The 142710-nt window shown below is 49.4% G+C and overlaps 2 protein-coding genes across 6 annotated transcripts in view; both read left to right on the top strand.

Annotated features, from left to right (window-relative positions):
• Positions 1 to 31666: 31666 nt before the first annotated feature.
• Positions 31667 to 120083, top strand: WHRN (whirlin). 3 transcript variants are annotated; one of them, XM_029203863.1, is made up of 13 exons: positions 31667 to 33119; positions 55878 to 56096; positions 65719 to 65844; positions 97526 to 97728; positions 98814 to 98850; positions 100011 to 100223; positions 101041 to 101250; positions 104068 to 104100; positions 114373 to 114444; positions 115668 to 116205; positions 118102 to 118280; positions 118800 to 118922; positions 119211 to 120083. In XM_029203863.1, exons 1-13 carry the CDS (start codon positions 32496 to 32498, stop codon positions 119391 to 119393), a joined length of 2760 nt encoding a protein of 919 aa, XP_029059696.1. In that variant the 5' UTR covers positions 31667 to 32495; the 3' UTR covers positions 119394 to 120083. The 3 variants fall into 3 exon arrangements, with proteins under 3 accessions (XP_029059696.1, XP_029059698.1, XP_029059697.1); XM_029203865.1 differs by lacking the exon at positions 65719 to 65844; XM_029203864.1 differs by lacking the exon at positions 104068 to 104100.
• A 14747-nt stretch (positions 120084 to 134830) lies between these two features.
• The window catches only part of AKNA (AT-hook transcription factor), a 47708-nt gene continuing 39828 nt past the window's right edge, over positions 134831 to 142710 (top strand). For all 3 annotated transcript variants that reach the window (XM_029202386.1, XM_029202385.1, XM_029202384.1), the window contains exons 1-2: positions 134831 to 135034; positions 140262 to 140651. In XM_029202386.1, the coding sequence (XP_029058219.1) occupies positions 140375 to 140651 (277 nt within the window). In that variant the 5' untranslated portion in view covers positions 134831 to 135034; positions 140262 to 140374. The remainder of the gene's footprint in view (positions 135035 to 140261; positions 140652 to 142710) is intronic.

The following is a 142710-nucleotide window of genomic DNA, read 5'->3' as shown; positions in this document are numbered from 1 at the left end:
GTGCCCCGGTCCGGGAAGATCCCACATGCCGTGGAGCGGCTGGGACCGTGAGCCATGACCGCTGAGCCTGCCCGTCCGGAGCCTGCGCTCTGCAACGGGAGAGGCCACAACAGTGAGAGGCCCACGTACCGAAAAAAAAAAAAAAAGTCTGTTCCCCTCTAGATTATGATCTCTTAGAGGGCAGAGGTTTGAGCTTTTTTCCTCTTCTAACGCCAATGCCTTGGCACAGCCAACGTTTATTGGATGGATAAATGGTTGCTCATTACTTTGTAGACAATTCTGAAACACAGAATAATAAATCTTAAAAGTCAAATAACACACTGGGGAAAAAACAGTTGTTATATATATGATAAAGAGTTAATATATCTATGTTACAAAAATCTTTTATGAACCAATAAGGAAACACTTAATCTCCAAAGAACATGAGGCTAAAAACATGAACACAAATGGCCAATAAACATATGGGAAAAAAAGCCCAATAAAGCCTTACACATGAAACATTATACCATTTCATGTTTCATATGAGTCAACGTGAAAAATGGCAAGATTTGGTTTTAATGAGGTTGTGAGGAAAGGAGGACTTTCCTCCACGGCTGGTGGAATATTCCTGATCTCATTTTGACAATATGTTCTAAAAGTCTTTTAAATGTGTAGGCTCTGCTAACCAACTATTCTACTAGAATTTTTATTCCAAGGAATTAAACAGTAACACACACACATCTTCACATACAGCTCCCATTAATTCCTCATTATTTTCCGATGGATCGCTCTGCCGCTAAGAATACACTGACGTTACAGTCGAAGGAGCCGATAGTATCTCACCACTCATTCAGGAACCAGAGCAGAAAAGTTCTCTAGCTTGGCAGTGGTTTGATCATTGGCTACCAGCCTGTGGGAAGCCTTTCTCGGGCTGCTGTAATAAAGTTGGTCATGATTTATATAGGATCCATAAATTCATTATCTTCTGTTCTAGTTGAAAGACATCCAGCAATTACTTGAAAGATCAGTTTGGCTGGAGAATTCTGGCTTGGCAATTGGAAAGGGAAAGTATTTACTGAGCACCTCTGTGTGCCAAGAAGTTACTTATGTGACCTCATTTTCTCTCTTGTTGGCTAGCCAGCATTATCTCTAGTTTACTGATGGAAAAACTAAGATACCATATAAGGAGGAAAACTAGGATACGTACCAGGTATGCCCCACTTCAAAGCCCATGGATTTTCCATTGGAGGGCAGTAGACCAGTTCTTTACAGCTTAGCACTTGGACAGCCCATTGGTTGTTCAAGCAAAGAAGATTAAACATAGCTCTTCTGATTGCTCTTCATTAAACTGTATTGAGTGAAATATTGTATGACACCCACATGCAGTAGCTTCAAGTCTTTTCTCAGGTACATAATCATAACCTATCATTCAGAGGGAAGGAAAATAATCTGATGCTGAGCAAGACAGAGTGGAACAGGCTACTGAATGGATTCTCAGGGCAATTTCCTTTAAGCAAGTACTCAATCAGAGTACCCAGATGTGTTGTGATAACTGTTTGGGAACAGACTTCCCTGTCCCGGCAGCTTGGAAGTTCCTCTGAAATGGTTCCTTTTTTGCACATTCTATAAAGTGAACAGACAAGCCTTACTGCATCTGCAGCATATCATAAGAAAATAATGGTTATTAGGCTGGTGCCGTAGTACCTCTCCCAGAGCCACAGGTATTGGTGTCTCATGCCTTAGAGCAGCCCCGTGATAGGTGTAGCAAACCTGGACTTGGCTCTGTGACTGAGGTTGGGCAGCAAACAGGAAAGATCAAAAATGTATCAGACTACTTAGAAGTGACTCACTGGGTCTTGTTTGTTTTATCGCTGTTGTTGTTTTGGGTAGAGTGGTTCAATTTGCAGTTAAACTTTTTTTAAAAATTGGATTTGGTTTGTTAGAGGTTCGATAAATACATATAGTTCATGTGGGGTTTTGTTTGTTTTTCTGTTTGTTTAGGTTTTTGCTTGCTTTAAGTTCAAGTACCTGCTTCAAAGGTAGGGTGAAATATAAAATGATACACGGACATACGCACAGCAATATAGCCAAGCAATATAACTTTAACCACCCATAATAAAAATTAAATTATACCGTCACCTCAGCAGCCTCATTTTATCTTCTTCGTGTTCCTACCTATCACTGTTCTACAGATGGGGAGTTTATCGCAAAAAGCAATCAATGGACATGTAGCTTGTCCAATATTATATCCAGTGGTTCTCAGTCTTCTTGTGTGAGAAGATGCCTTTGAATACTGGAGTTTGGGGCAGGCCACTTGGTGGGGTTAAAAGACCTACTAAGATGAAGGGAGCAGAAATTACGGTACAATGGTTGCCAGAGTCAGAGAACGTTTTAGAGCATAAGGGAGGCAGTTAACATACTGTTTTCTGGAAGGAACCATCCATGCAACTATCCCCCTCACCAAGGAAACTTCTTTAGTGCTCTGACCCCACCCCTTATATATTCTAGCCTAATACAGTAGTCAGTAGCCACATGTGGCTACTGAGAACTTGGGGCCATTCTGAATTGAGATGTGCTATCACTAAAATACACACATGATTTTGAAAATTTAGTATGAAAGACAGAATGTAAAATATCTCAAAAATCATTTTTTCTATTGACTACATGTTAAGATCACACGTAATCTGGATGTATTGGGTTAAATAAAATATATTATTAAAATTTATCTCACCTGTTTTTGTTTTTTTAATAAATTTATTTATTTTATTTATTGATTTTTGGCCACGTTGGGTCTTCTTTGCTGTGTGTGGGCTTTCTCTAGTTGCGGTGAGCGGGGGCTACTCTTCGTTGCGGTGCACGGGCTTCTCATTGCGGTGGCTTCTCTTGTTGCGGAGCTCGGGCTCTAGGCACGTGGGCTTCAGTAGTTGTGGCTCACGGGCCCAGTAGTTGTGGCTCGAGGGCTCTAGAGCGCAGGCTCTGTAGTTGTGGCGCACGGGCTTAGTTGCTCCGCGGCATGTGAGATCTTCCCGGATCAGGGCTCGAACCCGTGTCCCCTGCATTGGCAGTCAGATTCTTAACCACTGCGCCACCAGGGAAGTCCTCACCTGTTTCTTTTAACTTCTTTTAATATGGCTACTAGAAAAGTTCTCAATAAGATTATGTATGTAGTTCACATAATATTTCCATTGAACCAACCTGCTCCAGAGACCAAGTTCCCTCATGTTCCAGAAAATATACAACACTTCATCGGAGCTGGCTTGATGTTGCTTCTTACCTTTCAACAGGACAATGCAAGGGACATGGTTCCTGAAGATAGTATGTGAATCAAGACAGATCCTGACCAAGGGAAATGGTCAGGATCTGTACCTGCTAAAGAGGTACAGCCATGAATCAATAGCATAAACCCAGAATACAAATCGTCCCAGCCTCTTTCCAGTTTGGAGATCATTCTTTACATGATGCACTTTTTTTTTCCAATTTAGGGGAATTTTATTTCACATTTTGCCCACAGAAAGAAAGCTTAATTAATATGTTTTATATCATCCAACATTTGTAGTTCACAAAATTCAGAGGTACATGAAATGTGTCCTTGGAGTTCAGGGAGAGGCATGCCCTGCTATGCCCTGCATCTTGTAACAACATGCCATCCAGCAGGCAATATGCAATGGCATCTTTTCTTAGTTATTACAAAAATTTTTTTACATAATGATTAAAACTTTGCATTACACTCAGAAAGACAGTCCAGTGGTTGAGAAATGCTGAATTAGTCAGATCAGGGGACAGAGCAGGCCATAGGCAGACATTCCTCTTCACCCCTAACCTCATATATAAATAGCACTCATGTTCTAAGGTTGACCGTAGTACCGTTGTTGTTCAGAGACCACCAGATTGGGAAGGGACCTCAGCAGTTGTCAGGGCTGGTCCCTGCTCTGTACAGGGGTCTCCTTGGTGTAATTCTTGATAGCAGCCATCTGTTGGAACCCCGCAATTGGAATAGAAACCTCCCTCCAACTCCAGGAACCAGGTGGTTGGAGGTGTTTTTGTTTTTGTTTTTAACAGCTCTGACTGTATAAACTTCATGCATATATTGAAAAAAGTGGTCAGATGTTCACTGTGCCATGACCTTAATAAGATCTAGAATTCAGAGTAAATTCCCTCCCCGAACAAGGATGAATTTCGATGCAAGCTTAGCTACTTATGTTTTTCCATGCCTCATAACCAATTTCACCATCAGTTGCCTCACCTAAAAAAAAGGAGGAGGGGGGAGTGAGAAAACAGAGCTTACTGAGTTGTAAAGACTCGAGAGAGGAGAAAGGATTCTCTAGATGCTAAGTGCTGCATGCATACTGGTCTGTTTGTCTCAATTCAGAGTGCTTATTTCTTTCAAACAGGCAGGGGCTTCCTTCCAAGTGCCCACCAAGCTCTTGCTTTCACAAAGATGCATTGGCATTTACTCGGAGCCTGTTCTCTTCTAGGCATTTCCAAATTGATTTGTTCCCGTGTTTCCAGGTAGAGAAGGTAAACAGCTGAGGAATGATCCATGGGTGACGCCTGGGGGGCTTTGTATCTGGAGGAAGAGGTGTGGAGTGAGGAGATGATGACCCAGAGTCCTGGGGGAGAGCAGAGGCTGTGTGCATGGTGTCTACAGACTGCAAATAAACACCCAAAATGGAGAGAATGGGACCGAAAGAGCACTTGGTTTGGAGTAAAACAGAGATGGGTCTACATTCTAGCTCTGTCACTTACCAGCTGCATGACCTTGGAGCATTCACATCATCTCTTTGAGTCTCTTTCTTCTATAAAATGGGAATAATAATATCTACCTTGTGGTATAAAGTAGTGCTTAAGTGTTTAGCATCTGGAGCCAGACTGCAATTTATTAGCTGTATGGCCTTTGGAAACCTGTTTTGTAAAACAGATTTATGGAGGTATGACTGTCATAAAATAAACTGCATATGTTCAAAGCATACAATTTTATAAGTTTCGACATATGTAAACACATGTGAGACCATCACCACCACCAAGGTAATGAACACATCCATCACCTCCAAAAGTTTCCTCCTGCCCCTCCCACCCCTCCCAGTAACCCTCATTCCCAGAACACTACTGATCCGCTTTCTGTCATAATAGGTTGATTTGCATTTTCTTTGTTTAGTTTTGGATACTTTCTATCACTATGTCATCAAGTTCACTAAAGTTCTCTGATGTATAATATGCCATGCATTTCCCCTGATGTATTTTTATCTCTGATGTTGTAGTTTTCATCTCTTAGAACTTCAGTTTGGGTATTTTGATCTTTTAAGTATCTTCCTTGTATCTACTTAACAGGTCTATTCTTTCCTCTAGCTTCCAGAACATATGGAATAAAGTTATAACGACGGTTTCAATGTCCTTATCTACTAGTTCTATCATCTACGTCATTTCTGGGTCAGGTTTAATTGATTTTTCTCCTTACTTTACTGCTTTTGCATACCTAGTCATTTTTTATTGGACACCAGACATTATAAATTTTACCGTGCTGTGTACTGGACATTGTTGTATTAAACAAACAAACAAATCTGAATAGAGATCATTTTAATTTAGGACACTTATAACCAGAAAAGATAAAATGTATAGCTTTTAAACTTTGTACGCATTTAGCCCATCCACTTACCATTTTATCTGGCCAGGTCGTTGTTATATATTTCTAAAATATATTTTTGAGCTGTTTTTTCTGGGATGTGGTTCAGTTACTTGACAGCAGTTTCATCCTTTCAGGGCTTTATTTTATGTTTTATTTAGCATGACCAGAGCAACATTTAGCCAGTGTTAATTTTCTCTGCGAATGAGGCAATACCCTTTTTAGTCCTTTCACTAATGCCCCATGTATTCTGAGAGTTTTCCACTCTGGCTGTTTCCAGTCTTGTGGGAACTCTCAGCCATGTTCCTCTAGTTCTTTCAGGTGGTTCTTTCCTCAGTCTTGGCAATTTCCACACATACGTGCACTTGTCAGTAAACGGAAGACTTGTGAGTGACCCTCTGACAAGCACCAGAGTTCTCTCTCTGTTAAGCTCCCTTCTCTCTGGTACTCTACCTTACAAACACTAGCCACCTTGACTTTCTTGAACTCGCAGCTCTGTATCCTCAACTCAAGGAGCCTGAGTTGGGGATATCAGGCTCTACCCCATATCCCCATCAGCATTGTAGACTAGAAACTTTCTCCAGGCAGAAAGCTGGTGCGTGCATAAGACACCTCCTTTGTTTCCCATCTCTCAGAGATTACTGTCCTTTGTTGACTGATAGCCAATATCCTGAGAGCTGTTGTTTGGTTTTTCAGTTAATCAAGAAGGAAAGTAAATCTGATCCCTGTTTCTCTAGTTTGGCTAGAAGTAGAAACCAGGAAAGTTACTTAAACTCTCTATCTCTAAGACTCAATTTCCTTACCTATAAAATGCAAATAAAAATAGCGCCCATGTCATAGAGCTGTTGCAAGGATTAAATGCTTTAATACGTGAGTCTAATACATGGTAATTGCTCAATAGGTAGAAGCTATCATTTTTGTTGTATTAATAATTGTTATTGAACTTCCCTGGTGGCGCAGTTGTTAAGAAACCGCCTGCCAATGCAGGGGACACAGGTTCGAGCCCTGGTCTGGGATCCCACATGCTGCCGACCAGCTAAGCCTGTGCACCACAACTACTGAAGTCTGCGTGCCACAGCTAGTGAAGCCCACACGCCTAGAGCCCGGGCTCTGCAACAAGAGAAGCCACCACAGTGAGAAGCCCACGCACCGCAATGAAAAGTAGCCCCTGCTCGCCACAACTAGAGAAAGCCCACGTGCAGCAACGAAGACCCAAGGCAGCCAAAAATAAATAAATAAATAGATTTCTTTTTAAAGTTGTTGTTGTTGTTATTATTATGTATGGATGGGTTTCTGGGATCTGTAAAACTCTTGAATATTCAGTCCCAAGCACAGTACCTGACACTTCAGTGGTATTAAATATTTGTAACTTTACTACTGTATCTCAGACCTCTCCAGCACATAGCTACTCAGCCTCGTACTTTGGAGCAGGTTTAGAATGACCTTTGAGATCTTTAACAGCCGTCATTTCTATGCCTCAAAGATCTAATGGATATTCTCATTGAGCAAATTAGCATTTGCAGAAAGCATACTTTGCTCCAGATTTATTATGTCCCCTAAATTAATGTAACAAGTGTATTTGGAAGAGCAAACCAGAGTTTAATTCATGAGTCTGGAGGTCAGTCTCTGAGTTAGCAAGAGGAATTCAGGACAAGAAAGAAAGAGCTGATTCCAGTTCTTCCCAGGCTAACCGTATGGGCAAATGAGATAGAGAACTCAGCTCTTTAAAAAAGGAAAGAAACCGGGCTTCCCTGGTGGTGCAGTCATGGGAACCTGCCTGCCAGTGCAGGGGACAAGGGTTCGAGCCCTGGTCGGGGAAGATCCCACGTGCCGCGGAGCAACTAGGACTGTGCACCACATCTGCTGAACCTGCGCTCTACAGTCTGTGAGCCACAGCTGCTGAGGCCCACGCACCTAGAACCAATGCTCCACAACGGGAGGGGCCACTGCAGTGAGAAGCCCGCGCACTGCAGCGAAGAGTGGCCCCCACTCACCCGCAACTAGAGAAAGCCCGCGCACAGCAACGAAGACCCAGTGCAACCAAAAGTGAATAATACATAAATTCATTAATTAAAAAAAAAAAAAAAGGAGAGAAACCTATTTGGGACATGCAGTTGAAATGAAGGAAATAGTGGCCTAGCCTCTCCATCCCCTTAATTTCCAGCTCCTGGCCTTCAGACGTCTTCCCTGAGTGATGACGTGGGTGTGATCAAATGTGGTGTTTATAACTTTTTATGGACCAGGCATCCTCTTGGCTCCTCCCGGAGGCCCGAGGAAAGCCAACAGTTTGAGGCAGGTCACAATGTGTCACCTAAAGGAGTAGGACATGCCTCAGACAAGGTCTACATTTCAGTGTTCTTATAAGACCGCTCCCTTCCCACCTGCTTCAATCATCAGAAATAGGGTCTGCTCCCCCCGCCACATCTTGCCCTAGTGTTGCAGAGACTTATGGCTCAGGGGCTTATTAATGCCCCACACATGTTCTTAAGAAGCAGGAGCCCACTGGTACTGCTTTATCTTGTTTACGAAAAGTGGTTTTATAGTCATTAAGAACTAAAATTCTCATGCTCAAATCAGCGGTGACCACTGGTACACTGGTTTTGCATAATGGTACCTGCAGTTCATTAACAAACAGTCATTTACCCCTTTTTTTTTTTTTTTTCTTTTTTTTGCGTTACGCGGGCCTCTCACTGCTGTGGCCTCTCCCGTTGCGGAGCACGGGCTCCGGACGCGCGGGCCCAGCGGCCATGGCTCACGGGCCCAGCCACTCTGCGGCATGTGGGATCCTCCCGGACCGGGGCACGAACCCGCGTCCCCCGCATCGGCAGGCGGACCCCCAACCACTGCGCCACCAGGGAAGCCCCTCTCATTTGCCCCTTTTCATCTCTGAAATCAATACAGTCACAGACAGAATTTTCACAAATATCTGTACACTAAAAAGGACCAAGTTTGGTCCTGAAGGCTGTTTTAGGGCTGACGGGGTACGAAAGAAGCCATGATGTTCAGGGAGCGTGTCTGCGATTAAACCTAGCCCATCATTGGGAACCTGCATTGATTCCTTCATTCAACAGTTATGAAAGAAAGGTCTAAGATAACCTCCTATTCTCAGATGGCTGCAGTTCAATAGGGATATAAGACAAGGACATAAATTATTGGAACTCGTTGTAGAAGACGCTTAAGAAGTTGTATTGCATAGCGGTTAAGATTTAGAAAGTTGGAGTCAGACCTGGGTTCACCTACTGGTTTTGACTTTGACTGTGTGTTCTTGGGCAAGTCATTTGATTTCCTGAGGCATTTTATTCCTCATTGGTTTCCTCTTTTGTAAAATGGAGAGAGAGAGCAGTTGTGTGAATGAAACAAGGTGAGATACGTAACGTACTTAGCACGTTGCTCCAAGTCAGCACTCAGTGTTAGCTATTATTATTCATTGTTTTTTTCAGTCCAGAGGACAAGATCTTAGATGGTTCCTCAGAGGCAGTGGCAGCCACTTGGTGGCTCCCTGGACCCCAAAGAGGGTGGAAGCTACAGCATTCTGCTTCTGCTCCCTGTTGTCCCAATGTTTCAAAACAAAATTCAAAATGGTGCTACTGTCTGGAGGCCTAAGCAGCCTCGGCATGGGGTACATAAGCTCTGTGTCCTCTGCTTTTCTTACCTTATGTTCCTTGACAATCACACAAACCCTGGGAGTTTGAACTCCCACCCGAGAGGCTAAGATTTTGTATTTCCGGGCAATGCAGTTTGTCCCAGATTAAATATTCCCCTCCCTGTGGCTGCAAACTCATTGATAAATGGCATCATCCTCCCAGGCCTTGAAGCCGAAAACCTTACTGACATCCTTGATGTTTCCTTTCCCCTTTCCTTTCCCCTGTATCATCTGCCCCCCTGCCCATTCCCCCATTCTGCTCTTGCAATCAAGTCTTGTCAGTTTCATCTGCCAAGTACTTCCTGAATTCATCCACAGCCAGGACCCCGTGTAGATAATTGTCATCTCTCACCTGATGGGCTGCAGCACCCCCATCTCCCCAGTCCTCCTGCTTCTCCCTTGTCCATGTCAACCCATTCTCTACTCTGAAGAGGGGTCTACCCTGCTGAAAAGCCCTCCATGGATCCCTATACAATCTTCTTTCTATTAACCTAACACCCAATCATTGCCTTCTCTCCTAACAGATCCCAATTTTGCTTGGGGTAGCAATGTGCTCAGTTAAAACAAACAAACAAACAAAACCCTTACTTTCCAGACTCTCTCAAAGCTTTATGACCAGGTTCTGGTCCAAGAGATGTATGCAGAAGTCTATAGATTGAGGTTTCTAGGGGAGCCATGGTTTTCCTGATCAAAAAGGGACAGCTTTAAGCGGTACAAGGCACTTTTTCTCCGCCCTCTTTTTGTCTGACTCACAGATTGATGAGTGGAGAAGGAGGAATCATCTTGACATCAGGGAGGTGAAGGTCATGCATTAAGGTTGGTAGAGCAGGAAGGTAGAAGAAGCCTGTTTTCTTGATGACCTCGCGGAGCGGCCGTAGTACTCTAGGACCATCAAGCTCCAGACTTCCTTTCCTACACAAGGAAAATAAATCTCTATTTGGTTAAGTAATTGCATCTCAGTTTCTGTTACCGAAGTCAGATTCAGTCCTAACTGATACACTCTCCCATCAACTATAGGAGCAGTTTGTAAACTTTAGTGAGCGTCCAAATCACTGGGGCACTTGACGCAAATTCAGCGTGAGGACTTCACCCCAACGGACTCTCTCCTGAGTGGATCTGCAGTGGGGCCCTGGGACCAGTATTGTTTAAAAGCACCCTGGGAGCTCCCATTACAGATGTTCCATGTAGGACAATTAGAGAAACACCAAATTCTGAAAGTTACAATCAGACAATTAAGGAAACACACAAATTCTGGATTGATGAGGGATTTTGTGAGCTGGCCTCTGCAACTTCTCCAGTCATCTCTAGCCACTCCCATTACATGCACTTCCCATTCAGTGACTTGACTTGTGCTGTTTCCATGTCTATGAAGCACTTCCCACCTTTCTGGGCCTGGATGCAGTCCCCAAGATGCAGCTCAAGCATCCCCTCACCTGGGAAGCCTTCCATGCACCCTTAGGCTGTGCTTGTTGTCAATCGTTGAGGAGCCCTTGAAAAGTTCTGGATGGAGATAGAGTTCTGGAAGATGGGGTGGGGGGGGAAGGAGAGACAAAATGTATGTATGGACAGACTTGCATTCCCACCTGTTCCCACTTCTTTGGTCTGAACGGAGGTGGGAGGACGGAGAAGAAGACTTTGGGGGAATTTTTAATTTTATTGGTTTTAGTTTCAGTCCTCCTTTTATAATAATTTCTAGAGTCTGGAATCTGTAGCCAGAGCTGAAAGCCTGCCCCAGAAATTCATTAATTTTAGTGGGCTGTTTTCTCCTTTTCACTTTTCATTTACATTTCAAGAGTTAGAGTCAACACCGGGCATACTAGAAGCAATCAGACAGGCCCCAGTGGAAACCAGGAACACCGAATTAAATCCTTATATTTTCAGGTCTAGCTCTCAAGAGAGGAAAAAACATTGTCTAGTTTGATATTTATGGAGCTCATTCATTCATTCAATCATGCATTCACTCATTTGTTCACTCCCTCCGCACTGACAAGATTCTCTTGGTTACAAGTTGAAGAATCACAACTCACGCTGTCTTAAGTCAGAGGAAGGGAATCCATTGGTTCATGTACCTGGAAAGTCCAAGAGTTCAACTGGCTTCCCACACGGGGGGCTTAAGCTATGTCCCCAAGGATCTGTCTTCCTCTTCCTCTTCCTCTCCTTTTCTTATTCCCTTCTCCCACCTCTCATCTTCCATCTTTCAGTCAGGCTCTCTCCTTGTGGCAAGTAAAAGAGCCTCCAGCAGCCCTAAGTAAGTATCCTAGCAGCTTAGCAACCCAGGGAAGAGAGATTGTCTACTGCTTGCCCCAACGGAAAAATCCCAGGGAGAACTCGGATCTAGCTCATGTTACATGTCCTCGCCTGAAACCAATTTCTGTAGCTGGAAGTTTGGAATAGTCTGATTAGCTAGGCCTGGGACACGTGGCCATGGTGGAGAATGTGAGTGGTCAAGTTCAGCGCCATCTAATCGCAAGGGATGTGTCCAGGATACTGAAGAGACACAGCAAACAGATTCTACCATTCAACCCATCCATGCATCCATCCATCTATCTACCCTTCCATCCATCCATCCATCCATGGATCTGTCCATCCATTTTTCTATCTAATAAGCATTTATTTAAAGCTTTTTCTATGCCTGGCACTATAAGGGCACTCATGTACAGATCACCTACCATATAGCTAAAGGGCAGGGTCAGGGCTTGGTCTAAAGTAAGTGCTCAGTAAGTGTTTGAATGAATTAATAGATGACCCTCAGTCTTAAGCCTGGGTCATCAGAACAATGAGGATGCCTCTGACAGAAAGTGAGAGTGTGGACAGGAAAAGTGGTTCTCGGGTGAAGGGGGCTGTGCTGGGCAGAGTGCTTGCATGTCTCATGTTGCCCCCAGAGTTGTCGGTGCCACCACTGCTCCCCTGGCAGCAGGAGAGCCAGGCAAGGATGGGAATTATCTGCCGCTCTGCACTGCCAGCCTCAGAGGCTGGGGACTCAAGCAATTCTTCTGAGCGATAAGATGAATAAATATTTAGGAATGAGAGTCAGCAGGGAGAAGTGATGGGATTTAAACGGTGATACAATATGCCGGGCTGCTTTGGGGAGGCCTAATAATGGGAGGACAAGAGCCCAGCGTCCAGGGCACTAATCAGCCAGCGACTGCGTTCCTCATTCCCTTCCTCTCCCTTGGGGATGTTCCCAGGGAAGGGAAGGACACCCTGCCCTACTCTCTTTTGGGCTGTTATGTCCATCAGCTTTTGGATCACATCACTGGGTATTCTGCGTACTCACCAGTGATGGGACATGTCCTGGTCTTTGCTATAAGAACGTCCACCCCTGGGCTTCCCTGGTGGCGCAGTGGTTGAGAGTCTGCCTGCCGATGCAGGGGACGCGGGTTCGTGCCCCGGTCCGGGAAGATCCCACATGCCGCACAGCGGCTGGGCGCGTGAGCCATGGCCGCTGAGCCTGCACATCCAGAGCCTGTGCGCCGCAACGGGAGAGGCCACAACAGTGAGAGGCCCACGTACCGCAAAAAAAAAAAAAAAAAAAAAAAAAAAGAACGTCCACCCCCATGCTTGCCACCCAGCTTTAAATGAACATTAGCTCCACGCAGCCCACAGGCTGAGTGGGACGGGAGCTCAGAGGTAGTAGAAGGACAGGATTTTTATGAGCATTCTCAACTTTTAGTGCATTCATTCATTTGTTCAACTGTTAATTTACTCATAAATGTTCTCTTTCCTTCATTCATTCACTCAACAAACATTGGTGAGCCACATTATTAGTGGCCTGCCCAGATCCCTTCTTACTCTTTCTGTGCCCCATACCCTCTCCTTAGGTGTGCCTTCTCTTCTGCATCTGTAGGTCTTTTGGGGAATTTACATCCTCGAAACCCCCAGGGTGACTTTACCAATGACAGCAGAGTGCAGGAATCAGAAAGCCCCAGACCCCTGGCCTCTAATCAGGAAAACTGAGGTGTAATTTACACTTCAGCATCCCCCAAAGGATCAGGCTGAAGCTGCCCTCTGAGAGATTTTGTCTGAAATTCCATCCTTGCCCAGAGGGCTGGGGCTAGGGCGAGGCAAGTGAGGCAATGGGGTGCAGAATTTATGGGGACCCTTGTTCTCAGGTTCGTGCACAAACCTCCACACACTTTGCACCCTGGGCACTTGGTTCCTGCAGCCCTGCACCCTGCTTGCTGGCCCTCCACCTCTTCCCTATCTGCTTCCCCTGCTCCTTTACGGGGTTCCCCTGGGAGTACTTCCAGAACTACCTACGCGCCCGCAAATCTTCATCTCAAGGTCCGTGTATGGGAAATCTGACTGGAGTCAACTGAGTAAGTGCTGTCTGCTGGAAACTGTCCTGTGTATACAGAAAGGAATAAGACATGTTCTCTGCCCTCAGAGAGCTCACAGTCTGGTGGGACCATATGGTTCTGGGCCCTCTGTCTGCAGATAACCATGCTCCCTCTGGGTGCAGCCTGGGGAACAGGACAACTTACCCGAGCGCTCAGTTGACCGGCCTCAACTGACTTGCTACGCAAAGCTGCCCAAGGCTGCTGCTTTGAGGAAAATCCACAGCATATGGAAAACTAAAAGCACTTTTTAAAATAATTGGCTTTGTACAGTCAACTGCTGCAGACCTCCACGGATTTGTATGCTGTAAAGGCAAAGAGATTTGTCCTTAATTAACTTATCCTACAGTATTTGGATTTGAGGTTTAGTACAACCCAGCTGCAGGAGAGACATTTGTCTCTTGTCACCACGGAGCCTCCCTGTAGAGTTAGGGTATGAGGCCAGGGTGTTTTGAAGCATCCCAAAAAGAAACCACGGAACCAACAAAGGGATTTCACACGTGGAGTAAGTGCAGAGACCCACCCCAGCAGCACACACATGGGTTGAATAGTATCCCCCCAATCCAAGTCTACTTGGAACCTCAGAAGGCGACTTTACACGGAAATAGGTTCTTTGCAGAGATGTAATTAGTTAAAAATCTAGATAGGAATCATCCTGGTTTTAGGGTGTGCCCTAAATCAAATCACTGCTGTCCTTTTAAGAAGAGGAGAGGGGTTAATATGGGGACTTCCCTGACAGTCCAGTGGTTAAGACTCCATGCTTCCACAGTAGGGGGCACTGGTTTGATCCTTGGTCTGGGAACTAAGATCCCACGTGCTGTGCGGTGTGGCCAAAAAAAAAGTTAATATGAGAAGAGGAGAGGGCACACTCAGACCAGAGGAGGAAGGTCATGTGTGTATGGAGGCAGAGGCAGAAGGCTGCAGTTCCCAGCCAAGGAACGCCAAGGATTGTAGGTAGCCTCCAGAAGCTAGGAAGAGGCAAGGGAGGATTCTTCCCAAGAGCCTTCAAAGGGAGCATGGCCCTGCCAACACCTTGATTTTGGATTTCCAGCCTCCAGAACTGTAAGAGAATACATTTCTGTTGTGTTACGTCAACAAGCTCGTGGTGGTTTGTGATGGTTGCCCTGGGAAACTCATACAACCCCAAACCTCTTAGGAGAGTTACAGAAAGGACCTCTTAATGAAGTTACAAACCAGGGTCCAGGCAATTTAGAGCCATGGGCTAGGAGTCAAGAAATTGCTGAAGAGTGGCAACTGACTAGCAACCCCCAATAGGGTCCCTCCAACTTTTCACTAAATGCTTACGACTAGAAAAAAAAGAGAGAGAGAGGGCTTCCCTGGTGGCGCAGTGGTTGAGAGTCCGCCTGCCGATGCAGGGGACATGGGTTCGTTCTCCAGTCCGGGAAGATCCCACATGCCGCAGAGCGGCGAGAGGCCCGCGTGCCGCAAAAAAAAAAAAAAAAAAGAGAGAAAGGTCCCAGCAATGTGGAAAACTAAGGTGGACTCTCAAATTAAGGCCATTGCGAGGAACTGACATGAATTCAGGGTTGATGATGCAGAGGGACCGGGAAAAAAACCTCTCCAGGCTTAGTGCAAGGTATACACTCCTCTGGTCCAGGTAAAAGAGACCACCAGTCATGCTGTGCTGTAGAGATGAGCCTTTCGGATTTGAACGCGCAGCCTCCAGAATTGTGAGAAGTGAGTTTCCGTGGTTTAAGCCACCCAGTCCATGGTATTCTGTTATAGTTGCTCAAACTAAGAAACTATTAATGGGCATTCAAGGGAGGGTGCAAAGCTGGAGGAGGGGAGAGGCGTCTTGCTCACTCCTGTTTGTCTGCTGATCCTGTCAGTGCTGCCATAGCAACAGCCTGTGTTCCTGAACTAAGAGCTGGTTCCAGTTTCCAGGTGTTCCAGCCCTCCCAGAACCAGCCTCATAACACCCCCAGTGAGGTGCAAGCAGCAGCACGCACTCCCCGCCCCACCTCCAAGCCACAGGCTGTACCATCCCCAATCCCTCCCCTTTGCTCCCCCAGACCCAGAGGTGGTCTTTGCTCCCTTGCAGTTACTCTCTGTATTACCCCACTGTTCCCTTTGACTTTCCATACCACTAGTACTCAATGAAACAATCCCTGTATTAAATTCTTGCTGTTAAAATTAGAGTGATTTTTGCTTTCTGATCCTGATGTCCCAGATGGGAGCTCCTGCAGCAACCTGGATCTTGGAGCAGTGCTGCGGGCAGAGCCAACCTGCAGTGGACGCGGGGTCTGAGCAAGAAATACACACACACCTTTGTGCTGTGACCCGCCAAGATTCCTGAGGTCATTTTTTTTGATGGGGCACAATCCAACTTATCTTGACTAATACAGAAGCCCTGAAGTCACAATGCCCTCCAGTTGGAATTATATCAAGAGGATTGTCTTGCCATGCTGGTGGGCAGGGAGCTGCACCCAGAGCAAGCCACACACTCCGGCAACTTTACAAATACCCCAGAGTCTGGACAGATCTTGCTGTGTTTGAGTAAAAAAGAAAAACCTGTGGTTTAGGTATGAATATTTTTATTATATAAACAGTTTTTTTGTTTTGTTTTGTTTTGTTTTGCGGTACGCGGGCCTCTCACTGTTGTGGCCTCTCCCGTTGCGGAGCACAGGCTCCGGATGCGCAGGCTCAGCGGCCATGGCTCACGGGCCCAGCCGCTCCGCGGCATGTGGGATCTTCCCGGACCGGGGCACGAACCCGTGTGCCCTGCATCGGCAGGCGGACTCTCAACCACTGCGCCACCAGGGGAGCCCTATAAACAGTTTTATAAATAAGGAAAAGACAAACACCCCTGTAGAAAAATGGCCTAAGGCACATATGAAAAAAAATGCTCAATTTTACCAGTAATCAAAAAAAAAAAAAAAAAGTCTGTGAGGAGGGAGAGATAAATTAGGAGTTTGAGATTAACATATATACACAACTATATATAAAGTAGGTAAACAACAAGGATCTACTGTAGAGCACAGGGAACTATACTCAATATCTTATAATAACCAAATAATGGAAAAGAATCTGAAAGAATATGTGTGTGTGTGGGGAGGTGTATAATTGAATCACTTTGCTGTACACTTGAAACTAATGCAACATTGTAAATTAACTATTCTTCAATAAAAAAAGAAATCATGTCAAATGAAAAACCAAAAACTCCTAATCCCCCATACCCATAAGAATGTGATCTTATTTGGAAATAAGGTCATTGCAGATGCGATCAGTTAGGATGAGGTCACACTGGAGTAGGATGGGTCCCTAATCCAATATGACTAGTGTCCTTATAGTAAGATGGCCTTGTGAAGACAGAGACACAGGGAGAAAGCCACACGATGATGAGGGCAGAGACTGGAGTTAGGCCGTGCAAGCCAAGGAACACCAAAGATTGCCAGCAAACCACCAGAAGCTAGGAAGAGGAGGAAGCATTCCCCGACAGTTTTCAGAGGGAGTAGGGTCCTGCCAACACCTTGATTTTAGACATTAGCTTCCAGAACCATGAGACAATAAGTTTCTGTTATTTTCAGTCACATGGTTTGTAGTAAGAACAGCCCTAGGAAACTAATTAAACCATTTTTACTTTTCACACTGGAAAAGAATAAAGAGAATAAATTCCCCAGCATTTAGTAGGATGTTCCTGAGGGCTGGGTAATAGGCACACATACACTGATGATGGGAGACTGTGTTTACAGTTTTTTTTGTTTTTTGATGAATGAATTGGCAAAGTGTACCAATAGCAGCCTTAAGAAAAGAATATACCTTTTGACCCAGTAGTTATATTTCTACAAATTTATCTGGAGAACTAAGGAAATAAAAAGATGATTATAGCTACGTTGATAATAGGGGAAGTTAAAAATAATCTACTTGTACAAAATAGGGGATTGCTTAAATAAATCATAGCATATTCTATGCGTTCATTAAGAATAATAATGTATTGCCACAGAAAAGGATTTATCACATATTGTAGGAATGATAGAGAAATTCAAATGATAAAGTACATATATAGGGTGATCCTGTTTTTTGTAGGGAAAGATGTATATATTTACACATATACATATGCAAAGAAAAATGTCTTCAGGGTTTAGTAAAGTACTTGGCAATTAGTAGATGTGCAATAAACATTTACTGAGTAAAGTAATGAATAATGAAATGAATAAAAGTTATAAACTAAAACATTAACATTAGTTTTCTGTAGGTGGTAAAACTATGGGTGATCTTTTTAAAAAATGTTTTTTATTGTTTTTGAATTATATCTATTTTCTAATTTTTATACAATAAACATGCGTTACGTCTATACTAAGAAAAAATAAGAAAGACAAAAACCCTCGGGTTTCTGTTTCAATTCTGCTATCAGCTTATGTTTTTATCACAACCTCCCTGTCCCCCCTCATCCTGCCTCAGTCCCCAACGAGAAATGGGAGTTGGTTGGATGACTTCCGTGCCTTTCTCTGGTGGCCTGGCGGAGGAGTGGCGGTGTGGAAGGCTCTACAGAAGAGGCAACAGGAATGAAATAGAACTGGGAACAGAAAGATTCCCCAAGAGCCCTATGAAAGCATGTAGGGGAGGGAGCCACTAGCTGTAAATCCTGTTGGGGCCTCAGAGGCCAGCAGGAGGCATAGTCAGAGCTGCCCAAACACTGTCAACTTAAGTGAGCCTGAAGCCATATCACACCTGAATCCTTGTTTGTAAAAAGCCATCAAAGAAACAAAACAAACAAGAATAGCAAAGAAGGAACTAAAAGTTACACGAACAGGTGTTAGCCTTGAAGAACCCAAAAGGCTGACTTGAGAGCTATAAAACTCTCTAAGGCTTCGTGCAGCCTCTCTGGAAAACAATCTAGTAGTTCTGTTAGACACGGAGTTTCCATATGACCCAGAAGTTCTACTCCTAAAAGAAATGAAAATATATATCTACATAAAAACCTGTACATGAATTTTCTAAACAGCAGCATTCATAATAGCCAAAAGGTAGAAATAACCCAAATGTACCTCAACTGATGCATGGATAAACAAAAACGTAGTCTGTCCATACAGTGGAATATTACTCTGCTACGAAAAGAATGAAGTACTAATATAGGCTGTCACATGGAGGAACCTTGAAAACGTTATGCTAAGTGAAAGAAGCCAGTCACAAAAGCCGCATACTGTTTGATTCTATTTATATGAAATATCTAGAATAAGCAAATCTCTATGGACAGAAAGTAGATTGGGGGTTGCCTAGGGCTCAGGGGGATAGTGGATTGGGGGTCCGGTGGCCAAAGTGTATGGAGTTTCTTTTTGGGGTGATTGCATATGTTCTAAAATTGATTGTGGTGATGCTGTCACAATTCTGTGAATACATTTCAAAATGACTGAATTGTTAACTTTAAGTGGGTGAACTGTATGGTACATGAATAATATTCCAATAAAGCTGTTATTAAAAAGAAAGAAAGAAAGAAAAAGAATAAAACCTCTAAGCCTACCTTTCCCTAAACCAGGTTATCAGTTCATTCAGCAGGCAAGTGTGATGACAGCTCCCATTTATTAAGGACACCCCTGTACCAGGCAAGGGTGTTAATCATGCATGGAGCCAGAGGACAAGAGACATGTGGCCCAGCCACACCTTTCACCCCAGCCAACAGCCAGTGATCCCACAGGTATGTGAGTGAGCTGCCAGTCCTACATGATAGAGCCCAGCAGAGATCAGTCAAGGTGGGCCAGACCAGAAGAACCGCCCAGGTGACCCACAGAAGTATGAGCTGAATAAATGATTATTGTCTAAGGGTGGTTTGTTCTGCAGCAGAAACTAACTGACACACTTTTGGTACAAAAGTTCGAGAGTTCCTCTGGGGAACATGCTGTATCAAGCTGTAGAGCTGCTGGATTATAGACTGGGCATGTCTTCAAGTCTACTAGACATTGCCAAGTAGTTTTCCACAGTAGTCGTGCCAATTTACACTCCCACCAGCCCTGTAGGCGGTACCTCTTGCACCATACTCTTGCCAATACTTGGTAATGTCAGATATTTTGATTTTTGCCAATCTGATGGTGTGAAATAATGTCTTGTTGTTGTTTTAATCAGCAATTCCCTGCTCTCAAACGAGGCGGAACCTCTTTTCTGACTTTTATTGGTTGAACGGGGTTTCTGCAAAAGAAATGACACCCTCGGTCAGGTTTGCATTTCTCCGCCTTCACAATACGGCAGACCCCCACTCATTCCTTAAGCTGCATGAAGAAGCTTGGCTTCGATTCCACAGCACCTTCTCCACCCAACTCTCTTCACCTGCCTTCTCCTTTAAGATTCAGCTCAAAAAAAAACAAACAAACAAACAAAATGATTCAGCTCAGCCACTGTCTCCTGTAGCAAGTCTTTCCTGACTTGCAGCCCCCATGTCGGGCTACGTGCCCGTTCTGTGCCACGGTCACCTCCTTCTCCCTGAACACACACCTCATTGTAGTGTAATTGTCTAAGTCCCTTCTTGAGCAGAGGTCAGGGGAACAGGAAACCACTGCCAAGCCTCCTTTTCTAGGACTTGCCCTCTCAGCTCAGTGCTGGGCCCTGGGTGGCCTCCATCCTAAACATCTTTCTGAGGAGAGGGGTCAAAAGGGCAAATGTGAATTCACATACCTTGAGACCATTTATCTTCACCTCTGTTTGCTGTCTTGAAGGTTTATAGAGGGCTTGCAAGTTCATCATCTCATTTTGATTTAACAATAATAACAATAACATATTAACTGAATTAATTATTATGTTTATGTGGCATTTACTGAGGACTAACCATGTGGAAGTCACTGTGCTTATCACGTTACATGCATTGACTGACTGAATCCTCAAGAAGACCACACAAGGAAGGCAGGTAAGATGTGTATGTCCACTTTATAGACACAGAAACTGAAGCTTTCAGAAGCAGGTGAGTCAGGGTTTAATCCAAGGTCAGTCTGACTCTATGGCCTGTGTTTTGCTCCTAATTGTGGAGCCATACTGCATCTATGAATCTGAGACCAAGACCCAGAGAAAGGGAAATTGTCCCTGAAAACCTTCCATGAACTTCCACTGCTCACCCCTCATCCTCCCCTCACCTTGTTTAATCTGAGGTGGGTGGGAATGATCATCCTCAGTTTACTCCCACTGTGAAAAGTGAAGCAATTCAGCCACTTACTCCTGGTCCACGGTGAGGCAATAGCGGAGCCAGGACTCAGGATGGAATCCTGAATCTGGATCTTCAGTGTCCAGTGCCCATCCCCCACTACACCTTTGCTGCTCAGGTGAGGGTCCAGGCACCATGGCATTGGAATCACCCGGGAGCCCGTGAGAAGCACAGAACCCCGGGTCCCATCTCATCTCATCTCATCAACTGAGATCTGCACTGTAACAGGTGCCTGGGAGATTCCTGTGCGTGTCGAAGTGTGAGAAGTCCTGCCCATACCAGGCTGCTTGAATTTGAGTCCCTCCGCCACCTGTCTTAGGGAAGGACCCTGAGCAAGTCGTCATACCCTTTCAACTTCAGTTTCCCATCTCTAAAATGGGGAGAGTCAAATATTATAACACTTGAAGCACAGCAACTTTAAATAATTGTTATTAACCATGTGTATTAGTTTCCTATGCCTGCTGTGACACATGACCACAAAGTGAGTGGCTTAAAAGGACAGAAATTTCTTCTCTCCCGGTTTGGAGGCCAGAAACCCAAAATCAAGGCAGTGGCCGGGTGGGTTCCTTCTGGATGCTCTGAGGGAGGATCCATTCCATGCCTTTCTCCTAGATTCTGGTGGCTGCTGGCAACCCATGGTATTCTTGGCTGCTGTCAGCTTAACTCCAACCTCTGCTTTAGTCTTCTCCTGGCCTCCTTTCATGTCTCTGGGTGCCAAGTCTCCCTCTTTTCTCTCTTATAAGGACCCTAGTTATTGGATTTAGAGCTCACCTTCAGGATGATCCCATCTCAGGATCTTTAACTTAATTACTTCTGCAAAGACCTTTGTTCCAAATAAGGTCACATTCTGAAGTTCCGGATGCGCATGAATTTGGTGGGGTGGGAGGGACACTATCCCCCCCACTACAGCCTGTTTTGTGTAGATTAATTGCAGGAATAGTCCCAGTTGTTCCCTTCCCTGTATCCATGCCCCTTGCAATGTGACTTTGCAGTTCTTCTCATTGGGAGGCAGAGTCTAAACCCCTTCCCCCCCAACCCCCCCCCCGCCCCGCCCCACACCTTGTGACTTGCTTTGCCAACAGAACGTGGTGGCAATGTGGTTCCGCACTCTCTCTCTCTCTCTTGCGTTGCTGAGAGACAGCCAGGTCAGGTCAGCCAACTGGAGGATGAGCCACCACATGGAGCCGAGAAGAGGCATCCCAGCTGAGGTCAGCACAGCCAGCCAGACTCCAGGTGATCTGCCAGCTGACTGACAGACGCACATGTGACCCTAGCCCAAAGCAGCCACGCAGACTCAGATCAGCAGAACCCCTCCGCCTAACCCCGAGGAAGTATTTATTATTGTATGCCGCTGAACTTTTGTGGCTGGTTATTATGCAGCATTATCGCGGCTGTTGATAACTGTTCCATGCTATCGTATAGATAGAAGTAAGATAGTATAACAGCATGTTTCAATCGAGTAGCAGTAATCTCAGATTGTTCAGGTCTCCCTAGCATGTAAATCCATGAGAACAAAGACTTTTTCTGTTTTATTTTCCACTGCATCCCTGCTTCTTAGAGTAATGTATGGCGCTTAGTGTGTATTCAGTAAGTGTTGCATGGATGGACCAAATCCAGGCTCTGCCTCTTGAAGGCTTAGACTCCCAGCCTCAGTTTTCTTGTCTATGAAACAGGGATGATACAGAAAGATGGGAGAGTTGACATGAGTGTTAAATGAAGAAAGCAACATAATGTACCTGATACAGAGTAAGCGCTCAGTAAATAGAAGTAAATATTATTTGGAATAGGGAGGCCTTAATCTTTGGGGCTCGTAGACCAGAGAATTTAGAGGAACGAAACATCAATACACACACACAGAAGAAATATGTGCACAATTCCAGGGACTTCACAGATGCGCTGAAGCACAAGCCCCAAGTTAAGAACCCATGATTTAGAGGTATTTATAAATCATCAGTTATTTTTATTATTATGTCCACCGTCAGCAGCACCTCATAAATCTTCAATAAGAAGGTGCTGCTGAATGAGTTAATATTAAAAATGGATCAGCCTTCCCCGAAATTCCTCAGCCAATGACCATCTCAGCCCGTGGGCAGGCTTTCAGGCCCATCACCTGTAAGGAAAGAGCAATGACCTTGGCTTATTCTGACAAGCAAAAACATAGGCACAGAGCCTTCTCCACGTGACCAGCAGAGGCTCCCACAGTCTCCCTGGGCCACATTCTGGGGCTTCAGTTTGCCATCCTCCTCAGAGTTCAGTAAAAAACTCCTTTCCTCCAACTCCCAAATCAAGACAACGTGATTCTGAGATGTAACTGCAGCCTCCTTTTCGCTGCGCTGCCTTTTAATTAGGCATCAAGAAGCCCTGGAGATCACACTGCTCCCTCGTAATGGCGTGTTCCCGAAAATTACTGCCATCGGATTAAATTAAGGAAAGGTTATTCAATTGATTCGTCAGGCACATCTCAGTGGTGTTGGGTTAGCATCACGGACTATCTAGCTGTTATTGTTATTTACAGAGCGAGGTGTCAACACACGTCCTTCTGGAAGGTTATTGATGAGACAAACTAGTTCTCATGGAATAGTTAAGAGAGGCTGAGAAATCATAGCTGAAATTGGAACATAAGGATTTTTACCAATCAGACGCAGGGGAAGAAGCATCTAACCTTAGTTGAGAGTATACTACTGTGAACTGAATTGTGTTCCCCCACCCAAATTCATATGTTGAAGTCCTAAGCCCAGTACCTCAGAACATAACTATATTTGGAGACAAGGTCGTTGAAGAAGTAAATGCGTTAAAATGAGATCTTTAGGGTAAGCCTTAATCCAGTACGATTTGTGTCCTCATAAGAAGAGGAAATTTGGACACAGACATGCCCACACAGAGGGAAGGCCATGTGAAGACACACAGAGCAGACAACCATCTACAAGCCAAGTAGAGCGGCCACAAAAGAAACAACTCTGCCGACACCTTGATCTCAGACTTTCAGCCTCTAGAACTGTGAGAAAATAAAGTTGTTTAAGCCGCTCGGTCTATGGCACTCTGTTATGGTAGCCCTAACAAACTAACACACATACTGTATGCAAGATGAGTGCCTGGCATATACAATTACATTGGATTCTCATTGCATTCTTTACTGTCTGCATTTCATGGATGAGGAAACAGACCAGAGAGGTGACTCACTTGCTCAAGGTCTTACCAGCAGGTGAGTGGCAGAACCAGGATTTGAACCTCGCTCAGTCCGACTCTGCTGCCTGCCACACATTTCTGCATCGGATTGACATGAGGAGAAAGGGCAGTCAGTGGCCTGCATGAAGTTTGAAAGTCCCTTCCAATATAAACAGTCTATGGTTTGGTACGCCGTGGAGGTGCAGACATATTTTTAGCAAGCTCTAGTGTCTATCATACCCTTGAAAGAGTGCCACCCTCACCGAGGATTCTTTATGAAAAAGTGTGTAAATCTTCGAGAAATGTTAGAGAAGGTGCCAGATGCTCCTCTAGGAAGAATCGGAATCCACACTGGCAAACTGATGTCTCTCTGTTGCTTTGAGGATACTGTGAAAATCGTCAAGCTCAGCATTCCATGTCCATCATGATTTGCCTCTGCCCACCCCCTTCTCCAGCCGAATCTCTGGCCACAAGCTTGCTGAATCCAACTATGCAGAACTTCCTTGCAGTTCCCTGAACAATTTGCACTCTTTCCTGCCTCGGCGTCTTTGTTCATGCTGTTGATTCTTCCTAGAGTGTCCTTCCCAGCATGTCTACCTGGTGACCCCTTACTCACCCTCCCAGTGCTACCCTTCAAATGTCCCCTCTTTCAGGAGGTCTTCTTGACTTCACCTGGAAGAATCAGGGCTTCCTCCTCTGGGCAGTTGTTACACTTTGTCCATTTTCTATGTGACGGCCACACCCTAAGGTGACCCCCACAATGAGTTACACCCTTTTATAATCCCCTCCCCGTCAGTATGGGCAGAACCAGTGACTTGCTTCTAACCAATAGTATATGAAAAGTGATAGGGTGTCATTCCCTTGATTGGGTTACCTCTTATGACAAAGATGATGGGATGGCACTCCTAAGGTTACCTTACATTATAGAAGACTCCATCTTAGTAGGCTGGAGAGAGAAAGACTCCCTTGCTAGCTTTGAAGATGTCAGCTGCCATCTGTGGGCCATATGGCGAAAAACTGTGAATGGCATCTAGAGTCGGAGAGCAGCCCCCAGCCAACAGTTAGCAAAACGGTGGGGCCTTCCATGGCACTGTCATAACAGATAAGCTTTGCCATCAACTGAATGAGTTTGAAAGTGGATCCTCCCCTAATCAAGCCTTCGAATGAGAACACAGCCCTGCCAACACCTTGATTGCAGGCTTTTGAGATACTGAGCTGAGGAACCAGATAGACGATCCCCAGACTCCTGACCCATGGAAACTATGAGATAATAAATGTGCATTGTTTAAGCTCCCAAATTTGTTATAATTTGTTACACAGCAATAGATAACTAATACATTCTATTACAACACATAGCCAGTATTATTCTTTATATATTATTCCCAAGTAGATGGGAGCCATGAAAACAAGGACTAGAGTTCAGCTCTTTCAGCCCCACATGGTGCCTGGCACATAGTAGGCACCTGATACATGTTTGTTGAATGAATGAATGAGTATGATTTAAGGCTCCACTTGATTTAAAAGAGATCTATAATTCTAGGATATTAGAACTCCATGTACTGTTACCTTCATAGATGGTCAATAAGCATATCAAATTTCCAAGGAATAAAGAAGAATGCAGAGAGCGGGCATTCTTCTGTAACAGTTATAGATTCTTTGACACAATTTGCCAAGTAAATGTAATAACAATGTCTGCCGAGTGTCTCTGAGGATGGTCAAAGTCAAAGGCAAAAATCACAAAACCTGCTGAAAGGCAGCTAGGACCATTAGCTGCTATTTGAAACCCGGAGGCAAAGAGACATTAGGAGCCTCAAACCAGTCAGAGGAAGAGTCATCATTCAGCCGTGGAGCCAGAGACAGAATTCTAAACCTAAATCTGCTCAGAACCCCCAGAAAACTCTTCATGCCTCCCCCTCGTCCTTGTCTTCCCCTCCCCTTCTCCTCTTCTGCCCTAGAAACAAACACTTAATTCTTAGAGCTAGAAAAGTCTGCTGATCCCTGCCTCCCAAGCCCCTCGTTGTACACATGGCAAGACTGGGGCACGGAGAGAAAGGACTTGGCCAATAATATACAGAGGATCCCAAGGACAGCGTTCTTTTTCAGAATCCCGGAAGACTGAAGTTAAAAATAAAAACACACAAAACAAAAAGTCTGCTTGAGGAGCGGTGAGGAAATGAGGCAATTAACCAGAAATTTAAAGCACCTGGCTATTAAAAACCAAAACGTTTTACAGGATCAATACAGGCAAGGCAAGCTAAGGAGTTATTTTCTGAAAGCAATTCTTAGAGCAGACCGGACCTCCCCTGGTCCCAGGCACTGCACTACCCGCTTTACAAGCATTATATTCACCAGCCTTCCAACTATTCCTTTTTTTTTATAGCCCTTTCTATAGCTCTTTTTTTTTTTTAATAAATGAAGAAACTGAGGCTCGGAGAGGTGACGCGATTCCTCTAGGGTTATATAAGCTGGAATTATTTAACCAAGTCTGTCTGCAGTACTGATCCTTTGCTGTGATGCTGAAAGAAGGCTCAGAGAAGGGGATGCCAGCTGGGGAGCCTTGTCTGGGACCCTCACACCAGGGCTCATCACGCTCCCCTCCAGCCGCCCATTAGTACGTTTGATGCACACAACATGACGTCTCCCGAATGTCTGCTCCAGGAGGGCAGGAACCATGGTGGTCTTGTCCTTACTGGATCCCCAGAACAGTTGCCTGGCAGAACAGAGGAGGAGCTAAGGAAAATTTGAATGATGAGTGAATGGACAGAGTGAAGGCATAGAATGGATGCCCCAGTTAACCACGTGGATGTGTGCATGGTAAGGACGTTTTTGCTGGGGGCTTCTCTAATCTGAACCAAGCTGATGTGTGGAGTGAGTGTCCCTGTGTAACTAATATATAATCCTCTGATTAAAGAAGCCCTTCCAGACTTCGTAGCAATCGGATTACACAAGCACTCCTGATAAAGTCAATTCCACTGCTCTGCCTCTTTCCAGCCCACAGATCAGCTCCCTGCCATTTATTATTGCCATCAGAGTTTGCTGTTTCCCCAAAGCTGTGTGAGAGAAGTCAGCCGCAATCTCATCTGTCTTAAGACAAGGTACAGTTGAGAACATGTAGTGGGCAAGCGTGGTGGGTGGTTAACAACACAGACTTTGGGGAAACCACTTCATAGCCTAGACACTCAGTTTCCTCATCTGTTAAGTGGGGATCAGAATAATATCCGTTTCACAGGATCCGTTGTGAGGATTAAAAAGAAATAACACCTGTAAAGGGCTTAGCCCTTTGGAAGCATTCAGTAAATGTTCCTTTTAGCTACAAATCAGAAAGCCTGGGACAGACACCTCTAGCTGCCACTGGGACTGTGGACCAGACAATGACCTTCTCCAGCCTTGACGGTCCTGTCCGTAACCAAGGGTGGGAGAGGAAAGAACTAAGGATACGTTCAACAGTAATTACTGAGCACTTACTATGTGCTTGTCCTGGAACTGAGCACCCGACACAGAGGTGAAGGAGCTATGGTCCTGTTCTTGAGAGCCTCCCGTGCAGTAAGAGCTTTGACCGAGACAGATGCCAAGCCTTGTAGAAGTGCTTGGTACATGCCAGGCAGGGCGATAAGCACTTTGCATACCTGAGTTCAATCGATATTCATTATAACACTAATGGCAGTGCCACTGGCCCCATTTTACAGGTAAGGGCACTCAGGTGCAAAAGCCCTCCATGACTTGCCCAAGGTCACACAGGTAACAAATATCAGAGATGGGCTCTGAACCTGGAGATCAACTCTGTGCTCTAACGTCTTTCTAGCACAAACACCACATGATTCTCCATTACCATGAGACAGACTCTTTGGAGGTTATACCCAGGCTAAGATAAATACCTGTATCTCTCTTCTTCTCCTGAGGTTTTTGTGTTTTCTCTTTTTCTCGCCTCTCTCTTATCTCCCTGCACTTCCACCAATACTGTCTGCGTTATCTACTAGTCATAGAGGCGAATGCGTTCCTTTTCTCTGCTGATACCATCCCCACTGATATTTCAGGGAAGAGATAGGCTGTGGTACTGGAGCAGAAGTGATAACTCCAGTGGCTGACCTTCTTTCTTTAGGGATCCCAGAGCTGGGAGAGGCTCCCTAGGACACCCTACACCAGATGGCTTTGAGTGTCCTCCTCCTTTGTCCAGACTGAGAGCCCTGGGGGTCTCCCAATCCTCTTCATCTCCATCTCTCTCAATGATATCTTTTTATTAACCCCCTGCTCATTCTCTCCACCATAGAATGTCAGCTGACCAACCAGGAGCCACTAGTGTGTGACTTGTTTTTAAACTCTGACATGCCCAGCCCACCTTGCAAGAAATGTGGTCTTTATGCCGCTCGCATAGGGTACCTTTCAGCGTCTTCAAACCAAACACTTGAGAGGCTGCACAGCACAGTGACTGAGTAAGAACTCCGGGGCCAGATGGCCTGGGTTCGTATCCCAACTCTTTCATCAGCTACCGCTGTAACCCTGGGGATAGTCATGTCCCTACATCTCGGTTTTCTGTCTGTTTTACCAGAATGATGATGATGGTTGTGGTAGTGGTGGTGGTAGTATCTCTCTTTGCAGAATAATTGGGAGGCTGAGTGAGTTAAAATTTTTACAAATGTTTGAAACAGGGTCTGGCACTCAATAAACATTAGCTATATTTTTCTATATGTCCCATGGGAAATGCATCTCCCATGAAATTAATCTCTATTGTCTTCTCAGGATACGTTCCAGTAGATAAGAGGGAAGGGGAGAAGCTCCAAATGACTATGAAATAGAAAAAGGATTTCAAAAAGTTCCATAGAAAAGAGGAGAAACTAACAACGTTAGGCGAACCTATGCGCTGTGTCGTGCTTTCACTTACTGCACAGGACGTGGTATTTACAGCTGTGCTCTGGAGAGACAGGGAAGGTTTAGAAGCTTCATTTTACAGATGAGCAGGGAAGCCATTTGCCATGGGTCTCTCAACTAGTAAAGGGACGTTCTGAGGTTGGAATAATGGTTTTCTGCCCAATATCCAGTGTGCAATTCGATATGTTGTCTCTTGGTTAAAGCAAAAGCACATGAGAAATAAACAACCAAAAATCCCGTTCAACACAAAGCACTTCTGAGTTGAATACAATTCACTCTTCTTCCCTCTGTCTTTTCAACTGCTCCAGTCCAAGTTTCCAGGAATATCCACAGGAGAAGGGCATTGATTTGCCAGAGTTGGGTAACAATAATGGACTATATTAAAAGTGGCTTTGGTGAAGACAGCCACGGGAAGCCTGCAGCGGACACGGGAGAATTCTGTTTTCCTTCTGAAGAGGGCAGTATGCAACCAAGGCCAGGTCTGCTCACGTACTCAGGGTTTCCTTCCAGGTCTTGAAGGCTGGAGGCAGTGCAGCCCTCAGAAGCACAGGCATCTTGGGTTTCCAAGAGCTTATTTCTGAACGACAAACACATCTTCAGACATGAAATAGGATTCTTGAGGTTTGAGCACAGTTACACACTGCCTCGCATCCAAGGGTACCTAGTGCAAACTGATACGGAGGAGGTCATGCAAGATGGCTAGAAGAAACCCCAATGAGTTCTTTTTCCATGTTCTTGCACTTGTCTGCCCCCCAAATTGGCCTCTATGACATTAAACAATAGCACAGCATCCCAGATGGTCTCTGATGTTTGCAGAAGAAAGCATTTCTTTTTCAACTAAGACCTGTGTTCAGCAGTAGCTTCTGCTGCCTAAAGCAAAATACCTTCTTGCAAATATCCTCTGCACAGAAATAAAATGTTGGGAATGGGGATCTTAGCTCCTGGGATGCATTTATCAAGCCAATCACAATAATTATAATTAGAACACAAAGTAAGCGAAAGCTTAGCATGAAATACATTTGCAGAAAACCTGAACTGCATACAATGAAGCCCTGCCTGGTGGCATTTTGAGGTTTGCCATTAATATATTTTGGGGGTGAGGGAGATTGCTTTGTTTCTTAAATACCTTTGGCTAGTTACGTCAAGGCTTCAATGGCAGTTAAGAAGGAGAAAGAAAGATACACATCATTAACTGCTGTAACAGAGCTGTCAGATGCATGTCCAAGACACTGGCTGTTTAAGACACCCTCTCAAACATGTTCACCGGGCATTAATTTAATCAAGCTCTGTTTTAGGGAAATGAAGAAGAGAATTGACAATCTGGGGAGAATAATATAACTTCAATTCCTAGCCTCAGTTCTGGGAATGCACTAAGCTAACAGGGTACAAAATCCCTCCATGTTTCCCCATTGTCCAAAAAAGAAAATCCATTCCCTTCATTCAGGTGTCACCTCTTTGATTGATAAAGTCCTTACCATTTTCTCCTCCCATAAACCTGGGCTGTCTCAGCCGTTACAACACTTATCATACTGGTTTTTACCTTAATTTATGTGGTCTTTCTCCCCTGCTAGACTAACTTCCTTGAGGTAAGAGATTTCATTTTTTTAATTGGGGTCTCCAACACTCAGCACAAGATCCAGGACAGAATAGGTGATTGGAAAATGGTGAATGCAGAGTGATCAGATAAGTAAATGAATGAATCAATGCTCCATCCTTCTGGGTCCAGCTCAAACCTACTCCTTCAGGTGACACCCCATCTCTTCCTCTCCCAGATAGAAGTCAGGTGGTTCTAGAATGGCAATTCCAGAATATTTGTAGGGAAAATATGTCTTTCTATAGAAGATAGATTAGGAGAGACAATTCAGGTTGGAGGGGATGTGTGCGAGGTAGGGGTGTGTGTGTGTGTGTGTGTGTGTGTGTGTGTGTGTGTGTTGGGGTCACTACTGGGCTCCTTAGAAAGTCACCTCTGAATAAAAGCACAGGCTTCCCTCAGATTGTATTGGGGGGTGACGGGGATGAGAGTCTCTAAACCAGCCTTGGAGTATCTTCCCATTTGTCTTGGTATGGGAAGGCATAGAATACTTTTTTCCCAACCCACTTCATACACATTTTAAAAAAATGTTTATTTTGAAATAATTGTAGATTCACATGCAGTTGTAAGGAATAATACAGACATCCCATATACCCTTCACCCGGTTTCCGCCAGTGTTGACAAGATCACAACCCTGATCCTGACATTGATACAATCCACCCACCTTATCCCAATATCTCCAGTTTTCTATTTTATCTGCATGTGTGTGTGTTGTGTCCACTTTTTATTTGTGAAAACGTTTTTCCCACCTACTGGAGATCGGGCAGGGGTCCAGTCTGATCTATCCCTGCACTGGAGTTGGCTCCTGCAGACACCAGTATATGCTTGAAGAGATAGGTTTCTTGCCCAACAATCGTCCACATAAACACAGGAACTTGAATGTTAGTGTGTGCAAAAAGGAACCGCGAGCTTTCAAGGTGAAAATTGAGCCTGAAGCATTTAGTATTTTAGGGTCAAAAAGTTGGTTATTCCCCGCCCCCCGCCCCCAGTTGTGAATTAGCTAGTTGGCTAGCTGCACCAAAGCGATCCTGAAGAACAGGCTTCGATCGCGGAAAAGCACAGTTTTTGAGGTCCAGCCCCCCGGCCCGCGGCTGGAGAAGTGGCGGGACTCGCATTATCCTCCCACCCCTACCCCCACTTTCACCCCTTTCTTCCCTGGGGTTGGACTGTTTCACCCCGTCTCCAGGCAACCGCCAGGCGCGAAGCCGGACGTCATTTCCTGAAGAGCCCGTGGGGGGGAGGGGGCGGGAGAGGGGGAGGGGCAAGGGGGCGGGACCAAGACTGGGCTGGCGAGAGCGACGGCGTCGGAACTCGCTGGAAGATCGGCCCCGGGCTGCTCAACAGTTCTCAAAGTCTTGGCTCGCGGCCGCGCGGCTCCGTCTGCGCGCGGGGTATCGGGGGGCGCAGGGGTCCCCGGGCTGCTGCCTCTCAGGGCTGCCCGGGCCATGCCCCGCACCCCCTGCCGGACGCCCGTGCGGCTCCATCAGCTGCGATTCGGGGGGCTCTGGGACTAGAGCGCCCCCACCCCAACTTATGACTTTAGGGTCCCCCAGCCCGAGAGGAACGGGCGGCCCGGCTGGGGGAGCCCCGGGCATGGTGTGACGGGGCGGTCAGCTTTGCTGGGCACCCCCCCACCCCACTGCAGCCACCCGTCGTCTCTGTGCCCTCCAGAATGTAGCTGCTCTCTCCGCGTCCCCCCAGATCCAGCCGCAGTAGCCGCGACCTCAGGGCTCCATCCGCCAACTCCTTGTCCCTTGGAACCCCGTCGCCGTCTCCGCCTTGACCGGACTTCAGCCGCTGTCTCCGCGTCCTCTGGACTCCAGCCTCCGTCTCTGCGCCCCGAGGACTCCAGTTTCGCGACCCCCTCCGTCTTCGCGCGCCCGGGACTCTAGCACTGGTCTGCGCGATACCCCCAGCATTCAGGCACTGTTTCCGTGCCCACCCCCCGCCCCGCCCAAGCCCAGACTCCGGCAGCCGTCTCTGCGTCTCCCCGGATCCAGCCCCTGTCTCGGCGTCCCCCCAGCTCCCAAACCCAGACTCCGGCTGCGATCTCCGCGCTCCCGGGGATCCAGCTGTCGCGCCAGTGCCAGCGAGTGCAGCGGCTGCCCCACCGCGCGCCCCGAGTCCGCCCGGCCCTCGGCGGGGAGATGAACGCGCAGCTGGACGGCCTGTCGGTGAGCTCGTCCTCCACCGGCTCGCTGGGCTCCGCGGCCGGGGCGGGCGGCGGCGGCGGCGGGGGCGCGGGGCTGCGACTGCTGTCTGCCAACGTGCGCCAGCTGCACCAGGCGCTGACGGCGCTGCTGAGCGAGGCGGAGCGGGAGCAGTTCACGCACTGTCTGAACGCCTACCACGCGCGCCGCAACGTCTTCGACCTGGTGCGCACCCTGCGCGTGCTGCTGGACAGCCCGGTCAAGCGGCGTCTGCTGCCCATGCTGCGGCTGGTCATCCCGCGCTCTGACCAGCTGCTCTTCGACCAATACACTGCCGAGGGTCTCTACCTGCCCGCCACCTCCTCCTACAGGCAACCCACCTGGGGCGGCCCCGACGGCGCGGGGCCCGGGGAGGTGCGCCTAGTGAGCCTGCGGCGCGCCAAGGCCCACGAGGGCTTGGGCTTCAGCATCCGCGGGGGCTCGGAGCATGGCGTGGGCATCTATGTGTCGCTGGTGGAGCCAGGCTCTCTGGCCGAGAAGGAAGGGCTGCAAGTCGGGGACCAGATTCTGCGTGTCAACGACAAATCCCTGGCCCGGGTGACCCACGCTGAGGCCGTCAAGGTAGGGCTCTGGTTTGGGGGTGAGTACGGGACAGAGTGGCGAAGCTCCTCCTATTGGCATTAAGTCCATGCTGTGTGTCCTTAGGCAAATCGCTTGACCTTTCTGGGTCCCCTTTTTCTTAAAAGTATTTCTTTAAAACAGGAACATCTAGTTTTTTGAGCAAATAGTTGCCAGGCACTTGGGATATAGTGATGGGCAAAACGGACGTGGACCCTGCCTTCATGGGGCCTAAAGGCTAGTGCGTGGGAGACAGGCATTATCAAATACTTAGGCAAATGTGTGATTACAAAGTGCAAAAGAGGCTATGGGTTCTTATGAGCATTGAAAGAGATAAGGTCTCTGCTTGGCATATAGTCAGTTATCAGTGGGTGACCTCCCCTTCTGCTGTTGTTATTCTCATTATTCTCTAGGCTTTTGCCCCTGAAAGAAAGTTTTGTTAGCTTCAGAGTGGTCCAGGGAGGCTGGTCTGGTGACCCACAGAGTTCTGGCCTGACCCTGCTGTTTATTGAACCAGGCCATGTATCTTGGGACACGTCACTTGCCCCCTCATAACCTCTGGTTCTCACTTGGACTGTGAGTGTCTCTAACCTTGTTGGGAAGGAGGCATCTGCCTGAATGTCAAAAATCAATCCCCCACCCCCCTGAGAGTAGTTGTACTTTTTGTGTCTGTTAATTGAGAAAAATAATCTCCTGACAACTAGCTCTTAGGGATTTAATCATGCTGTTTAAAGGAATGTACATGTTTGCTGATCTCGTGCCCCGGGCTATTGCAGATCAACTGGAGTATGAGGTGGAGAGCGTTTGGTTTATGTGTGGATTCAGGGATCCCTTGCAGGGGTACACACACACACACACACCACCACCACCACCACCTTTGTGTGCAAGAAGTGAAGGGTTCTGGGGCAAAGGAACAGTGACGCAGTCTGCTTCTGCAGGGAAAATGCTTCCCAGGGGATTGGGGCTGCCTGTGACCCAGCTTCTCACCACCCCACCACTCGCCCCTGCCTCAGGTCCCCTCTATGCAGGTGTTTTGGACCCCAGCGGAGGGCCTGCAGGCTGCTGCGGAACGCTTAGGCAGCAGAGGTCCCCAGGCTACTTCCTGTGTCTGTTAATGACCTGTGGCCAGGTGCATCTTGAACCCACTTCCTGACTGTTCACCTGGGGCATGACCATCCTCTGACCTTGGCTTCCCTCATTTGCTTCCTGATCTGTCTGCCCCTCAGGGAGGCCCCTGAGGATTTTAGAAACGTCTTCACTGCTTCTGAAAAAAGACGGATGAGTTTATATTGTTGAGGGGTGCAGCGGACAAAGCTCCTTGTGGGTTTCCGGGCATCCTCCTCTCTGTCTCCTCCCCCCAGCCAATCTCTTCCTGGTATCTGACATTCCACCTATTTATAAAGAAATAGTCCATTAGCCTTTGACCCTAAAAGGTCTGGACTTCCCAGATGATCCATTTATACTTGAAAGATACTTGATCCACATGGTCATTTATAAACGTGGATTCAATTTTCGTGGCAGTTTAAAAGGACTCGGGTAGCTTAATCGTCACAAGGTGATAGACTTGGGAAACGCCTCAGGTAACCTGGACTTTCAAAACACTGAGTCTCCCTTCAGTTCCCACCCAGACTCTGCGGCACCTCTAAGGCTGGAGCTGCTCAGTTGTGAGTTTCCGTTTGGCCCTCCCCCATCTCGTTGATGGCGCTCTGCATCTTCTCCCTGAACGTCCCTCGGCTACACCAAGGTGCTGCTACCCGGTGACTCAGAACAGCACCAGGCCTTCGCTCCTGTGTTTACTCCTGTTGCTTCCAGAGTCAGACCTGAACTCTCTTGGAACAGCTTTTGAAGCTGCCGAACTGCCCTTGCTGGGGGTGGGGGGGGGGGGGGGGGGGGGGTGGTGTTGATAGGAGAGAACTGCCCTTGGATGGGTGAGAGCCAGTGCGATCCCGGCAGCTCCTTACCCCTGTCACTTTTCCTGAGCAGGCTGAGGGAACACTTGCCTCTCGGGTGACCCTCTTCCTTCCGGCCAATGCCAGACACATAACCAGCCTGGAACACACCCCTTTGGACCCTCCAGAAGCAACAGGCAAAAGAGTGCTGCTTTGTGTCACCTTAACTCCGGGGAGAAAGGGGGACGGACTTTCCATGGATGGAATTTAAAACGGAGGAGGCGGAACCTCATCTCTGAGGCCTCAGGAGGGCCTGGGCTTGCAGGATGGGCGGGAGTTTCAGGGACAGTTTAGAACACTTGCGGCTGTTGACACATTTCCACAAAATTAAAGGTGTTAAGTCCCTTAACTGAAAGCCCAAAGAGGCCCCAGCTTCTCTACGAGATACAAACTGCCCTTAACCGGGATTTCTGCACTTCCAGCCCCTCTTTATAAGCTACGGTGCAGGGATTTTAACTTCAGATTTTATTCAAATGGCACCAGTGTTTCTGCTCCTGTCCTTCTTCTGTTCCAGGATATCACGTTGCGTTTAGTAGGAGACGTGTTTTCTTTTTTCTTCTTCAATTTTATTTGTTTATTTCATTTGTTTATTTTTTGCTTCCTCCCACAGTTTTATTGAAGTATAGCTGGCAAGTAAAAATTGTATATATTTAAGGTATACAATGGGATATTTGATACACCTTTACATCGCAAAATGATTACCGCAACTAAGCTAATTCACATATCGATCACTTCACAGTTACTTTATTTTCATGATAAGAACACTTAAGATGTGCTCGCTTAGCAAATTTTAAGATAGAGTTCACAATTATTAACTGTAGTCACTGTGCTGTGCATTAGATCCTTAGAACCTACTCATCTTATAACTGGAATTTTTACCAATATCTCCCCTTTCCCCCCACCCCCAAACCCTGGCAACCACTATGCTACTCTCTACTTTCATGAGGTCAACGTTTTTAGATTCCACTTATAAGTGAGATCATACAGTATTTGTCCTTCTGTGTCTGGCTTATTTTGCTTAGTATAATGTCCTCCAGGTTCATCTGTGTTGTCACAAACGGCAAGATTTCCTTTTTTAAATGACAGAATAATATTCCATTGTATATAAATATGTGACACCTTTACTTTCTCCCTTCATCTGTCAGTAGACACTTAGGTTGTTTCCATGTTTTGGGTATTGAGGAGATATGTTTTCAATCTTGAAATCTTTATTTTTCCTCTGCAGGTAGAAAGTGGGGAAAGATCCTCTGAGCTTCTCAAAGGAGAGATTAATTGTGTGTGTGTGTGTGTATAAAGAAAATTAAATTTTAGGAATCAAATTCCTTAAGAGTTGATGAATCAGAGAGAGTCACCTCCTCTCAGTGAACAGAGGAGATTGAGTATACAAGGATTCTTCCACTTCTCTTCTGACAAATCAAGTATGCATTGTTAGGGCAAGTTCAGTGAGGATTTTATCCTCTACTGATGGGGCTCCCATCCCTCTCTTGAAGCCTGTTTGCTAAATCAGCAGGGACAGGTGCGGATAAGGCAAGCCATTTACTATTTGCATTATGTTGAAACGTTTGATTTTTGAAAAGTCTATCTTGAACGAACAGGAGCCAAGCTAATAATAATAAAAAAGTAGATCTTTCAAAGATTTTCAGCCAAAAATGCTTGATAAATTGGCCAAGAAGTCCACAGGCCAGGGGTGTTGGACTCTGCTGCACGTTTGTTTTGTGACCTTGGGCCAGTCACTGGCTCTCTACGGGTCCTAGGGTGGATGAGCCAGGGCTGCCCAAGGTCCCTTCCAGTTCAGACAGTCTGTGATTTGCTCAGTATGTACTACACAGAGGCGTTTAGAATGTCTAATCCGGTGTTTTCTTGTTCTTTTGGAATTGATTTCGTTTATCTCAGAGTAAAGAAAGTTGGCTAACGATTGGGAGACAAGAATCTTGGCACTCTTGGGTAGCCTCCTACCAAATCAAGAAATCGATGGCTTATACACTGTGCTGACGAGCACTTGACTGCTGTCCCTCAACCCAAGAACACTAACCCTTGTGCCATTCCAGAGTAACTGAGAAAACGACAACAGGACTGCAGCATGCCCAGCACCACCCTGGGAGCATTCAAAATCAAATTCACTTTCTGAGTGAATTTGCTTTCTGAGTCCCTGATTCTTCCGGTAGCAGAATGCGGGGTATCCACGTGCCGCCGGGATGTGCGTGTACGGATGCGTGTGTTTCATCTCGATAAAAATTAAACGGCTTCATTACAGTCTCTGAATCCTCCCAGGTACATCCAAGGAGCATATTAGAATTTGAAACGTTCCAGAAGTTTAAAACAGTGGCTGGCCCTTTCATTTAATTAGAGTTATCACACCCTCCTTTCCTTTGCATAATAACCCCGGGAAGAATCTGTCTGTATTAATATAAGTTATTGTATTTGGTCTGGCACATTCTAAATGACACATTTGTCATCTTCCCATTGTACATGGTTGGCTGAAGCCATTACAAATTATTACCACTTCCAACTTTGTGTCTGAAACACAGCTCCTCCTCCCCTGTCTCATTCCTGTCTTCCAATTTGGAAACCATGGGTAATGTGTTCGTGGGGACACACAGGCTTTCCTCTGGCTCCACACTCATTCTTGGGTCCTCTGAGTCCTGCCATCAATGACATGTTGAAAGCTCACTATTAATAAAACCATTATTGAATAGATGTTTGGTTGCTGGGCCCAGAGCATGATGCAGTACCTTGAGAGGGTGCGTTTCTTTAATTTAGTCTTGTGTATTTATCTGGCTCAAGCAGATCCTCAAGGTTTTAGAAAATGATGGTGCCTTTCAACTGGTTATTTACGGTTCAAATCAAAGAAGCATTTTCTAGGGTGGAAGAGAATGCCTTTATTTGTTTTTTTCAGGATTGATATTTTTATAGTAGAAGATTCCTGCCTCCTGACTTTAAACTGGACGGGAAAGAGGTGTAGAATCACTCCAGCGCTAGCTTCTTGTTTTTCCCCCTCCCCCTCCCGACAAACCCAGTTGTTTATTACCTGCCGTAGACTCATCATTTAGATGGAGCTACAAAGATAAGTAGGATCCTTTAACCCCCGACCAATTGGATTTTGTGCGCGGTGCTGCTTCCCACCTCCGCCTTTCTTTAGCCACAAGACACCCAGTCTGTATGCACCTGTCAAGTGCACGCAGCCCCTTGCCTGCCTGTCGGCTCGTGCTTGCCGCACATGTGCATTTCCTCCTGAGTCATAATCCCGCCCCCCCCCCCCCCCCCCCCCCCCTTCAAAGGGCTTTGCACTAAAGCAGGCGTTCCTGGGGATTTGGCTCCAACTGGCTTTCCAGCAAGGTTCTTTGATGACCTGGAAGGGCAGTGTTTGGTCTCCACGGCCTAGGGACCCCGGACTAGTGCCCAGCAAGGACCAGAGAATCTGATTAGAAGGAATGACATTTCATGGCTAGAGGTAGCTGCAGGCTGCAATACAAATCTTTCAAAGCCGATTCTATTTCTTCCTTTTTTCTTTTTCTTTAAAAACCCCCAAGCAAGAATCTGATGTTAATGTTGAGCCGACACAGACTTCTAATTGTGCCCCAGGGCGGGGGCCGCCTTTTCAAGATTCCTGCGCTGCAGACATTTCCGTTGTACTTTTACAGCAGGCCGGGTGGAAAGGGTGCAAAGAGCAAGAATCAGCCCCTCCATTTGCTTCCCATGCACTCGGGCATCAGCTGCAGGAGGCAGCGCCATGGGGTCGGTGCACTTGTGTCTTAACCCTGCTTTCCGGAACACTACTGGGAAGAGAGGAGGCTGACTTCGTGTGTGTCTACTGTATGCTGGGTGCTTTCTCCTCTCCAGGGAAGGCAGGGAGGTCAGGAGCGTTGTGCCCAAGGAGGTGAAATTGACTAGCCCAGGGTTACCTTTGGGATTAGGAGTTAAGTAGCCCTTTTGCCTTACCTCCCCGCCTGGAACCCAGCCCCAGGGTTAGGTACCCGTCCTGCTGGAAGGCAGGCAGACGGCACATTTTGTGCCTGACATTCAGGGGGCCTTTTAAAAACTATCCAAAGGCTTCATTTTACCAGGTGGGGAGTCTGCTGCTTCCATGTGGAGAGAAAGTGGCATCTTTTAGTCCAGCCTGTCATCAGGCAGAGCCATTTGTCCGCTGGTGCGCTACACAGCACTTACCACACCCAGGCCTGTGGCTGGTACTCGGAAATCAGAGATGACCAGCATACAGCCCGTGCCCTCAGGGAGCCACGAGGGGGGACTTGGATCCATCCATGGCCACAGGTCACCAAGTGTTGTTGTTTTTTGTTTTCTTAAATTTATTTATTTATTTATTTATTTATGGCTGCATTGGGTCTTCGGTGCTGCGCGTGGGCTTTCTCTAGTTGCAGCGAGTGGGGGCTACTCTTCGTTGCGGTGCCCGGGCTTCTCATTGCAGTGGCTTCTCGTGTTGCGTAGCACGGGCTCTAGGCGCGCGAGGTTCAGTAGTTGTGGTGCACGGGCTCAGTAGTTGTGGCTCGCAGGCTTAGTTGCTCCGCGGCATATGGGATCTTCCTGGACCGGGGATTGAACCCGCGTCCCCTGCGTTGGCAGGCGGATTCCCAACCACTGCGCCACCAGAGAGGTCCCACCAAGTGTTTTAAGTGCCGTGACATCTGCATGCATCTGCATCCCTGCCACCCTCTCCAAAGCAGCATCGCCCCCACCCCCAACTCCTCCATCCTTGTACCCTGCTTTAATTTCCTTCAGCACACTTGTCACTACCAGAAGGACATTTTACTGTTTATCATCTGCCTTCCCCACTTCGAGTAAGCTCCATGAGAACTGAAATTTGACCTGCATTACTCACTGAAACACCCCCAGCACCTCCACAGTGCCTGGCACACAGTAGGTGTTTTAATAAATAAATATTTGCTGAACGAATGGAATGATCTTACTCCCAATACAATGCTGGTGACTTCAGGATTCCTTGGTTCTTGAGTGTGATTGCTTAAGAAGGTCTGTGGGTTGCAGTGTACTGGGTGCTGGATAGAAAAATCAAGGAAAGCCATAGGCTCTACTGTGTGCTGTACCAGGAAGCTAGTTGTGTGGCTGTGGGCAGATCACGTGACATCTCTGAACCTCAGCTTCAGAACTGTGAAATGGGCAGAGCTACCTCCCACTTGCCTCCTTCCCAGGATGACTGTAGGGATCAAATGTGTTAATAGGTATGAAAACCTACTGAATAGGATACCCTCTAATACCATTTAAGTGAAAGACCTTAAAAAAAAGTGTGGTCTGTGACGGTGGGCAATAGCTTTTTTTTTTCTTCAATAAATTTATTTAGGGCTTCCCTGGTGGCGCAGTGGTTGGGAGTCCGCCTGCCGATGCGGGGGACACGGGTTCGTGCCCTGGTCCGGGAGGATCCCACGTGCTGTGGAGCGGCTGGGCCTGTGAGCCATGGCCGCTGAGCCTGCGCGTCCGGAGCCTGTGCTCCGCGGCGGGAGGGGCTGCAGCGGTGAGAGGCCCGCGTACCGCAAAAAAAAATAACAATAATTTTTTAAAAAATTTTATTTACTTTTTATTTTTGGCTGCGTTGGGTCTTCGTTCCTGCACACGGGCTTTCTCTAGTTGTGGTGAGTGGGGGCTGCTCTTCGTTGTGGTGCGCAGGCTTCTGTTGTGGAGCACAGGCTCTAGGCGCATGGGCTTCAGTAGTTGTGGCACATGGGCTCAGTAGTTGTGGCTCGCGGGCTCTGGAGCACAGGCTCAGTACTTGTGGCGCACGGGCTTAGTTGCTCCGCGGCATGTGGGAGCTTCCCGGACCAGGGCTCGAACCCGTGTCCCCTGCACTGGCAGGTGGATTCCTAACCACTGCGCCACCAGGGAAGCCCTGGGCAATAGCTTTTTCCAACGTCTGCAGCCCAAATTGACCCTAAGAGACCCCTTCAGTTATTTCATTTGTCACTTTGCTTTTAATTTAAAAATCACATTCCCAGAAGCCTGTGTCTGAGATTCCAAAATAGAATCATTCATGCATTCTGCAGCAATCAATGAACCAATTTCGGGTGAGATGTATCTTCTGGCTTTTTATTATTAAAAAAAAAGAAGAAGCACTTCAGGTTTCAAGAAACCTCAGCATTTCAGGTGAAGGGCAAGTTCCTACTAATCACGTGTATGTTTCAAAGCTGCTCTATCTGAGAATGCATAAGTGGTTTTTTTTCTTCTTTTCCAGTCCCAGCCCCTTTGCCTCTAACCCCCTCTGAGAATTTGTGTTCCTTCTTCTGAATTGGCTGTGGTACTGCTTCAGCTGGCAGCCAGTTTCATAGTTATTTTTCCCTTCTACCTGAGTTTTCATAGTATCAGCATCCTCTCAACTTTGAATGCAAAGCAAATAGAGCAGAGCCTCCCATAAACAAGTCCCAGGCTGTCCTCTTTACAGTACTTTTAAGCTGCAGGCTACAGGGAAGAACATAGTAAAGTGACATCAAAAGTGTGTTTCCAGACACCCAGGTGTTGGGGCCTTAAATTAAAAGTGGTGATTCACAAATTAACAAGCCCCCCACCCCCAGACAAGTCTTAACCACTCTGAGGTTTGGGAAGCACATGTTTCTTTTGGATTCCACCCCTTCCCCCCACCCCACCCCCATGTATATCCACATAAAGACTTGATCAGAAAGGTAGATCGAGCCTGTCCCCATCCTTAGCTGTTTTGGAGCACAATTCCAGATGTGCAAGGTCAGCTGATATATTGGAAAATTAAGGGAAGGGAGGTCTGTACCCAAGAGGTAACTTTTGGAGGTGGACCTGGGTTCATGTGACAGTGTACTTGGCGGGGACCTTGAGCAACTCCCTTTGCCTCTCTGTGACTCAGACTCCCACACTGGTGAGCCTGGTTCCCTGTCCTTACAAATAGGTCACTGACGCCGTTGCACATCAAAAGTTTGAGAAATAAGGATGTAGAGGTCCCACTGAAAGGATTGAAACGAAAAATGCTATCGACTGAATTTGCTTGGCTTTGAAAGTTTTCCGTTGTGCCTGTTGAAAAACAAAGAAAAATTCATTTGGAAGAAAACTCTGGAACTTGGGGCTTTCGTGATCCATTGTAGATGTTTGAATTGCACAGTCATTTACAAAATGTAATCCGTATTCCCACATAGACAGAGTTTCTTTAAAAATGTAATTGCTCCTATCTGGATGTTGGCATCTGCATTTTCATTTTACAGCAGTAATCAAGCCCAGGGATTGAGTGGAATTGTATGCCGCGACCTCCCTTAAAAATGTTGGGAGGCAAGATAGATGCATGGCCCAGAGGCCAGCGTGTGACAGCCTTGTCCCCCGATCAGCTGCATGCCCAACCTTGTTCCTCTGCATCCTTCCCTGTTGGGCGCCCCAGGGGTCCTGACGAGGAGGCCGAGGAGTTAGCTGTTTCCAGAACCCATTTAAGCGATTAATGCAGGTGAAAGTGGTGATTTGACAACACGGGCATCCACACCTTAAAAAATAAAACCTGTAATTTACTTGAACCACTTCTGCAATGGTGTTCTAGGCTTCATTAAGAGGTTTCTGATTAAGAAAAGAAAAGAATAGAAAAGTGGTCCAGCTATCAGAAGTTAACCTCCCATGTAGGTAGGGAAGCTCTGCCCAGAAGTCCTTGGGGAGGGGTTTTCCTTCTGCCATTTCCATCCTCCTGGCCCCGGATGGAGGGTGTGGTGTCCTCTGGTGTGTCTGGGCCCAGCATGACCTTTATGCTTTTCTTCATCTCTCTTCCGCCTCCCTCTTCTTTCTTCTTTGGGTTCCCCAAACCTCTCCCAGATTTTCCCCAACTCTCCTGAACCCTCTCCCGCTTCCAAGAGTCCTTCCAAATCCTGAGATTTTTAAGTCTGCTGGGCAGGTCAGGATGTTCAGATAGCCCACAAATTCCTTCCCCTCTTCCCCCAAATGTCTGTCTCTTCACCCATCTCCTAGCAGTGTGGTCTCTGAACAGGATCTGTCCTCCCTTTAGTTTATTTATTTTTATGTATAATTTCAGCTCTTCTCTAGTATTAACAGCAACTTTATTTGCCCTGGCTCATCTCTGACGCTCTGATGGCACCTCTCCACTCACCTGCAAATTGTGGACATTTCCCAAGTTAGTAACTTGACCTGCCCCTCTTCTCCATGGTCCCCGTTGGGGGTTGCACCAGCGCTGGCAGGGTTAGACTCTCTGGGACTGACCTCTCCCCAGCGGGTCTCGGTGAGGTCTCACTCCTCCCCCGCCATCGCCACTGCCGAACCTCAGAGGCCTCCTTGCTGTCTCCCGTCTTGCTCACCTGCCGCCCAGTCCATTCTGCACCCTGGAAGCAGGGTTAACTTTCTAAACTTGGGTCTGATCCAGCCATGCCCTGCCTAGTGCCTCGCACCGGAGCTGGGAGCCCATGGGGCAGAGGCCGAGCTCCTCACCCTGATGTTCGGGCTGCCCATGATCCGATCCCTTTTTACCCACAGACCTTTTCTCGGCCGTTCCCAAGTGCAGTTCACAGTTGGCCAGACAAGCAACACGCACCCTCCTCTGAAACAAGGCTTTGTTTCTCTCTACCCGTTGACATCCATGGCCCCAGGGCATCCTCCCAGCAGTCCTGCCGCCCACATGCAGCTGCCCCATCTGCGAGAAACCTTCCCTTCTCCCCTCCCCTGCCTCTGGGTAGTGGCCTCCTTCACTCAGTTGTGACACAGGGTATATACTTCCTAGTGTTTTCTTGTGTTGCTCTGTGGACAGTAATAACCTTTGTATATATAAATTCACTTAAACATCACAACAGCCCTGTCAGGTAGGTACCACGTTTATTTGCTTCATTTTGCAAAACTACAAAGAATTTGTCACTTGCCTGTTGTCACAACGATGGAAAGTGGCAGAGTCAGGATTTAAACCCAGATTTTGTTGACTTGAGGGAATGTATCCATCACCCCAGCACCGGAAAGAGGCAACATCCTTCTGTTCTTGAACCTGGGCTCTAGAGCCAGACGCACACTCATAAATATGGCCACATGGAGGGTATTCTGTGTGCCACCAGGAACTCTGCTCGGGCTTCACACACCGACTCTTCACACAGCCCCCGGGGAGAGGAAACTGAGCATTTGGGAGAGGAAGTGACCTGCACACAGATGGGAGGTCGCAGGACCTGATTTGAACCCAGGTCTTTCTGCCTCCAAAGCATTGCTCTTGGCCACTGCTCTCGACAGCTTCTGAGAAGCGGGGTGTAAGCCACGGTGCTGGCCAGACCTGGGGTTTAGTAAATGTATACTTCTTCCCCAATTTTTTCCATTTGGCAGGAAAAGCCATGAGGAACCAAACAACCCAGGCCACAGCCGCCCTGCCCCTTCCTGGGAAAGCTCTATGCATGTCATTGACTAAACCTTAGGGCACTCCTTGCCTCCTTTCCTTGTCCCCCTCTCTTATCTCTCTCACCATGCCCTGACCTTGGTCAGGATTTTATTTTGTGCAGTCTGTGGAAATTCCCTAACTAGATAACTGTGACCTCAACTCAACCCCCATTAGGATAAACCTGTAGCTTACGAAATCATCTCACTGGATGGTGGAGGCTTGAATCTGTCTTGCTGTCTGCTATCTGGGCAGGATGAGGACAGAGTCTCCTCGGCCTTGTGTAAAAGACTGGTGGCCATTGCAGACTGGGTAAATCAAAGACCGTTTTATTCAGTTCATAGGAAACATGAGGAGGAGAGGAGTCTGTTTGGGCTTTTAAAAATAAAATTGTGTGTGTGTGTGTGTGTGTGTGTGTGTGTGTGTTAATGACCTAAGAGATACGGCGTCAATTTAGAAAACTTAGAAACCCCAGAAAAACACAAAGGAAAAAAAACCCCAGATCTTGATAATCTCCTCTACCCAGAAATTGTCACTGTGGACAATTTGATTCCTGTCTGTTCAGTTCCCTGTGTGCCTATGTGTGTGAATTTGCGCTGGGAACCCTCTATAAAACTGCCACTCTGAACATAGTCATGGATCCTGCCTCTTTCACCAGACAATGTATATCAGGACTGTTTTCCCACCTTGATAAATGTTTCTCGAAAATGATTTTTAGTGATTGCATAATATAACATAGCAACGGGGTTCATGGTTTATTTAACTAATTTCTTCTTGTTGGACTGTTTTCTTAAAAAAACAGTATCCATATTTCTGCTTTAAACATCCTTGCACATTAATCTTTAAGCACATCTCTAATAATTCTTTGGACTGTCTCTCTAGAGGTGGCATTGGCTCAGGGGATAGGCAGATTTTTAAGGCTTGGGTAGATGTTGCCAAAGTGCTCTTGGGAAAGAGTTTGTTTTTATTACAGTCCCTTCTCCCAACATTAGCAGTGTATAAGACGCCTCATTTTTCCCCAGCCTTGCCAACACTGGATATTATATTTCTTTTCCATTTTTGCCAATCTGATCAACAAAATGTATCCTACTCTGATTTGCATAATTTAAATAGTGAAGTTGAACTGCTTTGCATGTTTATTGTTTGTATAGCTGTATATACATATATATGGTGTATAGAATATATCATATATTATATACATATATAGATATATAATACATATATTATATAAAACATTTATTTGGTGTATAACTTTTTGATGTTCTTTGCCCATTGAATCACAAGAATTTGACATCTCCATGTCGTCAGATCTATCAGCCTTTTTCTTTATCATATCTCCTGGGTAGATTGTTAGGAGGTGGTTGATTCATCCACCTTGAATTCAGATTCTTCAGTCTAAGGGTGAATTAAATTGGAAGCCCATCCCCGTGTTAACTGAAAATGCACAGAAAGTGATGATGGACAGGAATGTGGAGAGTCAGCAAGGAGAATACTCCCCATCCATGTATCCACTCGTGCACTGAGAAAATGATACTGATATAAACTGATTTTCCCGATGGATGGATGCGCTATGGACATTAATTCTAGACAGCAAAGCAGTCCATTGCAAACCCATCGAGGCACATCTGGTGATTATATTTATGACTCCTAGAATCTTGTTAGTTCCTCCTTAAAGGAAAAAAGAAAAGAAAAAAGAGACAAAATTTAAAAGAACATTTGTAAAGTAATTTACTTAAATTATAAGAGACTAAAAGCCAGGCTTAGTGGATAATTGAAGAATTGCATTAAAAAGGAATCAATATCTTTCTGGAATGGCTCTGTCCTCATCTTGTGAATTGTTTTGCAAAGGGAGGGTCACTCTGTCACTGTCGTGTAAATTTCTCATGACAGTATCACCAAGGACAACATTTTTTTCCCTCTCTTTGATCCTTCATGTTTTTTCTTTTCGCACAACCTTAGCTCACTAAGACATTTAGGGGCAAAGATACTGGAGAGCAGGGGTTTTGAAATTTCAGGTCCCCATTCCAGCCTCTGGGATCCTGACATTCCCAGCACTGGAGCAAAAGTTTCCTTCTGCATCTTCACACTGAGCCTTTGGAGAAGGCCAAACTCATAAAGAAAAGAGAATGAGGGGGATGCACAGTTGATTTTTGAAAATCTACTTATTAAGTTCCCAATTAAAGGCAAGTTTAAACATCATTAAGAAACTGAAAAGGAGAAAAGATGCAGATATTCGCACCCTCCTTAACTAGTCATCACTTCTCTGCCATCTCCCCTGGCCTTTATCTCCATGTATTCACATTTCCTCAGTGGTTTAATTACCTTTCTCCTTTCATTTTTGCTTCATATGTCTGTGAAAAATATCTCTGCTTCCAACTGCGTATAGAAGATGTCTAATCCTTGAGATGTCCTTTAGCATTCATTCATCCACTTGACAGTTGTTTTACTGAGCACCTTCTATGTGACTGGTGTGATTTAACACCCTCTTTAAACTCTACATATCCCATGTACTTATTTGTTAATATATTTGTAATTAATATTACTTCCTACTTCAAAAATAACTGAGTGACTTAACCTAAAAAGCATATCGTGAAAGAGGCACGTGAGAGAGGGATCAGAAACCATGTTGAAAAGTGTATTGTGTGTGTGTGTGTGTGTGTGTGCGTGCATACTCACACATGTGTTCACACACACAGGCATGTGTGAGGTGGTGCCTTTATAGGAATGATATTTCATATTCAAATGGAATTTTGAGCTTCCTAGCAACCAAGGCAAAAAGAGAAATTAATACATGTTTTTTAGATTCTATAGAGAACTCATTGGTACTTCAGGAGAGGTAAAATTCCTCATTGGCAGTCAATTTCAAGAGGAAGGAGGTCAATTTCAGGAGGAAGGCAATTTCAATTGCATTTTTCATTGTCTCTCATTTTATGTGGAATCACCCACAATCTCCTATCTTTCATATTTATTGATACATCTGTGACCAAACCAGAAGAATTTCCTGTCTTCTCTGTCTATTGAGAAAGATGAGGATAAAATAATCACTTATATAAGTGAGTATGCTGAGATATGTACTTTCAGGAACAGGGAGCAGCACGTGCAAATAGCTTGGAGCACTTGATACTATAAGGAAGGCTAGGTGGCAGGGCAGGAGATAAAGCTGGCCGGGCAGCAAGGCCAGCTCTGCAGGCCTGAGAGGCACTGGGAGAGTTTGGAGCAGGGAACGGAATGGTCCACTTGCATTTTAAAAGGGTGTCCAGACACCCTGCAGAGACTAATTTTGAAGGCTGTGAGAGGAGGCTGGAAAGCTGTTGCAGTTAGTGGTCCCTGTAAGAGGTAATAATTAACACAGACAAAAATGTGGTGCAGAGGAAGGAGCTCTGAAGACAGAGTGTTAATTAGGGCTTTACTTTCTCTTGACATTAAAATATGACACAGGGGCAGAGTCCACACACCAATTTCTGTCCTTCCTCAAAGTGGGGCTAATGGGGAGGGTCTTCCCAGTGCCTATGGCTGCACCTGGGACCAGCCCAGGGTTCAAGAGTACAAGGCCTCTCATTTATTTACAGCCTGTAAGTCCACGCTCCCTTTTCAGATCCTCTCCTTGTCCATCTTGGGAGGCCAAGACGTAGGATTGCCCTTGTGTTATTTGAACCTTCTTGAACTACTGGTAAGAGATGCATGAGTTTGGAGAAGCCAAGATTCAAGTCCAAGCCCAGCCTCTTATCCTCTCTGTGACCTTACATAAGACACTTCAGCACCCAGATGTTCTTTCTTCATATGTGCAGTGGAAAGAATAAAACGCGTGGTCATTGCACTAATTTTGCTGTTGTCAATAATATTAACCACCATTTGCTGGGTACCTGCTATATGCCATGCCCAGTGCAAGATGCTTTGTGTACATTATCTTGTCTGTCTTCATAGGGTAGCTCCATAAGGGTAGGCATTAGTAGCCCCATTTAACAGGTGAGAAAGCTGAGGCTTGGAGGGCTTAAGGAACTTGCCTGAACTCTCATAGCTAGGAAGACGTGGAACTATGTCTGGGAATGGTTTTCTAGTGAGTATACCTTTTACTTAAAAACTCTCGAGGGGTCCTCCCCCTCAGCCACCTTTTTATTTTGATGCTTTATAATACTTTGGTCCCCAGAAGGGATTGGAAGATAGAGCCAAGATTTGCCTAAACGGGGAGATTTCTGCAGCCTGTGGAAGAAGGCATGAAAGAGGATGGATCCCTGCGCCACAGTGAGCTCTGCTTCGGGAAAAGATCGCTGCACAGCCCTCACCTAGTCCCGTCCACAGCGCCCATAGGTGGGGGGCATTCAGGCCTCCTACAGGTCCAGGTTTCACAGTGCTTCCCCCTGCAGGTAGTTATAGGAACTACACAGAGAGGGACAGGGTTGCATATGAAAAAAAGACAGCCCACTGCCTCTGGGATTCCTCTTTTCTCTGGTGTAGAGAATTAGATGCACGTGTGCTCCAAGATGCACGTAAAAGTGTGTTATCGCAGATTGCTCGTGCTGGCAAAGTGAGAAGCAACATAAATGCCCAGCAATAGGGGAGTGGGAATTCAGTGGTTGTGCATCTCTGCCAGGGAATGCCATGTAGTGTTGGAAGAGGTGATCTTTTGAGGAAAGAGCTTCAAAATATATTTTTTAGCTGGAAAAAAAAAAGATATCAATGAAATCTTAAGTATGAGTCAACCTGTGTAAACCTCAGACAACAATAGTTTTGTGTGTGAACATCCACGTGTTTGTAAAATGCACACAAGAAGTCGAGAAGGACAGACACCAGAATGTAGCTGTGTGTGATTACCATGGATGGTGAATTGAGACTTCTACTCTGGGTTCTCTATAATAATAACACCTAACCCTTCTGTACCTCTTACCTATCTTCCAGGCACTAAACACTTTATGTATATTAACTAATTTAATCCTCACCACTGCCCTGTGAGATAATACTACTATTATCCCATCTTATGCCTGGGAAACTGGGGTACAGACTGGCTAAGTAACTTGCCTGGGGTTGCCATCGGCGGGTAGCAGAGCCGGGATGGGAATCCTTGCAGCCCTGCTTCAGAGCTGCAGCTCTTAACCATTCCCTCTTCTGCTTCTCTCTCCGAATTCCACGTGTGTCTGAGGTGTGTATGCTCACGTGAGTGTGCAGAAGCATGGAATGGTGACCCAGGGCTGCCTGAGCCCCAGGCTAGTGTACTGCTCTTTCTGTGGCCTCATTTGAACAAATTCCTGGCGGCTGCCTGGCATCTCGAAAGCCCAGTGAATATCTTGAATGAATGAGCAAATGAATGAATGCGAGAGTAAGTGAAGGAGAAGGAACAGGGGGAGGGTATAAAGAAAACAGAACATGCATTGTGCCTTAAGGACCTTGTCTTGTAGTCTTAGAGACAGAATGTATGAAGGTGATGCAGAGGCTATAGTATAGATGGCAACAAAAACATACAAGTGTGCTGGGTGCTCTCCGAGAAGGGGAGTCACTCACTATCTAGGAAGGCTTCCTGGAGGTGGTGGGAAAGGGGCTGAGTGTCAAAGGCGGGGCTGATATGGGGAAGTGTGGATTAAAGGAAAGAAGGTCGTTTCTGAAGAGGAGGAAAGTTGGGAGGGAGGGGCTAGAGTTGCTCATGTATTTGTATTCATGTAGATGGGAGGTTTAGAGAATTTCTAGGGCTTTTGTTTGGGAGAAGAAGCTGGCAGACTTAGGAAGGGAATTCATGTGCATTTAGTACCTACTCTGTGCTATGTATTATATAGGTAGTTTACATTATCTTAATAATCCTTACAACAGTTGCATTTTAAATGCAGAAACAGGCACAGAGAGGTTAAGTTATTTGCTCTGTGCCACACAGCAGGTCAACCTCAGAGCCAGGATTGGTGCCCAGTGAGTCTGAACCCAAAGCCCAACTAGGCAAGGTGGGGTCAGGAAGAGCAGGGTAGCACATCCTTCCCTCTCTGCCCCATCACTAACCTGGGTCTTAGACCAGCTCCCCTTCCTGAGTTTGAGTGATCTGTTCCCCAGAAGAGAAAACCTTGCCCTGAAATAAGCTGGATGACTCACCATTATATGTCCTTACTCGAGACTTTTCTGAAACACTTCTTTTGTACCTGCCCCTCCAGACAATAGTCTAATGGTCTTGTGACCTTGTGCTTGCACTTTGGTGCATGTTTTTGAACACAGGAGCATGTGTGCATCTGCCGTGCTAACACCCCGTCCCCCAGTCCCTTCACATTGTAGCCGTCTCCAGTCTATTTCTCAGTCCTCTGCTGAGCAGAGAATTCTATCGCCTGGACTGTGATTTTGGGGTGTCAGAGTCAGCTCTGAAGAGATGGGTGAGGCAGATTTGCTTCCTGAGAGCATTAATCCAAGTAGCAAGTTATTAAGTTTGAAGACATACACATATAGTTTACAGTTCTACAATCATAGCACGCAGTCTGAGTAGTCATCTGGTGATGGGTCGTATCTTAGCCATGCCATCTGCCGGGTCAGATCGAGATTTCCGTGATCTGACCTGGTGGAATGCTGGTTAAGCCCCTCGGTCAAGTTTCATCAGTACATGTGATAACACGCAGGGGAGCAGAGGACTCTGGTGACGGCTCTTGCTTGCCGTGGACTTTCCCTAGATCTCATGGGATTTTTTTAGCCTTAGCTCATTGGATTCTTAAGTATCAGGCACTGTGCTAATAGGGTTCCTCTACCTAAAGAGAGAGTAGAAAAGGGATCTTCATTTTACAGGAGGGAAACAGATGAACAGAGAGGTTTGGTAACTTGTGTGAGGTGGCACAGCTTATAAGCAGTTGATTCAGGAGACTGGCTGATTCTGCAGGTTGCTGCAGCAGGAGAGGGGTGTGGTTGACAGTCACCCACAGTCACAGGCAGAGCATGCAGGCTGCTTTAAGGTAGCTTTTGGATGTGATTTACCACACATAAACAGCTGCCTACAAAGAGCAGGCTTCCCTGATTGTGCAGCGGTTGAGAGTCCGCCTGCCGATGCAGGGGACACGGGTTCGTGCCCCGGTCCAGGAAGATCCCACATGCCGCGGAGCAGCTGGGCCCGTGAGCCATGGCCGCTGAGCCTGTGCGTCCGGAGCCTGTGCTCCGCAATGGGAGACGCCGCAACAGTGAGAGGCCCGTGTACCGAAAAAAAAAAAAGAGCAGGGAAACACAGTTGTAGTCCCACTGGAGCGTGTCCCCATCCAGTCCTCAGGTCCCTTTGAAGGTCCCTCTGGTGCCCATGATTGTGCCAAGTTGGGGTGTGCCTCCTGCAACACCCGAGATGCTCCATCTGCTCTCCTGGTGTTTTCTTAAACCCTTTTGGTCCCTCCCAATTGATATGGAACCTCAGAGCCTCCAGGTTCAAGATCTGGTTCAGGGACCTGATAGCAACTTCTTTTCTTCTAAATACAGCAATGAACCAGAGGACATTGAAGTTTAACTTGGGGCAGGACCTTAGCAATGAGAGATTCCAACCTGTTCATTGCCAGTTGGCAAAACCGAGGCCCAGCAAGAGGAGGACGTAGCCCCCAACCACCCAGCAGGACAGGGGCACAACAGGGACATGCCTGGGTCTCGGTTTCACAGCCAGAGTTCCTTCTACTTTGCCCTACTGCGTAGGGCTGCTTGCTCCTGAGGCTCGCCAGTGAGAGAAGCCACCAGTTCTGTGAAATGAATGGCCTGGGCACCTAACCACACTATCCTCCAGATGGCCTGAGCCTCGGGGATCAAGGTAGCAATGGTGAGTAAGTGTGGAAGGCAGGTGGAAGGGTCGTCAGGGCAAGAAAGCACCAGCCAGCTCTTTTTAGGAATTAACCCCTCCGTTCAGTGACCCCTTTTAAAATAAGCAAGTGGTTGTTTGTAAAAAAAGGAGACAAGAAGGCAATGAGAAAGTAGAAACTGAATACCTAGACCATCCTCTCCTCACCTTGCCCGCGTGACACACAAGGTTTAGTCAAAGCACAGTGGATGGAGGCCTTCCCTCCAGGTCCTAATGGCCACGGCACCAAGACCATATTCCCAGAGCCTGCTTGGATGTGGAAAGTGCTGTCTCAGGAATCTCGTTTCTCCTTCAGTTTTGCCAGGGAGATAAAGACGGACGACGACACAGTGGCTGATGATACTCGTGCTCTCCAAGCCCCAAGGAAAGCCTGTATTTACCCCCCAAAGAGCCAATGTCAGAGGTTCCAGAACGGTCTAGGCTTGAGTGGCCGTCAGATTTCCTGGTCCCACAGGCTTGTGATGGGCAAACTGAGGTGCAGAGGCGAAGAGGCTTGTCCAGGGCTGGCCTCCTGTGTCTGGGCTGTACCCTCTCAGTCCCTTCCCATCTCGGGTTGCCAGTGTCCCCTTCTGTACCACACTGGGGACGGGCAGCACTTGGGAGAGTCGTGACCTCCCAGGCCCTCTCCGGCGCCAGCTCTCCGTGGCGTTCTCATCAATGTCATTAACATCCTCTCCGTTCTCAAGGTTGCTGCGTGCCTATTTATAGAACTGACCAAGAGAATGCCACTACTGCCAGCCATACAGAATACAAATCATGCACTGTGCGTTGGTTTTGATTCTCTCAGACACCTCTTTTCTTTTTTTTAACTCCTTGGACAATGCTTATCTACACCTGGTTTCCCTTCTCAATGCGGACACTCCTGGGAGGAGAGGCAAGTGGGCTCTGCTACCTGCTGATCCCCCACTGTGTGCAGAGGCCCGGCCCTCAAGCACACTGTTTCATTTAACCCACGCAATCCTGAGAGGTGGGCATTGTCTGCATCCCACGTGCGTGTGCTGCTTTCAGAGAGGAAGCAGCCGGCCCCAGGGCTCCTGACCTACAAGTGACAGAAGCGACTTAAATCCAAATCCACAATGTCCATTCTTTCCACTTGCCTTCCCCGTTCCTAATTCCAGCACAGCCTTCTGGATCAGATGAGGAAGGTGGCTGCAGGATGATGCCTGTGCATGCTATGGTTCCTTTGGAGGCCATATATGTGCTTTCTCATCCAGTCAGGACAACCAGGTTTTTCTGAGGACCTACTGTGTGCCTGATGGAGCCTTGTCTCTCTCCAGGCTGTAGGTGCCATGAGGATATGCCCACTTTGCTCTCTCCAGGCCCAGCACACAGTAGGATGGGTCAGCCCTTGTTGATGAGTGATGGGGCTCAGACTCACCGTCTGTCCAGGGAAGGGAGCAAAGAAGAGGCAGGCCAGTTGGAGCAGCATCAGAGCTGCAGCAGTGCCTTCACGGAGGAGGGAGCAGGGGGCAGGGCAGAGGGTCGGGAAGACTGGTCAGAGGCTGCAGTGGCTTCTGCGGGTGGTGTTCATGCCCTGAGTTCTGGCAGAAGCCCACTTGGTCTACGGCTTCCTCCATCCTGCATCTAAAACTTCACAGAGGCTTTATTTTCCCAACTGTTCTGTCAGGGAAGTCCCAGGGAATGTGAAAAGAACACTGTACAATCTTTCTCTGCTCATCTTCTCAGAAATCTATTTCACAGGGCTTCCCTGGTGGCGCAGTGGTTGAGAGTCTGCCTGCGGATGCAGGGGACACGGGTTCGTGCCCCGGTCCGGGAAGATCCCACATGCCGCGGAGTGGCTGAGCCCGTGAGCCATGGCCGCTGAGCCTGTGCGTCCGGAGCCTGTGCTCTGCAACGGGAGAGGCCACAACAGTGAGAGGCCCGCGTACCGCCAAAAAAAAAAAGAAATCTATTTCACAAGCAGGATTTTGGAGAGCTGCCATCCTCTCGTTATCCCTCCACCCGGGACTGGCATTAAGCTGTGGAATCGAGGGTCACTCGAGCTTGCCCGTCCTCCTCTGGAAGAGGTTCAGATGTCAGAGTGTCCAGTCCTGTGGCCCAGTGTCCTTGTCTGGCAGCCCCGCCCAGCCAGGGCTCCCCACTGTCTTTGAAAGCCCCACCCTTGACCCCTTTTGTCTGCCAAGAGAACTGGGGGGTCAGTAGAACGCAGTGCTCCATGGATTCAGAGAGCTAAGTGCCTCCCCACCCTTTTATGTATGTTGCTGTTTTCTAGCATTGAACGCAATATACCTTAATTCCGGAACATTTGGAAAATATTGAGAAACAGGAAGGACAAAATAATAATCACCCAGAATTCTGCCACCCCGAGAGAAACACTGCTGGCATCTTGGCACGTTACTCCTCAGTTTCATTTTTTTTTCCTGTGTAATTTTTCTCTTAACATAACTGAGACCACACTGTAAGACAGGATTTATATCCTTCTGACCGCACTTAACATTAAAATGTATCACACATCTGTGGCCTTACAAATACTTTGTAATGATTGTAAAATGCGATTTTAATGGCAGCGTGAATTTTCCCACGTGCAGGTGCTATCTATCATTGGCTCAGGAGTCCCAGGTTTAGGGGTTTGTTTGCTGTTAATCCCAGTGCTAAGTGACCATCTCCCTGAATAAAGGGCTTCATGTCAGTACAGGTGCATCATGGGAAAGCAGCATGGCCACTCCCAGGGCTCAGAGTTTGGGTTCACCTCTCCCTGTGGCTGTTCCATCCCCACACTAGAAAGTGTTGAGTCAAGGTGGTATGCACACTCAAAATTAGTTGCTGTACGAAAGGAACCCCCTACTAGCTGTGCGGGCAGGTTATTTCCCTTGTTTCCTTCCACTAAATCATGGAATCCCTCTCCCACTAAATTGGATTCCACGAGGATCTCAGGAGATAAAGCAGGTACAGAGCCGAGGGTTTCATACATACAGGCCCTTTATCATTGTTAAGCTACCATTAGTATCGGTATTTTTCTCTCTTGACTCTCTTGTCTAGTAATTTATCGGGGTCACCAAGGCCACCCCCAGTTTCCGTAAGGGCTCACGGGTTCAGCATATGATTGAGCTTGTGGCTAAGATTTGTTACAGCAAAAGGATACACAGCCCAGTGAGCACAGGAGCAGCAGGCGAGGCAAAGTCTGCAGGAAACCAGGCAGAAGCGTCCGAGTCCTCTCTGTGCAGTCACACAGGATGGGCTTGATTCCTCCAGCACTGAGTTGTAACAACACGTGTGAAACGTTGTCTACCAGGGGTGCTCATTAGAGACTCAGCACCAGAGGTAGGCACCTCCGTCTGTACCCACATCCCAGACCCCCACGTGGTTTGCACAAATAATCCAGGCACGGCAAGCTGCCCTTATTAGTTAGGGAATGGTGGGGATGCTCAGAATCCAAGTTCCCAGAGGCCCGCCCAGCAGGCCCTCGTAAGGATGCAGTTGTAGGCCTGCTCTGTTAACTCCATTCTGCACAGGTATGCTGAGAGGTCCTATTCCATGTGTTTGGACTACTTCAAGATGGGGGCCGGAGTGGGGTGAGACAGGTGTTCTCATTTCCATAGGACAAAATTGAGGGCTAGTAAAGGGAAGACATTTACGAGCTGGTCGCCTACTCCATGTACGGGGGCCTGAGAGGAAGCAAGTTCTGGATAATCCCTCACCGTCCCCTTTCCTGCTAACTTGTGTCTCTCTCTCTCTCTCTCTAGGCTCTCAAGGGCTCCAAGAAGCTGGTGCTGTCGGTGTACTCAACGGGGCGCATCCCTGGCGGCTACGTCACCAACCATATCTACACCTGGGTAGACCCCCAAGGCCGCAGCATCTCTCCGCCCTCGGGCCTGCCCCAACCCCATGGCAGTACCCTACGGCAGCATGAGGGTGACCGGAGGAGCACCCTACACCTCCTGCAAGGCGGGGATGAGAAAAAGGTGAGCCTCTGGGCCTTGGCCTCGCCGGGCCTCTTGGAGGTGGAGGGCTGGGAATGGGGGCCTGGCCATCAAGACCACATTCTCCTTGCCAAGCCCAGAATAGGGAAGTTTCTTAGAGGCTGGAAGAAGGGGGTTGGGCTGTAGGGGCTCTGGCCTTCGTCTCTCCCTCAAGTCCCAACTGAAGGGTCTTCTTTTCGTTTTAACCTATGCACCACTTTTCGTAATTCACACACAGCTGCTGCAACGAGAGCCCAAATACCGTGGTTTAAAGCCCCTCACATAGCAGAGTAAAGGGGACCATCTAGGCTGACGGGGCAGCTCTGCTCTCCGTCTGCCATCCTCAGGGATACCGCCCCCTTCCGGTTGAAGCCTAGTCCCCCTGTAGCCCCTAGAGTGGAAAGAGGAAGAGAGAGAGCTCGGATGATTTACACTAGAGATGATTTAACTTCTCAGTGGTCCAGACCCAGGCCATGGCCACACGCAGCTGCCAGGACTCCAGGCTCCACAGGGCGCCTTTTGCAGTGTGGGCCTCAGGTTGTAAGGAAGAGAAACCAGAAACCGGTCCTGGTCACCTTCCACAAAGTCAGAATTTACTGGAAGGCTGTGGGCAGCCCCAGAACTGAAGCTGAGGGACTCAGGGTGCAGTCTCCAGGAAGAAAGGGATCCCCATGGTTTCTGTTGTCTGCATCCCTCCCCTCAAGATTCACATTCCTGGGAGGGAGCACCTGATTGGCTGGCGGGGAGGTGCCCTTTGACTGACAGAAACACCAAGACTGTGGCCGGTGGAGGAGGGGTTGTAGCCCAAAGCACCATGGGGTGTTGTAACCTGAAGAAGACGGCCAGGGGCATCAATAGATGCCCCCTGCAGAGCTTCCTCCCCGAGACCATGCCTGTTTCTTTAGAAAGGACCGAGAGATGGTCCCCCTGATGTTTAAGGTTCACTCCGGGTGCTGTTTGCATTGCACCCTATGGTTGCTCCTGGGACCAAGAAAGTCATTCCTGTAAGCATGACTTTGGTGTGACCATGACCATGGTCAAAGCATGACCATGACTTTGGTCTCTGGTGTTTTAAGACCTTGACACAGCTTGGGGCTCTGAGCCAACCGCCTTCCCTCTGGAGACTTTCTCAGCTCTCTTTTCCTGTCCATAAGACCATAACATTTATTTAATGTGTTTCGTGTTCTTTGCTCAAATGTCGATATGCAGGAAGTGGCAGAGATGGCGGGGGCTTCTGTGCCAGGCAAGAGGCAGTGGGGTAGCCAGTTCGTACACACCGTCAGAGCCTGCCTGGGCTTCTTCAAGGTGGCCAGGGTTGCAGAGGCGGGCTCATATCCCCTTCCCCGCCTGGCCATCTTGAGAAAGCGGCACAGCCTGTGGCATTGAGCCATTTTCAAGGCCAGCCTTCCAGGGTGGGTAGTGAACTTTATCTTTTTCTCAAGCTCTTCCCTGTATAGGGCATGGACTTAGAATAGTAAGAGCTCACCATGTGCTGGCTCTGTGCTTACAGCATCTCACTGAATCCTCGTGGCTTCCCCATGGGGTAGGTGTCCTTATGCACATTTTACAGATGCAAAATCCGACATTCAGGGGGCACTGCGGCAACTAGGACGCATTGAGCGAGTCAGCCCACACTTAGTGAGCACCTATGCCTGACGCTGTTATGGGAGGTGGGAATGGAGAAATGAACAAGAGGCATGAAGCCTTGCTCTGGGGAAGCTTCCAGTGAGTTTGGAAGTCATAGGAGGCATGAGACAAAAATTCAGAAATGAGCATAAATAAGCAAGATAATTAAGGTGGTGAAGATTGATGGAAGGAAATAAAATCAGGAAGTGGGTTAGAGAGTGATGGGGAGGGAGGCTCTGCTTCAGATGAGGTGGGCGGGGAAAACCTCTCTGAGGAGATGACTTCTGAGCAGAGACTGAGAGAGGAAGATGGAGCCGCCATGTACCGTTCTGAGCACTGAAAATGCCAGGCAGCAAGGACAGCATGTACAAAGGCCCTGAGGTGGGAATGAGCATGGCATCTTCAAGTCTTAGAGAGAAGGACCCTGCCACTGGAATTGAGTGGGTGGGAGGATTGGGAGGGTGTAAGGTGCCCTCGGGGAGTCTTAGAGTAACGTATATAGGAATGTAGAGGGCAAAGGCTAAGGGAATCACGCTCCAGGGAGGACCCAGATACCTCAGGAGGCAAGAAATACCCTGAACCACACCAGAGAAGCCTCCACAGATTTTATAGTTCCAGGCTGAAGCTTCTACATGCCCCGACCCCGTTCCTCCTTTTGCTGACACAACATGGAGCCCCTGTTTTCCTGTTGAGGAAGGGCATGGGGGAAATGTCTCTGGAGCCCTCACTTCTGTCCCCCTGGCCTGACTCTCTTCTCTCCAGCAGCCTGGTCTCAGCTAATATTCCAGATAGCCACGACCAGACTCCCAGACTTCCCGTGCCAAACTTCCAAAATCCTAACCTCAACCCCAGTGGGAACACACCTTCTAGGGAAATGAGTTCTCAGGGCAATAGTGATGTAAAAATCACATGTAGCAAAATTACCCTTGAAAACCTCCTAAGCTGTCCACTGAAGCTGGTTCTGGTTTTGCAGCCCTTGCTAGGAATGCCCTTCTTCACACTGAAGTGTGAGAACCACCCCATGAGGCTGAAGGAAGGAACAGAAGGGAAGGACACAGGTAGCGCCTCTGGGAATCAAGCCTGTCTGCTCTCAAGTCACCATCACATCGTCAGAGGCGAATAGGGTGCAGAGTTGTTCAGTGTTCCAGCTTCCCATTCTGGGCTAACCCCCAGCCTCTGTATGAAAAAACTGGAACAGATCTGTTGTGGGAGTTAGATAGTATGGGATCAGCGTGGCAGGGAGAGTAAGACACTGGAACCAGGCTGCCTGGGTTCAAGTCCTGGCTCTACCACTTGCCAGCTGTGTGATCTTGGATAAGTTACATAACCTCTCTGAGCCTGAATCTCCTCTTCTATAACATGGAGACAGTGGTAGGGCCTCCTCTTCCCACCCTGTGTAAGGCTCTTGGTTCTGGGCCCTGGTACGCCCAAAGTGCCTGGGTCAGTGCCTGGCACAGTGGAGGTGCTCAGTAAGTATTTATTACATGAAAGACTGAATTAAAATGCAGGGCTCAAAGTCCCCTACTGCCCCCTGCCAGGGTCACTGGCCCATGAGCAAGCGAGCAAGGCTCAGTGGTTCCTCGGTCCCAAGGCCCCGCTCCGGGCTGAGCAGGCAGACCCCCTGCAGCAGCGGCTTCTCCCCCAAGCTCGTGCCTTCAGCAGCCGCAGAGATAAGGAGGGGCCTGCCCCTTAGCTCAGGCTGGGGCCCAGCTGGGAATGGAACGCGAGCAGCCTTTGGGACCGGCTCTGAAGAAAAACCTACAGTTCTCCTGTGTTTCTCCTTTACCATCACACTCAGAGCGCTTCTGACACCAGATGTGGGGGTGGGGGGGGGGGTTTCCCACCAAGCAATTCTCTGCGACACCAGCTGGATGTCTTACAATTTAACTCAATTCTGACACTGTCTACCTGGAGAGAGTGTCCAGTCCCACAGGTTAAGGACTCAGTCCCATGAAACAACCCCCTACCTGTCCCCACTTCAGATACCAGTTGCAAGTCCAGGTTATCAACTGTGCTTCCGACTGATCGGCTGTAACTCAGAGGTTCCCCTGACCCCGTCTTAGCTTTGATTAATTTGCTAAAGTGACTCACAGAACTCAGGAAAACAGTTTACTTACTGTGCACCAGTTTATTATAAAAGGATACGGTAAAGGATACAGATGAACATCCAGATGGAAGGGATGTGTAGGGCAGGTTATGTGGGAAGGGGCGCAGAGCTTCCATGCCCCCTCCAGGTGCACCACTCTCCCTGTACCTCCACCTGTTCACTGACCCAGAAGCTCTCTGAACCCCATACTATTGGGATTTTTATGGAGCCTTCATCATGTAGGCATGATCAATTTTTTTAAATTTTATTTATTTTTTTTGGCCTCGACAGGTCTTAGTCGCGGCACGCGGGATCTTCAATGTGGTGCGCGGACTCTTCATTGTGGCACGTGGGCTTCTCTCTAGTTGTGGTGTGCGGGTTTTCTCTCTCTAGTTGAGGCGCTCAAGCTCAGTAGTTGTGGCACGCAGGCTTAGTTGCTACCCACGACATGTGGGATCTTAGTTGCTACCTGCGGCATGTGGGATCCCTGACCCGGGATCGAACCCGCGTCCCCTGCGTTGCAAGGTGGATTCCTTACCACTGGACCACCAGGGAAGTCCCATGCACGATCAGTTATTTAACTCCACTTCCAGCCCCTCTTCCCTCTCCGGAGAAATTGGGGTGGGGCTGAAAATCCCAAGCTTCTAATCATGGCTTGGTCTTTCTGGGGACCAGCCACCCTCCAGGAGCCCAATCAGAGTTGCCTCTTTAGAACAACAGATACGCTTAGTGCTCTTATCACCTAGGAATTTACAAAGGTTTCAGGAGCTCAGTGCCAGGAACGAAGACAAAGACAAAATATATATTTCTTAGTATAAATCACAGTATCGCACCTGGTATCAGAACTCCCTGACTGTGTGACCTTGGGTGAGTCACTTAACCTTGGGTAATTCACTTAAGCTTCCCTAGCCATGGTTTGGGGATGGTCATAGCAGCCATATGGGGCTGTTTCAAGAATCAATAAACCATGTGCACAGAGGATAGTGCCTGGGGCATAGTAATTCATTGCAGTAACAACCATCATTTATCCACTTCCTAGGTGCTAGGTACCTTTCATATCATTTTTATCCCCAAATGTTTATTGATGTCATCTCCTGAGGTTGCTCATGCTGCTTCCTGGACAGGGTTGGGGTTCTAGAGGAAGATGTGAAGGGGGATGGCAGTGCTCGTGCCGGGCAAGCTGTGCAACTCTCATTTCACCGATGGGGAAACTGAAGATCAGAAAAGCAACAGGCCCTGCCCCAGGGTTGCCCAGGAGTAAAGGGTAGAACCAGGATGCGAACTCAAGCCTGTGGGAGGCAGTGCAGTGAGCTGATTAAATGCCTGGGCTCTGCCAGCTGTTTGACCTTGGCCGTGTCATTTCACCTCTCTGGCCTCACTTTCCTCACCTGGAAAATGGGTATAATAAGAGAAACCATAGAGGAGGAAAGAGGACTCAACGAAGTAAGGCACGTAAAGTGCTGAGCACAGTGCCTGGGATCTAGGAAGGACTCAATACGTTTAGTAACCAGTTGATTTAGGGAGTTATCATTATATTTTTATTATTGGTGGGAATGGTATTCTTTCACTGTGCCAGGCTGCCTCTCACAGCTTAGTGCCCTTTCCCATAGGTGAGTTTTGTTTCCTGCCAAGTGCTGGTGGAGTTTCCAGCAGGTGATTGAAGCAGATACCCTGCTGTTGGTAGGTCTGTTATTACAGTCCTGGGGTGAAGACTCCGTTTTATTCCCATGTGAAGGATTTATGGGGAAGTGACTGGCAGGCAGTGGGGCTTGTTTTCATCCTTAGTATTCAAAGGCGGGGACCACAGCCGTCTGTGTGCTCCTGGGTTCCTGTCTGCTCTCTCCCCGCAGAATCTTCATGTCCCGGAGCTGGAGAGGCCAGGTGGGGGTGGGAATGGGGGAGGGACTGACCCACGCCACCAAGTGAACTGGGCTGGAGCCTTGGTGTGAGGCCCCCAGGCCAGGCCTGGCTTGTTCCATGCCCCAGCACAGCCTGCAGGAAGGGTCCATCCGGGTTTGAGGCGGGCGCTGCCACTCTGTCCTCAGCCAGCCTCACTGACGTCCCCCAGGTGTGAAGCTCGCCTTCCCTCACCCCACCAGCATCGTAAGGCACACACTTCATCTTAAAGGAGCTCCAGAACTTGGCCTTCTCTGCTGCTAGCCCTCCCCAGTAGTCTTCCTAAAATCCGAATCTGAGCCTTTTCTCTCCTGCTTGAAGCCCAGGCTTGTTGACCTCGCTCACTGCCCCACACAGGCTAGTGCCATACCTTCCTTCCCTGCCACTCTCCCACCAGACAGAACCCTGCAGTGATCCCAGGGGGCCTTTCTCTGTCATTTTTCTGAGCTTTTGCACACGTTCTTGCCCTCCCCTTGCCCTGGTTGACCCCCTCGGCCTTCAGGGCTTGGGGGTCATACTTCTGGGATGCTCTGCCTGTGGTCGGGCTCCCAGGAATGGACTCTGAGACCAAGATTTCCCTGAAAGAGGAATGTGCCTGTGGTAGACAGAATAATGATGCCCCAAAGACGTCTACCTCCTAATCTCTGGAGCCTGTGAACAGGTCACTTTACATGCAAAGGGACTTTCCAGGTGTGATTAAGATGAGGATCTTGAGATACAGACATTATCCTGGATTATGTGGATGGACCCAATGTGATCACAAGTGTCCTTAGAAGAAGGCAGGAGTGTCAGAGTCAGAAAAAGGTGGTGTGATGCCAGGAGCAGAGAGAGAGAGAGAGATCAGAAGATGCTACACTGCTGGCTTTGAAGTTGAAGGATGGGGCCATGAGCCCAAGAATGCAGGTGGCCTCTAGAAGCTAGAAAAGGCAAGAAAATGGGTTCTCCCCAAGAACCTCTAGAAGGAATGCAGTCCTGTTGACCCACTGTAGACTTTTGACCTCCAGAGCTTTGAGATAATAAATCTGTGTTGTTTTAAGCCCCTAAATCCATGGTCATTTATTACAGCAGCAATGCAATGCCCCGGGAACTCCACCAGAAAAGGCATAAGGAATACAGGACTGGGCGGAGGGAGGAATAGGCTGTGATACCATCTCTGCAGAGGCCTTGGCTGGTCCCAAGGGAGCTCTGGAGCTGGGGGTGACTTGCAAGGTTGTCCTGAATTGAGGCAGGGGTCAGGCTTTCGCTCGTCTGCATCAACTAGTCATTGGATGGGAGCTGCTCCAGGGAGGCTGTGACCGTAGGTGAGGCAGGTCCTGGCAGGCACTCAGCTGTGAGCCATCAACAGCCAATACTCCAGCTCAGGGGTTCCTCTGAGGACAGGGACCCAGTTAGATTCTCCCCTGAATCAGTGTCCAGTGCGGAGTTGGGGTTTGGTTTGCACTGGATGGAATACCAGCACTGGCTCACATGCGCACGGCCTGTCCCTGGTCTAAGAAGCAGCCCATGTTCATTCTCTCGCATGAAGAAGGCTTCCTCATTCTTTCCAGATCATACCTGCCCAAGCTCAGCGCCATGGCTTGCCCAAGAGGGACATTTTGAAGATGATAATGATAGCTGACGCTGTGCGAGTGCTTCTGCAGTCATGACTCTAAGTGCTCCAAGTAGATACACCCGTTCATCACTCACAACAACCCAGTAAAGTTGCTGTGATTGTTATCCCCATTTTATAGATGAGAAAACTGAGGCACAGAGAGGTGAAGTAACTTGCCCAGTGTTACACACCTAGCGAGTGTCATTGCCGGGATTAAACTTCCACAGTCTGGCTTCAGAGTCTACACAGGCAGCCACCACACTGTCACCTCCCAAACACACAGGCCTGGATGTGATGAGGGACCAGGGTGAACCAGGGTGCACCTCGGTCACCTCAAACCTATCCCAGCCCTGGAGCTGCATTGGGGAAGGGAGGGGGCTAGGAAGTTGTTCCCAAGTCCGACTTCAAGCGTCCCCAGAGCCTGCTGTTCCCAGAACTCTGACATTTCTGGGTGACTGCTCACAAGTCCCCCTGAGGCTTCTGTGGGCCTCACGGATGCTCTCTCCTTATAATGTGGCCATGGTGTCTGATGAGGGGATGGGGGGCTGGCTCTAGACTAAAGGGGCTGGGGCCACTCCACTGGGCGGCACGGCCTGGCACTCTCCCACAGGGATGGGCCTCCCTGACATGCTGCGGAGTCTACAGTCTTAGAACCAAACCATGTAGAGTCGTTCTGTGTGTAGGGCTCTCTCCCGACAGTGGCCTGCCAGCCAGTAGGTGTCAGCTGCGGCTCTGTGGCCTTGTCTGGTTTTGTCCTGTGCAAAGTAGCACCAACAGTGGCTAGCATTTATTGAGCGTTTACTGTGGGCCAGAGACTAGCCTACATTTGTCTCTCAATTTGATCCTCTCCCTGGTAATCTTAAAAGGCAGACACTATTTTCATCCTCATTTTCTAGGTGAGGAGGCTGAGGCACAGAGAAGTGAAGTAACATGCCCAAGGTCACACAGCCGGGCCCCCACTGGTCAGTTTGGACTTGAGTCAGTCCTCTTCAGCACCACCCCGCTGACCTCTGGCGGCGGTGGGGGGGGGGGGTCGAAGAAGGGAGATAATAAATGTAAAAAGCTTCTTCTGGTGGCTGGTGCAGAGCCCCTGATAACTCTTAGATGAATGACTTTTCGGAAGTAGAAAGCTAGTTGGATGGCTTCCCTGACACCATGACATTTGCCCTCCCCTGATGCCCGCCGGGACCTCCACCCCTTCCTCTCCTGCGGGTGGTCACACTGTGCTGTCTTTAGGCCCCTCACATGTCACTGGGTCTTAACTTGTTGCGGGATGTTTTCTGTCCTTTTGGGGTAGGTTCCAGCTGTTCTGGCCACTTCTTTTTGTAAGTTCCCCTTTCAGACGCAAGGCACACCTAACCTGCATGTTCCTGCATAGATTCTGAGGCTTCCTGAATCTGCCCCAGCCTCTCCTGCCCAGTCACCCACCTCCCCGGCCCCCATCCCACCCCCGGCGCTCCCTGCTCTGGCCACAGTGCCTCACTTCTCCGGTCCTGTGCGACGTGTGCTCCCCTCCTGCTGTCCCATGACCCTGAATGCCCGTCTTGCCCTTGCCCTCCCCTTGCCTGGCTGACTCCTGCCCACCCTCCAATCTCATCAGAGATGTCACTTTCTCCAGGAAGCCCCTCCCCACTCATCCCCCCACCTCCAGGCGGGACCATTTTTCCTCCTCTGCACCCACACTGCCCGCAAGTCACCCCATCCGGCTCTGATCACGCGGTACTGTGAAGGTTTGTTTACTGGTCTCTCTGCCCCTCAGGACTCTGAGCCCTTGGGAGCAGGCCTGTGTCTGGGTCATCTCCACATCCCCTGGCCTGGCACTGGGTCTGCCCTTAGTGGGCGCTCCCTGTGTCTGTGGAATGAAGGGCTGCTGAAGCGACACTGCCGTGGCCTCTCAGGGTGGATGGCAGAGCAGGAGACCCCTGGGGAGGCAGGAGACCCCTGGGGTGGCAGGTGGTGGGGCCCTGCACCTGGACTTAGCCTTGATCCGAAGGTGGGAGGGTAGGAGGTGAGGGAGCTGGGTGGAGGGTCCGCAGCCCGACGGGTACTCCCTGACTGAAGGGCGTGTAGTCAAGGGCAGCCAGTGGAGGCCTAGAGAGCCTGTGGCCGCCATGCTGTGAGGAACACATGAAAACCTGGAGTGTCTAGAGTGTTACCGCCAGAGGGGTCCCTGGAGGTCCTCTCCTCAGCGCCTTCCTTTTACCGCACTTGTACCTGTGACCCACGGAGGGGAGAGGGGCTTCCCCAAGTCACCCAGCAAACCAGGGACAGAGCTGGGGAAGAAACTGGAATGTTCCAGGAGATCTTGCAGGCCCGAATAGGTATGCCTGTCAGAGTATGGGGGGGGGGGTGTCTTTAGCCTGCCGCCCCCCAAGGTTCCTGGTGCCCTCCAGGCCCTCGAATACTCTCTTCCCTCCCTCCTGCAGGTGAACCTGGTGCTGGGGGATGGCCGGTCCCTGGGCCTCACCATCCGTGGGGGAGCCGAGTACGGCCTGGGCATTTACATCACTGGCGTGGACCCGGGCACTGAAGCGGAAAGCAGCGGGCTCAAGGTGAGAGACCCCTGACTCCCAGGGAGGGGATGGGGCGCCAGGCTGAACGTGCTGGGGCGAGGGAGGGAAGGACCTGTGTGTGGAGCCCTGTGCAGCTGATTTCAACGGGACGTCCGGCAGAGCAGTCGGCACCCCACGCGAAGGACCTGTCCCGGCGGAGAGCCCTCCCCTGGCTGCACGGCTCTAGTTCAGAGGTCAGAGCGGGCAGCAGGAGCCGCCACCACTCCCGAGCCCCGAGTTCTCCTAGCCGTCCGCAGAGCAGGGCAGCCTCCCAGTGTTTTGGAAACACTGCTGATGGCCTGTGATGGCCCCGACTTCAGGGTTGATTGCGGTACCCGGAGAGGGAAGAGGAGAGGAAGCTGCAGGCCGGGGTGGGTTTGCACCGGGCAGCCTCGGGGCTGGCGTTTGATCCAGAGCAACCAGCAATTAGCTGCCCTTTTAAAGAGGGCTGTCTGTGTGCTCAGCATCCGTAATTGACGTTACACATATCATCTCATTGAACCTTATCCCGTGGGGTAGTATGTTATTACCCGAATTTCCCAGTTGGGGAAACTGAGGCATGTAGAGGTTAAACAGACTTGTTCAAGGTCATGCAGCTGGTCAGTTGCAGAGCAGGGTTTGAGCCCAATTGTCTTAATTCCAAAGCCCATGGTCTTAACTGCTACACTGTATCCCCTTCTGGGGAGGGCCAGGAACTGGCTCAGAGCTTTGCGGGGGGAGGTGACAGTGAGTGAGGCAGAGACTGTCCACAAGGGCACTGGACTCAGGACACCTAGTCACCTAGATAAATGGCAGCATGCTTTGGGGCTAAATCCTGGTGGCAGGGATGCCACAGCAGCAGTGACCCTGGGCACAGGTGGCGTTTGAGCCACATCTTGTGGGACGAGAGAGGCTGTTGGGTAAATGGGCTGGGCTGTGGAGCTGTCTGGTTGAAGGTGCCATGTGGTTTGACCGTGTGTGACTGGATGGGCAACTATAGCCACATGTGAGGCTGGGAATGAAGGCACGAGATGAGGTCGTGCCTTCCTAACAAAGGGCCTTGAATGCCCCACTGACGGAGGGAAGCGGATTCTCTGTGCGGACGAGCAGAAGGGTCATGGCGGATCAGAGTGGTGGTCAGGAGACCTCTTCCCCCACCAAGCCACAAAGGATGAGGCTGGAGTGGCAGAGAGACAGGAATGAGACTGCAGCCTCATCCTCCATGCCGTGGCTCGGGGGGTTCTCTTAGGAAACACGGCGTAATGGGAAGAGCTCTGGCTCTGGAGTCCAGATCGCAGCTTTGCTGCTTTTCTTTTAGTAGCTGTGTGACCTTGGAGAATCCCTCTACCTCTCTGAGTTTCCCTTCCCTTTCCCAGATAATAACAATATATAGCATCTCTTTCTCAGAAAAAAATGAGGAACAAACTCACAGTGACCTTAAAAATAAAGGTTAAAATTATTCAGGGTCTGTGTTATGGACTGAATGTTTGTGTTCCTCCCAAATTCATACCTTGAAACCCTAAGCCCCAAAGTGATGATCCTAGGAGGTGTGGCCTTTGGGAGGTGATTGGGTCATGAAGGTAGAGCCTCATGAATGGAATTAGTGCCCTTAGAAAAGGGACCCCAATGAGATCCCTGGCTGTCTTTCCGCCTTGGGAGGATACAATGAGAAGGAAGTTGGCAGTCTGCACCTCAGAAGAGGGTCCTCCCCAAAACCTGACCGCACTGGCTCCCTGATCTCAGACATTCAGCCTCCACAACTCCAAGAAATAAATGTCCGTTGTCTATAAGCTATCCAGTCCGTGGTGCTTTGTTATACAGCCTAGACTGACTGAGACAGTCTGCTCTTTCCCAAGCACTTTATGTCATAAAATCACCTAAACCTCCCAACACTCCTGCGAAAGCAGTTCTTCCGTTAGCCCATTTTATAGGCGCAGTATCTGGGACTCAGAGAGCTGCACAGCTGTGAGAGGCAAAGCCGGGATTCCCATCCAGGAATCAGAATTCTGGTTCTAGAACTGTGCTGGTTACCAGGTCAGCCTGGGCGGGGGTGGGGAGAGGAGTAGATGCCCCACAAATGTTGGTAGGCTCTAGGTGATTCTGAAATGCCCTGGGTCTCCGGCTTGCTATGCTCTCAGCGAGTAAAGATGATTCCTTGTTGGGACTCCGAAAGGAGACAACCTCATGGTATTCTACATGCAGATTATAGTTAATAAATTTGTTATTTTGTATTAATTTTAGATTTACTGAAAAGTTGCAAAGAGATTACCCATTTGTTCTTTATCCGGCTTGCTCTAATGTTAACATTTTATATAACCATGATGCGTTTGTCAAGACTAAGAAACTAACATTGGTACAATACTGTTAAACAAACTACAGACTTTATTCAGAGTTCACCAGTTTTCCCACTAATGCCCCTTTTCTATTCTAGGATACAGTCCAGTTCAGCATAGCACGTTGTGTTTAGCCTGTATGCATTTTTAATTCCATTTATTTTCCCCAAAATTTCAAAAAAGATTTCAAGTCAGTTTCTAGACACACAGTAAAGATTGTTTTAAAAGATTAAGTGAGGAAATCGGGAGGAAGAAAACTGGAGGCAGAGAGAAAGAGAGAAAGCCGAGGTGAGAGTCCTTCCGAGAACACTCGCCGCGTGGGGCCGCAAACCGCTACAGGCAGCACACAGATTTGACTCCAAGCTTCCCGGCAGCCAACACAAAGAGGGAAGCAGGTCAGGGACATTTGTAAGATGAAAACAGACCAACTGTGCTGGAGAAGCCTGGTTATTCCTCTTCCTGAGGCCTGAGGGCAGTTTTCCTCTGGTCCTTCTTAGGGAGGATGTTGTGTGATGATGTAAGCAGTGTCTTCAGTGACAGCAAATGCATGAGCAGGTTCCATACTTTGTTGGTGGTGAATACACTCTTACTGAATCCATGTTAAGAGAAAGTGGGAGCGGGGAGCGGCAGCGTGCCAGAGAGATGACATGCTAGGTTCTGGCCAGAGAGGACTGAGCATCTCTCTGTCTCTCTCTGTCTCTCTCTCTCTCTCTTTCCCCCTCTGATTACTGACAGGTGGTAGCTTTGCTATCGTTTTAGCCACTTACTGAGCAGTTACTCTGTTAGGACTGCGCTAAATGCTTCACATTGTCTTACTAACTTTTGCAACAGTATATGAAAAAGGAATGTCCTTCTCCCTCTTTGACAGGTGGCAGAACAATAGCAAGCAGCTTGCCCAAGGTCGCCCAGCTAGGAAGCGCTAGATTTGGACTCACACCTGCTCAATCCAAGTCCATGCTCTTAACCACCATGTTCCACTGCCTCCCAGTGATAATGTGGGTGTTACCATCTCCAGTTTTCTCTTGAAGAAACCAAGCCTCATGGAGATAAAGGCCAAATTCTTTTTCATGTCAGAACTGGGATTTGAACCCAGGCCTCACAGAGCCTAGGCTTGCCCTGTTTGGGGGGAATGGGAGGCCTAGGACCTGCCCTGACCAGCTGTGTGAAGGTGGACTTGTCCCCTGCTCTCTGGGCCTCAGTCTCCCAGCTCAGACAGTCAGCAGTTGAACGGTTGGGCAGGCGGATCTCTGAGGCTTTCTCCTAGATCTGCACATTTTCCCGACCTGAGAGCACCAGTGGGTGCACAGGTACAGGAACGTGATCCGTTCTCCTTCACCTGCAGGTTCCCATACCCACTGAGAGATGCCAAAGTAGGTAACCTGCCGGCAGATCCCTCTTGTGTGTGGAAGGAAGGAAGGAAGTGGGCATTACATGCAGGCAGTGGGTCTCCCTGGCTGCCCCTCCTGTCCTTCCTTGCATTTAATCAGCAGATATATGCTAAGGATTCCTGAGTGCCAGACACTGTACTTGCCCTGTGGCTTCTGAGCTGAGCCAGACAGACACAGTCCCTGACGTCCTGGAGCTTACTTTCTAGTGGGAAGACAAGGGCAGAATAAGTTCCACAACTGTTTCTTTAATTACAATTGTGATAAATACCAGGATGGCAAAGTACATGGAACTCTGTCTGGTGGTAGATATCCAGGAAGGCTTCCTGGAGAAAGAAACATTTCAGTTGAAATTTAAAAGGAGAAAATTAATTATGTGAAAGAGGAAAGGCAGAAAGGACAGGAAATGCTGAGTCCCTGAAGTGGAAAGAAGTGTTCCAGGATGCAAAGGAAGACCAGAGTTGGCCAAACGCAGAAAGCCAGGCAGGGAGAAGGTGCCAGGTGATGCTGAGGAGGTGAACAGCCAGATCACACAGGGTGTATAATGCACCCAAGACTGCAGCCATGAAAAGATGATGCTTGAGATCTGCAGTTATTAATATGGAAGGATGTCCATGGTATGTTATTAGGTGGGAAACAGACTGCCAAACCATGTATCTATCAGGATCGCATGCATATTGTATACATATACAAAAATATGCCCAGAGAAACGTCTACACGTGGTTATCCCGAGGTGGGAAGATTATGGATGATTTTCATTTTATTCTCTACATCCTTATACAGTGTCTGAATGGAGCAAATACTAGTTTTATAGTCACGGAAACAGCAACAATAAAGCAGTTTCCATTTTGAAACAAGGCAGAGGAAAAATATTCCATAGAAGTTCCTCAGTTACTTTAGCTTGCTTCTCAGTTGCAGGCAGTCAGAGGCTTTATTTGCTCATAAAATGCCTGCCTTCAGTAAAGTCCCCTCCATCTTCAGTCCCCACTGCAGTAAAGCATTTTATATTCCCTGCCACTGTTTTACTTTCTGCTCCAAGGTCCCTCGCATATGCTAACACCTGCCTGCACTCACTCAGGCGTCAGGGACTGATTGATTCTGTTTGTTGCCAACGCACTTTGCATGGAATTAGGCATATTGAAATGGAATAAAGGGGCTTGGCCGTGTGGGCGGTAGAGCCAAGAACAAGCTTCATTTGGACATAGGGCTCCTTGCCACTGTGCAGAGCTTTCCTGGGGCAATAGTTCCCCTTGTGCCTGGCTTCCAGCCGCTCCCTTAGCTCCTGAGGGGCCCTGTGAGTCCAGCCAACACTGCTGGGAGGAGAAGCTCCTCGGAGGAGGTCAGGCACTTCCCAGTATTCACCCGGGGGGGTCGGCGGGGCGGGGCGGGGTGGGGGGCCTGGGGGGCGGCCGCATGGAACTTGGAACTGTCCCGCCCTCCTGGCATGGGCTGACTGCCCCTTCGGCATTGATCTCTAGGCCTCTCTTACTCCTTTGCACCTGCCCCCAGCAAACCCTACCAGAGAATGGGCCGTAAAACTTTGTTCCTTTAAGAACAGCCAGAATCGACAGGCATTTAAAACTAACAATAATGGTAGCAGTTTATTAACCAGTTATTATGAATTGGGCACTGTGCTAAACGCTTCAGATACACCCTTATTTAATCCTCCAGTAACCCTACGGCATTTAATAATGCCATTTAATAGATGAGCAACTGAGGCTCAGAGAGGTGTAGTACCTTGCTCAGGATCACACAGGGATCCGGCCCTAGCCCTTCAAGCCCTCTGAAAGCCATGGGCTTTTCTCTGCCACCTCCCTGGTCCCCTAAACTGGCTAAGTATCAAAAGAATGCAGAGGAAAGAAACAACGGCCACTTATTCTTCTTAGAAGTCACCAAGCTTCTGAAGCCCAGAGTGGTTGTCCCTGACCCTGCCCAGCTCCTCGGCCTTCACCCTTGAGGTCATTGCAGGGTGGGAGGCCCATTTTGTTTTTGCCAGTGGGAGCCACGCTTCCATCCTGGCTGGGGTTCCCTGGGGCAGGATCTCTGTTCTCATGAATGCCCCACCCTTGGGGTCACCACTGTGCTACTTGTGGTCTTGGGGCCGGCCGTGGAGCATCAGCTTCACATTCGATGTTTCAGTGGCTATGGGGATGAACTGCTACTTTGCAGATCTGTCGTGTGTGCTGTGTGTCAGCTAAATTGGAGAAGCCAACTGGGCCTCTGCAGACTGGCATTTGCCAGGGTCCTCTCTAGACTAAGCCTGGGATGGCATCCTTTGCAGAACACTCACCCAGTAGCAGGTGATCTCCACGTGTCAGCTCTTACCCTCACCACAGCTCCATGAGGTGGGAACTTGTAATCCCATCATAATTTGGGATTATTTATTAATGACTGTCCCTTTTCTGAGATCCCAGCAGCATGGGGCAGAGACTGGGTGTTCTTTACACACTGTTATCGCCCTGCCCACACAGTGCCTGGCACACCGTGGGTGTCTTGAATGAAGGAGTCAGTGGCTGCAGCTGAGGCAGGCCCCAAGCCAGGTCTTTTTTTTTTTTTTAACATCTTTATTGGAGTATAATTGCTTTACAACGGTGTGTTAGTTTCTGCTTTATAACAAAGGGAATCAGTTATACATATACATATGTTCCCATATCTCTTCCCTCTTGCATCTCCCTCCCTCCCACCCTCCCTATCCCACCCCTCCAGGCGGTCACAAAGCACCGAGCTGATCTCCCTGTGCTATGCGGCTGCTTCCCACTAGCTATCTGTTTTACGTTGGGTAGTGTATAGTCTTTTTGACTCCAAAGCTCCAGTCTTGACCGCTGCTTCATTTGCATCCTGGCCTGAACACGGCACAGAGCTGGCAGATTTGTTAAGGGATGAATCCTGATGAGAGGTGTTAGTGGTTTTTACAACTACCTGGGATGGGCCTGAGCAGTCAGACCCTTTCCCTCAGAGACTCCTGCCTTCATGTTGAAGAAGCTGAGTAGCAGCCATGGCCCGCAGTGAGGTTTGCTCATCCAAGGTGCCCATGGGCATTTGGTGCCACCTTCAGCTCTTCTGTGATGAAGGATAAGTGACAGGAATCCATCTATATGCATAGATGCCAGCCTCCAACCCTCCCATTTTACACATGGGGAGACTGACGACCAGAAGGAGGGGAAGGAGTGGCTGAGGATCATGGAGAGGTGGGTCCAGACGCCTCTGGACAGAGCCCCTCCATCATCTGGCGGTTCGACTTTGCCTGCTGACTCTGTCTCTGTGTGTCCCTGAAATAGTTCTGCTGGGAGAGAATGAGCCAGGAATACTCTCCAAGGCTGCCGTCTGTGTATTCTTGGTGGGAAAAGGGTGTGGCTACTACCTTGTTTAGTAAGGATCCTTTAAAAGTATTTTTATCTGTGATTATGGCTGATTTTACAGCAGTCCTAATGAAGATGACAAAAATTACCTCTTAACATTTATATAGTTCGTAACAGTAAAAAAAAAAAAAAAACTTAGATAATAAGGGCATGTTACAAGCAACTCTCTGCCTATGAATTCTCTAACTTAGATGAATGAACCAATTTCTTGAAAGACACAAACCACTAATACTCAAGAAAGAAAAATAGGTAACCTGAAAGTTCTATATGTGTGTCAAAGAAACTGAATTTATAATTAAAAACCATCCAAAAAAGAAAACTCAAGGCCAGATGCTTCCACTAATGAACTCTTCCAAGTAGTTAAGGAAGAAAATTATGCAGTCTCTCCCTGAAAATAAAAGATGAGGGAATGCTTCCCAACTCATTTTATGAAACCAGCATTATGTAATACCAAGAACAAACAAACACATTTCAGGAAAGCTACACATCACTCTTCTTCGTGGGCATAGATGTGAAAATCCTCAACAAAATTTTAGAAAAACAAATCCAGCAATCTATAAAAAGGATAATACACCATGACCAAGTGGGTTTTATCCAAGGAATGCAAGGCTGGTGCGACATTTGAAAATCAATGTTACTGAGAAAACCATGTAATCAGAAAAAGCACTTAACAATATTCTATGTCCATTTATGATAAAAACTCTAATCAAATTAGGAATCCAAGAGAAATTCCATTACCCGATGAAGGGCATCTTCACAAACCTGTAGATAACATATTTAATGGTGAAAAACTAAAAGGTTTCCTCTAAGATTGAAATAAGGCAAAAATGTCGTCCCTCACCACTCCTATTCAGTATCATACCAGCAGTTGTAGTCAGTGCAATGAGTCCATAGAAAGAAAGAAAAGGCATACAGATCTGAAAAGAAGAAATAAAACTCTATTTACAGAGGCTGATCATCTGCCTAGAAAATTCCAAAGAATCTACCAAAAAAACCTCCTAGAACTAATAAATGAGTTTAGCAAGGTGGAGGGATACAAAAGTCAATTGCATTTCTATATGCTAGCAATGCACAACTGGGATTCAATATTAATAAAAACAATACAGTTTAGAGTAGATATAAATAACAAAATATGTGCAGTATTTGCATGCTGAAAACTCCAAAAAAGACATAAATAAATGGAGATATACACTGTGTTCCTGGATAGGAAGACCGAATATTATTAAGATGTCAGGTCTCCCTTATTCGATCTAAATTCAACACAATCCCAATTCCAATCCCAGCAGGACTTTTTGTAGATATTTACAAGCTGATTGTAAATTGTGTGATGCAAAGGCAAAGAAACTAGAGGAGCTAAAACAATTCTGAAACCAAAGAGCACTGTTAGAGGACTTAGTACCTGATTTCAAGACTTACTATAAAACTATAGCAAACAAGATGATATGGTATTAGTGAAAGGATAGACACATAGATCAGTGGAACAGAGTAGAGAGTTCAGAAATAAACCCACAAAAGCATACTTAACGGACTTGGCAAAGTGCAAAGGCAATTCATTGGAGAAAGGGTAGTCCTTTCAACAGATGGTGCTGGAACAATTGGACATCTGCATGCCAACAAATGAACCTCAACCTCAACCTCACGCCTTCTATGAAAATTAACTCAAAATAAATCGTACACCTAAAAGTAAAATATAACACTGCACTACTTCTACAGGAATACATAGGAGAGGGACTTCCCTGGTGGTCCAGTGGGTAAGACTCCACACTCCCGATGCAGGGGGCCCAGGTTCGATCCCTGGTCGGGAAACTAGATCCAGCATGCATGCCACAACTGGGAGTCCATGTGCCGCAACTAAGAAGTCCAAACGCCGCAGCTAAAGATCCTGCGTGCCACAACTAAGACCCGGTGCAGCCAAAATAAATAAATTAAAAAAAAATTTTTTTTTTCAAGGAATACATAGAAAAATCTGTGTGATCTTGCATTAGGCAAAGAGTTTTTAGACGTGACACCAAAAGCATGGCCCATAAAAGAAAAAATTGACAACATGGACGTTATGAAAATTAAAAACTTCCCTCTGCGAAAGACACACTTTTAAGAGAACTGAAAAGACACACCACAGACTTGGAGAAGTCAATATTTTCTAATCCCATTTCCGACAAAGGACTTATACTGGAAATGTATAAAGAACTGTCAAAATGGGCAAAAGACCTGGGAAATGGTTTTGTATGGAAAACTGGTTGCATGTAGTGATAGACACATGAGTCTGTGCGCTTGTCAAAACCCACAGAACTGTACATAGAGTAATTTTGTTATATATAAATTAAAAAAAATCAACCCGGTTGTTGCGGGGATAGATGGAGAGCAGACTGAGACAAATAAAGACAAAGGAATCTGACTATTACAGGTGATTCCCGTGACCACACTGAAAGGGAGTGGAGAAGGAAGAAGCTGACCTAAGCAATTTTGAAAAACATTGTTTCTACCAATACTGTGAGGCCAAGACAAGACGAAGTGTACTCAGACACTGTGCTCCGGTTGGCAGATTTCTTTTTCTCAAAGGGATATGGATTAGGAATTCTGAAACTGCTTCATTTGTACAGGGTTCATTTGAAAAAATAAGTACATTTTAGATAGTGAGAGCCAGGTTTCTCACTCTCAGAGAAAGTTACAAGGAATGAAAGGGAAAATAGAATAAACCCTGTGGTGCAGGACTCCTCAGAGGTATCAGTGTGGACTCATTTACAAAAAAAAACTAAAATGTATACATTTACCCACAGATAAATAGATACAGAGATCAATATACACGTGTATATATGCGTGAGTTAGTACATACACGTATAATTCCTCACTATCCATTGAGAGGCATTGTACACAATTAAAATCGGTACAACTAACACTCAGATTTTAGTTTCTAAATACTATTCTCTAAATGAAAGGAACCAGGGCTCTTCGTAGGAGTCATTGATTCCAGGTCTAGGGCAGAGAAGCCTGGGGTATCTTTTGGGACCAGAAGACAAAGATGTGCTACCAAATCAATCAGCCAACCAATCCGCCTATCAGATGTGTACAGAGCCAACCTGAAAGAGCACCTCATGGCCAAAGGAGACGACAGTAAGTATCCATGGATCCATACTAATGTAATTACATAAAGAACGGAATAAATACATCAATGGGGGAGAAGCGACCACTCTTCCTTAAGGAACAATTCCCATGAAAAAATGTAGAAGGAGTAAGGGAAGAGAAAATCACCATTAGAACATCACGTCACAGTATTAATTGCTGTAGGCAAGACGCACCAATGGAAGCTAAATTGTGGGCAGAAGTTTAAGCAGAAACAGGATGTTTTGCATAGTTTCAAAGTATCTCTACCAATATATTTTGTAATTATGCAGGGAAAAAGAATAAGTTTACAGTGGAGAATCCTGGCAGGTACCAAGTTAGCCAAGTGTAATACACATTAAGAAAAAAATCTTAACTTTTTTCTAATTGTAAACATAACACTTGCTGGTTGTAGAAAAGTCAGGTCATGCACTGACTCCTGTTTGCAGTGACAGTCCCTCCTCCCCTGCCCCTGTCCAGCCCGGGACGTGACAACTGTCAGCCGTTGGCGTGTCCTTCCAGACCTTTTTCTCCCTGGCCTGTTGTGCACACAGTGATTTGGGGACCCTTGTTCATTCTGTTCCTTTTGTGAACCAACCATCAGCTTCTTAGAAAAGTGCTTCCTTTCTCAGTTCAAAACCTGACATCTCTGATTTCTAAGATTTTGACTAAGTTGTTGCCACTTCAGAGGATGAGAAGGCCCTCCTCAAAAGTCGAAGCACAAAAATGTAGCACAAGTGTATCTTAGCCATCTTGTTATCATTTTTTACTACTGCGATTTAGTATCTGTAATGTTCTCTGTGGTCCGCTAGAGAGAAAACACAAGAAGGAGAAACGAAAAAATGTCTCCTGAGTGTGTCCATTTTCTCACCTTGAGCAGGATTTGGAGAGAGTCTTGCTGGCTAGGTGGCAGGGAGGGGGTGAGCAGCCATGTCCCTCCCTGGGCACCCCAAGCCCGTGGGTCTTTCTTGTGGTTGGAGGGCTGTGGGCGTTCAGGTGGGCATCAGGTGCTGGTGATCTGGGGACCAGAGTGAGGCGTGCGCGACGCAGCACCTGGATTTGTGTCTCCTGTGTGCTCTGCATGGAAATCGTGTTGAATGGGGAGGGTGGGAGTGGGAGACAGAAGGCAGCGAAGACTCCTGACATCCCCAGGTGATGTGCTGGCTGAACGTCAGTGAGAGGAGTGGTGACAGTGAACATCCACTGAGTGATTTTTCCAGGCCGGCACCCTGCTAAGTGCTCTTTTATGTTCCACCTTAATGAATCCCTAAACAATTCTTGACGTAGACACTACATCCACTTCATTAAAGATGATCAAACTGAAGCTCAGAGAGGTCATTTGCTCAAGATCACACGGCAAGGAAGTGGTGAAACTGGAGTAGGGATTGGCTCCAGGACGTCCCCTGTTAGCCACGAGACCCTATAACCCTGAGCTTGTGTGATGGAAAAAAACAGACTGACGGCCCTTGGCAGCCAGGCCCTCAGCCCTCCCTGCTTCTGCTCAGGTCTCTGACATCAGCACAGTCGTGACACCTGCCCAGTGTTTCTACACACTCTGCGTTTGGATTTGGATCCTGGAGGATTCTCCTGGCCATTCAGAATATGTTTAAGTAAAAGTATGGTGGAAATGGCAGAAGGTACGGCAGTGTGAGGGTAGTAATAATAATAATGTTAATAAGGAGCGATAATAATAGAAGGAAGTAAGTTAGGGCGGAGGAGTCTTCCAGTATTTCTAATTGACAGTAATAATCATAGGAATCACCAGCATCTGGGGAGTGCTCCCTCTGTGCCAACCAGCGTGCTTAGTGAGTGCTGTCCCTGCACTGAGTCATTTAATTCTCCCAGCAACCCTGCGAGGAGGCAGTAGAATCATCCTCATTTTAGAGATGGGCAATCAAGGCCCAGAGAGGTTAAGTAATACACCCAAGGTCACACAGCTGGTAGGTGGAGGAGCTGGGATTGAAACTCAGGCAAGTCTGGAGCTTAGTCACAGAAATCCAGTTCCCACCTCTTCCTTCCCTCATACCCCCTCCTCTGGCCAACTGCAGTGGCTCTTACAGGACTTAGAGGGTCGTCCCTTTGTAAAATGGTTCTCACGCAAATTGGGCATCTTGCGCTTACTGCCCCTGGGAGGTGAGGGAGGAGTGAATAATCCTTGACTTCGGGTTGTTTCTCTGTGTATGTGGTGTGTGTGCTCCTGCCTCCACACACCGAGCGATATTCCTGAAATCTGCAGAGTAACAACAGCACAAAAGCACTAATAGTCACCGACCACTCCCAGCCCAGTGCCGCCCAGGACGGATCATCTCGCCTGTCCTCATTGCAGCCCCACGCGGAGATACTGATTGTTGTCATCCCCATTTCATGGATGAAGAGACTGAGGCTCAGTGAGATTAAGCAGCTCGCCCCAAAGCGTGTTCTTAGCTGGCAGAGAATTGGCAATTCAAATGCAGAGCTCTCTGAGGCCACGTGCTCACCTCCGTTGCCAACTGGATGGCTGAACACAGAAGTCAGAATGTCTCTGACTGGTAATGTGGTTTTTTAAATTTTACATTGAGAAAGGCTTTGTCCGTGTTTCTGTGCTTCCAAACCCAGTGCTCTTTCCATTCGCAGGGACAGCAAATAATCTCTATCTTGTGTGCCAAGGCCATTTAATTAGTGTAGCTGCAGAAGTGTTTGTACTTGTGTGTTTGCGACTGGGTTCTGCCAGAAAGAATACTTTGCTAAGCTAAGGCTCTCGCAGTAGTGTCTACTGTGGACAGAAGGGGGACCTGGGGCCCGGATGACTGGATGTGTGCCATCTCCATGGGAGAGCACGGGCCTAGCTCAACTTTTAAGATTATCTAAATAAGAATTTATGATTAAAGCTGTACTTCAGCAAGAAAGTATTACTTGGGGAAAACTAATAACAATGGCAACCACTTCTCATACCCACTGTGTCAGGCACTGTGAGTCATTACCAGGCAGTGTCACATGGTGGTTAAATGCACACACTTTGGAGTCATAATTACCAGCTGTATCACTTTATCTCCCTGGACTCAGTTTCCCCATCTGTAAAGCTGGGAAAATAATACCTTTAGGAACTTGTGGGGATGTAGCCAGAGAATCTCTATAAAAGCACTTAACACAGATAAAAGTATTCAAAATATGCTGGCTTTGCATAGCACAGGGAGATCAGCTCCGTGCTTTGTGACCACCTAGAGGGGTGGGATAGGGAGGGTGGGAGGGAGACGCAAGAGGGAGGAGATATGGGGATATACGTATGCATAGAGCTGATTCACTTTGTTATACAGCAGAAACTAACACAACATTGTAAAGCAGTTGTACTCCAATATTAATGATAGGACATTTTGCAGAAGACTGGGGCCAATGAAACATTTGCTTTGCTAACCTGCAATGTATATAGGAATGCTCTAGGTAAATAGAACCAACAACACAATAAGTGATTATCAAAATATTAGTCATGTTGCATAGTTATGTCTCTACCTTAAGACTGAATCTGACACAACACCGTAAAACAACTATACCCCAATTTAAAAAAAAAAAGGCTGAAAACACACAAAAAAGCAATTATACTCCAATAAAGATGTTTAAAAAAAAGAAAATATGCTGGCTTTAAAAAAAATATTTCTGGTTTTCAGTATAAGCCTGTAAGTAAATAGAATTGGTTCTGTTTGTGGATGAGAAAAATGAGGCTCCGAAAGTGGGAGTGATTTGCCCAAGGTCACATGCCGGGAAGGGGCTGGCCAAGGTCACAGGCCTGGCTCTCAGCTCTAATGCCCACCCATGTACTTTCCGCTGTGGGTCCTGCCTCCCCGGTGAAGGGTCAGTCTGGCACGTTGCCCCACCGGGATGGAATAAACCCAGGCTGTTCCTTCAGTTCCTCGCCGGCATGCCAGCCCTGGCCCTGCACGGAGCCTGCTTGCGAGGAATTGTGGCAGAGCAGCCCCTGATTGCTTGGAGCCTTGAAAGTCCCCTGGCTCTTTCAGCAAGAGGTGGGATGACAGCTTTCACATCATTGCCAAGTTCCACCTTAGAAGACTGGCTTTGCCTCCCTTCCCAAGCCCCTCGCCGGAGCAGGGCCTTCTCTGCCAGGCCTTTCCCTGGGGCTGCCTTTCCCTGGGGTGTGATGGTCACCTCTTTCTCCTGGGTGGGAATCCATGAGCTGTGAACCTCCAGCTGGCATCTTGCTTCCCTTCCAAGGGCTGTGCGGGAGGAGTTGTGCTTCCCATAGATTCCAGGTTCTCTAAAAATAGTCAAAATAATGATACCAGCACCACCACCACCTGTGTCCGAAGTACCATGTTGTCAAGACTCAATGAGCGAATGCAGGTAAAGCCCAGTGCCCGCACAGGATAAGCTCCCCTCAAATGGTAGCTCTGGTTATGTGAGTGGTCTTCAGTATCCACATGAGTGTGTGTGCTCGTGGGTGAGACTGGTCCTTGATGGCATCTAAAACTCTCGGGTAGCTGATGGATCTGCCCAGATGATGAACCCTTTCCAAGGAGCCAGAAGGTGGTTTCTTTCCTGAGAATCCTGGCACGTGCTGGGCGACAGTTTTAGCCTCCGCCCCCCCACCCCACTCCCACCGGCTGTGCCACATTCTCAGTCCTTCCATAGCATGCTCTCCTAGCCCGGTTTTTGAACTAGCCTCTGAATGTGTGTTTAGTAAATTGCAAACGTTCCGAGTTGCTTAGTCCTACCTCCTGACTTTTAAAGGGGCCCCTGCTAGGGTAGTAATTGCTCCCAGGCAGGCTACTGCCAAAAAGAGTAACACTTAGTTTCTGCAGGGAGGCCACTGTGAAGCAGGAGCCCAGCTGTGGCTCGCCCTGGTCACAGCAAAAGGGGAGAGCGTTCGTTCAGGTGCCCATGGCCCCCATGAGCATGCTGTCCACAGGAGGCAGACTGGGCTTCCAGGGGCTGGCTCTCCTTATCATCCCTGTCCCAGGTGGCCAAGGGAAGGGCCCGAGGAGCTGGGCGGGGACTGACCAGCGCGGGAGGGTCGTCAGTTGCCCTCTGGCTCCACATGTGGCCATGCCAAGTTCGGTGCCTGTATATCGAGGATGTGCATGGTTCGCTGGATCTGAGGTCAGCCTGTTCCGCCGTTTCATAAGGGAAGCAGTGATCAGCGAGCATTTCCTTAGCCCCTGCTGTGGGATAGGGCACACGTGACGGGCTTTGAGAGAGGTCAGTAACCATGCTGGGCAGCGCTTCAGGCACTTGACCATGCATACAAATTATCAGGGACCTTGTCAAGTGCAGAGTATAATTCAGCAAGTGCTGCAGTTATTATGGCCTCATAACTATCCCCAAACCAAGAGGTGTGCAATAGCCACAGATTCTGCTCAGCCTTGCTGCGGATCAGGAAGTGGACAGGCCACAGCCGGGCAGCTTGTCTCGGCTCCGTGATCCTCAGGTTACAGCTGGAAGACTCAGTCTGGGCACCGGAGCCACTGGGAGGCTTGTTTTGTCTCATGTCTGGAGGTTGGCATTAGGCTGCTGGCCGGGGGCCCCCAGCTCTTCCCTGCATGGGCCTCCCTGTGCCATCTTCTCACAGAGCTAGTTTGGGCTTCTTCTAAGCATGGTGGCTTAGAAAGGGATTCTGAGGGCATGGGTCCTGGGAGAGAGACAAGTAGAGCTGTATTCTTTTTATGACCCAGCCTCAGAAGGCAGGTTCAAGGGGAAGGAAATAACTCTTACTTCCTGTATCAGTTTCCTAGGGCTGTTGTAACAAATGATCGTCACAACCTTAGTGGCTTAAAACAACATAAATTTATTCTCCCACAAATCAAGGTGTCGACAGGGTCATACTCCTTCTGAAGGCTCTAGGAGAAGATCCTTCCTTGCCTTTTCCAGCTTGTGGTGTTCCTGCCATTCCCTGGCTTGTGGCAGCATCCCTGCAGTGTCTGCCTCTTCGTCACTTGGTCTTCCCTGCATGTCTCTGGGTCTCACATCTCTCTCTCCTTTCTCTACTATGGATGCCAATCATTGGATTTAGGGCCCACCCTAAATCCAAGATGATCCCATCTCAAGATCCTTAACTTAATTACATCTGCAAAGACCTTATCTCCAAATAAGGTCACATTCAACAGGTACTGGGGGTTAGGACTTGGACATCGCTTTTTTGGGGGGAGAGACACATTTCAACCCACTACAGCTCCTGATGGAGAGTGGCAAGGTTCTAGGAGAGCATATAAGACTTGGAAAATTTGGGATGGGGACTGCGATTCTGCATTTCTCATAAGCTCCTAGGTTGTTGATACTGCTGGACAAAGATACAGGCTACTGTTCTCAAATCTCAGTCTACTGAGGAGGAGGGAGGAGTAAATAGCAAGCTAGGTACCATATTAATACCAAAACCACGTAATATTTGAATAACACACAGCATCTACTATGTACAGTCACTTGACATATATTAGCTCCTTTAAACCTTCACAGCCACCTTTTAAAAAGGTTTTTGTCCCTGTTCACGGATGTGAGGCTCAGAGAGGTTAAATGACTTAACCAAGGTCACACAGCCAGGAAGTGGTGGAGCCAGGACTTGAACCCAAGCAGAGCTGGTTCAAAATCCTTGCAGTTACTACTGCAGTCCCCTGCCTGGGCTGGGACCTCGGGAGGGAGCCATCAGCCCAGGGGAGGAGAGCCAGTGTGGCTGCAGAGAGGAAGTAGCTGCCTAGCTGGGCCTTACAGGGTATTCACTCAGGCACCTGAGATGTGTTAAACGTGTGTGTGTGCCTGACGCAAAAGCAGGAGCCAAAAGACACGTGCTTTCTGCCCTTGTGTAATCTGGTTGGGGTGTTGACTGTGGACAATTATACCAGGTAGAGAAGTGAAGGAACGGATCTTCAGGGAGGTACTAGCAAGAGCAAAGGCACAGAGACATGGGCTGGGGCTCACAGGTGTGCTGAGGGGAACCTGGGGACTGACCGAGAGGAGAGGCAGGGCGAGGGGGCATGGGGCGCGGAAGGAGACCCTGGCTTTTCCCAGGCCTCACCGATGGCTGGACAAACCTGGAGAGACGCATAGCACTTAGACTGATTGCATTAACTCCAGAATCAAGGAGCTGTTTGCTGTAAGGCAGACAGAAGGAGGCCAAAGCTTTCAGAGGTTGGGGAGTCCAGAGGCCTGGGTGGGGCTGTGTACTAGAACTATTAACTCACACCCTTTGGGGGACTTTGTTTCCTTTTTGTTTATTTTTTCCAGCTATTAAAGGAATAGATTCAATATGTAATACACACACAAAAACATGCGACAGTAGAAGGACCCAGATATCCTACCTTCCAAAGACAACCTTTGTTAACATCTTTTATTTTTCTACATATAATTCGCATACCATAAAAATCACCCTTTCAAAGTATGCAAATCAGTGAAGTACATTCATAAGATTGCACAACCATCACCAGCATCTAATTTTAAAACATTTTCATCATCTCCCCCACCCCGTGCAAAAAATTCCTGTACCCTTTTAGCAGTCACTCCCCATTTCTGTCTCTAAAGATTTGCCCATTTGGGGCATTTCATATCAGTGAATCATAGAATATGTGGCCTTGGTGTCTGACTCCTTTCACTTAACATAGTGTTGTAGCATATATCAGTAAATTCCTTTTTATAGTGAAATAATATTCTGTTGTGTAGCTATAACATATTTTGTTTGTCCATTTGTGAGTTGATGGACATTTGGGTTGTTTCCGTCTGTTAGCACCTTGATGTAGCTTCTTTTATTCCTTTCTCTGTACACTTTTACACAATGATATTATACAGTATATACTAATTTGCATCCCACATTTTCACTTGCGTTTTCCCATGTGATTAAAAACTTCTCATAAGTGCAGTTTGTAATAGCTGCATGATAACACTCCGTCTTCTGGCCGAATTATAATTTACCTAACCACTCCCTTGAAGTCAGGCGTTTAGTTGTTTCCAATTGAAGTAAGATTTTAAAAGGAGCAACAGATGAGAGAAACCTCAGGGGATCTTTCCAGAAGAGCTTAAATCGCCTCCCAGCCTATCTGTGCCAGCAAGCTGCCGAGCCCAGAGAGGGACGAGAATGATTTATCCCAAATTACTAAGAGGCAAGGATTGGACTGGATGGTGTAAAAAAGATTCTTCTCCAGGGTGGCATAGCAGATCTGCCAAGGGCCCAGGCCCGCTCTTCCCCAGACCCCCAAATGTCAAGGGAGATGTTAGCTTTATATCATGCCCCCCTGGCAAATTTTTACATTTCTTTTTTGAATTTATTTTCTTTACCCTCAACAACATAGTCTTCATATGCAGTCTGGAAAGCAGAGGAAAATGAATAAAGAGCTTGAAATTAAAATTGCCTGGAATTCACCTCTCAGAGGCAACTCCTGTGAACATTTTGGCATATTCCTTCCCAGTCTCTTTAACACATTTGAAGACCACATTAGTTGGGCAATTTTAAGATAACATTAAAAAACCTGAATTCACAAGTAAAGCATGACCACTGTAGGAGATGTAAAAAATCCTACACTAAGGGAAAACCTCATGCAGCAGTCTAGGTGTCTGTTCTTCCAGAGTGTTACGCTCACAGGGCATAGGATGTGGACAAAAATAGTTCAGCAAAGTTGGGGTCAGACTATTTGCTTTCCGCCATCCTCCATAACATCTTTCCATTTCAGAAAGACCTTTGCAAAGTATTAAGGTACAGAGTGGTGTTATGTGATTCCATTTTTTTTTAAGAAGAGACGTATATTTGTACATACTTACATATGTGGAGAGAGTTCCTGGGAGGATGCCCAAGAAACTGTTCATGGTGGTTACTTTTTTTACAAAACTTATACAGTTATACAATTTTTTTTTTGTGGTACGCGGGCCTCTCGCTGTTGTGGCCTCTCCCGTTGTGGAGCACAAGGCTCCGGACGCGCAGGCTCAGCGGCCATGGCTCACGGGCCCAGCCGCTCCGCGGCATGTGGGATCTTCCTGGACAGGGGCACGAACCCGTGTCCCCTGCATTGGCAGGCGGACTCACAACCACTGCGCCACCAGGGAAGCCCTACAGTTATACAGTTTTTAGAGATTACACTCCATTTACAGTTATTACAAAATATTGGCTATGTTCCCCATGTTGTACAATACATCCTTGAGCCTATCTTATACCTAATAGATTGTACCTTCCACTCCTCCACTCCTATATTGCCCCTCCCTCTCTCTCCCCACTGGTAACCACTAGTTTGTTCTCTATGTCTGTGGGTCTGCTTCTTTTTTGTTATATTTACTAGTTTGTTGTATCTTTTAGGTTCCATATATAAGTGATGTCATAGATTTGTCTTTCTCTGTCCAACTTATTTCACTTAGCATAAATCCCTCCAAGTCCATCCATGTTGCTACAAATGGCAAAATTTCGTTCTTTTTTATGGCTGAGTAGTACCCCATTATATATGTGTAATGGTGGTTACTTCTTAGTCTCAGTCCTGGGGACTGTGACTTCAGTAGTCTGGGGGCCTGAGACGTGTTTTTAAGGGAAGGGAGCTTTGGCGAGGCAGGATTTTTACAATTTGTGTGTATACCCATGGTTTACTGTTTGCCTATTTCTATTAGATGCAATTTTAAGTTTAATTGGAAAAAATAATTATATGTCATTAGGTATTCTGCAACATTATTGTTTATGACTTTATAGCATCACTGTATGGATATACCATAGGGTATTTGAGTGATGGATTCATAGACATTTAAGAGGGGGGGGGTCCAAATTATTTTTCAAACTTTTTGTTTTGCATAGTCTTCATGATTTTCTTGGGGTTAATTCCTAGAAGTAGAGTTGCAAAAGTTTTGTACCACTTTGTCAAATACTTCTTAGCAAGTTTGAGCCAAAGTGTGCTCCAGCTGGCAAAATGCCAGATGCCCTGTTACACTTTCTCACCCAGATGGGGTGGTGAAAGCCTTTTAGTGTTTGGTTCTTTTTGGCTAGCCATGAGTGCCACCGTGTTTTGAGTGCCACCCATGTGGTAAGCAGAATAATGAGCCCCAAAGATGTCTACATCCTAATCCCCAGAACCTGTGAATATGTTAGGTTATATGACAAAGGGGAGTTAAGATTACAGATGAAATTAAGGTTGCTGATCAGCTAACTTTGACGTAGAGAGATGATTCTGGATCATCCAGGTGGGCCCACTGTAATCACAAGAGGCCTTAAAAGTGGAGGAGAGAGGGGCTTCCCTGGTGGCGCAGTGGTCGAGAGTCCGCCTGCCGATGCAGGGGACACGGGTTCGTGCCCCGGTCCGGGAAGATCCCACGTGCCGCGGAGCGGCTGGGCCCGTGAGCCATGGCCGCTGAGCCTGCGCGTCCGGAGCCTGTGCTGCGCAACGGGAGAGGCCACAACAGTGAGAGGCCCGCGTACCGCAAAAAAAAAAAAGTGGAGGAGAGAATAATAAGAGAGAACAAGGAAGATGGCTGTATGAGAAGGATTTAACCCGAAGATGCTGTCTTTGAGGATGGAGGAATGGGGCCACAGCCAAGGAATGTGGGTGGCCTCTAGAAGCTTGGAAAAGGCAAGGCAGTGGATTGTGTCTTAGAGCCTCCAGAAAGGAACTCAGCCCTGCTGACACCTTATTAGTCCAATGAGACCCATGCTGGATTTCTGACCTTGAGGACTGTAAGATAATAAATTTATGTCCTTTTAAGCTACTAAGGTTGTGATAATTTGTCACAGCAGCTATAGGGTACTAATACAGTCCAGTACATACTGTATCCCCAACACCTAGCATAGTGCTGGCCCTGAGGGAGGTTCTTGGTTCTTGTCTAGATGGTTCATTATATTTATCATTTGCCCAGTCGCACAAGATACAAAAGTAGTTTTGCAGTTGCCACATACATACCACTGGAAAACGAACCCACTAAGTTGTGTTTCTGATTTGTTTGCAGTACATTTTGTCTGTAAACTGAGTGTTTGTAGTCAAAGTACTGTGTTACTTGGGTTATTTCTTTTTTCCCCTTCACCTTAGTTCTGTTATTGATTTGAAATAGGTTCATTTGTTTCTGCTGGAATTCAGTAGGGCTTCCCCACATCTTTATTGATTTAATTTTACTTTTTGAATAACAAAAACATCGAAACTACCTAAAAAACGTACTCAGACTATTACTTCTCCCCCACATCCCTTCTACCCACCCCCACCACTCCTCGCAAGACAACTAAATAAGCTAATTTCTGGCTTATTTCTGTTTCTTTGTGCAAGAATAAGCAGATACATGTATATGTTCTTTTGCCTTTCTTATATAAAAGGTAGTATGCGATAGATATTCTTTTTCAGTTAATTTTTTAAAATTTAGCATCCTGGAAGTCACTGCACGTCATTGCACAGAAGTCTTTGTCATTCTTTTTTACACCTGCATAGTACTCCACGGTGTGGCTTTGCTGTACTTTATTCAACTGCTGTCCTCTGTCTGGGCGCTTAGATTGTTCTCAGTATTTTACAGTTACAAACAATGATGCAGTGGGTAACTCCATGTATATGTATTTTGTCACTTTGGGAAGTGTATCTTCAGGGTAAATTTCTAGAGTTGGGATTTCTGTGTCAAAGGGTAAATACATATATAGTTGGTCAATATTGCAACATCCCACTCCATAAGAGTTGTTCCATCCTGAATTCCCACCAGCCTTGTCTGAGCATGCCCGACAGGTGCTGTCAAGTTTTTAATTGTTTCCTATCTGATAGGTGAGAAAGGGTATCTTGATGTAGCTTAATTTGTAATTTTCTTATGAGTGAAATTGAACATCTTTTAATATGTTTATGGACCATTTTTATGTCTTCTTGTAACTTGGATGTGTCTTTTATTATCCTTCTGTTGTCAAGATTTTGGACTTTTCCCCCTAAAATTTAAGAATTCTTTATATATTAAGGCTTACTAGCCCTTTATCTGTGACATGTATTACAAATGGTTTCTCCTTGGTTGTCATTTTCTTTCAACTTTGCTTATAGAGGTTTTTTTTTTCCCCAATGTGCAAGTTTTTTAAATTATCATTTAGTTTAATTACCAATTCTTTCTTCTGTTGAATTTGAGGTCTCTTTAGAAAACCTTTCTTAGATATAGAGCATTTTATCCATTTTTTTCTTTTAACACTTGTAAATACATTTTTCTTTTTAAAGCTCCGATTAGCACACTGGCCCTGAACTCCACGCAGATCTGATTTATTCTTGTGTGCAGAATAAGATATGGATCAAATTTTATCTGTTTCCAAATGGCTACATAGTTATCCTAGTGCTATGTATTAAAAGCCCATCTTCACCACAATGATTTGTGATGCCACCTTTATCATGTACTACATTCCTGTGTGTCCTTGGGCCTATTTCTAGCCTGTTTCCCTGTCTGTCCATCTGCTCACGGGTCAGTCCCCCACAGTTTAATTGCAGAGGCTTTAGAGCAGGATTTAGTATCTGGTACCTCCTCTTGTAGCAATTCTGTATCAGGGTTTTCATAGCTGTTCTCGTAGTTTGATTTTTTAATTAAAAATTATTAAAAATTAACAGATTCATTTTTACAGTAATTTTAGGTTGATTAAAAAAAATTAAGCAGAGAGTTTTCATATACCCCTTCTCCATCCGCCCTTTTCACACACAATTTTCCTTATTATTAACATCTTTCATTAGTGTGGTACTTTTATTACAGTGATGAGCCACATTATGATACATTATTATTAACTAAAATCCATAGTTTACATTAGGGTTCACTCTTGGTATTGTACATTCTATGGGTTTCAACAAATGTATACTGAAATGTATCCACCATTACAGTATCATAGGAATAGTTTCACTGCCCTAAAAATCCTCTGTGTTCTGCCTGTTCATCCCCCCATTCCTTCCCCAAACGCCTGGCAAACCACTGATCTTTTTACTGTCTCTGTAGTTTCGCCTTTTCCAGAATGTCACGTGGTTGGAATCATACACTATGTAAGGCTTTTCAGATTGGGTTCCTCCATGTGCAGTTTTATTTTTTCACATGAACTTTTTATGTCAGCTTATCTAACAAAAGCTTGGTTGTGTTCTTATGGGGATAATGTTAAATATTCAAATGAGAGAGAATTAACATCCTAATGATGCTGAATCCTTTCCAACAACAGGCCATCTCTTTTTTTTTCTTTTCCTATTTGTTGAGTCCATTTTGAGTGTTATAAGTTTTCTTCACATGTGTGTTGCACATTTCCTGTTAAGTTGATTCCTGTTTTCTCTCTTCTGTCACCATTATAAATGTAGAGTATAGAGCATAGAGTATATACTCTACCTCTTCTGATTGGTCACTCTGTGTATATGAAGGCTTGAACTTGAGAACTCACTGATTTTTACAGGTCTGTGGAACAGCACAAAGCACGTGAGAGGGCTAGTTCCAGGCCAGCTTTACCCCAACTTACCAGGAGGCCTCAGACCCATGACATATTTTCTCTACCCCTCACCCCAGTTTTCTCTCTTCCAAAATGAAGGGCTGGATAAATGCGCACCATTTCCCAGAGTGAAATTCCAGCCAAAACTAAATTGTGGTTTGTGTTTTTACCTCTTTCCCTCACTTGTGATTGACAAATTGGATGTTTTTTTCCCTGCTGCAGTGCAGAGCCAGGCTGCAAGTACCCAGCCTCCCTACATGCCCTGGCCTTGTCAAACTAGACCTTTACATAAATGGAAAATGTCTCTTGCCTGTCTACAGAAACCAGAAAGGGCAAGGGGACTAGCTTGCTTGTTCGTATATTTGTTCATCCATTCATCTAATTGTTTATTCACAAGTTACTGATTCTGTCAGGCATTGGTGGGGTGCCTCCCATGTGCCATGCAAGGGGGGTGCAGGACTCTGGCCCTGAACTCAGTGCTTACAGCCCAGCATGGTCTCGAACTATGATGAGAGCTTTGGGGCTGGTACTGCAGAAAGCTCTTTCGGACAGTGCTGGTTTAGAGTGCCTTTGCATCATCTGAGTTGATATGTTGAGTAGGCTGGTACAAGTCTGGGGCTCAGAACAGCAGCTGGGCTGGGTTCATATCTTGCTCTGCTATTTGACTGGTGGGTGTCCTTGGGCAAGTGACTTCACCTCTCTGAACCTCACTGCCCTCATCTATAGAACAGGCTAGACCATTCCATGCCTCAGGTGGTGCTTATTAAGTGTAGAGCCAAATTGTACGAGGCCACTGGCCTGAGCGAGGTGCTCAAGGGGTTCCATAGCTGTTATTCCTCCTGGGTTTGACCGTTGTAATTGCTCTGATGTGTTTACTTGAAAGCCAAACTGTCCTGTGAGAAGAGCTCAGGAGTGGCTTCTCTGCCCTCGTTCCACCATTGACTCAGAGTATGACCTTGGGCAAGTCCTTTCCCCTCTCTGGGCCTCAGTTTTTCCACTGATGACCTGGGGGTTAGAGTAGGCCTTCTTTGAGGGCTGCCCATGTCCTGAATAGAGTAAGCAAGGACTGACAGTGGACGTGTTAGTGTGAGAAGAAGGAACCAGAAGGAAGTCAGAACGCACCAGGTCCGCCAGTTCCATCCGTGGCATGTCCGAGTGGGTTCTGCCCTTGTGAGAGCAAGGTTTACCAGAGAGGGTTGTGTGATGAGCTCACCCAGACCCAGCCCTCACCCACAGCTTGCTTGTTCTAGGAACCTTCTGAGCATTTACCTTGACCTTTTAAAAAAAGATACAGACAAGGTTTACTGACTTCTGAACTGTTGGAAGAAACTAATGTTATCTCATTAAAACTGCATTGCTCACCAAAAGAAAAGAAAGAAAGAAAACAAGCCCATTAAAGTTTTAAACCTGACATGGAAGACTATTAAAGATTCATAATTGCAATAAAACTCTTCAATAGAATTTGAATTTTCGTTGTGGTAATGCTGCAGTCAGCGGAGTCCTCGTTTGAAGCCGCAAAATCCATTTCAGTAAAGTCTTGGGAAGGTGGTGAAGAAGGAGGCCCTGGCCCAGCGAGGCTCCCACTGGTGTGCACATCCAGAGAGGATGGGTTCCTGCTCAGCACAGGGGTCGAGTGGTTGGCAGGTTTCTCCCCTGCCTCCCTCTGATGTGAGAGCTCAGCCCTGCTGCCATCCTTCCATGCGTTCTTTGGGCTCGTTTGTTCCTTGCAGCAGGCAAGAACAGAGCACCTACTGTGTGCACGGCAGAATGCCCGGGCCTGAGAGGTCATGTCAGAGGTGGAAGGATAGGCTGGTTTTTCCTCGAGGAGGAGCCAATACTGGTTCGAGCAGAGGTTTGGCAGGCTGGCAGAACGAAGGCCAAGTCCCAGCTCTTGTCACTTCACTTGCTGGCCTCAGCCCCTCATCTGTAAGATGGGGATAACAGTATGTGCCTCGTGGGTGTGGCCATCACGTGTGAGTGTTGACACGGAAGGTGGAGAGGCGGAGGGTATGGCTTTGAGAGACTCAGAGGAGGCAGAATTGCAATATTTGGTTGGTGAGTGACCAAGGGTCACTTTAAGGGTAAACATGGTTTTCAAAAACGCAGCTAACATTTATTGAGGGCTTACTGTATGCTGGATACTGTTTTATCTGCTTTGTAAGTGTTCATTCAATAAATATTCATTGAGCGCCTACCATGTGCCAGGTGCTGTTTTAGGTGCTGGGGATACAGTGGAGAGTGTATTAACTCATTTAATCCTCAGACCTATGAGGTAGGCACTGATGCTTTTCCCATTTTCCAGAGAAGGTAACTGAGCCACAGAGAGGGCAGGGAAATTACCTCTGGTCACAAAGCTGGGAAGTGGCAGAGCCTGGAATTAGATCCCGAGGGCAAGACCCCTGGGTCTGTGCTCAGTAACCACACAGCAAATGGCTTCTCATTTAGTTGGTGTACCACTCTTCACAGATGCTGGTCTTATCCCGTTTTGAGGGAAGCAAGGCCTAGAGTGGTAACATTATTTTCCGCAAGTCTCTTAAGGAGTAAGAGGGGATCATTACCAAGGCCAGCTCACTCCTAAGCCTGCTGAGCTCTTTCCACTGCTCCAGGGGCCTCAGACCCAGGGGGAGTGAATTCCTGCTTCCTGGTGGTTGGCTGGCCAAGTTCAGGGGAAAATCAGTGTCCTGTCCTCGTTAAAGTCCCTTTCCTCTCTCCTCGGAGCATCCCGAACCCGAGCCTGTCACTCGATGGCTGTGGATGTTGGAGGAGTCTTTCCTCTGCCTTAAAATGAAGGGCACTCCCGCGCTCCACCCTCTGCTCCTTCATCACTGGTGATGAATAGGACGCCCATGGTGACAAATAAAAGAAAGCCTCCTTTATTTGTTCATCCTTCTACGTCCTTCCCATCGGCGCCTGTCGGAAAGCTGAGCAAATATTAGACACTCAGCACACTCTGCTCCTGTCTCTCCCTTCTCCAGGGAGTCGTGTCCTGACAGCTCTGGGCTGGTGGGTGTTTTCTTGGTTAATCAGCCTCAGGGTCTGGGCTTTGCTGTTGCCTCGCTCTGTGGTCCCTGACACGTCCCTGTGCTGCCTGTCTCCCCATATGTAGGGGACCTTGGGAGGCCTGACAGTAGCCACGTTTTCCTTTTTCCTTTTTGCCTTAAATCTGCCCTCCCCCTCCCCCTCCCCCGCCCGGGTTATCTAACTCAGAGCTGGCTACCGTGGGAAGGAGAGAGTAACATTTCAATGAATGAACATGGAGAGCTCTTAGGTGTTTTTTGTGTGTGTGGGGGGGGGGGGAGTGCTTTAGTAGAAGAGCCAGATGAAGACCTTTAAACACTCCACCTGGACTTCACGTTGCACAAACCAAAGGAAAAGGGGAAGTGAGTGGAAGTGAGTGGAAGTGAGCATGGGAGAGTAGAGAGGAGGGGTCTCTGCAGTTCCTTCCCGTTTACTAAATGCCTTCTGCGTGCCAGACACTGTGTGGGGTAAAGGTGGCACAGGGTTGGGGGAGAATAGGGGAGAGGCTGGGCTCCAATGCTGGCTCACCGTCCACGTGTGACCATGACCTTGAGCAAGTTGACATGTCAACCTGTCCCCGCCATTTGGAAGGGAAGTGAATGAAAATCTCTCGAAAGCCTCTCGAATATCAGGCTCTGTGCTGAGTGGTCCCACTTGCTTCTCAGAGACCTGGAAAAGGCGGGCAGTGTCATGTGCCTTTTACAGACGAGGAGTGTACTGGAGCGGTGCAGGACCGCACAGCCACTGTGTCATGGCTGCCTGGCTTCAGAACGACGGGCATCTTTCTGTTGGACCGTAGGGACGGGACTCCACAGCCTGCTGGCCTGGGGCTGCTGTGAGCAGCACGTGAGACACTGGATTTATTTGAACGTGGCTTGTGAATTCTGAATGACAGTGAACATGCAGACGCCTGTTCTGACAGGGCTCCCGGACCTCGGGAAGCTTTTCAACAAGTAGAGGGAATGAGAGAGAGAGCTGGACACAGAAATGGGAGTCACTCAGACCAACTCAGATGCTGCAGAGGGCTGCGTGGAGACAGCCCCGTCTAGAGCTTCAGTTTTCAAACAGGCTCTGAAGAAGAAGAAAGATAGGAGAGGATGGAAAGAGATGGGGAAGACGGGCTCACGTACCCCCCCCATTAAGTTGGGGTTTCCAGAGTGTGACTCCTACTTCACACCTGTTCCCCAAGTGGATCGCACATGAACCCCACACTGACTCACAGATCGGGTAGGGATTCATTCAGCAGACTTTGGGGGGGAAATGTGATTAGCACATTTCATGGATGTTAATGTTTACGAGGAGGCTGCAGTAAATGTGTGCTGGTGATTCACAGCACTGCATAAACAGCAGGTGCCCAGCTCAGGGAAGGGAGAGTAACTGAAGTTTGGAAACGAGAGCACTAAATCGGTACACACACCCCCAAGAACCATTGCCCCCAGAGGCTACTGACACCCCGACCTCAGTGTTGCCAGATTTAGCGAATAAAAATACAGGCCACCATTTAAATCTGAGTTCCAGCTGAAGAGCGAATACTTTTTTTAGTGAACATACGTCCCATGCAATATTTGGGACATTCCCTGCTTCTCCAGCCTCGCTGTGAGGGGCCAGGTAGGTGCTTGTAGAATTGAGTTGCTTCCCCCAGGCCTGGACCTGTAGGGAGAGGCTTGCTCACGAAAGGATGCCCTCACTTATCTGGTCTCTCAGATGTTACTTCCTTTAATTAAACTGCTGGGATGAAATAAAGTGTGTGGGAAAGACTAAAATTGACTTCCTTAGCTTAACAAAAGCCAAAGCTATTGAGAGGGATACTTAAGGGAACAGAGCACTTCAGCAGATGTAAAGTACAGCCTGGCTCCAGCTCGGATCTGTGGGGGGACAACCAGGGGCAGAGGGGAGAGGTAGAGCCGCTACTCAGGGAGACTGTGATGATGTGGGCCGAGGGGGCCGTCCTTGCCTTGAGAGCATCCGTCCGCTCTCAGTAAGGCCCGAATGCCTGCCTGCTAAGCTCTCCTTTGACACAGCTCTGCTTCTCAGCATTGGGGAACACCAGCTGGGAGAGAGGCACAGTGGGAAGTGGCGAAATCCATACCTCCGCGCACAAGCACTTATTGAGCACTTGCTGTGTGCCAAGCCCCGAATCAGGTGTTGGGTCTCACCTCTAGCTGTTTTACAAGGAAACCAGCTGGGGTTGCCTAAGTTCTCAGGGACCCCAGTTTCTCAACTAGGGAGCTCAAAGATGCAGAAAGAGAGAAAAAATTTGTTGATATTGCTGGTGGCGTTGGGAAACACATGCTGATGACTGTAGAGATTTGGAGGGCAATCCTGGGCTAGGATTCCCCATTTTACACCAGAGGAAACTAAGGGACAAAAGCTCATTGGGGAATTTGCTTGAGCTCATGTGGCATGAAAGTAGCAGAGCCAGGATTTGGACCTGAATCTGATGGTCTTTGAAACCCTTAACCATAGCGTTACGCTGCCTCCTGGATTGTAGGGGTTGTTGAGGTTTTTAAGCCGGGAAGGATATCCTGAAAGCAAAAAGTTGAAGAAACGTTAATCGCGTGCTAGGTCTGAGGCCAGTTTAGAAGTTAATGCACGGAGGAGGATGCCAGCTCAGGAGCTCAGGTATGAGCAGGTGGGGACACAGGTTAGGGGACCGATGGGAGGGGAGGAAGGTGAGACTTCCTGGAGAGTCTACTCAGGGAATAAAGGCAGAGTTTATGATGGGGGTGGGTTTTCAGAGCTGGATGCTGCAGGCAGGGCTAGGGAGGAATGGCAGGCTTTGGACATGCTGGATCTGAAGCCCGACAGCAGCCCAGTAGTAGAAAGCACTAGGGCCTTGGGACCTGACCTGAGTTTACACCCTAGCTGTCCTCTTCACTAGCTCTGTGACCACAAACTATTTACTTAACCTCTCTGAGCCTCTGTCTTCTCTCTGGTGAGATGCAGAGCAATGACACCTACTTGGCAGGATACTGAAGATATTAAATAAGGAAAACTATGTAAAGGGACAGACAAGGTTCTTGACATACAGTCAGCGTCTGGTTAAAAGTGGTTTGAAACTTGGGGCCCCAGGCTGGTGTCATGTGTTAGTCCCCACTGAACTGCAGCAGAGATGGTCCTGGAGCTAGGAATGGAGGGGCTGGTGTCTGACTCTTCATTCATTTGATGAATTTTTATTGCATTCCCACTGTGTGCCGGGCCTTGGGGACATAGCGTGGAGAGGCTGGTGGGAAAACCCAATTATAGCACAAAACGGAGCCCGCTGAGCAGCCTGCGAGCAGGATGTGATCTGTCTGGCTGTGCGTGGTGCCCCAGCTCAGAGGCTGGCACGCAGTAGGTGTGCAGGAAATGTTGAATGGGGTTGTGGAGGCAAAGATGCAGTGGGCCTTCTCTGAGCACATCAACGCTGGTGCAGAGGAGGGTCGGAAAGTCTGAATTTGTAACCACTTTCTGTTCTGGAAACTCCCCAACAGCAGGTGAGGAGTTAAAGAAAAGATGAGAAACTGGGGACCAGGGTTTCAGTTCTCAGCCTCATCACCACATCTTATTCTCTTTTTCTTCCAAATTCCCAATTGGCTCACCTTTTCCAAATTCTGCTTTGAAAAATGCTGGAAAACGCCCCTGGGGGTGACCATGTGCCATCAGCAGGCTGGGACGGGGGGAGAAGGAAAAGCAGCCAGGAATAATTGGCATTATGGGGACTTCCCTGGTGGTCCAGCGGTTAAGACTCCACGCTCCCAATGCAGGGGGCCCGGGTTTGATCCCTGGTCAGGGAACTAGATCCCACATGAGCGCTGCAACTAAGGAGCTGGTGAGCCGCAACTAAGGAGCCTGTGAGCCTCAACTAAGGAGCCTGCCTGCCACAACTAAAAGATCCCACACACGGCAATGAAGATCCAGTGTGCCGCAATTAAGACCCGGCTCAGCCAAATAAATAAATAAACACATATAAAAAATAAAAAATAATTGGCATTATGGGGCTGCCCTTCAAGGCCACGGTGGGCTTTGACCCTGGGCAGCCCCCTCTGGTCACCCATCGGTGAACAGAGGAAAAGCACCGAACCTCCGAGTTTAAACATGCTGCACGTCCTTCTGACATGTCCCAGGTCACATTGCAGCAGTTTCCCAGCCAACCTCTTCTGGTTTTGTCACATACTTATGTTTATTGGAAGGCTAGTGTTTTCTCTCTGTTTTTACTCCTTTCATTAAAAAAGATGTTCTTATATTACAAAATAAAACTGCCTTCTTTTTTAAAATTTATTTTATTTTATTTATTTTTGGCTGCATTGGGTCTTCATTGCTGCGTGCGGGCTTATCATTGCAGTGGCTTCTCTTGTTGCAGAGCACGGGCTCTAGGTGCGCGGGCTTCAGTAGTTGTGGCACGTGGGCTCCGTAGTTGTGGCACGTGGGCTCAGTAGTTGTGGCTCACAGGCTCTACAGTGCAGGCTCAGTAGTTGTGGCACACGGGCTTAGTTGCTCCGCAGCACGTGGGATCTTCCCAGACCAGGGGCTTGAACCCGTGTCCTCTGCATTGGCAGGCGGATTCTTAACCACTGCGCCACCAGGGAAGCCCCCGAACCGCCTTCTTGTCATAAGAATCCAAGCAATATATTATTCCTTTAATGGAAGGCTAGTTTTCTCATTTATTGCTTTTTTCTTGAGTAACTTAAAATGAGGTTTACACTTTAAGGTAATATAAGAATGCATGCTTGTAAAAAAATTTACAATGCTTGTAAAAAAATTTTAACAATGTAGAAGTGTGAAAGGAAAATGATGGAACTCTGCCTTCACACCTCATCCTACCCCCAATTCCAGCCCCCTCCAGGCCTCTGAAATGGCTTTTGTTTTCTAGATCAGGGGACCCTTGGGAATCTCATAGACACATCCCTCAAAGCCATTGCTAAGTTGAGGGGAGGTGGCCCTTTCCAGTGACAGGAACATGAGTTGAAGATCAGGATTGGATAGTTGGTTCTACCATTGATTTGCTGTGTGACCCTCAGGAATTCACATAACCTCTTCGAGCCTCCTGCTGTATGACCCGCATAGACTCTCTGAGGCTCGGTGACCTCCTTGGTAGGCTACCCAGGAGGAGAATTGGGATCGGGGCTCTGAAGCCCTGATGTTCGGTGTCCTGCAAACAGCCCAGGTGACTGTGTTGTGTTGTGGTCTTGGCAGGTTGGGGACCAGATTCTGGAGGTGAATGGGCAGAGCTTTCTCAACATCCTGCACGATGAAGCGGTCAGGTTGCTCAAGTCATCCCAGCACCTCATCCTGACAGTGAAGGATGTCGGGAGGCTGCCCCGTGCCCGAACCACCGTGGACAAGACCAAGTGGATTGCCAGTTCCCGGATCGGGGACACCGCCACAAACTCAATAGGGTGTGGCTGCCCTGCTCTCTCGCTCTGAGCCCCAGGACCCCAGGGCCGTTTCTGAAAGCCAGTAACAGCCCTTCCCACCTCTTCGCCATGCACCATGCCCTGACCTGTGAAGACTGCGCTGATTCCCAGAGCCTGTGGTCCCAGCCCCGGGGTCCCTCCCGTTTGCCGGGCAGGACCTCGAGCACATCCCTTGTCCCCTCCTGGCCTTGGTTTCCCTTGGAAAGCTGAGCCACAGGATCTGGCTCTCCCGTTCTTTATTTGCCCCCCAGCAAATCACATAACTTACTTTTTGGCCCTCAGTTGCTTTGTCTGAGGAGTGGGAATCATAACCCCAGCCCCCATCCCAGTTATGTGGTTGAGGATCCCATGCGTCACTTGGGTGAAAGGGCCTTGGGAGTCATAAAGTGAGATACAGTTGCCAGGTGGCTGTGCAGCTGCTAATAATGTAAAGTGTCACCTTTGGACTTCCATCAGAAGTCTCAGACTGGCTGGTGGCCCCCAAGCCAAACACACCCAGAGCATCTCTTTCTCCCTTCTTCCTCTCTTCCTTTCACCTGCACAGTATTATAATTTTAAAAAATTAGCTACCAACATTTAAAAGGTCATCTGGTTTCCCATGGAAAAAAACTGGATTTCTGGCTGCTTCTTGAAAATCAGGGATCCTGGCTGCTTGAGCCCCCGTTTTTTTGTGAAAATAGACTGGAACCAAGCTGCACCAGCGCATTGCACTTCAGCATCTCCAGTTGACCTCATCCCCACCCTCCCTAACGTTGGCCTGACCCCGAGGCCACGAGGCAGTTGCCATTTCGTCTCTCCTCTCCTTGTTACCTCCCTGGCCCCTGTAGGGTTGGAAACAACTCAGGAGGCCACCTTGCATGGTTTTAGAAATGCCATCCACGTGGTTGGTCAGGAGGACAGAAGCTGCCCGTCTGTCCAGGGGTTGATACTCCCTTGAGTGGCCCCGGCGAGTGCAGGCCAGAGTTCTCCCAAAGCTTTGCTCATCCCGCAGCAAAGCAGCCGTTCCCTTCCCCGTGCCTGTTTGAACTGCTCAGACATGAGGCTGAACATGCTTTCTTTCTTCATAGCTTTCCTGGGGATCTCACAGCAGAGGGGACCAACAAGGTAGGCTGCTCTCTGTCTGGGTGTCTTCAGCTTCTTCACAGCTCCCCATGCGGGGAGCTCTGGGCCTGGCAGTGTGGGCTGAGAGACTCACGGACACGATCTCATTTCATTTGGGCAGCCCGCTGACTGTCCATCCTCCAACCTACACACGTCTGTGAGTGCCACCGGGTTCTGGGTACTGCCCTGGACACCTGGGTTAACGGCACGAACAGAACAGATCAGGTGCCCACCCTGGTGGAGGTTATCCCCAGTGAAGGAGACACACATCAAAACAAAACAAAACTGCACATGTTTCTAATCACAAAAGACTTTCAGTGCCATGCAGGAAAGGTGCTGTGTCTGATGAGAGAGAATGACAGAGATACCTAGTTTAGATTGGGGGAGAGGCCAGAGGGAGAGGGCAAAGGCTCTCTGAGGTAGTGACACGGTGTCTGGGCCGTAAACTGAACGAGAAGTGGAGGTTAGTGAGATCAAAGTCTGGGCAGGAGCAGGAGAGGGATGACGTAGGCAGAGGGCACAGCATGTGCCAGAGCCCTGAGGCAGGTGCCACACTTGGCTTGTTGGTGGGAGAGCCAGATCACACAGGACTCAGTGGGTCGTGTCAGAGGTTTGCCTGCTAACCTAAAATGATAGGTTGCCTCTGAAGGGCTTAAACAGGGGAGCAAGGTGAGATCTGTGTTTTCCTCTCAGCAGCTCCGTGTAGGTGACAGAGAGAGGCAGAAAAGACAAGGAGGGAGACCGGATGGCGTCTTAGACACAGCTGACGGTGGCAGAGGCAGTGCCGGGAAGGGTGGAGTGTGTGGGTGCAGATCTGAGCTATGTTTTGGAAATAAAATTACTATTATCCCCATACCAAGAAAGATATTTCAACCTAGAGAGTAAAATGGGCACCATAATAATAATACTGCTTGACTCTGAATGGTCACGAGGCTCTGATGAGATAACACATGTAAACGTGCTACATGAGCCGTGAAGGCCCTTCGCAGCTGCACGAGGCCGCGTGCTCTGGGAACATACCGGTAACATCTGAAGCTTTCCCATGCGGGCCGAGACCTCAGAGGGACCCACCCCATCCCTCGGCAGGGGGTCGCTGGCTGGGCCTGGCCATTTGCCTCCAGAGCAGCTCCGAATTCCCAGGCCTCTGTCTTGCTGTCTTTCAGCTGGGGTTTTACAAGGGGCCGGCCGGCTCCCAGGTGACCCTGAGCAGCCTGGGGAACCAGACGCGGGTGCTGCTGGAGGCGCAGGCACGGCACCTGCTGAGCGCGCAGGAGCATGCCACCATGGCCTACTACCTGGAGGAGTACCGCGGCGGCAGCGTGTCCGTGGACGCCCTCGTCATGGCCCTGTTTGAGCTGCTCAACACCCATGCCAAGGTGACCCGCGCCTCCTCGGGCGAGGCGGGGCTGGGGGCGCCTGGCTTCAGCTCTCAGGGTCTCCGCATCCTTCCCTGCCGCCCTCTGTCCCCCACTCCTCTCCTGAGAGCCCACAAAGAGTCAGGCCCAAACTGAACCCCAGGCGGAGGCTGGTGACCGAGACAGACCCCGCCCCGGGGGAGGCCGCAGACTCCTGGGGAAACTGTCAGTTAAGGTCCCCTGTGATTGGGGCCCTAACGCAGCGGCTTGCCATGCTGAGTGTACATTCAGAGTCGTCTGGACTGCTCTTAAAGAGCGATGCTCGAGCCCCACCCCAGGCTGGCTGACCGCACACCTCTGTGGATGGGAGGCGGCCACCAGTAATTTTTACGAGCCCCCCAAGTGACTGTGCCGTGCTGCCCTCTTTGAGAACCCTGCTCTAGTGGAAGTCTGTTTGAGGTTCAAAAGCTGCACGGAGGAAGAAGTGATTAAATCCACTGGGAGTGGTTACATTTGGGAAGACTTAACAGAGGAAACGCAATTTGGAGAGGAGGGGGAAGGGACAGCCAGGGGCTTCCTGTTCAGGGACTTGCAGCCATACGTGCAGGCTGAGATGCTGAGGAGGAAGTGGTGAGATGGAGGCAGGGGTCAGATGATGCTGGGCCCGGCCTCCAGGCGAAGGTGCTTGGACTTTTCTCCTAGCACAGTGGGGAGCCACGAGGGTGAAGGAGGGGAGGCCAGTGGCCAGGTTTGCATGCGGGTCACTTGGGGTGGCAGTGGGCCGTCCCACCTGCTGGTGGAGCTCCCCACTGAGTGCCCGCCTTGTCCCTGCCTCCAGTTCTTGCTCCTGTCTGAGGTGAGAGGTACCATCTCCCCCCAAGACCTGGACCGCTTCGACCACCTGGTGCTGAGGCGGGAGATCGAGTCAATGAAGGCACGGCAGCCCCCCAGCCCTGTGGCCGGGGACACCTACTCCATGGTCTCCTGCAGCGACACAGGCTCATCCACGGGCAGCCACGGCACCTCCACCACTGTCAGCTCAGCCAGGGTGAGCTGCCCCTGCCCCGTCCCTGGCTTGCTGGCCAGCAGGGGCGTTAAGACCCATCCAGGTTCGAATCCCGGCACTGGGCGTCTGTGCTGGGATTCGAGCCCTTGCCAGCTCTTGCCTTTCCGAGCCTCAGTCTTTTCACCTGTGAAAACCTCCTAATGGTTGGGTGCCTGCTGCACGCCACGCATGGGCTCTAGGACACAACCGGTGAACAAGGCAGCTGTGGCCCTGCCTCAGGTGTCCAGAGTCTGGGGGATAGGATGCAGGCTCGGGGAGAAAGGTGAAAAACGCAGGTCAGGAGACAAATAGAAAAAATAATGCCAATCCATGCGAGGATGCCACGAGAGACCACACAGCGCAGTCGTGGTCGTGGTCGTGGTGACTGGGATCTTCCCTGAGACACACCCTCCTGATTCTCTGGAGCCCCAGAGCCCAGCCTGACTTTCTCCCAGACTCGCCAGCCCCTAGAAAAGCATCTGGTCCATCTCATGGTGTGACTCTGCCCCCAGCATGCTCAGAGGCAGATTAACCCCGGGAGGCCTTGGCAAGGAAAGGGCAGAGGAAATGCCTTATTATCCATCATGGGGAACAGCCAGTTATTAAGGTCCGTGCCTTGGGGAGAGCCGGAGCTGGAGGTCAGGAGAGCCAGCTTGGCCCCATCCTCTCCTTTCCTATCTGTCGGTCATTCAGCACCTCTCTGCTGCGGAAAGGGAGTAGGGAAGTCGAGTTCCTTAAACACCGTTACTCCCAGACACTGAACTGGGAGCTCTTACGGGTGGAATCTCTGTTAGACTGTGTTCGTTGTCCTGTTGGGGGAGCAGGAGGTCTGAGTGCAGTGACGTCCACCTGCAGACACAGGTGGTAAGTGGGCACAGGTGAGCTTGCAGCCACCAGGAAACAGCCCTGGAGCATGTGTGCCTTTCCCTTGGGGACTCCAGCTCCCAATATAGCTTTTTTTGTTTTTTTTTTAGCTCTGGGGATCTGAGTTTCTGGGGAAACTTCTACTCCTCTACCTCCTATCCCTACCATCCCAAGTCACCTTCATCCCCCAAGAGTCCTCGTCCTTCCTGGGGCGACCAGGAAGCTGCCACATATTCCTCCTGGCTCTGGACGCAGCTGCAGTGGAGGCGATGTCATGCTTCAGGATGAGCAGATCACTTCTGGGGCAGGGAGGAGGCTGCCTCCTGCCTGGGGCTGCATGTTTGGCTCTGATGTAGCACACAGGTGATGAGCTGGTTTCAGGCTGCGGGGGCCGTGGCCCGAGGGTTTATTTCTCTCTGGGTCCAACTCCACAGAGATTGGCGTGATGATGGCCATGTGTTGGCTTCACATCAGTCACTGCTCTAAAACTTGGAGGGTTGCCGACTCTAATTCTGGGATGGTCCCTTCAGAATCAGGGATGAGAAATCCAGTGGGTGGGATGGGGTGTGTTCTAACCTGGGAGGCAAGAGGTTTAGGTTAAATCACCTGAGGCCCTGGGTGGCCCTGGCCACGGCAGCCCGAGGCCCTGATGGCAGGCCAGGCTGCAGCACTAAGACGCCTCAAGGCAACTGTTATACCCAGGAAGGGCTCTGGGCAGGGGTCCTGGCCCCAGCTCAGCACTGGCTTCCCATGACCCTGTCCCAGCCCGGGGGTCTCTCCTGCACCTGGGGAGCGCTGACCCTGGCCATCTGAGCCCCAGCTGTGGCAGTTGACCCTGCCCTGCCGGAGAGACCCTCTCTGTGTATTGGAGCGCCCTGGGAAAGGCAGACTTCAGAAAGGCCACAGGAGGATTTTGAGCAGGGAGTTTATGGGACAGATGGAAGGGGTCTCCCAGCTTCTGAAGTGGGAATAACCATGAGTCTGAGACCCACTGGATAGCTCGGGCATGTCAGATCAGGGCTAACCAAGACCAGGGCGAGCCCTTGGAGGTGGGTACTAAGAGAACATCGTACAGGCAGGAGAGGCAACGTGGAAAGGCTGCCTCCATCCGCAGTGGCTCCATCTCCCTCCTCGCGTTGGGGCAGCCATGCTGCTTTCTGCAGCTGGTTGGGAGGAGTAAAGGATGAGTAACATCCCAGACGTGCTGCCCACAGCCCGAGGGCAGAGGAAACCTCTGTTCTTCCTGACCTGTCCCAGCCTGGCCGGAAAAACCACCCTGTATCCGGGGCCTTGCAGGCACTTGGTGGCTTCTGGAAAGCACTGGGCTGAGGACCTGCCACTGCCCCTCCAAACTTCATCCCCCCTGGGTGCTCTCCACATGCACAGCCCAGGGCTCCAGTTTGCAGACGCTGAGCTTCTCTGCCACCACGGGGCCTGGGCCTCCCTGAAATCTGGGTCTTCTCTGATCGAGGCTTCTGAACAGGGTCCTCCTTCAGCTCTGCCTTTCAGTTGCAGGTGTGACCTTGGACAAGTCACTTCCCTTTGCTTAGCCTCAGTTTTCCCATCTGCCAAGTGGGAATAATGACCCTAGCCTCAACTGCTAGAGAGCCCCAGGATTGCCTCCAGGGGCATGACCATCTCCTGAAGGCCCTTTTTAAGGACACGTGTCATTTCTGCAGAGCAGTGAGGAACCCCTGGTTTCCTTCAAGGAGGCAGTTAGAACGAGGCCATGCTGATTGTAGCAGTGGGGTTTCCTCACCCCTTCTTTATTCTTGCCCACAGCATCCCAAGTAAAGAAAAAAGGGACTTGGAGAATCCCTTTGTTTATTTTGCCTTTGTGTGTGTGTGGCGGGGGGGGGGGGGGTGTTTGGGAAGGGGGTTTGCTGTGCCCACTCCATCCCTAATATTTATTTGATGTATTTTTCTTTTTGCCTTTTGCCCACCCTTCCTCCCCAGGAACGGCTGCTGTGGCTTATAGACCTGATGGAGGTACCGTCCTTCCTGCCAAGTGGGGCTGTGGGAGTGCCTTAGCTGGGGCAGAGGCAGGGGGCTGTGGTCCTTCCCCTCACCTCCTTACACCCGCACCCAGCCCTGGTGGGGAGCTGGGCTTCTTCGGGGTGCTGTCTCTCCTGTTTGCCAGTTCATCAGGTTTTTCAGGCTCTGGAGTGAGAATGCCCTCTGTTCAAATCCCAGCTCTGCCACTTCCTTGCTGTGTGACCTCAAGAAGTAGTTTCACCTCTCTGAGCTCAGTTTTATAAAATGAGGATGATAATTTCTGTGCCGTGGAGCTGTTGAGAGACCTCTCGGCCTTCACGTATGCCACACTCCAGACAATCTGTCTGTCTGGAGTGTTCTCCTTCCCACGTCACATGGCCTGGCTAGCTCCTGTGTGTGCTTCAGCCCTTAGCTCACATGCCACCTCTTCCAAGCAGACTTCCCTGATCCTCTCAAGGAGGGTGACTTTGAGCCTCTGGCTCCTTCAGCCCCTTGGGCTTCTTGCTGTTATGGCTCTTGTGTCATTATATTCCAATAATTTGTACAAGACTGGCTGGTTACCCGCCTTGACTGTGGGCTGCTTGAGGGCAACAACTGTGTCTGGAGTTACCATCAAATCCCTAGTGCTCAGCATAGAGCCTGGTCCATATTAATAATTTGGGCCTTTATAATAGTGGCTGGCATTTGTCAAGCATCTCCATGACACTATGATAATTCTTTCCAACTGTATCTTCTTTGACCCGCCCAGTGACTAGGTGTGGCAAGTACTGCTATGATCCTCATTTTACAGAGAAGAAAACTGAGGCTTAGAGAGAAGTGACTTGTTCAAGATTGCTCAGCTAGTGAACAGTGGAATGTGGATTCAAACCCAGGCCTGCTTACGTCTGAGCTGGTGCTGTTAACACTGCTAAGAGAAGCAGCTCACCAGATGCTTGCTAGGCATTATCTATCTATCTATCTATCATCTATCTATCTATCTATCTATCTATCTATCTACCTATCTATCTCCTCTCTCCCTCTTTCTCTTCCTTCTGTTCTGTTACCAAATATCAACTGAGTGATTGCTATGTGCTATATCCAGTTCTAGGTGCTGGGAATACAGTGGTGAAAGAAATACAAAGAAATTCTTTCCATTATGGAATTTAGGGTAGAGCAGGAATGACAGACTAAACCACATAAATAACTGAAATGCACGGTATGTTACGTGGTAAAAAGTGCTAAGGAGAAAAATGAAACAGGAAAGGGGACTTGGGGAAGGTGTGGCATGGTCAGGAAGTGACGCCTGCGTAAGATCTGAAAAAGGTGAGGAAGATGGCCCTGCCCACAGCTGGGGAAGAGTGTTTCCAGCAGAGGGAACAGCGAATGTAAAGGCCCTAAGGTGGGAGCAGGTCTGGAGTGTCTGAGCAAAGTCCGGAAGCCATGAGGCTGGAGCAGTAAGCAAGGGGAAGGGCAGTGGTGGATTATGTGCTGAGGACTTTGACCGCGTCTGAGTGAGATGGGAGCCGTTGGCAGGTTAGAGCAGGGGCTGCCATGATCTGACTTAGTTCACCAGGATGCCGCTGATTGTTGAGAACAGATGGGGATGGGTTTGAACCAAGAACAGGTTCATTCCCAGGAAGGGCCTGGGGAGGTCGTGCAGCCTGAGCTGCTAAGAGACGTGATGACGGGCTCTGCAGGCGCCAGCTCTTCCTGCTGCCTGGTCAGCCCTGGCCTCAGTGTCTCCTGGGAACACCCTCCCTCCACACCCACAGCAGGTCTCAGACTGGACACCCCATGCTGCCTGCATGCGGAGCCAAGGACAGAAGCCTCCTCCTGGAAGCCCCTCTGTGCAGGAATGCAGGGCACCAGGCCCATCCGGGGAGTCAGGAGCCCACACCCTTCCTCCTCTCTGCCCCCACCACGCAGTGCACCCTCAGGAAAGCCCCTCACTCACCGTCAGCCTCAGTCTCCCCATCGGTACGATGCAGGCAGACCCCCAAGTCTCCTCCAACTCTGAGAGTCCTCTTGTCAGGAGATTCTGGAAAATATTCCAGGGGAGGCACGGCAAGGAATGGCAGCCCTGTGTTCCCACCACTTATCTGTGTATTTGAACAAGGGCTGCATCATTCCTCCTGAGAGAGAGCTTAAAATAATTCATTTGCTGCTAAGTGCCAGGCACTGGTCTGCAACACCACCATGTATTAGTGAGCTTTTGCTGCAGGGATGCTGAGTAACAAACATGCCCCACAATCTGGATGGACAACAACCAAAAACATTTCTTGCTCATGGCCAAAATCCCTTCCCTCGTGGAGCACGCGTGCTTTTCACATCTCCATTAAAATGTCCGCCACGTTGCTTTAACCTCTGCCTGAGTGTCTTCCCCAGGACACAGGGGAAGCTGGTGGGGTCAGACAGGGACCTCATTTTTCTCCTGTCTGTGTCCCCATTGCCAGCCCAGGGCTTGGCACAGAGCAGAGTTCAAGGAAATGTGAAGCAGAAACCGAAATGAAACCTCATTCCCTGGCCACCCAGGATCATCTTCTAACGTTCCAGCCTCCTGGACAGTTACCTCCCACATCGTAGGAAAATGTCCTCTGCTCTGGCGTTCAGACGGGCAAGTGGGCAGGCAGCTGGCTCTTGTGACCCACATGCCGCAGACGGATGCCCCATTTCCATTTAACCCAAATTCCCTAGATCGTGCTGCATGGTTATCAATCCCAGGTTAAACGTGGCTAATTCTGCAGCCATTTTCCCTCAAACCAGACACAATCGATCAAAGGAAATCAGATGCAGCCTTCCCCCTTCAACAAATTGTGTTTATTTTCCATTTGTCTAATAGAGAGTCAGCCCTGAGAATTTTTGGCTGCCTCCAAACGGTATCATTCCCCTCCCATAAAGATGTCGGCCAGGAGAGCTGCGTGAAAGAAGAAAGGCCTACCCGACATTTCTTGAATTCCTCATCTAGTGTGAGCAGGCCTGTGGCAGAGGGGCTTAAGTGCACAAGCTCTGGAATCCCACACACCAGGGTTGGCTCTCCCAACTAGTAGCCCTGTCACCTTGGGCAGGCGACTTAAGCTTTTGGAGCCTCAGTTTCTGCATCTGTACAGTGGGCTGATAAGGCCGCCTATCTACAGGTTGTTGTGGAGATTGAGTGAGAGTAGGGGTGGACTTACAGGTATGGACTATATAGGAGCCCATTCTGTTGATACTCTAAAGGCTGGCAAAGGGCACGGCAGAGGAAAAGGGGCTGAAAGGCCAAAGCCAGCCTTGTACCCATGGAGCAGATGCTACTGAGGTCGGGGTGGCAGTGGAACTTGCCCTGGCCTTACCCACAGCCCTCTTCCTCCTGGATTTGAGAGATTTTGCACTCTAGGCCTCTCATGTACCTGGAAAGGGGGTCCCCAGGCTTGCTAAAGGGTGCTGGAGGTGGCGCCCCTGCCTCTAAAGGCCATTGCCGTCTCCCCTGCAGTAAGGTGAGAAGGGGGTGCAGGGCGTGGCTGTCAGCACTTGGCAGTGTCAGCCTCCTCCCCATGGCCTCCTTGCCTTCCTCTTCATCCGGGGCCAAAAGAGGGCGGAGGCGCTCAGGCCTGTGTCAGACACCTACAGCTGCAGAGACCCCTGACTGTCAAGGCAGCTCTTTCCAGAAACAGGGAGCAAACGATGAGAGGTACACATCCCACCTGCTGCATCTGCCTCTGGTCCAACCCGGGTGAGTTTAGGAGTCCTCTTCTGGGCAAGTTCTTCCCTAGCGGGGGAGCAGGAAGGAGCCCATCTATTTACTCAGTCAGTCTGCCGCTCCTTGTTTATGTGGCAAGCATTCGCTCAGCACCTCCCGCATGCAGGCTCTGAGCGGGGCACTGGTAGCCGGGAACAAGGGACAACAGCGCCCACCCTCACGAAGCTTAGCAAGGGCAGTGAGGACGGCAGCCTCGAATCAAATCATCTCCATAATTCACACTTTGATAAGTGGGTCGGAGGGTGGTGCGAGAGCATAGAACCATAGTTTCACCGGAGGCACTAGTGACCCTCAGGGCGGCTGCAGCTTCGCCTCAGCCGGTGTCTGAAATAAGGACCATTCCTCCTAGTGCTTTGAGGAGCATTCTCCTCCCTGTGTGGGGACTTGCGAGTGCTGGAAGCTGTTTCCACCAAATAGAAAGAAGTCCATGGAGGTCAGAGCCTGCTGGAACATGACCAGCCCCTGCTCCCCTCAGGGCCCAGGTTTGCCCGGCTATAACCTAGGAGAGCTGGACTAAACACTGACGTAGGACTGTAGGGGGGGGGGGGCTTCACCTTTTCTGTGCCGCGGACCCTTCTGGCAAGCTGGCAAAGCCCTGGGACCTGTTCTCAGGGTAACAGTTTTAAATGTTTAAAACGGAAACACACAGGATTACAAAGGAAACAAATCAGATGATGAAATGCCTTTTTCAAATATGGAAACAAATGGTAAAACGCGTGCTTCTTTATCATCACGCCCAGTACCAAGGTCTGACAGCAGGTCGGTAACAGCTGTAATTGTCAGGCCGTGATGAGCATAAATGGGACTTCGCAGCCTCCGCCACGTGCTACGAAAGATCCGTGACAGTGTCACAGGCGCTGCTGATTCTGCTGGGCTGTGTTGCCTCCGTTCATAAGGGAAGGAGACGCTACATTTCGGTTAGAGGTTAATGAAAATAAAAGATGCAGGGTTTTCCCCCAGCCAGGTTCACCGGCTTCTGACTCCTTCCTGGAGCCCTGCTTTCCAGTGCCTGTCCTACGGGCTCTTCTGTCCCTGACCTGGAGATTCTGGGTCACCCTCTCTGTCCACTGAATGACGTCCTTTTCCTAAGACCATTGGGAGGGAGATGCATGGAGGCAGAAGGAAGCACGGGCTGTGCTGGGGCAAGGCAGTAACACCCGCCTCTCGGGAGGGCCTTGTGCACCATCTTCCCGGGGGCTTTTCTGCTTCTGTGGTTTGGTGGCCAAACATGGTAGCAGGAGTGGACAAGCTGCTAAAAGGCCCAGTGCCAGTTCCCATGGCCTCAGCCTCGCCAGCGAGTGCAGGTTCCAGCCCTCTGTGTTGAGGATTGTTTCTCTCGCTGTCCTATCCTTTGCCCTCCCCTCCAGCTTCCAGACTTCCACCCAAGCCCCGGCTCGGAGAGGCTGGGACTGCAGGATCTGTCTCCACCAGCACGGCCATCACCCCAGGGTCTGGCCACTTGATCCTTTTGGACCCCCAGACCTGTCCCCTTCACTCTGGGCAGCCCCCTGCCCCCCAGGAACACCAGGACTTTCTGGCTCTGCCGGCTGCGACAAGCTCCTCTTCCCCAGCTCTGGAGAGGCTACCACCTCTTGCTGTTCTCTCAAGTTCCCTTCCTCTTTCTCCCCTTGCTCTCCTCTTCTTGGTCTTTTCTCCCCAGCCTTCTCCCTTCTCTTTTTCCCTCTTATTCTCACTCCTCCCTCTCTAGTTTCTGTCTCTCCCGCTGTCCTCTTCCTCTCAGCAGCCTCCACTGCCGACCTTCCAGAAGCCTTTATGACTCTGTGCCTCAGTTTGCCCATTGACAGAAAGGGGAGGGCACTCCCAGCCTCAGGCCGCTGGTGCATTCTGGGGTGGAGGTGGGGGGAGCCTGTAGTCCAGACATCAGAGTAAAGAAGCAAGAAGAATGAAGCGCTGAAAATAGCACCTTTATGTAAGAGCCCTCCCATTGTAATGAGAGGGTGGGGGCAGAGGAGACCCGGAACTGGGCTGTAGAGAGGGGAGAGAAAGAGGGGAGGGGAGGGCTTCATTTTGCTGAGGTGGCACCCAGGCCACGCACGGCCTTACGGCCTCCCTGTCCAGGATCACGAGTCCATCTGGCAGAGGCAAGCACAGGTGATTGCCCCTTATGATTTCATTTCATTTTCTCCCCACAGTTCCCTCAAACCAGTCCCTGGGGTATCTGAGCCCTGACTGGGCAAACTCAGATGAAAAGGAGTTCTCTTTGAAAGGAAGGGGATTTTCTGAACCGCCACAGATTTGAGAAGGAAGGAGACGGGGGAGCAAGGGCAGCAGGTCTTGAGGGCATCCTGGCTCTCATGGGAAGTAGTCTGGATAACAGACTCAGACCTTGAATAGGGTTCAGCTTCCTGCTCTGTCCTTGCTGTGTGACCTTGGGCAGGTGGCCTCCCCTCTCTGAGCCTCAGTCACCTCAGCTGTAGAATTGATGAAGGGTCCCACCCGGCAGGATTAATTGAGCCGCCAGGTTTACACCCTTAGCTAGTCTCTGGCCTCAGTGGGTGCGGGAGTAGGGCAGCCCAAGCAGCTGGGGCTGAGGGGAGTGGGGAGGAGGCTAGGACGCACGGGCTCCATCATGAGCTCCGACCTTGATCCTCCTCGAAGGCTGTTCCAGAAGCGTTTCTGCTGACGCATCCCCCGCGTTCTTAGCCTGCTGTCTGCATCTATTTCAGACGCACAGGGAACATGGCTCGGGGACTCGGGGCTCCTGAGCGTCTGGATTCAGCAGATGGAGTCTGGCAGGGCTGGGCTCCAGCCCGTCTGCCGTTCGCTCCACTTCAGGCCTTCCTCCCAGGGCCGGATGTCTGTCCCTGATCCACTCTCACCCTCCCACCTCTCCATCCCTCCTTCCATCTTGGCTCCAGGATGCCACTAACAGCAGGGAATGACTGGGGCCAGGGGCCAGCGATGGCTGCTTCCTCTCTTGTTTCAGAGAGGGTCCTCCTGGGGCCCTTTGACGGGCTTTGGGGTCACCCTGACGCGGGTTAGAAAACTGATCTGCTGTAGAATGGCCCTATGGCCTTGGACAAGTCACTGCCTTCTCTGAGCTTAAGTGTAAAAGACGTGAGCGGGGACAGTCGGAGTGCTTGCCTTGCAGGGTCGTTGGGAGAATCAATGAGATCATGTAAGGAAAACATCCAGCAGGGGTCTGGCATGCAGTAGGCCCTCCACAGTTTGGAGTTCTCCGATGTCCTCTCTAAGAGAAAGTCACGCCCTCCCTGTAGCGCTCGGCAAAACATGCTTGAGTTGCCAGGATCGGGACCCTTCCTTGCCCCCTCCCATGGGCCCTATTACAACACCAGCCCCATCAGTGATCCCGAACAAGAGTTTGTGGGCAGCTCCTTCATGCCTGGCCCTCTGCTGGGTGTTGGGGACACAGTGGCCTGCTCACCTTTTACCCCCATGAGCTTTCCTCGTAAGTCAAGGCTGCCTGATAAATGCTTGTTGATCAACTAAATGAATATTCAAAGCTCCTGATGTGCCAGAACAGGACAGAATCCCATGGCTTCTGTCCAACCGTGGACTGTCATCTAAGCCCCCAGGGTGCCTACAAGGTGAATTTGGGGGGCAGGTGGCAGTGGCTAGCTACATTTGAGGTGATGGAGGCCCCTCTCGTCTTTGGTGTAGGCACCTTCCAGGTCCATGACCCCCTTGGGGCATCCTGCTGAGGCCAAGGCAGTAACTGCCGAGTCTTGGGAAGTCACTGCACGTAACCTGCCTCGCCATTCACCTTCATCCTACATGGTCTGTGTCGCCCAGCTGGACCGTTTCCTGGGAGCACTGGACTCATTACACTTTTGGAGGAGGGGGGCGGTATGTGAAAGGATTACTGCTTCTTTCCATCAGGGTGCTGACATGGGCCAGGGCATGTTGTGTAGCCATTTGGTTCCTAGGGCAGATTTGCAAGATTCCAGGCTTCTGATAACCTCCCCTCTTATACTGTGCCAGGCTCTGTTCTGGGCATCTTTCAGGCGTCAATGCATCAGCTCCATGAGGGAGGAACTGCTGTTTACCCATGTTAAAGATGAGGACACTGAGGCACACAGCAGTTCAGTGGTTTGCCCAGCGTCACTCACCTGTGAGTAGCAGAGCTGGGTGCGACCTCCGAAAAGCCAGAACCACTAATCAGTGTGCGAAAGAGCAGCCTCCCCTCCTCAAGGATCCCCCCATCCTTGCATCACCAAAGCTGTCGGGGCGTCTTCCCGTGAGGTGGTGCGCGGGAGACAGTGCTGGAGAGAGCGGGAGAGGTCAGGAAGCTGAGGTTTGCATGTAAGCCTCAGCTTTGTTGATAAAACAAGGCAGTTGTCCTGGCCTGACGTTGCCCCAGAGGCTTCACGGGACCAGATGAGGAGCCCTGGGTGAGAAAGGCTCAGGGCCGGGTGGGCGGGGCATCTTGTAGGTTGGTGGATTCCCATGGCTGACCACGTGCCCTGTGCCCACCCAGAATGTTCAAGGCTTCAGGAGGTTCATTTGAGATGGGGGTCAGTGTGGAGTGACTTGGTAGCCTCTGCCCTAGGGGTATGGGGTCAGGGGGCTCCTCCCACCCACCTGCTGCCTTCACCCTCATTCAAGCCACCGTTACTGCTCTCCGTGACCTACCGTAGCCACCTTGCTCAATTCTTTGCCTGCTCGGGCCTCCTCCCTGTGACAGCCAGGGTCACTGATTAATTCATTCACCCATTGATTCATTCGCGGATTAATTTGCTTAGTAAATATTTACCAAGCAGCCACTATCCTGAACACTGAGGATAGAGTAGGGACTAGGTAGTCACAAGTCCTGCCTTTGAGGAGTTATCCTAGGGGGGAGACAAACAATAAGCAAATCAATAGTATCCGATCAGGTGGTGATAAATCTTATACAGGAAAACAAAGCAGGGTCAAGGGTTAGACAGAGGTGGTATGGGGGCGTTGGAGAGGGGCGCTGTTTGAAAACAGGGCTGGTCAGGGAAGGCCTCACTAAGGTCAGAACTAAACAAAGTGAGAGGGTGAGCCAGGAGTGTAGTGCAGGCAGAGCAGTGAGTGCAAAGGCCCTGAGGCAGGAACCATCCCATCCTGTTGGAAGAGTAGCAAGAAAGGGCCCAGTCACCAGGCACAGTGAAGGCAGAGTTTGGAATTTCCTCTGTGTAAAATGGAAAGACCCTGGAGGGATTATGTGCTGGGGAGAGACACTGTCTGATTTACCTTTCAAGATTACATCATGGCTGCTGGGTGAATAATAGTGATCAGTGCAAAGGAGGAAAATAAAGCAGGGCAGGGGTGGGGGTTGTGATTTTAGGTGGGGTTGTCAGCATGGACCTTTCTGAGGAGGTGATATTTGAGTAAGGTCTTGAAGGAGGTGAGCAAACAGATCACGCCTTGTGGGTAGTCCTGGGGAAGCATGTTCCAGACAGAAGGAACAGCCAGTATAAAATGTAAAGGCCCTGACATGCCTGCATGGCTCTAGCGTGGCTGGAGAGGAAGTAAGCAAAGGGGATCTTCTTAGGAGGCAAACCTGACCACATCTCCATGGTGACCCACTGCCCTCAGGCTTAGGTCTAAGCAGCTCTTGACTCATGTGGAACCACCCGAAGATTCTCAAGCATCCTCTATCCTTCCTGCTTAATGCACACCCCTCCCTCTGAAACACCCATCATTCCTTCCTTTGCCCAGCTTTAAGCCGTGCTCGCTCCTTCAGGAAGCCTTCCCGGATGACCCCTCCTCACCCTGTGCAATCTCCTCCTTGCTTATTTGTGTCCACCCCACTCTCTCTAAGCTATTGAAGGCAGGGGCGGTGTCTCACGTCCTCTGTGTCCCCAGGCCCTCGGTCTGGAGCACTGAGACTGCTCAGTATCGGTCGCTGAACTTGAGAGTTGAGCCGGGTGATGGTCGAGGAGGCTCCTTGCCATCCTGGGCCCGGTGAGGTGGAGAGAAGTGGCTCTGCTGATCCCTCAGGAGCCCAGCTTAGAGAGGAGCACTGCTGGGCGTCCCGGGGTAGCTGGAGATGGCAGCTCAGTGTCACCTGAGGGAGCGTTAGGCTTCCGGTGAGGCAGGAAAGGAAGAAATGAGCATCTTTGCAAAATAAGCTCCATTGAAACCGTAACCCTCTCCCCCTTCCCCCACAGCACAAAACCATTAAAAGAGAGAGACTTTCCCCATCCGCCTCTCAAATGCATCTTGCTACTTTCACACCTCCCTGGGATCCTGATGGGAGCAGTGGAGAGAGAACCCTTGGGTTTTGGAGGCATTGAGAGTGTTGAGCACAGGCTGAGCTATAGGAAATCCCAGTCCAGGCCAGAGCCATGCCACAGCATGGGCACGTAGTTCAGGAGAGGCCTGGAAAGTCTCCAAGAAATTGACATCCTTGAAATTGATTTCCAAATGAAATCGACATTAATTTTAATGTGTAAAGTAAATTCCCACGGAGTGGGGCAGGTCAGGAGGAACTTAAACCACAGAACAAAGGTGCCTCAGGGCATGTAGGTTTGGTGTCCTAGAGAGCAAAGTGGTTTTTCCCTCTCAGTTTGTATTTGCTCACATGGCTTTCTTTTCTGTTCTAGAACACTCTGGACCTGGAGGAGACTGGGGAGGCCGTCCAGGGCAATATGAACACCCTCTCAGACGTTTCCCTGGTAAGACCCTCTCTGGCCCTTTCATTGTGTTTTGCCCTCCCGGGTGTGCCTGAGACCCTGGGGGCTGGCTCCCTGGTGAGAGCCACAGGGAGGAGACAGAGGCCCTCAGCTGTGAGCTCTCAGCTAGTTCCGGGGGTTTTAGGCAGGGCTGTCAGGCTATTTGACTTTGGTGTTACTTTTGATGTGTTATCTGAACGTTGTCATAGCAAGTACTGAAGCATGAAGTGTGTGGCGAGAGCTCCTCAAGGAGGCCCTGTGATTGCACTGGAAAAGGGAGTTAAACGTGACCTCATGCCCACGCGCGCGCACCAGCAGTCTGGGTAGCGTTGCCTTGTGATCTGACCCACGTAACTCTTGAATGTCCTGGGCTTTGGAGCCAGACTGCCTGGGCTAAAATCCCACCCTCTGCCACTGACTGTGTGACTTTGGGCAAGTTTCTTAACTTCTCTGTGCCTCGGTTTTCCCATCTGTAAAAATGGGGGTAATAATAGTGTACTACCCCATAAGTTTGTGGCAAGGAGTAAATTAATTAAAATAAGTAAAGAATTTGGAACAGTGCCCACAAGGCCATCAGAGCTGTGCCAGTTTTGGATGCTGGCATAGGGAGGGGAGCATAGTGATGACAGGATCTGCCACTCACCAAGCACCTGCCGGGTCACAGGCCCCTTGCTAATGCATTACACACTCTGCTCCTCACCCCCGCCACGACTCTGCTGGGTAGGTGCAGTTTTCCCCGTTGCCCAGAGGTGCACTCAGAGAGGTGCTGTGTCTTGCCCAGGGCCACACAGCTCCCCAGCCCATGTCTGTCCACCTTCTACCCACTCTCTCCCATCAGTCCTGTCACACCTCCTGTCTCCAGAAGCTATGATAATCCCTTAAAAAGAAAAGCCAAAGAAAGGCCTTTTTTGTTTTCCATCTCTGCATCCTGCATCTAATTAAGTCCCGTGCCCTGTGACAAGCCCTGGCTAATGCCAAGAACGTCAGTTCCCAAAGGTAATGATGCCATCCCCAGAGACGCCCGCCAAGATCCCGATGCCTATCAGCTGCTGAGATGCAGGGAGAAGTTTTCCACTCGGGTGTTGCATTATTCAGAGCAGCGTGGCCAAGAGCTGATAGAGCACGGACGGAATTGCAGCCAGGGCCTGGTGCACTGGGGCGCTCAGGTCTCCCCGCTAACAGGCACGATGGGCTCTGACTCCTACTCCTGTTGGGTCTTTTGGCAGGATGATGTCAAGTCCACCTCCAAGGGACTGCCTAGCTACAAGCCACCGCCTCCCCCATCACCTTTGCCCCAAAGCCACGACCACCTGATCACCCAGACGAGGAAGCCAGGCAGAGAGGACCTCCAGCCGCCTTCCTCCGCGTCTTCCCACGCGGGCATCATCTTCTCTGCTCCGCGGAACCGCAGCCCGCCGGCGGGCACCTCCCCCGCCCCAGAGGCCTCCTCAGCACAGGACTCGCTCTCCTCCCCCATCTACGCCTCCATCTCCCCGGCCAACCCCGGCTCCAAGAGGCCGCTGGACGCCCATCTGGCCCTGGTCAACCAGCACCCCATTGGCCCCTTCCCGCGGGTCCAGTCACCCCCTCACCTGAAAAGCCCCCCTGCAGAGGCCACGCTGGCGGGGGGCAGCCTTCCACCACCCTCCCCCTCCGGCCACCCAGACCAGACGGGCACGAACCAGCACTTTGTCATGGTGGAGGTGCACCGCCCAGACAGCGAGCCCGACGTGAATGAAGTGAGGGCGCTGCCCCAGACACGCAGTGAGTACCGCAGACCCTGGCGGGCTGGGCTCAGGGTGCTGCTGTGTCATCTTAGGGGCTCCCTGTCCCCCCTACGTTGACCTGCCCATCAACACAGCCAAGGTGGGACCAGATGCTCACCCAGTGAGGGGCCTTCGAGCCCAGGCCTGCCCCCTCAGGGTCAGGGGGGCCAGGGAACAGGGTCCCGAGCCCAAGCCCACACTGAGGGGCTTTGGAGGCAGAGGCGGGAATGTGAGTCCCCGCTCTGCCATTACTGGCTGTGTGACTGTGGACCGGCTGCCATGCTTTCCCATCGGGGACTGGAGATAACAGTGATAGTCCTGCCAGGTGGCTGTGAGGGTCGGGCTCCTCCTCCAGGGGCCCCAGACCTGGTCATCCTGCACTCACCTACAAGTCTCCCCAAGAAGACTGAGCCTGTTCAGGGCAGGGGTGGCTTCTGTGATCTCTGTCCCCCAGTGCCAGGCACAGAGCAGGTGCTGGGGGACAGGTGGGCATTGAAATTGCAGTCTCTGGACCCCTGGAGGTCTCCTGACCTGGGGCTGCAGGGTCAGAGTGCGGGCTCGACCTTCCAGACACCTGGGAGGCCAGCCCAAGGCCACATGCCCTGAGCTTCCAGAGGTTGTCCAGCTGGGGAGGTGGCAGGAATGGCAGAGCTGGCTTTCCGCTCGGTAAGGCTGAGCCCTCCGCAGGCCCTGGACCCCCTCCCTCCTAGTGAGTTGGGTACGTTTTGTTGGATTCTGCTGCCATCTTGTGGCGAAGGTGATGCGCGGGGCATCCTTGGCCAGGGAAGGTGGCCAGCCAGGTCAGGGGACGTTTACTGAGCACCTGCTGTATGCAAGCAGCGAGCAGGCTAGGATGCAGAATGCGGGGTCCCTGCATTCAGTAGCTCACTGACGGAAGGCAGCTAAGGGAAGAGCAGGCAGGATGCGGTGAGAGAAACCTGAGCTATCACAGATGGATCACTCTAGACCTGGCACTGAGCCGGACACACGTGATAATAAAGCTAACAGGTGTACAGCACTCTCTGTGTGCCAGAAACACTGTTCTAGGGACCCTGCTGATATTAGTAACTCATCTAATCCTCTCAACAGCTCTGTGAGGCTGGACTGTTATTATCCCCATTTTACAGATGAAGAAACTGAGACACAGAATGTAATTGTGGAGCCAGGCAATCTAGCATAAGCCTGTTCTCTTGGCTGCTTCACCCAACACATCGTGTCTATTAGTCTTTATGATAACCCCATGGGATAGGCATCGCCGCTCCTGGGTTAGAACAAGAACATGGAGGCTCAGAGAGGCTGTGTAACTCGCCCAGGATTGCACAGCTGGTCAGAGAGGATTCAAACCCCACCTGTCAGACTCCAGAGTGTCTCGATCTCAGGGGCCAAGCTGTTACACACATAGTGAAGCGGCTTCGGTTTGACTGTTAAACCAGAGGGCGTGTGCCCATCACTCAGCCCAGGCCAGGTGGGGTCAGCAGGGGCACAGACCAAGCATGGCAGACCTTCCTTTTTTTTCCCGAGAGGCTTGGAATTTAATTTTTGTGTGAAATCTCCTAATTCGAATGTGTTGGCCCTTCATTAAAAGTTGACAACACTGTGAGAGTTAAAAGAAACAAAACAAAATAAAGCAAAACAAAGCCCGTATCTGTGGGCTGGGTTTGCCTCCTAAGCTCTGTTTTAATCATTATGCCAGGGGCAGTCAAAGCGGACGTCCTGGAAGTGGTGGCCTTGGGGCCAGGCCCAGTTGGAAGGGCAGGTCTCAGTAGGTGGGAGGGTGGCAGGGAGTCTCTGCCCAGAGAATCCCCAGCCTTCCAGCCTGCCGCTCAGCCTCCAGGAAGCCCTCACCAGCCCCGGCTGTAAACCATGCCTCTCCTCCTGTCCGCACTCCCGGCAGCCTCCACACTGTCCCAGCTCTCGGACAGCGGGCAGACCCTGAGTGAGGACAGTGGCGTGGACGCCGGCGAGGCAGAAGCCAGCGCCCCGGGCCGAGGCAGACAGGTGGTGTCCACCAAGAGTAGGAGTAGCAAGGAGACGCCTCGGAACGAGAGGACCACCGAGGGGGCCGCCAAACCGGTGAGCGAGGAGCCGGGGGTGCAGAGGGGGAGGGGGAGGCCGGCCCCAGGTGAAGAACAGGACGTCCTGAGCAGGGTTCAACTTGACTAGTAACCACAGGGGAGGTAGTGAGTCCCCCGTCACTGGAGGGGGGATGTGGGTGTCTGGAAAGACCGCTGTATTCAGAGTCTGAAGGCCCTCCCTTGGCCACTGACACAGACAAGCCACGTGCTCAAGGTGGGTCTCAAGGATCTTCAAGCCCAGTTCTGACATGATGTGGTGGCGAGGCAGTCAGGCTGCATTCAAGTCCTGGCGTCACTCCCAGGCGGCCTTGGGCCAGCCCCTTAAGCTCCCGAGCCTCAGAATTAGGGAGCTGAGAACCCCAAGTGCTGTGCTTAGTGCTGGCGCACTGCAGGCTCCCGACACGGGGCTGGAGTCTGCACCCTGCTGACCCAGAGGCCTGTCACGGCTGGTCCAGCCCCCAGGCCAGGCCTGTCCACCCAGGAGGCCTGTCACTGGTTTCCTTTCTCACACCTGCAGCCCGGACTCCTGGAACCCACCTCCACCCTGGTCCGCGTGAAGAAAAGTGCAGCCACCCTGGGCATCGCCATCGAGGGCGGCGCCAACACCCGCCAGCCCCTGCCTAGGATCGTCACGATTCAGGTACGTCCCCACGGACCTGCCTGACCGTGTCTCCCTACCTCTGAAGGTCCCCCTCTCAGCATCCCCAGGGGTTTGCCATGCCCAGAGATGCCCCAGCACCCAAGGGCAGACCCAGGCTCATACCGCCTTTGCTCTCGCTGAGCCACAGTTTTCCTAATCAGGGCAGCGGACACCAGATTGTGGCTACCTGGTTGGCGGTGGCAGGCCTACCCTGGTGGGTGGTCAAGGCCAGGCTGGCCTAGCCCTCAGGCACCCCATGTGCTCACGCGCTGTGTCTCACTCCTGCAGCGAGGCGGCTCAGCCCACAACTGCGGGCAGCTCAAGGTGGGCCACGTGATCCTGGAAGTGAACGGGGTGACGCTTCGGGGCAAGGAGCATCGCGAGGCCGCGCGCATCATCGCAGAGGCCTTCAAGAGCAAGGAGCGTGACTACATCGACTTTCTGGTCACCGAGTTCAATGTGATGCTCTAGGGGCCAAGGCCCGAGGGCCTCCCACCGCTGCCCAGCCCCTGGCCCTGGTCCTTCCTCCCTCCTGGCACTATTGAGCTCCTTCAGGGGCCGGGGCTGCATGGCCAGGGTAGCAGGAAGACATCCCTCCACTCCTTCCTGGCCCACTGGACCAGAACTGGGAAAAAACAGCTGGGCAAGGCAAACAGAAGGTCAGGTCGGGGTCTGGTGCAATGCCCAGTACACAGTAAGCACTCAGTATAAGCATGAGACCTCAGGAAGGGAAGAAACTAAGGGGAAGGGCAGAGCGCCTGTGTCTTCACCTGAGGCCTCCCAGGGCCTGGAACTCTGGGTTGCGTGGAGGCCCTGCTGCTCCCCGGCCAGCTAGGACCTGGCCCATCCCCAGATGCCCGAGCTTTTGTCTGGAGTGAAGTGACATGAGAATCCGTAGACGCAGCCCCCAGCCAGGGCAGCATCTTGCAGGACCTTCAGTGCCACAAATAAGTATCGAGCACCCCCCCATTCACACCCCGTTCCTCCTAGCTCCTCATTCTCCATAGTATTTATTATTTATTTCCATCCCACACCCCTGGGTACCCCAGGACCCCAGCTTCCCACCACACCCCTAGCCTATCCCAGAGGCCTTGCAGGTGACCAGCGTCGTCAGTGTATTTATATACAGAGCTTATGACTTTAATTTTTCAATAAAGAGATCTGAACAAGATTAGGACCCAGTGTGCTATGTGGCCTGTCTGTGTGGCTGGCGTTTTGAGTGCTTGACGTGGAGAGGGGATGGTAGGACAGATGGAGGCACCCAGAATATCACATTTTCCCTGCCCCCCCCTCGGCTCAATCTGGGTCATACAGCAGGTACGCAGGGGCACTGGAGCCACAGCCACATCTTTGGAACACCGTCCTTGAAGGTGATTTACAGATATTTTTAGCTCAAAATGCCAGGTATATATAGTTGTTAAACTGTAACGCTGTAGCCCTGAAACTGACATAGTAATATTTTAAGCGCACATTTATGTTACGAGGCAGAATGCGCAATGTGCATGGATGTTTGAAAGCACAGAGAGGTGGCCTATCTTAGGGCGGGTCCCAGAAACTGACTCTGAGATGGTGATGTGTGTGCCTGCGATTCATTAAGGAAGTGTGGTGGAGAGTCCAGTATAGCAATGGGGGAATCAGAAGGGAACGTGAAGAAGCCAAGCAGGATGTGATTACAGGCAAAGTCCTGGGAGGACAGTGGCAGCCTGATCCCACGGGGGACACTGGAGTGTAAGCTTGGCCTAGAGTTGTCCCCACTCAGGGCAAGGGGACAGGGCTTTCAAGTTGTCAGTCTTTGGACAAGGTCTGGGGGGAGAGGGGTGAGGCAGTGAATTCCCAATCACTTCCCACCCTCTATCTGTGCAGACCAAGCTGGTCCAGGAGCCAAGGGCAGTGGGTGTTAGAAGCAAAAACCCATGGAGGGAGCGGGGAGGGGAGGGGGCCAAAAAATGGTCTGCTACACAGCCCCGCTGCCAGCCCCAGTGCCCATTTCCTTCACCCCAGTCTTTCTGTGGTGCAAGAACACTTTGAGAAGCCCTGCTTTGTCCAGCCCTGTGTCCAGGGATCTGCCAGAAGTGGGTTGGGGGCAGTCGATTCCCCAGACTTGTACCACATCTGGCTCTTAGCTGCTCCTGTCCCCTCCCCAGCTTAAGGAGACCACCTGAGGCCAGAGCCCTGGATTCCGCTGGACCTCTAAAGCAGCCAGTATCCCCCAAAGCCCCAGCCCCTCCCATGGCACTCTGTATGCTCCTCTCCAGCCCTAGTACCCCTGCAGGGAATAACCCTCATCTGGCTGCAAGAGGGCTTTGTCAGGCCCCAGATCTCCTGGCATCAGACTCCAACACCTGTGCGGTCACGGGCAGGTGATTTCACCTTTCTAAAGCCTAGTTCCCAATGTAGAAAATGGGTGTGGTTGGCTGAGTAATGGCTCCCATATCCAGATTCCTGTTGCGTGTGAGTGTTACCTAGATGGCAAAGGGAGATGTGATTAAGGCATTTAGACGGGGAGGTTATCCTGGATTATCTGGTGGGCTCGATGTAATCACAAGGGTCCTTATCAGAGGAAGGCAGAGGGAGATTTGGCACAGCAGAGGAAAAGGTGTTGTGATGATGGAAGCAGAGGTTGGAGGGATGCAGTTCAAAGATGGAGGAAGGGACCATGAGCCCAGGAATACAGGTGGCCATTTATAAAGAAGCTGAAAAAGGCGAGGAAATGGATTCTCCCCGAGCCTGCGGATGGAACCTGCCCTGCCAACACCTCGACTTTAGCAAGGTGAAACTGATTTGGGGCTTCAGACCTCTCTTTGTAAGAACAAATTATTGTTGTTTTAAACCATGAACTGGTGGCAATCTGTTACAGTAGCCACAGGAAATAAATACAATGCGGATACTGCTACTTGCTTCTGGTGGAGGCTGGGATGCTGTGTGTGGGCCCAGACTCCAGGCTTGGAGTCAGCCCCAGGGAGACGATTGCAGTTGGGATGCTGGTGAACAAAGGAGCCATCTGACCTTATAAACACCACATCTTTTCCAGGCCCAAGTCCTTGTGCATCTGTTCTGAATCAAGAGGTTTTCGTCTATTACTGACTTGCTGTGTCAATTTCAGGCCAGTTACTGACCTGCCCTATGAACTCGTGACTTCCGGTGTCTTATACCAGCCATCTCCCCACTCCATCCAACCCCAGGGGTCAGGGAGCTCCCGGGCAGCTGCTGCCCACCGTTCCAAGTTTGTCCTCTGAAAAAAGGACAAGAATGAGTTTCTGGAAGTGTTGGTTCTGAAATTCCTGGGTCTGACTCTGGGGCTGTAGGCCATTGGGTATGAGGGTTCCCCTCCCAGTAGAACTTTAAGCTTAAAAAAATTCCTTTGCAAGTGGGCTTAGAAAGGCCAAGTTACTTGCCCCAAGTTGCATACCTTATGAGTGATAGTGGACAAATTTGGACCCACAGCTACCTGAGGTTCACAACGTGAAGCCCCAAGATAAGCATGTGTCCTGTCCTGTTGCCTTTGAAGGGACCTAAAACAATGCCCTAAGGCAGCTTGGATATTGGGAGAGGGAGGGGCCTCTGGCCACAACATCTTTACTCATAATGCTGGAGCTGGGGGCAGGCGGAAGGTATGACTAGACGGTTTCAGGGTCTGCAGCTAGATGGAGAAGACAGAAGAGGGCAAGTTTTGGGTTTGCAATAGGGCCTGCCCAAGCAAGTGCTGAGTTGGCCTTCAAATCACTTGGCACCCTCTCTGCTTGGAAGAAAGCAGGGTGAGGGATGGAGTAGACCACTGCGAGGATCGCAAGGACAGAGAACAAGGCACACCTCAAAGAGTCCATACCTCAGAGTCTGACATTTGGACTCAAATTCTACATCTACCACTTCCTGGCTGTGTGATCTTGGGCAAGTCACTTAACTTCTCTGAGCCTCAGATTTCTCATCATTTTTTTTATCACCATATTTATTTATCTATTTTTATTTTTTTAATTGAAGTATAGTTGATTTACAATGTTGTGATAGTTTCAGGTGTACAGCAAAGTGCTTCAGTTATGTAAACATATATATATATATATATATATATATATACTCTTTTTCAGATTCTTTCTTATTACAAGATTGAATATAGTTCCCTGTGCTATACAGTAGGTCCTTGTTATTTTATAGAGTGGTGTGTATCTGTTACTCCCAAACTCCTAATTTATCCCTCCCCCCACTTTCCTCTTTGGTAACCATAAATTTGTTTTCAATGTCTATGAGTCTATTTCTGTTTTGTAAATAAGTTCATTTGTATCATTTTTTGTAATTGGAGTAAAATTGCTTTACAATGTTGTGTTAGTTTCTGCTGTACAATGAAGTGAATCAGCTATATGTGTACATATATCCCCCCCTCTTGGACCTCTTTCCCCCACTTCCCCCCAATCTAGGTCATCACAGAGCACCAAGCTGAGCTCCCTGTGCTATACAGCAAGTTCCCACTAGCTATCTATTTTACACACGGTAGCGTATTTATGTCAAACCTAATCTCTCAATTCGTCCCACCCTCCCCTTCCCCACTGAACCCACCCCTTCCCCACCACGAGTCCACATGTCCGTTCTCTACGTCTATGTCGCTATTCCTGCCCTACAAATAGGTTCATCTGTACCATTTTTCTAGATTCCACATATATGTGTTAATATACGATATTTATTTTTCTCTTTCTGGTTTACTTCACTCTGTATGACAGACTCTAGGTCCATCCACATCTCTACAAATGACCCAATTTCGTTCCTTTTTGCAAATGAAGCAACGGACAAAGGATTAATCTCCAACATATACAAACAGCTCATGGAGCTCAATATCAAAAAAACAACCCATTAAAAAAAATGAGGGGGGGCTTCCCTGGTGGCACAGTGGTTGAGAGTCTGCCTGCCGATGCAGGAGACACGGGTTCGTGCCCCGGTCCGGGAAGATCCCACATGCCGCGGAGCGGCTGGGCCCGTGAGCCATGGCCGCTGAGCCTGCACGTCTGGAGCCTGTGCTCCGCAACGGGAGAGGCCACAGCAGTGAGAGGCCCGCGTACTGCAAAAAAAAAAAAAAAAAAAAAAATGGGGGGAAGACCTAAATAGACATTTCACCAAAGAGGATATACAGATGGCCAAGAGGCACATGAAAAGATGCCCAGCATCACTAATTATTAGAGAAATGCAAAACAAAACTACAGTGAGGTATCACCTCACACTGGTCAGAATGGCCATCATCAAAAATCTACAGACAGGGCTTCCCTGGTGGCACAGTGGTTAAGAACCTGCCTACCAATGCAAGGGACACGGGTTCAAGCCCCGGCCAGGGAAGATCCCACATGCCGCAGAGCTACTGAGCCCACGTGCCACAACTACTGAAGCCTGCGCACCTAGAGCCCGTGCTCTGCAACAAGCAGAGAAGCCACGACAATGAGAAGCCTGTGCACCGCAAGAAGAGTAGCCCCCGCTCACTGCAACTAGAGAAAGCCTGCACACAGCTATGAAGACCCAACACAGCCAAAAATAAAAACAAATAAATAAATAAATTTATTTTTAAAAATCTACAAGCAATAAACGCTGGAGAGTGTGTGGGTGTGTAGGGACCCAGTGGCAACCTGGGGAACTGGGAAGAGCTTTCTGCCACGAGGAAAGAGAACTGGGCTGCAACACAGCTGGATGCCAGACCTTGGGCAAGTCACTTCCTGTCTTTGGGCCTATTCCACCCCCTCCCCTCTGTGAAATAGGATTGGTCCAGGAGCCCTTTAAATTAGTGTCATTGATTTATTTCTTATAGGCCTGGTGCTATGCATATTTATTTACTCCCCTCAGCAATCCTATGAGGTCAGAGTTAAGAATCCCATTTACCTGAAGTTCAGTGGCAGCCACTGGCAGAACTAGGGCGAGAACCTAGGCCAGTCTGACGCCTTACACTGCCACCCTTCACGGTGCGCTTTCACTGAACAGTGGTTTATTTCTGTGCTGCTCTCACTGCAGGACCTAGGGCAAGTTCTCATCTCTCTCCAGGCCTGCGTTTGCCCACTTGTCTAATGATGGTTTTGAGTAGAATACACTTGGCGGGGAGTGATAATACCCACTTACCTTTTACGAGAGGATAGAGCATAGTAAGAGTTTACAACAGTGCCTGACATGTAAGTGCTCCAGAAAAGTTTATTACTACTGTTATGAAGCAGTAGTTTCGGCTATCAAAGTTTGTGGTTGCTCCCTCACTGTGGCTCTGTGAGACCCTGAACAAATGTCGTAACTCCAGGCCTCCCGTCTGCCACTGGGCGCGTTCCAGAAGGACACGCAATCTCCCAGATTTGAGATTTTCAGTCCTGGAGCCTGGATCTACGTCCGAACCCCTGGGGGCGGGACGTGGGCTGTCGCCTTTCTGCGATTGGTGGAGCTTCCAGAGGCCCCGCCTCCCAGGGCCTCGCCCTGGCCGTCACAGGCCGGCCTCCGGGATTATGCAAAATATCGCCGCCCCGCCCCGCGCCCGGATTGGAGGCCTTTGTTTGCCGCTCAACTCCGGGAAACCACCCGCGCGCCGTGGCGGCCAGCAGGTGAGACGCGGGGAGGGGTTCGCGGTGGGTCAGGGGCGGGTCCTGGCCCCTCGCAGGGTCTCAGTTTCTCCGTCGGCGGAATGGGGAGGGAGAGTGTACAGCATGGGTGGGCTCCGATCCACAGGGACTGCGCAGCTTTCGGCCTCTCCCACGTGGAAACCCCAGAGCACGGGAAGGAGACGGATTGCCGCCCCGGGAATAGGAGGGAGCCCTGGACGGGCTATCAGGGTCCGAGTCCAAACGCCGCCGGCCTATGGGTTGCGCAGTCTCTACTCTCCGGCCTCAGTTTCCACCTCCGCGCAATGGGGGAGTTGGCCGTCTCTCTCTCTCTCTCTCTCTCTCTCTCTCTCCAGCTGGGGCTGGTCACCGGGAGGGGAGGGGTCCCGAGGGAATCCGGAGGTGGTCCCTGGCTGGGCCTCGGGCTGTGTTTGGGTTGGAGGTGTGGCCCGGGTAGCTGTGGTTACAGGGGTGGTGGCACTTCTCTGTCGTGGGATTTGTGTGATATTTGCTCACCCGGCAACAACCTGCGTAGCCTGACAACTCGGAGCCGTGAGCCCTCCCCGGACGCCTAACGCAAGTTTCTTTTCATCTTTTTGGCAGGGGTACGGAGGTAGAGCAAGGGCCAGCATGAGGGTGGGCAGCTCCGACAGTGGTAGGAACTGGAACGAACTGAAGGAATAAGGCCAGCCTTTCTTGGTACGAAGATGGGGAGACTAAGGCCCAAAGAGGGTCTGAGACTTGACCAGGGGCACGCAGCGGGGCGGCCGCCGAGCTGGCCTCTCCCCTGTGTGATGGGTCTGGCACAGGCAGAGCCAGAGCCTTCTTGCTGCGTGACTTTGGACAAGACTCTTCCCTGTTCCTTTCCCTGGCTTTTGTTGAAAGAAATGACAGGTTGGAGCGGATTATTACCTACGTTTGGAAAGCTTCTGCTTCTCAGTAAAAGTTGGAAAGGAAAATTGCTGATAACAAACCTGGGCTGTTTTGGAGCTGAGAAGAGAAGCTGAGATTGGCTGCAGTGAAAAGAGACATTGTTTCTGCCCTCTAGAACAGAAGGAAAGGAAATGACTGAAACTGAAGCATGAAGGACTGAGGTTAGATACGTATAGGGACTTCCACAGAAAAATTTCGAGGCACCTCCTTTGGAGTAGGTGGGTTTTATTTTTTGGCGGTTGGTTTTGTCTTGTCAAGAAACAGAATTTCCACCTATCCATTTGATGGGGCCTAAGTCTGGCTTACTTACCAATAGGGGTGGACCCCATGGTCTTTGGAGGATTATTTGGGTTTATTCCCAAGGGCGGTCTCAGTTCTTCAGAAAGAGGGACAAGGTGCCCATGTGAGGACTTTAGGCAAAGACCCAAAGTCCAGTGGTTTGCATTTGAAACATGTGATTTGGGTTGTTTCTTGCAAGGGGGTTTCATCAGCTCTCATCAGCCTGCAGAGTCCGCCAGAAGTGCCAGGGTTTCCAGAGAGACTGGGAATGGCCCCGGCACTGTGGCTGTCATGCTGAGAGGGTGTTTTGGAAACTGGTGCACACGAAGGACATTTCAATTTACCCCCATGAAATGGAGAAGAAAGACTATTTTTTAAGCATCCTGCTGAGTCACCAGTTGAATTTCAGGTCCTTTTTATGTTTCCTCAGTCCAGGAGGTGGGACAGATCTGGAGACTGAGAGTTAGAAGAACTTGGATTGAATCCCCAGCCTGGCTTCAGTTCTGAGTGCCTCAGTTTTCCCCTCTGTAAAATGGGAATGGTAATGCCACTTTAAGGCTCAAGTGAGGTGGCATCACAGAAAGTTTTTAGGCTACATTTTAAGTTTGGAGATGAGGAAACTGAGGCCCACAGAAAGGAAGGCATAACAACAATAATACCGTTGATAATAATAGCTAATGGTTATGGAATGCTATATTCCAGCCACTATGCCAGGGGTTTTACTGCATCGAGTGAGGTCTGGGAGGGCAGGAGCTCTTGTCCATCTTGTCCCCAGTCACCCTCCCCGTGCCTAGTACAGAGCCCTACACATAGTAGGTACTCAGTACATTGTTGTTGATCACCTAATATTCACCTCATTGCCATAAGATGGGTGCTATTGTTGTTTTCATTTTACAAATGAGAAGCTTGAGATTCAGAGAGGTTAAGTCACTCATCTGAGGTCACACAGCTCTTCACTGGGATTAGTCGGTTATTACTTTGGGATTTGCAGGGGTGTGTCATCTGGTGAGAGCTGATTGTGTGCATCTCTTCCCAGGGCTGTGTTCAGTGATATTGTGTTGGTAGCTTGAAACTGACCGTAATAAGGGTATTTACATTATAGAAATTAGTAAATGCCACATTCAGAGCTTTTTCTTTTTCTTCCTTTCTCCTTTCCTACCTTCCTTCCTTCCTTTCTCTCCCTCTCTCTCTCTTTCTTTCTCTCTTTCTTTTTTCTAATAAGAGAGCTGCATGTGAAGGGTGTTGGGTGATGGAAGATGAGCCTTGCTCTGCATGGCAGCCAGAAGTTGGAGGGTTCCTGGTGGTACAGGAAGACCAAAGGGAGCCAGGCCAAAAGGCCTGCACCCCACTACAGCTCCCCTGAAGTGTGGGATTTTGGAAGGAAACTTTTATGAGATGAGGCTCCTAGTCTGTGGTGTGAGTTGTGTAAAGCAGCAGCTCTCTGACTTGGGAACAGGTTGTTGAATTCCAGGCCAAAATGTCTAGCCTTTAACGTGAAAGTGACAACAGCCCAATTTGATGGTCTTTAAGCAGGGAAAGGCTTGGTCAGAATGATGCTCTAAGGTTTATCCAGCAGCATGTCCTGAAGGGATTGGAGGATGAGTTGGGGGCATGGTGGCCGGGAAGAGGCCCCGGTTGATCAGGGGAGCCAGGAGGAGACTAACAGCACCCCTGATTTTCTGAGCACCTCCTGTGTGCTAAGACTGGTAAACACTATCCCATTACTTTACAAGCATGTCCCTGAGGACAGTGTTACCCTCAGTCTGTAGATGAGGATATAGAACATATGTTAGGAAACATATCTAAGGTCAGAACCACCAGATTTGGACCCAGGCCTCTCTGCCCCCAAACCCTCACATTTTTGCTTTCTCAGTCCCTCCTCCATTCCAGCCTACAGTCCCATATTGGCTCTGATCTTCCTTGCCAAGTGTCAGCCAAACTCCAGCTCGGCTGCAGAGAGAGACCCCCTGCTCTCAGCGGTGGTCTTGTACCAGCCCCCTGGATCCTTGCCAGCATTCCTCCCACCCCCCACTCCAAGCTGAGCCTATTGTGGGGGAGGGGCCAGTGAGCAAAGCCAGAGTTGGATGCCCAGCTGTGAGTCTTCTCAGTCTTGGGACCACAGCCAAGAACCAAGGACCGGGAGGGACCTCAGGGTTCAGGAGGCTGCACTCAGCCCCCCACCCCCCAATCAGGGATTCATTCCGAAGGTAATGCTTTACTTGTGGGTGCAGATCCAACTCTGCCCCTAATGTGCTGTGTGACTTTGGGCAAATTGTATAACATCTCTGAGCCTTTTCTCATCTGTTAAATGCCTGATTATGAGGCTCCAATCAGATAACACATGCCATGTCCCAAGATGTTAAGAGTGGCTAAGGCAGGGATTGCTTCCTTTCCTTTTTTGTGATCTTCACATAATCCTACATGTTGTATAATGGCTATATGTGCCGTGTGAAAAAGCACATGGTGTCAGAGTCTAAAAAGAGGAAGAGAGAAGTTGTGGGATGGGGATACAGAATGTCACAGAATGTCAGAGCTGCCAAGGCCCTCAAAGAGCCCAACCACTCTTCCCAACTTTCATAGGCGGGAAACCAAGGAGGGCCAGGCCCAAGGTCTCATCAGAATGAAGCCCTGCACAGGCATGCAGCAGTGGCTTTTGTTTGTTTTGCTTCGTTCTTTTAAGAATAGTAAATGTTAATAGTAAACAGTTAACATTTTAGTAAACATGTTAAATGTAAATAGTAATGTTAAAAATAGTAAATGTAATGTGTTTAGTAATGGTAAACATGTTAAATGTAAATAGTAATGTTAAAAATAGTAAATGTTACTCTTATTTTTAAAACAACTGTTATTTTTAGAAAACACACATAAGGAAAAAGAGTAAACTTGCCTTAGTTTTCTACCTAATAATAATTATTGTAAACATTTTGGAGGAACTCTCTCTCTTTTTTCCTTCCTCTTTCCCTTCTCTTCCTCCACATTTTACTGTGTTTTTCTTTAATGGACTCACACTAGATACACATTATTTTATAACTGGCTTGTTCACTTAACATATCACAATTTTTTAAGTCACTTTATTGTCTTCTACAGTATGACTTAATCACTGCGTAATATTCCTTTGAGTGGAAATGTCATCATTTATTTTAATGATCCTCTGTTATTGGACATTGAGGTTGTTTCCAACTTTTCCACCTACTGTAAGGTTCAGTCGCAAAGTGATTAAGATTGTAGTGTCTGGTTTCAGACAGCCTGATTCAAACCCAGCTTACTTTCCTGTGAAATGGGCATAATAATTCCTACCTCCTTGGATCGGTATGAGGATTAAATAATGAGTTTCTAATCCATAGAAGGGCCTTTACATAATAGGCGCGCAATAAAGTTTTGCTGTTAGCAACGCGTTCCCGTCACATGCACGTTTTTTTGGATTCTTTCCATGGAACATACATTTGAGAGTGTGGGTGCGTATGTGTGCGAGTGTGTGAGCATGAGTGTGTTTTCCTCAATATGACCACACCCTTCTCATAACCCATGTTTCAGTTGGCTGAGGAAGGCCTGTTTCCTCCCCTCCTTAATGATTCAAGGTGGAGACACAGTTTCTAGCTGGGTCAGTGACCCCCAGACCTGGTTTGGGGGCCACAGGGAGAAGAATCACTGGGATATGGCAGCATTTCTCTCCACTTGGTTGGGAGGGCTGGCCGTCCCCTTTCGTGTAAAGGACTCAAAGCTTGAGCTGTGGTTGGTATTAGGAGAGCCAGGAAAATTAAACTCAGTCCTTCAGGGAGCAGGCCATATGGGCGTTTCATGAATATGGCCAAAGTCATTTATTCATGAGCTCTGTGCCAATTGGGCACTGGCCAGGGCTTTAGGTACATAGCCTCATTGACCAAGGATCCTGTAAAGCCCCATTTTACAGATGAGGAATCTGGAGTTCAGAGAGGTTAAGTGACTTGCCTAAGGCCACACAGCTTTCAAGAGAGAACCTGGAGGCCTCTGATTATTCACAAAGCCCATGTACCCTGAACACCTGCTCCCCGCAGCCTCCCACCAGCACAGTGTTTCTGCCTGTGTGGGCAAGTGGAATCAAGAACCCAGGAGATTTTATGCTAGAAGGTCACTTCCGATAACCTCAGAGAGAATCTCATTAAGCCTCAAGTCTCCAAAGCTACGAGAGGGAAAAGCTTTTGTCCAGCATCACTCAGGCTGGAACTTGGGTCTCCACTTCCCAAGCCAGGCTTCCGTAGGTTCTTCTGGGTTCACTCCTGAAATCCTCCCCTGCTTCCTCACCCCCACATCCCCGTGGATTTTAACTATGGGGGTAAATTCAGCAACCTGGGCAGGAAGGAGTGGGTGACCTTGGGATGGGTTTTCATTTCTTCCCCAGGGAAGGGAGATATCAGGAGCTCAAGGAGGGGCAGAGGGTGAAATAACAGCCTTCAGCCCCCATGAATCCTGAAGTCGCCAGCCCCTGGTTTCCCCCAGGATGGCTGAGAAGCCCGGTGGCTCCACTGTACCCCCTGGACCTCAGGACATCATGTGAAGGAGTGACTGTCCAGGGCTCATCACATCAGCAAGCAACGCCCATCCCAGTCCTGGCCCTGTCCTGGGAGGCACGGGGAGACTTTAAGAAAGAGATTCACCTTCCCCACTTAGGTGGGGCTTAAGAATGACAGTGGAGGGAGGGAGCAGGGAGGGTGGGCAGTGGGAAAGTGGGTGAGAAATGGCCACCGCGGTGTTAGAGCATCATGACCCAGGGGCTGGGGGAACAAATGGCCGAGGGCTTACTGGGCTCCTGTGGTGAGGACTGGCTGGCTTGTGCAGCCGTGGCGCTCCAGGCATGCTTCTGATGGAAGAACTCAAGCCCTGGCAGTAGGGGCCAAGGTGTTTTGTTTGCTCTTTTGTTTCTCCTGGATGACCAGGAACTAATCTCTTCCCCATCTGTGGGCCTCAGTTTGCTGACCCATACAATGGAATCATACCCCTGTCCTGCCTACTTCCCAAAGTGATTCTCAAGCATCTAGTGCTGTGAAGGATGAGAAAGCACTTTAGAAAACTGAAAGGCTCTGTGAGGAACCAGAGTCTCCTTATGAAGTTAGAACGTTGGCTTAGTGAATTGCAATTTGTTGGTGATAAACTCCACTCCTGATTTTCTGGTGCCCAGTTTATTAATAATCTCCATAGGCTACACGGTGTGAGCACCAAGCATGGTCGTTAAAAGACTCGGGTCTTTTTGTGTCTGAATGTACAGCAGCACTCACAAGCTTTGTGACTATGGGCAAGTTGCTGCAGCTCTCGGGGCCTCTGTTTACCTACCTGTAAAATGGGGATGTCACATCACCCTCACTGGATTGATGTGAGGGCCACAAGCCAGGCTGGGGTGACTGGCTAGATTCAGTAGATCATCCAGCATGTGTTCACTGTGCTTCTCCTGTGTGTCAGGGCCTGTGCTGGGCACGGGGATGTAATGGTGCACTTCACAGAGCTCCCAGTGGTCAGGCAGACAGACCTGACATCTAATTCCAAATGGCAAGTCCCTGAGGAGGGCACATGGGGCTGGGATCTGCAAGCTGCCTGCAAGTTACCAGGGAGAAGAATTGGGGTTGGGTGATGAGGGCGAGCACCGGGTGTTTGTCCCAGGGACACCAAGGAGCCCCGTATTGCCCGAGCATGCTGAGGGCCAAGAGACTGGAGCGGCGGCCAGGGTGTGGAGTTTCATCTTCTTTCTTAGAGCAGTGGGCAACTAGCAGAGTGTTTTAAGCACAGAAGGGCTGTGTTTGGACACTTCCATTTTGGAAAGAACCCTTGGTGCAGTGTGAGGAATGGATTGGAGGGACCTAAGAGCTTTCCAGGAGAGGCCGTTGCAGAAGGCCACGAGGGGATGGAGAGATGGGATGGATTCTGGTGAGATTTAGGAAATAAAATCAATAGGAGTTGATGATGGATTGATTTGGGGATGTGTGAGGGAGAGGGGAGTATCCAGGATGACGGTCAGTTCTGGCCTGTGCACTTGAGTGAAAGATGGGCCAAGCTTCGTGGGGAAGGGTGGGTTTGAGGGTAGCAATATAATGAATGAGCTCAATTTGGTTAAGTATTGATAGAATTTGGCCGTGGGTGGAGATGGTGTGCCGTCAGGGGGTACCACACAAGCCAAGGCAAGGAGGAGGGTTGGGAAGAAGTGGGTGTCAAGGAGATAGAACAGAGTGCACAGAAGGCTGTTCCCCTTGGGGTTTGGCGGCTGCCCCTAAGTTGGGTTCAGGGTTATCCAGGGGCCATGGGGCGTGCCTGGCATCAGCAGCCACATGACATTGATGGCAGTGCTGCCTGGGTTAATGGCCAGGGAGGGAGGGTGAGTGAGTGACGGCGTGTCAGGGGAGCCCGCCCCTCACACAATGGCCCACATGGTCACCAGAGCTGGCAGGGAGGGGCCTCATTAGGGTCTGGCTCTGTTGCACATTTGGCTGGGCTGCGGGTAGAGTCCCACCACCCAGATGAGGGTAAAAGGCAGGGAAGGGGATGGGGTGATAACTGGGATGAGGGCCGCCGGTTCTAGCTTTGCCAGATACTCACAAACTGACCTTGGGAGTATTCATTCATTCATTCATTCATTCGTTTGTATTCCAGACCCCCGGCTCTGCACTTTGTAAGTGTTACCTCTTTGGATCTTGGCAGCAGTGCTGTGGGGTGGCTACTCTTCTTATCCCTGTTATAGAAATGAAGAAACTGAGGCTTGGAGAGGTGAAGCCTCAAACGTCACAGAGTTAGCAAGAGGTGGGGCTGGGATTTGAACCCAGGTCTGCATTGACTGTAAAATGCATTTTTTTCTCCTACACGGGTGGTTCCCCAACCCGGCTGCTCACCAGAATTACCTGGAGGGCTTTTTGGACAATACAGAGGCCAGATTTTCTCCTTTTTCTTTTTGTTCCCTGAATCAGAATCCCTGGATCCTGGGCGGGGCCGGAGTTGGGAACCACACTGTGCAGGGACGGGGCACAGGCCACCCCTCTGCCCTGCTCCTGCCTCTCCGTCTTGCTCGCTCTGCTCGGGGCACACACACTTGCTGTTCTCAGGGAAAGCCCCGCTGGTTCCCACCTTGCCCTTGGCACTTGCCCTTCCTGTGGCTTGTTCCTGCCCATCTCTTCCGTCTGGTCCCTTGTTTGAATGCCACCTTCTCACAGAGATCTTCCTGGCCATCCCCAAACTCTTTGCCCCAACCCATTTTACTCTCTGACCCACAGATTGCCTACCAGGGCCACACATCCCAGTCACCTGGGACACTTAAAAATCGCCAATGGGGACTTCCTTTGTGGTCCGGTGGTTAAGACTCTGTGCTCCCAATGCAGGGGGCACGGGTTCGATCCCTGGTCGGGGAACTAAGATCCCTCAAGCCGTATGGCGGGGCCGAAAGAAAAAAAAAAATCGCTGATGCCCAAAGACTGAGTCTATGAGTCTGGGTGAACCTAGGCACCAGTATTACCGAAAGCAGCCCATCTCACCCACTCTGTTGCTCTCCATGTTTGTTTGTTTATTGTCTGTGTCTCCACTAGAGTGGAGCCAGGGCTTGGCCTGTCTTGTGCCCTGCCATTGAAATTCAGTTCAGTCAGCCAATCCCCCGCCTCCATGCCGCCTGGAAAATCCCACTCTAACTACAGGCCCTGTTTGGGGCGAGGACAGTGGGTGGATTGGCAGGAATCATTGCAGCCTTCCTGAGGTGTTTAGTCGCATATTGGCAGACAGGACAGAGAGTCAGAGCTGGAAGAGTGCCAAGCAAGCATCCAGTCTGGGCTCCCATTGTACAGATGGACACTGCCCTAGTGAGAGAGGGATCCTCGATCGAGTTCATGCCCTGGATGGTAGGGGCTACGGAGAAGACCCTCAAAGGGTTGAGGCTGCTGGAGACCTCCTTCCAGGCTCAGCATGCTGTGTGACCTTGGCCAAGCCTCTGACCTTCTCTGGGCTTTATTGTCCCCGCTCTGTACTTTGGCTGAGATGGTCCCAAGTTCGGACACTGGAAGTTTCTGTGAGTCCTTTCCTGAGCGGTGCCGACCTGCAGAGGGCCTGCAAGGGGTTAAGCTTCTCCTGCTCCCCCTCACTCTGCATGCAGACGAACCCCCTCCTTCTGACAAACACTTGTAGGAAATCAGGCTGGGCGCTTCCTGCCGAGGCGAGGCGGCCTCAGCCGCAGCAGGGGCGGGGAGAGGTGGGAGCGATGCTAGTCTGTGAGCAGCGACTGGGGCTGGCAGAGCGGCCTGGAGGCGGGCCAGGGCGCCATGGAGGCAGGGGGCTCCCCAGGTTTGGAACAAAGACTCCACATGCAGGTCCCCTGAGCCTGGGCCAGCAGGATGGTGGTGGAGCCCGAGAGAGGTGAGGGAGCCGAGGAGGGCGGGGGTTGGGGGAGCCGCCTTCCCCCTGGAAGGGCCAGTCACAGGCTCTCTGGGACAGTCCGGGCGGCTGGAGCAGCCCAGCCAGGAAGTTGCAGCTGTGGCAGCTGTATTACTTCTCTCTGGCTTAGGGGAGCCCGGCCCCCAGGGCAAGGGTGGATTTTGGGGGGATTTTCTCAAGCCTCAGGATGCTGGATACCAGCCAGAGCTCTGATTCTGGTCTCTGTGAACCTGGGCAAGTGCTGGTCCCTCTCTGTGCCCGGGGCGCCCTCATCTGCACATGGCGCGTTAGCCCCAGGGGCTGCTAAGGGGCTTCAGACATCATGCACGGGTGCGCAGCAGCCAGGAGGCAGCAGGGGGTCCCCACTAAAGAGTGGCCCCTTCTGCCGAGTAAGGACAAGGAGAGGGGCCAGGGATGGGCCGGCAGACCCAGCCAAGCCCTTCAGGCTGGCGGGGCAAGAGTCCGGAGCAGCAAGGGGCACCTTTCCTCTTTCTCCTCGGCCTCTGCTGCCTCCGCCGGAGAGAGCTGGGGGCAGGGTACGTCCTGAGGGGGAAGTGGCTGTGCTACACGGCTGGCGGGAACTGGTTTCTACACGGCTGGCGGGAACCCCTTGAGAACAGTAGGTCTGTGCCCTACCAGCTGCTCAGGGAGGGCTGCCGAGTATGGGGCTCTGAGCTCAAAAGCCCAGCCTTTCTGGAGGGGCCCAGCCACTTGGTAAGGGGGTCTTCCTTCCCCTTCCTCTCGCCGCCCCACCAAGTCTGATGGACTTGGTTTCAGAGTCACAAGCCGTGGATTTCAATCCCTAGCCACACTTCCGGACTGCGAGGTCTTGTGAAAGGCAGCCACCTCTCTGCGGCTCAGTTTCCACATCTGGGAGATGTCAGGGACTGGGTGGGAGCAAGGCGGGTGGTGCCTCGGAGAGCTCTGCTGGATGGTAAGGGGCTTGGGAGGGCATGAGGGAGCAGAAGTGGGCTGCGCGGCTGAAGTTGGCAGAGGAGAACCTGGGGATTGAGCCATAAAGGGAAGGGTCTCCACTTTTGGACCTGGGGGCAGCGAAGCCCCCTGGGGGTGGCTGAGCCACTCGGGAAGGGGACAAAGAGACCACAAGGGTCTCGCAGACCCTGGAGAGAGCCAGCGGCAGAGGTGGTGTGGATGGAGGGAGGAGACGTACAAAAGGACGGGGAATGGGTGGTGCCTCCTTGTGGGGCTAGTTTCTCCAGGGCTGGCAGGGCCCCTGAGCCCTGGAGAAAGCAGTCCCACAAGGACAGCCCAGCCCTTGAAGGGACTTAGTGCTCACGGGGCTCTCCTGGGCTCAGCCTCCCAACCCCACTGCCCCTCGGGAGCAGCCCTGTGCCCTCGAGAAGGCTGTCTAGAACCACCCTGTCTTTGGCCGCCATTCAGGGACCCCTGCCATAGCTCTCTGTCTAGTTCTGTTCGTACTTTCAGACCTCTGTGCCTTTGCCTGTGCTGTTCCCTCTGCCTGGAATGCCCTTCCTTATTCTTCTCCCCCAAATCCTCTTTGTCTCTCAGGCCCAGCTTAATGCTTCCTTCGACAGTAATCCTGTACCCACCCCCCCATCTGAAATTTTGGAACACTTTTACTCAGGTCTGTATTCCTCGTGTCTTGTGGTGCTTGGCACACAGTAGGAGGTCATAGGTTTTCTTAATTTGCACCCACTGGGTGCTCAATATATATCTTTGTTACTCTGAATTGGGACCTCAGGCAGGAGGAGGGGGTTAACTGTTTGGAGTCTGTGGTCCTCAGAAGCCAACAAGTCAACCAGGAACCTCAAAGTTCACTTAGCCCCACCCCTACCTCCCAGCCCACCCTAACAGGGCGCCACGCCCCATGGTTGCGAGAGCGGGTGGCATTTTCTCCATCTTACAGTGAGGAAAACCTAAGCCCAGCAGTTCACGGTGGATGAGCAGCACCAGGGCCAGAAGCTGGTCTCCAGACACCCTGCCTGCTTCTCTTTCACAGCAGCCCCGTGAGCAGGTGTCCTTGTCCCAGTGTGAGCTCAGCACGTGCTTGGCACTCATGTGTGTTTGTTGACTGACTGGCTGACCGACCTGTCCTGGACTCCATGGCACCCAGGGCTGTGGCGTGCGCGAAATGCAGAGCTTTTGCTCATGAGAGGCTCACAGGTTTGGGGGCCTGGGGAACATGTGCAAAACTCCAGCCAGTGACCGCAGCTGCCTCCAACCAGAGGCTTTCCCTAGTCACAGTGAGATTTCTGCAATGACTGAGTCATCCCAGGAGACAGGATGTTCCTCTTTGTGCACCCGAGGCCTCTGTGATTGGACAGGCTGCTCTGTGGCACGGCTAGAAAAAAAGCCCTTTAGAAGTCAAAAAAAACCCACACGCCTCCCCCAGCCACTTCCTTGGCGGAGGTTTCAGAAAGAGAAAAGCAAAGGCTTTTAGCACCTTCCACACCTGCCATCGTGGCAGGGTCCAAAAGGCCTAGTCAAGGTCAAAGGGTGGGCCTTGCCCGGGGCACTGGTTTAAAATGCGGACTCCTGGGCCCAGGGCCACGGAGTCCCGCTCTCTTCGGGTTGACCTTAGGGATCTGCATTCTTAGAGGATTCTTAAAAGCACTCAAGCTGGCAGGGATTTCCAAGAGGGGTACAGGCGCCCCGACAGGGTGTGGAAAGCAAGGATTAGAACTTCCTTTTAAAATATTTATTTTCTATTGGATCTTTCTAAAAATTCAATTTTAGTTATATCTTTTCTAACACGTAATGTATTCGTGTGAGAATGCATGCAGGTGATGTTATAAGAAACACATGTTAGGTATATGAGCAAATATATTTTTAACGATGAGTTGTGTGATTAAAAAAAAAACACTGGAGACCACTCACTGGGCCAAAATCGACAGTTCCAAATCTTTTTTTTTTTTTTTTTTTTTTTTTGTGGTACGCGGGCCTCTCACTGTTGTGGCCTCTCCCATTGCGGAGCACAGGCTCCGGACGCGCAGGCTCAGCGGCCATGGCTCACGGGCCCAGCCGCTCCGCGGCATGTGGGATCTTCCCGGACCGGGGCACGAACCCATGTCCCCTGCATCGGCAGGCGGACTCTCAACCACTGCGCCACCGGGGAAGCCCCAACAGTTCCAAATCTTGCTGTCACTAACCAGCTGGGTGATCTTGGTCAAGTAACTGTTCCATGCTGAGCTCTGGTTTTCTCATTTGAAGAATAGTTTTCCTATGACCTACTTACCTGTTTGGGGTGAGGGCAGATCGAGAACAGGCAGTAAAGCTTCTAGCCTGGGTGGGCACAGCGAGGGCCCAGCATATGTGGCGGGGGTCATGCGGAGGCTTACAGGGTGATCTGGAGGAAATTCAGGGAGGAGGGAGGAAGATTGTGTCGGGGGAAGAGGGTGAGGCCCCTGAGACCAGAGTGGGGACAATGTTAGTCCCCGTCCCCAGCCTTTGAGAAGGCGCCAGCCAATCCCTGGGGGACTCTCTATCCAGAAATAGTTGCCTGCTGACTTTTCCCAACGGTATGAACCAAGGCTCTGACCAAGACCCAATCGCACACGAGGCTGCAGCGACAAACACAGGGCGTGTCTGTCCTGGGAGGCCTGGAGTTATTCTCATTGTCTCCACGGCACGGAGGGAAGAGCCGGGTCGCGAGCTGCAAGGTAACCTCTCATGCAAGCCTTGTCCCGACCCATGTGCGGCTTCAGCCAAGGCCCCTCTGCTCTCTGGGCCTCAGTTTTCCTGCCCGTAGAGTGGGTGCTTTGCATGAGCTCCTTGGGTGGGACCATGCTGCTGCTCTGTCAGCCTTGTGTTTCCAGGGCTCAGAGGAAGCGCTTGGGGGTGTTGGCCATAGCGGGAGGGGAGAGGAGATGGGAGGGAGAGAAGGGAGAGAGGGAAAGGAGGAGAGGATAGAAGGCAGGCGGGGAGGAGCCCTTCTGCAGCCATCCTTCCCGTGCCACAGGTCCCTGGGCAACCAGGCTCTCCCTCTGGTTCATTCTCCCCAGGCAGCCAGAGAGAAACTTCTAACTGCACCTCGACGTGCTCTCTCGTGGTCTGCATGCCCACACTCTCTGCAATCAGAGCCCCAGCTCCTGCCCCCACTAGCACAGCCATCGGGAAACCACTTACATGTCGCCCCCTCCTGCCTCCAGGCCTTGGTACTTGACGGAACCCCTGCCTGAAAAATGTTTTTAATTGAGGTGAAATTCACATAACATAAAATTTAACCATTTTAAAATGAACAATTCAGTGACATTTAGTATACTTATAAAGTTGTGCAAGCACCACCTCTATCTAGTTCCAAAACGTTTTCATCACCCCGAAAGGACGCCTGTGCCCATTCAAGCAGTCACTCCCCTCTCCCCACTCCCCCAGCTAAAGCACTAGTCAGCAATAGGATTTACCTATTATGGATATTCCGTACAGTTAGAATCATACAGTATGTGACCTTTTGTGTCTGGCTTCTTTCACTTAGCATCACGTTTTTGAGATTCATCCTTGTAGCACGTGTCAGTGCTTCACTCCTTTTAGTGGCTGGACGATATTCCACCGTGCGGATAGACCACAACTCATTTGTCCATCCATCCACTGATAGACATCTGGGTTGTTGCCACCTTTTGGCGACTGCAAATAGTGCTGCTAGGAAAGTGCGTGTACACGTATTCGTCTGAGTACCTGTTTTCAATTATTTTGGATAATGGAATGCTCTTTTCACCGGTCCCCCACTCACGATCTGAAATCTTACCCACGAGCAGGTCAGGAAGGTTCCCAGAGCGCGTGGTCTCTAAATGGGACCTATCCTGACTTCCTGGGCCTGCCCTGCACCCCCAGGACCCCTCCCCGTGCTTTCCCATCGCTCTCACTTTGATCTCTAGGTGCCAGGTTGTTTGTCTGCTTCCTCCTGGGCCCTCAGTTCTCATGTGAGCAGGACCTGTGCCCCGGCGCCCACGTGTGGAGGCTGGCACATGGTAACAGGCACCAGCACACATGGGACACCTGCTGTGTGCTGGCCACTGGCCTCCTTATCCCATATCTCAGGTAATTTTATAAAACTCTTGAGAGAGAGAGGAATTATTACCCCAGTTTTACTGATGAAGAAATCCAAGGTGGAGGGATTTGGCCAAGGTCATGCAGGGCTTCTGACTCCAGAGTTCCTGCTGGTAATTTCTGATTCTGAAGAAAGGAGGGGATTCAAGGATTAATGCTCTCCATTTGATTGTGTCCCCGACAGGCCACAGGCAGGATGGCTGGTACTGAGAGGAGCCGGCGGGAACTCTGGTGCCCATAGGGGCAGCTCCATCTCCTGAAGATGAAGGGGCCCAGGTGAAACTCAGGCCAGGCCCAATGACCAGCTCCGGGACGGAGGTCCACTGGGCCGAGTCAGGCCTGGGAAAGGGGCCCCGGCGGAGGCGCTGGGCCTGGGCTGAAAAGGGCAAGGATGCTGATGGGAGTGGCACATGCAGCTTGGTAGAAGAGGCGCCCTTTCCCAGTGCCACCAGCCCTGAGCTCCTGGAGGACTTCCGCCTGGCCCAGCAGTGCCTGCAGCCACTGGAGTGGAGGGGCCCGGACTCACAGCCTGATGGGCACCCAGATCCTGAATCAGGAGAGTCTGCAGAAGAGGGTGAGACCGACTCCCCTGCAACCCCACAGTGGTGTCCCCCAAACATTCCCCCCTTCTGGCGGGAGGCAGGAATAGAGAGAGTTTCAAAAAATTTTTAAGTTAAAATCTACGAAGCCTACAATTTAAAATGTTTTTAAGATTTAAATTATATAAACAGTACTGTTCATTGCAGAAAAATCAGAAAATGTAAGCCAAAGGAGAAAAAACTAAAAATTACTTATTATCCAGATAGCTGCTCTCTTTCATATGTGTGTGTGTGTGTGTGTGTGTGTGTGTGTGTGTGTATATATATATATATATATATATATATATATATAAATGTAGCATGAACATGCAACAGTATTCTACAGACTCTATTGTAACTTGCTTTTTTGTAACTTAGTAGACATGAGCTCTTTCCCAGCTTATCAAATATTCTTCCACAATTTCTAATGTCTGCTTAGGAATTCCGTGGTGTGAATATTCTGTAATTTGTTGGGCCTCTTACTGCTGGGCATTTAGGTAGTTTCTCAGTTTTTGCTATTATAAATAGTGCAGAGATATGTCATTAGTATATCTTTGCACACTTAATTTGATAATAACGTTGATATTTTAAATTGCTTGGTCCAAGGGTTCTGCCCATTTCTACGATTTTTTAAAATCCCAATTAGCAACGAGAATGATGGCTTCCCTTGTTTTCTAAAATAACTGTTTTCTCTGCGTCAAGAACAACTGAGACTAAATTCCTAGCTTGGCTCAACAAGTCCCTTCTCCTCTCTGAACCTTGGTTTCCCCATCTGTGAAACGGGAGTAATAACACCTTTGAGCTTGATTACATAGTGATTATTGCATTCGAATATGAATGAAACGCCCCTGTCTTAGGATTCTGGGATCAGGCAGGACCCCGTAGATGTCAGAGAAGCCATCAGGCTGATAGTAGATTGTGCAGTGACCCCAAGTTCCTCATGCCAGGTCTGTTTAAAGTGGGGTCTGCCCACAGCTACCCACTCAGGAGCTATTTCCGAGCTCTCCTTAGGGAATGGTGACAGGGATGCACTGGGATGAAGGGGCAGAGGCATCTCTTCCTGAGGTCACATGGTAACCCCCTGCTGTAATGTAACAGCTGCTGCCATGTCCTGTGCCCTTACTGTGTGCCAGGCAAAGGGCTGGGCAGGGCGCAAGCCATATCTCCACCTTTCCTCACCACCTTCTTCCAGGTAGGAGAGAATAGCCTCCAGGTAGAGTAAAGATTGCCACAGAGGTCAGCTACTTGTTCATGGTGCCCTATGAGGGATCAGAAGGGCCAGGATTGAAGCCAGGTCTGCCCGGTTCCAAAGCCCGATCTCTTCATCCCACTGCGTGACCCCCATCAGCAGAGACTAACTTGCCTGCATAGCTGGGACCTTGCTTCTAAGTCCAGGACTGCTCTGAACCACTGCATGATCTTTGGCAAGTTACTTAACCTCTCTGGGCTTCAAGTGCGCTGCTGTAAACGAGAGAGACTCGCTGAAGGAGATTTTAAGGAGATGAAAGATGTAGAGGTGCCAAGGGTAGGAGAAAGAGCATGGGGAAGCAAAGAGTGATATAAGGGTTAGGACAAAAGTGCATCTGGCCAGAGCAGAGAGTCTGTGCTTGGTGGTACCCAGACTGTATCTCATGAAACCTTGGATCTGTGCCAGAGGCTGACACAGGGTCTAGGACAGAGGAGGTGCTCCATAAGCACTGACTGCACGGATGATGCACAGATGGATGAATGAATGGGTAGGTGGATAGGCAGATAGGTGGATGGATAGATGGATGAATAAGTGATAGCTGGATGGATAGGTAGGTGAGTGGGTGATGGATGGGTGAGTGGGTGGATGGATGGACAATTGAAAGGATGGATGGTTGGATCAATGGGTGAGTGGGTGTTGGATGGGTGAGTGGGTGGATGGGTGAGTGGGATGGATGAATGAATATTTCTTGAGCACTTACTATCTAATAATTATAACAACTATCCATTTTCTGGGAGCTTTGCATACCTTACTGTCCTCCTCTCTTCTTTCCTTCTTTTCAGTCAACAAATATTGAGCACCTCCTC

The sequence above is a fragment of the Monodon monoceros genome, unplaced genomic scaffold (assembly GCF_005190385.1).
Source record: "Monodon monoceros isolate NGI ecotype Baffin Bay Population unplaced genomic scaffold, NGI_Narwhal_1 Super_Scaffold_5, whole genome shotgun sequence".
NCBI classification, from domain to species: Eukaryota; Metazoa; Chordata; class Mammalia; order Artiodactyla; family Monodontidae; genus Monodon; species Monodon monoceros.
The sequence above is the reverse complement of the archived record's forward strand: the minus strand, read 5'-3'. Positions and strand labels throughout refer to the sequence as shown.

Excerpts from the sequence above, each read along its gene's own strand:
- WHRN (XM_029203863.1), top strand. The coding sequence starts at position 32,496 with ATGAACGCGCAGCTGGACGGCCTGTCGGTGAGCTCGTCCTCCACCGGC. Across the intron at positions 33,120-55,877 it reads CCCACGCTGAGGCCGTCAAG|GCTCTCAAGGGCTCCAAGAA; the intron begins GTAGGGCTCTGG and ends CTCTCTCTCTAG. Across the intron at positions 104,101-114,372 it reads GGCTTATAGACCTGATGGAG|AACACTCTGGACCTGGAGGA; the intron begins GTACCGTCCTTC and ends TTTCTGTTCTAG.